Genomic DNA, 123,184 nt, shown 5'->3' with positions numbered 1-123,184 from the left:
CCACAAATGTGTTGATTTCAAGCAGCTAGAAAATTCTGACATCCTAAACTAAAATTATGATATTGTGATATTTTTAATAACATCAGAAAGATTAAACTGCATGTGATCTCAGGATAAAATTTTTTTTTACATAGATATCATGTTGAGACAAGTTGTCACGTGTTTTGTAATTTTTTTTAACAAGTTCTGATGCAATTTTTTTGCTGTTTTAGGAATTACTTAGGAATAAACTTAGCTGAAAAACATGGCATGGCTTACATTGTGACAACTTACCCCATATAATATGACAATATGCACACTAGGTCACTGTGATTTTGTCAAGTTTTGTTGATCATGGAACAAAATTCCTGTCAGAAAATGTAGTCCGAAACCTATCCCTATACCCCTAAACCTAACCCGTAAGTTATTCCTAAAATCAGATGGAAATGATACTGAATAACACTGATGTTGACGCACCAAACCCTGGTTGAAAGCTTAAACTTGACATTAACTGTAAACTTGTCCCTCAAATCTGATTGGTTGACTGGAATGTTGTTCCAGGATCAGCAAAGATGTTGATCTAGGAACATGTTGTACTTGGTGAAATCACGTTCACCATGCGCATAAGCATGTTGTATATGTATGTTTACAGATATTTTTCTCCTCTCCTCTACACTACATGAACATGTTTGCACTACCAGTCTTTCATGTTGGCTCATCTTGACTTTCACACTTGCCAATTCTGAGGACCTCATAAAAATTGTAGGCCTGCAACAGACAGAATTTGGATGCTGACATCCATAAAATGGCTCTTGTCAGACTAGACCCATAAAAAGCAAATATAAATTTTTCCAGAGGTTATGGGCTGTGCATCAGTGGACAATCCAACTTACAATTTCATGCATCTACTATACTAACTCTCCATGAGATCAGTGAATCTGTATGGTGACTAGCTGGCCAGAAAATGCCTTGCATCTTAGTTATCAGTACCAGGAGTCTTTGAAGGAGGGACCTGATATGGCTGAGGGAAACACAGGCCTGGTTTTGTGCATTTAATATGAAAAACACAATTTTTTGCACATAAATTCATCTAAAACAGCCTTTTAGAGGTGGTGGAGAGAGCCGAGAGGGGGAGATGGTGGAAGAGGAAAAGAGAATTAGAGGGAAAGAGAGAGTTGGGGGTTGGAAGGAGAGATTGAAAGAGAGAGAGAGTACTGAGTAAAGAGGTCAGTGTGAGATTATAAAACAAAGCCTGACCTAACCTGGCCTATTTCTGACTGCAGCTTTCTCTCCACTCAGACCTAGAAATGACAGATTTAAAAGAGTCACTGCTTTTCAAAGGAGATGACAGTCCTAGTCATTATATTTACCTATGATTCAGCTCTACAAATGCACAAATATCATTTGATTATAGCTTTTAATTTGACTATTTCATTCGGTTTTCATGCTGTATTTTGTACCCTGTTGTAATATTATTGATTTTTTTTTCCTGCATGAAGTTGCAATTTACATTTAAAACCGATTAAATCCATTTAAATATCATTTTGTATTTTTTTCCTGAATATTTCTTACATTAACATAAAATATATAACACAATAACAAAATATATCGTCATAATAGGCCTATGATCAATTCAAACCAACTTTGATCATATCTTAAGGAAACATTACTTTACTTCCCAACAATTCTGAGGAAGTCCTTGACCATGACATTTTCACACACTGACAAACATTACGAGCAGATGTTTCTGAAGTGATCTCAATGAAGTTCCCTGCTGTAGGAATGTGTGTTTCGTCTCAATGGGGTGAAATACACATTTGCCCTGAGCCAGTGCTGTAGAGTTTCTTATCCACCCTTTTCAGGGCCTCCGTGATCCCCCGCCCCCATTCCCTTACACACACACAGCATGTGTACAAACTACAGACAGCGAGAGGTACAAAGGGCCAGGTCTCTTCTCTTCAGCCATTAGCAATGGAGTATTCCTTGTGACAGCACTTCACAAAAACCCTACAATATGCTCTTTCCTCGACACGGGAGTCTTTAACGTTCACACATAAAGCCGTATGTTAAAACAAACAGACAGTGGCGTAAGAGAAATAATGAGAGAAATAATGTCTGTCTGAGCGGCTTAAACTTACAAACACTCGGGGCCTTTTTCATACAGACAAGAAGTCCATAGGAATGGAAAATACAAATGTGATCTCTTTATTTTCTCAATTGCTTCCCCTAGATAGCAATGAGATTAAAGAGAGATTAAATCTTGATTCTCATATTTTTCGCCTGAGAAAAAGACCCAAGAAATTTATGAGATGTAAAGCCACAGTTGTGAGATAAGAAGTCGCAAATGTGAGACATAAAATCACAATTGCAAGAAGTCAAGACACCAAAGTCTATAATTTATTGTCACAAATTTAAATATGAACTTAAAGGGATAGTTCACCCAAAAATGAAAATTGTGCCATCATTTACTCACGCTCAAGTTATTCCAAACCTGTATGAATTTCTTTCTTCTGCTGAACACAAAAGAAGTAACAAAACATGGGCCCCACTGACTTCCATATATATATATATATATATATATATATATATATATATATATATATATATATATATATATATATATATATATATATATATATATATATTATGGAAGTCAATAGGGCCCATCGACTGATTGGTTATACCAACAAAATACCTTATTTTGCGTTCAGCAGAAGAAAGAAACTCATACAGGCTTGGAACAACGTAATGGTGAGTAAATGATGACAGGATATTTTTGGGTGAACAATCTCTTTAAACCATTTAGGCTTTCTCAATTCATTAATTCAAAACCAAATTATATGGACTATGCTTTTCACATGAATTTTACAGCTGTATACCAAATGTCAAAAAAGTCTAATTGTTGCATTTTTTTCTCTTTCTTTCTTTCAAAGTTATATTAAAATTATAAGATACTTAAATTAGAACTATATCATGAACTTTAAAAGAGGAAAATGTTTTAAAATGACAGCTATGGTAAAAGCAAATGGGTTTCCCTTCATTATGGTCCACAAAAACATCTGCACTGTAAAAATGATATGATCAATAAGTTGTGACAACATATATTTTACATTGCTTTAACTCATCAAAATAAGTTAAGTCATTTTCTACTTTTTATGCTATACAAGATTCCACACATTTTTAAGTCAGTTTATTGTAATTTAAGTTTAAATGGCTTAAACACCCAAGTTGATTGTACAAAAAATTGTTTTACAGTGTGAGAATCTCTAGCAGAACATAAAACTTGCTGACTGTAAGTTCCCTACACCGCTGCTGCACTACACCAGTGAGTTTTGGAACTTCTTTTGTGCTGCAGCTGTGGATCTTGTCCACCCTAGCAGAATGCCAAAACTTAACACAGAACTATGCAAACAAATTCAACATGTGTGCATCCCAAAGGCTCGTTTTACCGTGCTGGGGTGGCATTTCATTCACAGATTTCTCTGGAATACATTCACATATTTAGAGTGTTTCTAGTGTGTGTTTAAGACACACTCGAGGACACATTCTCAATGGAATGTTGAGGGGAGAGGGGTCTGGGAGAAGTAAAGGAAGCACTCAGCGGAGTAACCAATCCCTCTCTTCTTTCAACCGACAGGCAGAGTGCTAACCACAGTGGCAAGTAAGGGTGATCTGTTTTGAGACATTCGGATGCATGCGGTGTCAGCCCCAAAGCCGGGCATGAATAATGAGATTTAACGCAATTAGAAATGTCACGAGGTGCCGAGAGAGCAGAGGAGAGATACAGAGAGGGAAAGAGAGAAAGTAATCCACACATGTCCTACTCTTTCGACACTAGATTATAGCCTCAGCCACTGTTTATCCTTTCTGTAAACATTCTGCCCTGGTAGAGACACCCATCATCTCAATGGCATCCATTTGGGAAGATTTGACTTACAACAGGTCTTATTAAAGTCGACGTGAAACGGAAGTTAAGATAGTCTTTTCTTCCCCATTGTGACATATTTCTGAGGAAAATGGCTTCTCAAACAAGAAAAAATATAGAGCGGGTGTTTTTTTGTCCACAGGGAATTGATTGGATCATTGAATGGTCGTGGTTTGCTATGGAGTGGTGCAGTTGAGTATGACATCAGAACCCGGAAGACTGATTCGCCGTTTTTCGATTTATGTGTAAAATAAAGCCTGTGGAAAACATAACTTGTTCTACAGTGTAAATTACACACACCCATAGTGAAAACACAAATTTTTAAGCAGTTATGTTCATTTTTAAAAAAGTACATTTTTAATAAGTATCTAGATAAGACAGCATGGGGTGTAAGGCTCCGTTTACACCTGGTAGTAAGATGCGTTTTGGTCGTTTGGATCACAAGTAGACAGGGGGAGACACATACAGATTTACACCTGGTGTTTTAAGCCGTCTCTTTTGTCCACTTTCGACCACTTCTGTCCTGATTTCTTTGAGAGGAGGGTCTATGGGTGGGTAAATGTTAGGGTTTTTTCAGATCTTTCGATCAGATGGACAAAATAAGCTTGTGCAATTTACATATGAACACGGCCGGAGACAACGGAAAAAGCACTTCAGTGTCATGATCGGACAAAACTGGAAACAGTTGCAGGTTCTCAAAGCGTTTATTAAGCTCAAAAGGGTCAGACAAACAGTTCAGAATAACGAAGGGCGGCGACTCAGGCTCGTGCAGGGACTTGATGGTCTGTGGTGCGCTGGTGCTGTGACGGTGATGAATCCCGATCCCGGTGCTGGAGTGCGGTGAATCCAAAGACAAAGAACAGGAACGGCAGGAAGACACGGCAGGCGAACAAAGACACGGCAACTCCACGGGAAACACAGACACGGCAAACACAGGACCTCAACAAACAATCCGACACTGGAACAGAGAATGGTGTGAGTATATATAGGGAATGGAAATGAACAGCAGCTGTGAACAGTGATTGATGATGATGATGATCAGCTGGAGCGCTGACAGACACGTGAGCGGGACAACGCCCACTCACACATAAACAACAACGACACGAGGCAAGAAGGAAACAATGCATTCAACAACCGTGACAGTACCCCCTCCTCTAGGAACGCCTCACGGCGTTCCCAGACTCCCTTACCTGTCGATTGTAATCATCGATAAGAGAGTGATCCAGGATGTCACGAGCCGGAACCCAACTTCTCTCCTCCGGACCGTAACCTTCCCAGTCCACCAGGTACTGGAATCCGCGTCCCCTCCGCCTAGAGTCCATAATGCGACGGACCGAATAGGATGGTTCCCCATCTACGAGTCGCGGCGGTGGGGGAACCGGGGCAGGCGGATTAATGCGGGAAAAAAAACGGGTTTAATTTTGGACACGTGGAACCGGACTAACAATCGGACTAACAATCTTGGTGACAGAAAACGGGCCAATGAATTTAGGAGCCAGTTTATTGGATACGGAGCGGAGCGGAATGTTCTTAGTAGAAAGCCACACTTTGGAACCGACGACGTATACGGGAGGCCTAGACCGGTGGCGATCGGCCTTGGCCTTGATGCGCGCCCGCACACGGAGGAGAGTCTCACGGGCTCTTGTCCATGTGCGGTGACACCTCTGGACAAAGGCGTGAGCGGAGGGGACCGCGACTTCGGATTCCAGACTGGGAAAGACCGGTGGCTGGTATCCTATACTACACTCAAAAGGAGATAGGCCCGTAGCTGACACTGGCAACGAATTGTGGGCGTACTCCACCATCGGCAGTTGCTGACTCCAGGAGGAAGGATTCCTGGCAGCCGTACATCGCAAGGTTCTCTCCAGGTCTTGGTTGGCTCTCTCAGTTTGACCATTGCTCTGAGGGTGAAACCCGAAAGACAGACTGACCGTCGCCCCCAGTAACTTACAAAACTCTCGCCAAAATTTGGACACAAATTGGGGACCCCTGTCGGAAACCACGTCTGTCGGGAGGCCATGTAACCGAAAGACGTGATTAACGACTGCAACCGCTGTCTCCTTGGCTGAGGGTAATTTGGGCAAGGGAACAAAGTGGGCTGCCTTCGAGAATCGGTCCACCACGGTTAAAACTACCGTGTTACCCTGGGAGGGTGGGAGGGCGGTAACAAAATCTAGAGCGATATGGGACCAGGGTCTCGAAGGCACCGACAGCGGTTGGAGTAACCCATCTGGGGGTCGATTGGACGACTTACCAATAGCACAAACTGAGCAAGCCAAAACAAAATCGTGAACATCGCGAGCCATAAGCGGCCACCAGAATCGTTGTTTGACCAAATAGAGGGTGCGACTAACTCCTGGATGACAGGCTAGACTAGAACAATGGCCCCACCGAATAACGTCTGGACGTAGTTCCTCCGGCACAAATAAGCGGTTCGGTGGGCACCGGATCGGGGGCGTTACCCCTTCTAGAGCCTTCTTGACTCTCGATTCGACCTCCCAAGTGAGCGTAGAGATAATTAGGGTCTCAGGAAAAATACGCTCGGGAGTAGGTGCGTGTTCGGATCGATCAAAAATACGCGACAAAGAATCGGGTTTGATGTTTTTGGAACCCGGACGATACGAGAGGGTAAAATCAAAACGGCCGAAAAAAAGTGCCCACCGCGCCTGCCTGGAGTTCAACCTTTTAGCGGATCTAATGTACTCCAGATTCTTATGATCCGTCCAGACAATAAAGGGTACCCCGGACCCCTCTAACCAATGACGCCATTCTTCCAAGGCTAACTTGACCGCCAACAACTCCCTGTTGCCAATGTCGTAATTTTGTTCAGCTGGTGATAAGCGATGGGATAAAAACGCGCATGGATGCATCTTGTTGTCTGAGGGTGAGCGTTGTGAAAGAACTGCGCCTACCCCCACCTCTGACGCGTCGACCTCCACCACAAACTGGCGTGAGGAATCAGGGGCGATTAAGATGGGAGCCGAAACAAAGCGGCTCTTGAGGTTGGAAAAAGCAGTCTCGGCTGCTTCCGACCACCTGAACGCAGATCTGGGGGAGGTCAAGGCAGTCAGAGGTGCGGCTAGTTGGCTAAAGTTGCGAATAAAACGCCGGTAGAAATTGGCGAACCCCAGAAACCTCTGTAGGGCCTTACGGGAATCTGGGTTTGGCCACTCTACCACAGCCTTAACTTTGTCAGGATCCATACGCATACCCTCAGCCGACACGATGTGTCCTAAGAAAGGAACCGACTGTGCATGAAAAGCGCATTTCTCCGCCTTGACAAAAAGCCCATTCTCTAGCAACCTCTGGAGTACTCGTCGGACGTGCTGCACGTGTTCCTGGAGAGACGAGGAAAAAATCAGAATGTCATCCAGGTAGACATAAATAAACTGATCGATCATGTCTCGCAGCACGTCATTGACGAGTGCCTGGAAGACTGCGGGACTGTTGGACAAACCGAAGGGCATGACCAAGTATTCAAAGTGCCCCCTAGGGGTGTTAAAGGCAGTCTTCCATTCATCCCCCTTCCTGATACGGACCAAATGATAAGCATTACGCAAGTCCAGCTTTGTGAAGATGGATGCTCCCTGCAACCTCTCGAAGGCTGAAGACATCAGCGGCAAAGGATAAGTATTCTTTACCGTGATGTTGTTCAGCCCCCGGTAATCAATACAAGGTCGCAGCGATCCATCCTTCTTCCCCACAAAAAAGAACCCCGCCCCCGCTGGAGATGAGGAAGGTTGGATGAACCCGGATGCTAGAGAATCAGAAATATATTTCTCCATAGCCTCCCTCTCCGGAACCGAGAGTGAATAAATCTTGCCCTTCGGCGGAGACTTACCTGACAGTAAATCTATAGCACAGTCGTAGGGACGGTGCGGAGGGAGAGAAGCAGCCCTTGACTTACTGAACACTTCCCTCAGGTCACGGTACTCCGCGGGCACGTTTGATAAATCCACTGCTTCCTCCTGCAACACAGGAACAGAGACAACAGAACAGGCAGACACAAGACAAGAACTATGACATTCAGCGCTCCAGGCTGATATGGTTCTCTGTTTCCAGTCAATGCGGGGGTTGTGTTGATGGAGCCAGGGGTGACCCAAGACAATGGGGGTGTGATGGGAGTCCGTGATGTAGAATGATATTGTCTCTGCATGGTTTCCTGAGGTGATGAGTGTAATGTTCTCGGTGGCCTGGGAGATGGTGGGTAGTGACTGTCCATTGAGTGCATGTACAGTGATTCTCTGGGGAAGTGTTCTGAGTGGGACTTGAAACTGTAGTGCAAAGGTGCGATCCATAAAATTACCTTCGGCCCCAGAGTCCACCAGTGCGGTGCAGTGATGATCGTGGACAGACCATCTAAGTCTTCCCGGGAGGATGGTGGATGTGGATGAGGACTTTTCGGCGGAGATCCCACCCGATAGTAGCCTCATACTTACTATCGGGCTTGACCTTTTACCGGGCAGTTGTTAGCAAAGTGTCCCGCTCTCCCGCAGTACAGGCAAAGGCCAAGGGATCTCCGCCTCTCCCTCTCCTCCCGGGAAAGCCGAGCTCGACCCACCTGCATGGGCTCGGGATCGGAGGGACCGACCGCGTCCATGCCACTGGACCACTGATGTTCCACCCCCCCACGAGGCAGGCTGGGTGGAGCGCGTGGTCCGACCCGGGCTAGTCGGGCGTCCACCCTCAGCGCCAGATCGATGAGTCCATTCAGTGAGGGGGGTAGGTCCAGGGCGTAGATCTCCCTCTGGACGCGGTCGGCCAGCCCATGCAGGAACCTATCCCACTGCGCTTCCTCGTTCCAGCGACACTCGGCCGCCAGGGTCTTGAACTCAATGGCGTAATCTGAAACAGATCGTTCTCCCTGGCGTAGATCAGACAAGACCCTGGCAGCCTCTCTTCCCGCGACCGCGCGGTCGAAAACTCTTCTCATCTCCGAAGAGAGCGCCTGGAACGAGGAACAGCATGGTTCTTGATTCTCCCACACCGCCGTCCCCCATAGTGCCGCTCTCCCAGTCAGTAGAGTGAGTACGAATGCCACCTTCGTCTCCTCTCTCTCAAATGTCCGGGGCTGGAGTGCAAAATGCATGCCGCATCGAGTCAAAAACGGCCGGCAAAAGTTAGGCTCACCAGAGTATGGCTCAGGAGTCGGAAGGCGAGGTTCCGACTGGGAGGCGGGCATCGGTGGTGTGGGAGGGACGGGCGGTGCGGCTGGCGCAGCGGGAGGTTGCAGCTGTTGAAAACGCTGGGTCAGCTCGGACACCTGACGAGACGAGAGCCTGAATCGCGCGCGCCGCTTCCCCTTGATGACGGTCCTGAGCGTCCATCCTTTGAATACTTGCACGAACAAAGTCATCCATTGTTGCGGCGGCGGCACCTGCTGCTTCCATGGATCGGTCGGATTGTTCTGTCATGATCAGACAAAACTGGAAACAGTTGCAGGTTCTCAAAGCGTTTATTAAGCTCAAAAGGGTCAGACAAACAGTTCAGAATAACGAAGGGCGGCGACTCAGGCTCGTGCAGGGACTTGATGGTCTGTGGTGCGCTGGTGCTGTGACGGTGATGAATCCCGATCCCGGTGCTGGAGTGCGGTGAATCCAAAGACAAAGAACAGGAACGGCAGGAAGACACGGCAGGCGAACAAAGACACGGCAACTCCACGGGAAACACAGACACGGCAAACACAGGACCTCAACAAACAATCCGACACTGGAACAGAGAATGGTGTGAGTATATATAGGGAATGGAAATGAACAGCAGCTGTGAACAGTGATTGATGATGATGATGATCAGCTGGAGCGCTGACAGACACGTGAGCGGGACAACGCCCACTCACACATAAACAACAACGACACGAGGCAAGAAGGAAACAATGCATTCAACAACCGTGACATTCAGCTTCTGTTTCTGCTCTGATAGCCGCAAGACTACGCCGAACACAGCAAGTACATGTTAGAATGGTGAGAGAACATTGTGCTGGGTACATTTTTCGTCTTCAAACCAAACTTGGGTCTTTAGCCGACAAAGTTTAAAATCCCATCTGGCTAGCGCGCTTCCCAAAAGTAGGCGGTCTTTTGTGGCTGTTCGAACGCATTTGACCACATGAGTGTCTACACATACACACTGATTAGCTTCATCATTCTGTCTCCTCTCCACCAATAAGCTGGTGTGTGGTGGGCGTTCTGGCGCAATATGGCTGCCGTCGTATCATCTAGGTGGATGCTGTACATTGGTGGTGGTTGAGGAGAACCACCACCTTCTATGTAAAGCGCTTTTGGTACCCAGAAAAGCGCTATATAAATTACACTATTATTACACTATGAAAGCAATCCGGTTGAATGCGTTTGCGACTACCTCTGGAAGTGGTCGAAAGTAGACAAGCTCAATACGTTTTAGACCCCGTTTACACCTGTATTGAGCGTTGTCCACTTGTGATCCAATAGACCAAAAGGCATCTTAATACCAGGTGTAAACAGGGCCTGACTTGTGTGCAGTGTAGAACAAATAGTCAAAGTATCATCAAGTTATGTTTACCACAGGCTTTATTTTACTCATAATTTGAAAAAAAAACATTATGAAACCCCATAGGAAAATCTCAAAGGAACCAGCATCAAATTAGACTTCCAGGTTCTTATGTAAAACCGCGGACTTGGCAACTCTGCATGTAAAAGACATTTTGGATTCAAATGGTTTGTTTCGCCAAAGGCGATGCATTTGCATATTGATTATTTTAACTACAATATACATGGAACTTAATTATCAAAAGTAAATATTTTGGAAGTTGCATTAAAAATTCACAAAATTCAGGGTGCTTATATGAGGCGATCTGCTTCATGTAAAGTAACAGACCTGGATGTCGTTTCAAACCCGTAAGACCTTTGTTCATCTTCGGAACACAAATTAAAATATTTTTGAAGAAATCCGAGAGCTTTCTGACCAACACATAGACTGCATGTTATTACCACTTTCAAGGCCCAGAAAGGTAGTTAAGACATCATTAAAATGGGTCAACCTTAATTTTATGAAGTGATGAGAATACTTTGTGTGTGCTTTATACAAAACTTTTTTAATAATAATAATAATAAATACTCTACAGGCATCTGTCATGATTAATAGTGTTACCACACAGAAAAGTAACATTATCTGTTAGAAATGGGCACTGCAAAACACTACAACAAAGATGTTGGTGAACACATGTCTGTATGTATTGATTTATACATTATGAATCTCAACAACAGCCTTGAAAATGTCTATTAAGACACAATATTGGCAATGTGCTTTAACAAGAGCAACCAATCATAAACGAGAAAAGTAAGTTAGTAGAGCAGTTTTAAAACAATATATGAAGCTGAACCTTGTGTCGCACGCACCTTGAGTGTTTTGTCTCTATGCAAGGGGCCTGGACACATAATGTGGACATTCAAAACCAATTCTGTCTCTTATATGTGGACATTCAAAATCAATTCTGTCCTCGTTCGAGCACTCAGCATTACCGTATCTCACCGGCCGTTACAGAGAAACCAAAGACTGCGGTTGATTTGGTGAGAAGCAATAATTATATTAGATTAGGACCCTGCAGCAGACAGCTCATCTTCGACCACCTTGGCACCACAGGTTAGACAACAGAGGAGAAAAAAAGATTAAGTGCAAAGAGGAGGTAGAGGTGCAAAGTCATCAAATCAAATCTCAGCCTTTTAGCCGTTTGGCTGGCCGGGATCCGCTGCTGACAGGGTTTTTCTGTGCGGCCAGAGGTCTTGGATTCTGTCTACATGCTGACTCCACATATGATCCCTATTAGGGCCTCGCGGGACCCCGCGCCCCATCACTGTCTAACAGAGCAGGTTTGCACAGACTGAGTGCGATGTAAGTGTTAACAGGTACCGTTCTGGAGACAGTGTTTAGGCGCACACATATCTATCTGTAAAATGACCACGGTGGGTATACATTAGTCAAGGCCATTTCTGATGCGCTTTAATTCATGTCAAATTTGATCAGTATTGTTGATGATCAGCATCCAGCAGCATCTGCAAAATAGTGTATAGCAGGGATGACGTATTTTTGTAGGCCAACCCGGAAGTTAGCATCACCCTGGTTTTCCGAACAAGGATTTTTCCTTTGGCTTTTGGATTATTGCAGAAAATAAGGTCTGTGACAAACAAAAGCTTATGATTCTTTCACGTTTTGTTCATCGTGATAATCTTAAGATAATAACTTTTATGAATATATGATGCGTAAATACTGTACGAAGGAAAAGCTAAATTTAGGCTATAAACGAACTACACCACGGTCGCTTCACTTCAGTTTCACCATCACTAAGCTTCCGTCAACTCTTTCAGTCTTTGTTTAAAAATATTTTCCCTGAAAGCTCAAGTTATAATGGTTTGCAAGAGCGTGATTATAAACACAATGAGGCTGTGAAAGTGGAATAGTGAGAGTTTACCTGTTCGGCTGATGATGTTTAATGTCTCCGACAACCTCTGTAGTCCCATTTAGTCACGTTTTAGCATCCACCTTATACACAGGCGTAACTATCGGTAAGCAGGGTAAGCGGTTGCTTACGGGCCCGGACCAATCAGGGGCCCGCCCGCGTTACTGGAAGATATTGATTGACAGCTGGGTACCCCTATCGCATTTTACTACATTTAGTCTGATCGCATTTGAGTTCGGATAATTTTACTGACTCTCGTTCGATCTCGTTCATCAAAATGAACGAATCTTTATTTGAGTCATTCGTTCATTTAAGTGGCATTAAATGTTATACTTTTAACAGCCAAATTCCCCGAAAACATCCACCTACGCAATCTCAATCATATTTTGAATGAAGAAATCATTATAATGCAGCCAACGATAATTTACAGGGAACATAAATATTTAATTTACCTTCCGAGTCTTTGGTTCATTTGTCATGTGACGCACGCAATAAACGGATCGTTCGCGAACGACACATCACTGAATTTTGAATACATAATGACAACAACGTTTGACTGATCATTAAATAAATGTTTGAAACGAACAATGATGAATTTGGTGTAATTTGTTTCTAATTGGGACTGGGGAATCCCCGGGTTAACATGCGCATTGCGTGCAAAACACTAAAAAACGTTGAACTTGAGACAGATATAAAGGAGTCGTCAAATTTTAAACACAAAACGAAAAACGAAAACGAAAAGAGGAATTTGACAAATTAATTAATAAATTACCAAAAATAGGAAGCTTCTTTAAAAATATGACACATGGGCAGATCGAGATTGAGATGGAGCAAGCGAGTGAAGCGAGTAAAGCACGCACCTGAAGCGATTGAGAATGCCCGTGCGCAGAGGAAAGCCCGGAAAATGCAGCTATAATGTAAGTGAGCATCTTTTTTTGGAACTATGTGTATATAGCAGTCAGTGACAGTAACAGTAACAATGTGTTATTATGGTGCGCCGTCACCAGCAGGTTTTTTTTTTTTCTTTTTTTTTTTTTTGGTGCGCGTAGCGTCATCACGTAGTAGGGGGGCCCACCTTGATAATCCTGCTTACGGGCCCGGTGTTGGCTCGTTACGCCACTGACCTTATACAAGACAAGTAAAAGCTTTAGGGTATTAGTGATGTATTTTATGTTGTAGAATAAAACGTAAAAATATCTTGTGAGCCTGTATACACCACAGAATGTATTTCAAGCATTTAACCAAAAACCCATTCAAGAAAACCACTGACTTCCGGACGATGGAACCAGAGGTGCTAAAATGCTAACTCGTTAACAAAATGCTAACAAAATATGTCATCCCTGCACCAGTCTATTAGGTCTGTTTTGCAGTTGCTTACTGCTTTTCATTGGGACTTGTTTCTGGTGAAGTGGCTGGTCAAAAACAAAAGACTAAAAGATATAGAGACAGAGATGAGGATTAATTAAAAGATCTCTAAAAAGAACATTTTATTATTAGCATCTTTTTCTACTTGTAAGCATGTTAGATGTTAGATCAGAGGTGTCCAGTTCTGCTCCTGGAGGATTACTATCCTGGGCTGCATTTCCCAAAAGCATTGATTTGTGAGCTAAGTTGATCATAGAGAACATTGGTGGCAATGGTCTCCATGATCAACCTGGGCTGACAATTTTGGGAAACGCTGCCCTGCATAGTTTAGCTCCTACCCCAATTAAACACACCTGAACTAGCCAATCAAGGTATTAGGCATGCTATAAACTTCCAAGGCAGGTGTGTTGAAGCAAGTTGGAGTTAAACTCTGCAGGACAGTGGCCCTCCAGGTCAGAGTTTGGACCTCCAGGTCTGCTTTCTCTGTTCTGATATTTCTAACTGAATAAATGACTTGTAAACTGCAAACCGAGAATGCAGGAGAGAAGACATCAACAGGGACAGCAGTAGTTATTATCCAGGTTAAATCTTTATCTAAACTAACTCCAATTGACCAATGTTCTTTTGTCTCTAGAGACTGCATTATAGTTTTTATCCACTTACGCAGAGTGGGCATCTGCAGCTGTTCTCATGCAGAGACAGTGGTAGGGAGTGAGAGCGAGCGAGAGGGAATTAGGCAGAACTCCTAATTTATTTAGCATTTGTTTCAATGTGACTCATAATGTTGCTGTATTTTTTAATGTATATAATATAAAAAATAAATGCCTTGGTTTTTCATATGAATTTGTAAAGTTTTTCTCACATTCATATACATCTTTGTCCCTCATCATTTTCTAAAATTATGCACTATTCATTCATTCTCATAGATGCCAAACTCTCAGTATCAGCGTGCAACAGTGCCTTACAATTCTCACCGCCAAGTACTAACTGCACAGATATATAATATGCATAAAAATATGTCATCATCTTGACTGAAATATGCATATCTTCTGGTTGGTACTCGCTGCAAGTCCCAGGGGCAAAAGAACTGTAATCTTGCAAGCGGAAGTCATTCCCATGAATAATTGATGAGAAATGATTGGCATAAGAGGTGGCATGTGCCCATGGTCATTTCAGCTGAGACATTCAGCAGTGGTCACTGCATCATAAATGACAAAAATAGTTTTGGCCATGAAATATAAACAGTGGCCATGCAATAATAGCCTATAATCAGTCCCCCTTAAGTTGTATGTTTTTCAAATGAATTACAAATTATGGCTTCATAAAATATTTTTGTATTAAAGTTAATTTACAAATATTGTTCAAACAATGAATTCAGGTTAAAAACTGTCAATATTGTTAATTTGCAATAGTGACAATTAATAAAATATGATTGAACATCTCTTTATATATGCAAAATAACCCTTATTATAATAATATTTTTTTAGTAGTTGAAGTAAAATCTTCTTCTTCCTATGCTGCATTCCGAAATTTGTATTTACTTTCGCTCCGTAAATTTAAATCTTGGTTATCTAATTTCAAATGTACTAATTTCTTATTCCCGCGGAGGGAGGATGAGACGCTGACTTGAACAGCTGCTTCATGACCCAAAAAACTGTCAGTCTTTCCCTGGAATAAATTGTGGAATGTTCCATTTTTTCAGGCAGGGACGCTTAAGGTTCTGTATTCCATAAATAAGAATGTAAAGTTCTGAAATTTTTAAGATTGAAGACTAAACTTAACCAAAATACCTATTTAGTGATCAAACCAAGTATGTATCAATAGATTTTGAATATTTGAAAGTGTCAATAGGAATGATGTCTACATTTTTCCCCAGCTCCGGAAACCCTCTTTCAGGCAGACCCATAGTAGAATCAATTCACACAGTGGGGAGCTTGAAACCGTTCACTCGTGCTTCTCAGCTTAGTTTGGAAAAATAAGTCTTGAACACAGTTTGGATTTTAAAGTTGTACGATGTGGTTTGTGAGAGAAGGTTGCGACGTTCTTGCAGCACTCCAGTCATTCGTTATTTCACACGACATTCACAATATAACCGTTAAGGGATGATATCGTGCATGATGAAACGAGACTTACCTACTAGACCGAGTTGACTTGACGCTGTTCTTGAATCACGTATCGCACGTTGGCAGCAAGATATCCATCTTCCTATATGGGCTTATGCATCAGGTTTAAATTATTGACATTATGTGACAGGGACAGGCGTTTGTATTACTTGTATTCAAATCCATAACTTAGAGTTAATGATGATGTTAGTAAAATATACACTATTTTCTGGTCTGATATAATAATTGATATGCTAAAGAAAAAAGATTGACTTCTTACATAAAACCTCATCCAAGAACACCCTTTAAAAAGACCCAGTAGATTTGATCCTCAAGTCAGGGGTCTTCAACCTATTTCAGGCCAAGGACACACAGACGGAGCTCTTGTTACATACAATCGAGTGTTGCTTAGATTAAGTGTGCGAGTTATTCAGTGACTTTCAGTGAGCGACTTTTTAAAGGAATGTCTTGTCAGTCATTTTCTGAGTGAACCCAACTATCTTAAAAATATGTTAAACGATTTTGTGATATATACATAAAATAAAAGGGTGAAAAATTGCCCTCCGACCCCGGAATGGACTGCGATCGAGCAGTAGTTGCTATGGTTACCTTTGCAGAGCGATTTCTGTTCGATACATTTAACTTGTAAATAACCAATCCCTCCCAACCAACCTTAAAGGCGTAGTTCACCCAAATATTTTGTGATCTTGATGAAATCACCTACTCACCTACTCGGTTGTTCCAAACCTGTATGAATTTCTTTCTTCTGCTGAACACGAGAGAATATATTTTGAAGAATTTTGGTTATTAAACAGTTGACGGTAGCCATTGACTTCCTATTTGTTTTCCTACTATGGAAGTCAATGTCTGGTCACCAACATTCTTAAAATATCTTATTTTGTGTACAGCAGAAGAAAGAAATTCATACAGGTTTGGAACAACTTGAGGGTTAATCTCTTTAAACCCCCATTATTCTTTGTACTCTGCGCTTACATTGCAAAACTGTTGCAGTAGGACAATATGAATATCAAGAAAAGAGTGAAAAATTACTGAATTACTCAGTGTAAACATCACACCAAGTAACAGATGTCACTTCTGCAATGTGCAGAAATATTATTTTACACTTATGATTGCCATCTGTCAACGTCATTTGGATTTCTAATCCACATCTATAGATGACTTAAATGTCAAGCCATCAACAAAGTACACAATGATAAGGCTTAAAACATAAGTCCAGAATCCTAAATGTAATATGCTGTTTTATGACAATCTAAAAAAGATGTATTGGGCCCCGGCCAGTTGAGATTTTGAAACAGGTCTGATTCATGTTTTCTCTAGGAAACTAAGAGGTGACATTAATAGCACGACACTAAGAAACCAAACCACATTCATTTTGCTTTTGCTGTCAGTGTTTGTGTGGATGTGAATATTAACACATTACTGGACAATATCATTTGCAATACCTTTAGCACAGGTAAACTGATTCATTTTATATGGAGTGTTGTATATTTTAGATACTAATATAAAAGTGTAATTGGTTTGGTTAGCCATTTTTACGTGACTCTTTCAGATTTGACATCTGACAATAACTTGTTCAACCAGAGGCATTAAATTCGGCATGAAATGGTAGTTGTAATAGTTGTTTCTTCCCTATTGTGAGGCTTATCCAAGTGGCTTGACTGCAGGCACTATAAGCTTCCTTTGCTTTGACCAGACAGTATATTCACGTGTTAAGCACTGTGATGCTGTCTCAAGTTAGTACCTTACACTCTATGGAAGGCAGCTGTGTGTCAACTCATATCATTCAGGCACTGAGGTTTGCTGAACACATACACTCCTGACTATGTGTGTGTGTACTGGAGAGTGCGTCATACTTTGCCATGTGAGTCATCAGATATATTGTTAGGCTTGGGGAAGAGACAGCTCCACCTCACCATCCAATCAGAGTTCAGGATTAGCCAAAACAAGGCCTTGGGTCCTTACTCACACTCTAATGTGTCTCTCAGCATGTGTTTGTGTGTGACAGATCCACTGCCCGCTGATCACACATCTCACATCCTGCCACACGGTGAGGATTTGCCAGCGAGCCGCCCAAGGACTGGAATCTGTTTGCCCAGTATGCCAGTGTTGACATGGCACCTCATGATTTGATATGGATAAAGCCATGAACCTGCAGAAAAGAAGTGGAGCCCCTGTGTTTGTGGATTAAACAGTTATCACTGGGTAAACAAACCATCGAGTCACACCGTGGAAATGTAACGAGCCACTCTGTGTAAACTACAACATGGAGTCAGTGAGTATTAAACAAAAAGCTTGCTCTAACACGGCAACAAACCTATATCTTGACCTATCCATAACTTTTTAACACATTATGAATATTAAAGTTTCTTGTGACTAACGGGCCTGTTAAACATGCAGCCGCTCTAATTCCGTTGGCTTTCCTGAGACCAATCCAGCAAAAATGCACTGAAACGTGGAAGAGGCAAAGAAAAAAGAGGCTCTGCCAGTTTTTATAAACAAGCCTATGACACATGATGGATGATTAATATTGTGACATCAAAAAGCAATTGTGTCTTTATAAGTGAAAAAAATAGCAGACAAACTGCATTGCCAAGCATAAAATAACTATCCAAAATTTTTAATTTTTGTTCTAAATTCATCTGTGAAAGATTTGATGGCCACAGTTTAGATAAGGGAAAATTCTGACTATTAACTATGACTTTTGTCTCAATAAACTCTTAATTACTGCTTATGGGTGTAGAAAATGGTCGTGCAGAATAAGGCATTATTATGTGCCTTATAAGTACTAATAAAAAGCCAATATCCTAGTAATAAGCATGCTAATAAGCAACTAGTTAATAGTGAGAATTGGACCCTAAACTAAAGGCGTACTGATTTAATCAACATAAAACTATGTTGAATGATTAAATTACTAATAAAAAATTTACTTTGAAAAAGTTGATATAGGACGCTTGCAGAAAATTCATGTCAATTTCTTTTGAATCCACATCCTGTCCCAATACTCACACTTGCGGTCTTGACTTGCATGCAAGACACAGGAAGGGAGCAAGACTGTCCCAAGTCTGAATAATGCCAAAGCTCAGTCCCCTTATTGCACACCAAATCCACACTAATACTAACACTGCTTCGGAGCTATGTTTGAGGTTAACCGTATCCCAGCATCATTCATCATGTTCAAATCACCAGATTCCTAGGAAAACATTCCAGTGCAAGTTAAATTAATTAGATATTACATATAATTTGGTAGTAAAAATGTAAAGTTGCACATTTTATTGAGTATGTGCATTATGTAAGAAGCACCACAATTACATTTGATTGACACTATGTACAGTAAGTGTCCCATTGGGTGATCAAAAGTTCTTACACACAGTTCACACTCACTTGAACACCTGGGCCAAATACAGGAAATACATCATGGAAGCAGACAAGTGGTCAAGTCCAAAGACTGCAAGAGCCAGGATTGGGACAGGCTATGAGTTCTCTCTGGAAGTAGAAGTCCTCCACCTAGTGGTAAAAAGCAAACACGGTAACCCTTTTTTATTAAGCCTGTCCCCTACATATAAGATATTTCTAATGCTTAAATGCGATCTATGATATCTTTAAATATCATATTTACCTGTTTGTGGTTAAACCCTATGAAGAATATAAAGCATTATAACATGAAATCATAATTCTACTAATTATTTAGGAGAACATTCAACTGATTTAAAGGTGTTTTAGAAGACATTACAAATTATTTTTAAGAACTGTAAGAATAGCCTTTTAATGCATTATATATCCGACTTACTGCAAACGCTCCTGAAAAAAAGGAAAGCTATCAGAAACATGTGCAAAGCAAAATCAAACCCCAAGCCAAACGTTCATCAGATTTCAGTGTTTTATAAGGTGTGCACATTAAACAGTGCATTTACAGACATGAAAAGCATTTTAGAACAAGCTCACAAAATTACGTGTTCAGCAGTTCGGCAAAAAGATTGTGCGTGTCTCAGTCATATTCATTTAGTCCTGATACAGCGATCAGCCCAGTGATTAGCAACGTTTCTCTCTTTAAATCACACACACTTTGTAGTGGATAGAGATTTATCAAATTTAACTTAATTAACCTAAAATGACATAGAAATGTTCTTATTGGCATCACATGCAAAAGGAAATTTGAAGGAAATCCAGCATGTGCTGTCTTCAACATGGCACATGTTCGCAGGTCAAATTTCCACATTACATCTCTTCCTCATCCTCCTCATCCTCTGCCAGGATTCCAGGACACGGTTCCATGGTTACAGCAACACCCATTCCACTGCGCCCAACAGGCATATCTGTTACAAACGTCCATACATTACTGCCTGGACAGTAGTACTCCACACTGGACAAGAAACCCCCTTGATTGAATCCACCTGTTATGGAATAATATTAAAGATTATTGACATTTATGCATTAAGCAGATGCTTTTAGCCACTACATTCAAGGTATACATTTGATCAGTTCATGCATTCCTTTCCACCAATCCAGCTTACCTAACACATAAATCTTGCATTGGTAGACCGTGACTCCATGTGCACTGCGGCAGTGGTTCATAGAGGCCATGGGTTCCCACACATCTCGAGCTATGTTATACCTCTCCATCGTTTTGAGTTGGGTTTGACCATCGTAGCCACCAACTGCATAGAGGTAGTTATCCATACACGCCACACCTACAAACAGAACACAAATCAAACAGCTTAGTACATGCCAACAAGTGTTTACTTCATTATTTGAAGTAAATTTGGAGTCTTTTTTTTATTTGTGAGAACTGTATTTTCTGGGATGGAGCTTCCAGCCATACAATGAAAGTGAATGGTGACCAAGTCTGTCAAGAATTTCAAAGCATTATTTTCTTTGTATAACTTAAATATATGCACTACTTTTGTGATGTTTTTTCGAAGAGTGACAGTTCCTGGTCCCCATCTACATTCATTGAGTGGAAGAAAGCAGTGTGAACATTCTTTAAAATGTCTCCTTTTTTATTACGCAGAAGAAGGAAACATACAAGTTAGGAACAACATAAGGGTGCATAAAGGATGAAAGAATTATCATTCCTAAATGAATTATCCCTTTAAATCGTACATGTCTTTATGTCGACTGCACAGGTAATTCTTCAACTCTTCTGAAATTAATTATTGATAACTATGCCATAGATTTAGCAATTACAGAACACACTGAATTGTTGTGCAAGGCTGCAGGGAAAATCAACTCTGGGAACTAGGAATTCCTAGAAGTCCAGTCACCTTCATGGACATTTTTAAAATAGTTTGATCTTTTTTATTTATTAACTTATGAACGAAAACATAGTGTATTAATTGTTTACTTAGAAAGTTGCATGTTATTTAGCTTATGTTTGATTCAGGTTTATTATTACATTTATTCATTTAGCGGATAGTTTTATCAAAGGCCCCTTACAAAAAGCGATTCATCTTAAGGAGGCAATAACATGACAAGTGCTAACAATACAAAGTTTCAAACACTGAATATTACTCTTATTTTCCTATTGTTGCCTTTAGTCACTTTTATATAATGGCACGATTCATGCATCACATGACTGCGGTTAACATGTCAAAAGAAAACAGTTCCAATCCATTAATTTGATAAATGGCGCAGGGTATTTACCAAGGCCGCTCCGAACTGTGTTCATAGGTGCCACTTGCTGCCAGGTGTTCGTGTCTGGTTGATAGCGCTCCACCGTGTTCCATCGGTTGTCCCCGTCGAACCCCCCCACCACATAAAGACTCCCCCCACACATGGCGACACCGGCCCCCAGTCGTGCTACTGACATAGGGGCCACAAATGTCCAGCGGTTTGTCTCTGGGTCATACCTGTGAAAACAATAAGCAAGAAAACCAATTTAGATAATGTATGAATATGATTTCCTAGACATGGCAATGTTGAGGTCAATAGAAAAAGATCTTCTGTATCTCAGCCTCATCATTCCATTGTTTTTTTCAATGATATCCAGAGCCAAATACCAATCATAATTGCAAGCAATTCCCATGAGCTCTTATATCACCAACAGAATGTCACAAATTAAAAATCAGCCTTCAGCAAGAAGAGGTTGTATTTAACCTGCCAACAATGCAAAATCTCCATTTAAAAGCTTGTGAAGACAGCTACTGTTACTGACCCAAGAGTTTCTGTCTCACAGCACAACAGAGGCACATATATTACTGAGTCTTGAATTTCACACATCTTTGAAATTGTAGATGATCTATCGACATTTATTGTTTGAATTTGTGTCTAGCTCTAATTCTTAAATAGAATACACGCACTTTCTCTCCCTGCATTCCTGGACAGATTAACTTTCCGCTTTGAGCTGCTCGCTCAGATATAAATGATCCTCAATAGGACTCACATGCCTCTGTTATGAATCTATACTTGAGCTGTTGTCTACAATAGCAAAAATAAGAAATAAAGACAAAGTTAATGAGGTTTATGCCACTTATTGTACATTCTCTGCTTGTGGCATAATGTATCTTGTTTAAGGATGTATATTTACTGTATACATATTACAGTTTGGGGTGTAATTATTAATAATTATTACAGTTTGGGGTGTAATATGTATTACATATTAAGTGTATGGTGTAATATTTGTAATATTACCCCCCCCCCCCCAAAAAAAATTTCAAATGTTTGCTCAGTATTAATCAAAGAAGCCTGAAAAAGAAAATGTATAATGGTTTCCACAGGGATATTAAGCAGCACAACCGTTTTTAACATTGATAATAAGAAATGTTTCTTGAGCATCACATCAGCATTTTAGAATGATTTCTAATTATGTTATATATTATGTACAATATTTGCACAATTTCACTTTTGATTAAATAAATGTCGCCTTGGTGAGCATAAGAGACTTCTGTCCAATTCCTTATCTCTCTCTCTCTCTCTCTCTGTTCCCACAGTACATTGGAGTCCTACCTTTCAGATTCACTTGTGACATTGAGGTACAGTACTCAACAAACATGGCACTTTCGTTTCAGGTTGCTGATGAATCTCTCTTACCTGATCTGTCACCATTGGCTAATAAATATAAAATATTCATATCATTACACTTATTGAGAAGATGAGTTTCTTCTGAAAGGCCTAACCTGACACTGTGCCGTGGAATGTACGTTATGAAACAGATTTGCCTGAAGCTTGTTAGTCAAGAGTGACTGCTCTGAAAAGAACAGAGCAAACTGATCTCTACACCCTGATGGAAGGAGATTGTTCTTGAAGTCAAAACACTTTCTGTAGCTGATGAGCGACGCGTCACAAGTGTATCGTGTATTGTAACCTTTCTGGTGAGATTTCATTTTTATCACGTTCTGTGTGAATGTTCTTCTGTCGGACAGGTGCGCGACTCAGTCTTTGGTGTAATAAGAACTTCGTCAACCAAGTTTAAATCTGTCATTCTGCACTGTGCTAATGTTTTGATTCCGCTAGCTTTGGTATAATAGAAAGGAAATATAATATAAAGGGGAAAAACCCCACTGCGTAAAACAAACCTTGACAACACAAAACCTTTTTGAATTGTTTTCTTCCTGTCCCAGCCTTACCTCTCAACGCTGTTATGATGTGTAGAGGCATGTGAACCCCCTACGGCATAAATGCTTCCGTCAATGACCCCGACACCCACTCGGTTTCTGGGCGTGTTGAGCGGAGCCAGCTGGGTCCACTGGTTAGTCATGGGGTTGTAACAGGACAGAAATCCAGACTCTGTGTTGTTCTGCAGAGAGAGATTCCGTCCACCGACCGTATAAATGAGCCCGAACAACACGCAAGCCCCTAGCCCGCTACAGGGAGATCCCATGTCAGATAGCTTTAGCCAGACATTCTTCCGTGGGTCGAAGGCTTCCAGAGAGTCCAGAGAGTGTTGCCTGTAACCTCCCGCTATGTAGATGAGTTGCGTCCCACGATGAGGAGGGGGCGGCAATGATTTTCGAAGAGCCATGTCCTGGAAGATCTTGGACAGGAAGTCTTTGCAGGAGTTGGCCTTGCTGAGGATGGGGCAGGACTGCAGTTGCCTTTTGAGGAATGTGGGCGGCAGGGCATAGATGTGGACAGCGTTGAGGAGGGCATGAAAGTACTGCGCCCGGCCCTCCGCATCCCAACGGACCCAGTCAATGCAGGCCTTGTAGACCTCGGATTCGCAGAGCACCTTTAGACTGTCCTGACTGATCAGCTCTAGCAGCTGGCAATGGGACAAACTGAAGAACTCCTCCTCTTTGGTTACCTGTGACATGAGCATGGAGGATAGTTAGATCTGAAAAGTATACTGAACAAGTCCTATCAATAACAAACGTGTAAACATGTAAACATGTGAGGAACAATCAATTAAAAAAGAACAATTTAAAGGAATGTTCAACTTTTTCCATAAAGGGGCAGTCACATTTATTATTGTTCTGTGAATTTTTGAGGGCTAAATGCAGTCATTTCAATTGGAATCCACATGATTGAGAATTTAGCATGAGTGCCAAAGATTTCCCCACATAGATTTTGCAACGGGTTCAAGTTGGTCACGTAGATTTGCCAAGCTGACCAACAGAAAGCTGTTTGGTTTAGAAGTAACTACTGTAAGATCTGTGCTTCATACATCACTACACTATTGGCGAAAGACAATGGAGCTTTTTTGTCAGGAAAATTTCAAAGAAATTTCGCTAATGTGACTGCACCAAAATGAATATTATTTGATCATTAGGGAGCTCACAAATCTCATTCATGCTTAATTTTAATAAAAAAAAAAGGTGACTTTAGACACATTGTGCAAGGTTTGACATCATTGTCATCAGGCCATTTTCATGGCAAGAACAGGATGGTTTAAAAAACAATATATAAACTCTTATCATCTAGTTCTTTGAAAAGATGTGAATTGGATAATCAGTAAACAATGACTTTAATTTCATGCTTTTTCTATTTGTAGCTATTGCTTGGCTTCAGAAGATGAGCAGCATGGGTCGTGTGGACAACTTTTATAGTACTTTTGTTATGGTAAATACATTTATGCTTTACGTTCCACTTTCCATTGGAAATCCACATCCACTTTCATTGTATGGAAAAGTGCAGCTTGCACATCTCTTTTCGAGTTGAAGAACAAAGTAATAAAGAAAGAAAAAAAACACAGGTTGGAGTGACATGAGCATTTTTGGGTTAATTATAGTTTTTGGGTTAACTATTGCTTTATTGCATGATTCATTTGACAGCTGGATAATTTATACGAATCAATATCCATCTGCAAGGCAGACCTGAGTTCCATTGACAAATCAATTAGCTACACAGCGCTGTTCTCTACAGACTTCATTCATTCACAGACTAACTGTTACAGGTCAATGGCTCAGTACAGTTACTTAAGAGAGCACAGCAGGTGGAAACTATCGATTGCTGCTAACTGACACTTCGGTGAACGGAGTCTACAGGGCACGCACCTCATTGAAGTGAGTGTTGATATACTCTCTTGTGCGAAGGTGCAGCTCGGTGCAGCCGATCTCCTCTGCAAACCTCGAGATGCCTATGACGTTAGACGGCTCCAGGTTCTTCGTGAGGAAATCGCAGCATGCTTTGGCCACTTCTTCCATCTGATAGCGCATTGCTGTCAAGAGGACGTGAAGAACGCACTTCTCGCCCACTGTTATCCGCGAGGTGTAGGCATAGTCAATGAGCCGGCTGATGACCTGAGGACACGCGTCTCGCAGGGTGACCTCCGAAGCGTGGCATTCCTTGAAGTTACTGGTGAACATGGCTTTGAAGTAAGGACTGCAGGCAGCCAGCACCAGTTTATGCACCTGGGGAATGTAGACACTTGTTCATGGCTGCCGTAAAAAAAAACAAAAAAAAAACAGGAAGGACACACCTCACACTAAATTATAAGAGCTGTACAGTATGTGCCATGTACTTGTAATTACAATTAAATGCCTTAACATGTACTAACATAATTCTTCACTTGTGATGAGAACAATTTATCTTTATGCTCTGTAATTTGCAGTGTCAGAGACATACCCTTTTAAAAAGAAATTAAAACACACTTGACCTGTTTCTCTAAGATTTGCTAGTTGGAATATAATTTTTGGGTTCCAAGAAGAGTAATCAATGTAGTTTACTATACAAAGTACTAGAAAACAACTAATATATACTGAGATGCATTGATATTAAAATTCTTAATAATTTCTTTTTTTTTATTATATGTTAAGGCCAATAGTCAATACATGGCTATTGACATTCTATATTATTTGTCTAAATAAATTAAAAACAAAACACTAAAAACTAAAACCAATTCTGCAAGTAAATTTAGGCATAAAAACAGTGTGAAGAATGCACACATATATTTTTGAAGCTAATAATTACATAAATACACAAAGGCCCTTTTATAACAATAATGTAATGTAAATATTTGTTGTAAAATATCTCAAAGCTGTCAGTCAGTATGAATAATCATGAGATTATAAAAGCCTTCTAACAGATTAAGGCCACTCTGTCTTATGCATAATTGAGATACTGCTGATGTATACGAGCACTGTATATGGTATGGAAAAAGTCCTGTGATGTTCACTCAAAAACCAGGAAACCAAAATAGCCCAAAATAAAATCCTGAAATTCTTAAAACTACTGTATGCAAACATTGTCTTCTATCATGCAATTGTTAATTGTGTGAACCTCATCTCCTCTAAAGCAAAAAAAAAAAAAAAAAAAAAAAAAAAAAAACCTATGGTTAGAACAGACTGTGCTGCAATGGGAGATTCTCATGATACTTTAAGTAGAATAAGGGTGCGCCTCAATCAGCTCCCTTGCTTCCTACGTTGTGAATCAGTATATTGTGTACACAAATTCGGGCGCTGGAAAGGATAGGACCCTGGCTCACTACACACTGGGACACATGACTCTATTTCCGTCGATATAACATCCTTATAATCCTCACAAGTATTTATGAACAACAGCAGCAGAACTGGTATCTTTCTGGCATTAATGTTATTTAAAGTACTTGATAAATACTTTGCTTGTTACATATACATGCAACATTTCAGCCGTAAATAAATCATAAATGTTAGCTAGTTTATGTTCATAACCTGTCTGCCAACAATGTAATGCCAAAATATAATTAAATAAGGGTTTTAAAAAAACATATATCGCATGTGTGTTGTGAGTTGGCTCACGTGATTTATGTTTCGCACATCAGAACTTTCGTTAAGGGAACAAAGTAAGCATCGATGCTCCTTGGTTTTCACAGTGCATTGTGAGACTTTTAAGGGGGAGCAAATGTTTAAGTGCATTGGTAGGATTTTGGGATTGAGACAGCCCTTAAAATGGCCGACTCCTTGATCAGTGCCCTGACTACTGAACTAGGGAGATGACTGAGACTAAGACACCTTTTTCACCTAGTGCACCTTTAAGGACTGACCACTGTAAATCTCACCTTAAAATCCACTATCTTGTCCTTGTACATCACATGTAGAACCAGATCACAGAGCAATTCATGATGGCGGAACTCATCCATGACCTGCATGGCTTTAGAGGGATGACTTTCAACCGTGTAATCCAAGTAACCGTGACCCCTCATGGAGGGCACCACGATGGCAGAGAAATCCTCATCTTTAATGGGCCTCTTCTTTCTTGGACAGTTCATTCTCTGAGACCTAGAATGTCACTGATATATATTCAGGAAACGGATGGTGACTGCAGCGACAAAATATCTATATCCATCCACGTGTCATGAAGAAAAATAGGCACAACTGATGATCGCTAAGCGATAGAGATCCATGTTTCTTCTGCCTGGTTAGAAGTCCACCATACCAAGATTCTGTATCAAGCCAAGTTGGCATTTTTGAAATATTCACAGTATATAATAAAAAGATATTATACCATCACTTCCTTTAAATCAGACAAATGTTGCTTTTCGTCTTTATTGACGAGGAAAAAAGTCATTTTTAACCTCTAGAGGATGTACACGCAAAGTTATCTTAAATTATTTTAAGCATACGTATTAAAAATGCAATATTCTTTTCTTCCAAAAGGTTATTGTCCTCCGTGATGGATTGTGCTCTTTTCACCCTGTAAAAAAAACACACACAAAAAAAACAGATAAAACACTGAGAAATGTTTTGTTAATCCCTCCCCCCACCCCCCAGTGCTTTCATTGTTTATCAAATGCATAATTTAATATAGCCAAAGATGATTAAGGAAGATATCTTGGATATAAAACTAAACAAACACAACATGCAATAGGCAAAGGAATACAATGGCAGCTTTACGCAAATCCTGCAGAGGCCATTTCTATCATAGCAATATGTACAAGAAACTGTCTTTAATTACAGTCTATGTTGACAGTTGCATAGACTTGGCTGAATCATGTTTTACTTCCCTATTTCTTGACGGATGTCAAGTAGACTACAAAAAAAAAAGTCAACAGCAAAGCCTTGTTCACAGATGAAACATGTGATTTCCTGCATAATACAGACAGTACTTCCAAAACCATGCTTGAATGGTAATAAGTAATAACCATGTATCAACCATGTATCAAAAGACCTTTGTGGACACTAACATGGTTTTCGAGTGAAGGCCAAAGTCTCTGTTGTTTATCAGTTTTGGTGGTGTTGTTCATCAGAAACGAAATTTTTTCATGGGTTATGTAACGTCCAACACTTGCAGGTCATTTCTGTTGCTGTTATTGCACAACTCAGTGTTGAAGACACTTATTTGTCTTAAAGCACAGTTTATCACAAGACAACGCTGCCAGCCACGGCTTCTTTTGGAACTGATATCTCCTATATTCAGCGATCACTGCAGTCTGATTTTGACGTAGTCCAAAACTGGTTTACTTATAATAAACTTCTGCTAAACAAAAAGAAGTCTTATTATATGTTGTTTAATACAAAACAATCTCACCACCAACTGACTACTCAATTCATTTTATAGATGGAACTTCAGTGTTAAAAGTTGATGAGTTTAAATATTTAGGTCTTCAGCTTGATTCTCAATTGTCATTTAGATCACATATTGACTCAGTTATTAAGAAAATATCATATCGACTCAGAATACTTTATTCCTCTGTTTTACTCTTCAGGTTAGAAAAAGAATTATTACTCAGTTAATACTTCCAATCCTTGACTATGCCGATATAATCTACCAGAACACCTCTGATACAAATCTCCGTCCTCTTAATGTTATTTATAATAGTCTCTGCAGATTTGTACTGAGATGTCCATACAAAACGTACCACTGCCAAATGTATGAATTATTAAAATGGTTATCTTTAAATTCAAGAAGGTATTTTCACTGGCTTCAGTTTATTTTTAAATGTTATTATTTAAATTATCCTTTGTATCTAAAACAATATCTAATTCCATTTCGCTCTTCATATAATTTAAGGCACACTGATCAATTATTTTTTTATGTTCCTAAAATTAATAAAGAAGTTGGTCGTCGGGCATTCCAATTTAAAGCTCCATCAGATTGGAACAGTTTACCAAGTGTAATCAGATCCATTACTTCATTTAATCTTTTTAGGCCATTAATTTATGATCATTTGCAGAATACATGTTTTTGCTTTTGACTCACTTTACATGTGATTTTCATTATACTGAACGGTACTGAACCTGCATGTTATATGTGACTGTATATTTTCTGTTTCAATGTACTTAGAGGGCTGGTATGTGAGAAGATATGGAGAGCTAAATGTTGGTATGAATGTGAAGTATTATGTGTTATACAATGTAACCTGTTGTCTGTATTTGTATTTGTTTTTGTGTTTGTTTTAAGGACCCCCTCGAAAACGAGATGTTGCATCTCAAGGGGTTATCCTTCAAATAAATTTCAAACTAAGAGAGCTCCTTCACTCGTGGCCTCCATTGCTCATTGTGTCATGCTCCCACATGCCATACTGCAAAGCAGGACTTTAAAGAGAACTTTAAAATGCTGAGCCATGCACATTAGCTCCATGGCTCTGGTGGGATTAACCATTAACTCGCTGAGTGTCCGGTTATTTGAAAAATAATAGAACAGAAAGTGAAAAGCTCTGGAACATTCCTGGTAGGTGCTGCCAAGTGAACTCTTGTCCTGGTTAACTACCATGATGTGCTGTGGAAGATGATGCAATGTCATTCAAAACCAGTATGCTGTGTCTGTGGAATATTTATGAAGAACCTTTACACAGCACTTTCCATTCAATGGCTTTGATTATTCGCTATAGATATACCATGGTTTGTTTCCATTAAAGGGGTGGTTGTGATTTCACTTTTCTAACTTTAGTTAGTGTGTAATGTTGCTGTTTGAGCATAAACAACGTCTGCAAAGTTACAACGCTCAAAGTTCAAAGAAAAGGTAGATATTTGCTTTTAAAGAAATAGTTTTTTAAGGACTACAACAAATGGCTGGTAGGGACTACACGACATTCCTCCCGGGTTAGTGACATCACTAACCCTAACATTTACATAAACCCCGCCCCCGGGAAGGAGCAGTCCATGTTGAGAAGAGGAAGAGCTGTTGTAGTAGAGCTCATTTGTGAGTCTACTCAATCTATCGCATTCGTGTTTTAACATGCACAGTGCGTAACACAAATGCAATAGCATGTCACTGTAGGCATCTTACAACAGTTCCTACACAAGCGATTTTATAGATTATCATGACATAATTGAAGATAATTAACTCCACATCAGCAACATAAATTCATCAACTAACCATTCAGAAACGTCCTGTTGCATTCTACGTTGTCACTTCTTTTTAAATCTCTCCATCATTGTCCGACTCCAGTTTAAACATAAAAGGCAGAACAGTTTCTGACATTTTAATGCTTGTCTAATCGGAGCTGCTAAAACACACAAGAGCTCTTGAAGCTCCACCCTCTGTGCCGGGAGCAGCAGCTCATTTGCATTTAAAGGGGTCATATGATGGGATTCCTCGTTTTCCTTTTTCTTTAGTGTGTTATATAGCTGTTAGTGCACGTATATGATCTGCAGAGTTACAAAGCTCAAAGTGTCAAACCTAAAGAGACATTCTTTGTAAAAGTTAAGACTCAGCCACACCTTCCTAAAACGCTTCATTCAAACACAGTTTCATAAAAAAAACAAAAAAAGAAGGCGTAATTTTTAATCTCTCTGTATTATTGTTGCCTCCGGCACCGCAATGTCGTGGAGACGCTGTGTTTTCCGTTGCAAAAGCCAAACTACTTTGTTTGGCCTTTCAAAAGAAGACGCAATTAGAAAACAGTGGTTAAGCTTAATTTACAATTAAAAATAAAAAGATAGTATAAGTCATTATAATCAGTAATTATGTCCCCAATGAAATAACACCTTACCAATCTGATACGATCTGGTCCAGTTGGGCTAGCAAAGTTGATCGATTAGCTTCGTCATCTGCATTTTCCGGTTTAGATTCGAGCTCGAATTGATAAGGTAGTACCTGACATTATCACCTGTCATTATTGCTTTGGGAGCTGATGTTCCAAATATGGGACGGGACGTGACATTTCCATCACAGACTTAAGGTTTTTGGGCCAATGAATGCACTGGATCGCTGGCCAATCAGAGCATTCCGTGCTTTTCAGAACGATGAGCTTTGTAAAAATTGACGTGTTTCAGAAAGGCAGGGTATAGAGGAGCAACAATAATGTACAGTGTGTGTAAAATAATGACCTTTTTTTAACCTAAACCTGCATAAACACATTGCATTAAACCAAATACAAAAAATAATTTTCTTTTTAGAACCATCATATGACCCCTTTAAAGGGACACACACGAAACGACGCGTTTTTACTGACCCTCAAAAAGGGACAATTTTAACATGCTGTAAAAAAAAAATATGTGGGGTAGACTTACACAGAGACTTATTTTACATATTGTAAAAAGGGCCATTATTCCACCCCTTTATCCGATGTTATGCGACTAAAATGCAATTTTTCCTCTTGCGATAAGTCATTCCAAAAATCATGGCGACGGATATTGGTATAGGTGTATGTATATCGCAACCACCACACTTGCCATTATTTTTAATCAAAGGAGACGTAGGTGTGTTATCCAAGCATTAATGGCAAGGAAAGCCCCTTATACTTGGGAGTGGCAACGTAGAGCATATACTGTATATACACACTTACATGGTACAATTAAAACATGCATTTTAGTGCAGTTATGGCTCAGATTATATGAATAATCACATTATCATAATTGAACTATCCCTCTAAAGGTCAGAAAAGTCAGAAAACCACTAGTTTTTGCGATATCAACAGATAAGTACCGGTTACACATCCATAAAAACAACAACACTCATTATATTTATTATTAAGGGGGAAGTGTTTAATTTTCTTAGCTATTTCGTTCTTTCGGTTTAAAAAGAAAAGTTGAACCAACGTCACAAAAAGTAAGGTATAGGCCTATGCGTTAATTCGGAGTGACAATAAACACTCCAATTACTACACAGTATTATGTATGAGATTGCGTTACAGTGAAGAATTCAGATGTCACAAAAGACCATTTCAGTGTCGGTGCTGTTCGTTCACCTCTGCCTGTTCAGCTTTGCGTCCGGACACAAGCCGTGATCAGAGCTGGAGTTTGACTACCAACAAATGGAAACACGTGGAGCGCACATAAGAGCGGTTTCTGCACGGAATGCCACAATGAGTTTAACAACACAAAGTGATCATCACTTGGAGAGAGAGAGAGAGAGAGAGAGAGAGAGAGAGAGAGAGAGAGAGAGAGAGAGAGAGAGAGAGAGAGAGAGAGAGAGAGAGAGAGAGAGAGAGAGAGAGAGGGAGGGAGGGAGGGAGAGAGAGAGGGAGGGAGGGAGAGAGAGAGAGAGAGAGAGAGAGAGAGAGAGAGGGAGGGAGGGAGGGAGGGAGGGAGAGGGAGGGAGGGAGGGAGGGAGAGAGAGAGAGAGAGAGAGAGAGAGAGAGAGAAGAGAGAGAGAGAGGGAGGGAGGGAGAGCTAAGTTCCACTGTGTCACAGTTATATAGCTCAGGTTATTGAGTGCACAAAACACTTCATTAATAACTGCACCATAACACATCTCCATTGCTCTGTTAAAGAGACACTCAGTCTATGAGTAGTCTGCAACGTGTTCATGACTACGAAGGAAAACTGTGAATCATAAAGACACATGGTGCATAGTAGGGTGGTGATAACTGACCTAGAATCAGGCTGACCGATGAAGTTTCAAAGTACACTACATACACTGAACTTTTTGCATAATGATTGTGATCTATAAGTTAACTCGGAAAGAGAAGGATATGTTCACACACAAACACACACACTATAGGAATGCAGTGCAGTGTGATTCACAGAGATGACTAACGATAATTGAATTAGTGCAGGGCTCAACAATAAGGATCGCTTGATAGCCCTGGGTCAGTGTGAGAGAGTTTCGGGATAGTCTTATGAAGTCCTGATCACCCTGTCAGAGGTTTTTTTTTTTTTGCAATAATGACCAGCTAACTGTACAGTACTTTACCCCTAACAGAACTTCTAGCTATTATTTGTAAATAAATAATATATAAAAACTAAATTACTACAGAGGCATAAAAAATATGATGCTAAAAATAAAATGTATGAGTGCTGTTGTTATTAAATATGTTTTGAACGAATTTGTTAAATGAACGATTTAATGATTCGTCATAAATACAGGTAGGGCTTCATGTCAACACCTACTAGCATTATGGTGTGTTGATGTTTTCTTTCACAAATGGAAATAGAGTTATAATAATGGTGAAACATTTTCATAAAGGCTTTTCTCTCAACTGTCTCGTAAGAAGGTTTATTAATAGTCAACACCGAGTTCCTTGCCACTGTCACATTTTGGCTTACTGAGATGGGGCCACTTTATATTTTGCATTATTTTCCTGTTTAACTATATGTATTGTAAAAAATAAAAATCACTAATAAGTTACAACATTAGACTGCATCTCTCTTGTCTCACCTGAGCCCCTTGAGTTTTAACAGATTGATGGGTGGGGGTGGGGGTGGGGGTAACAGAGAATGAATAGGGGAAAGGCTCGTTATAGTATGCAATTCCATCGCGCTATGATTGGATGTGAGTAAATCCCACCTCTTGTTTTCGTGCGCGTTCTCTAATCGGCCTGAATGAAGACAATGATGGCTAATGGGAAGACTAATTAAAAAGTAAGTAAACAACTCAGCCACTTAGATATCACTGCTTTACCTCTTGTCAAAATCAAACTGGAAATGGCCTGAAAACATGATGACTGTGGGTGGGGTGGTTTTAGTGAGCAATCTGCTTGGTGAAGTTAAAGGTAGCCTACATCTTCGTCTGTGACCAGTACAAGATTGATGACGGCTGAAAATAAGTTTTGACTATTAAAAAGAAAAGCTGAAAATTAGTTCACAAATAATATTGTTAATTGTTATTGCCATTATAAATGTAAAAATGCGTAAAAACACTAACTGAAATGAAACTGATACTCCATTACCGCTTGGAATGGGTTTCTCGTGCATTAAGCATGACATTAAGTAGAAAACCCGGAATTGCCTCCAAGCCCAATGATTACAAAACGCTTCGAGTGTGGGAGGGGTCGCCCCTCTTCACTCATAAACGCTGTTCCAGTCCGGGTTTTAGCATGTTCGTTGCTTGTTGAGACCCAAAGCTTGACGCTTTGGCTTATTTTGGAACTATTTTCTTTTGGCTGAAAAGAAATGCACAAACTAACTCGCCAAACTTTGCGTGAAACGTAAGTTACTCGATATTTTTAACTACTGTATAATATTACACTATGACTATCAATCATGCTGTAGTAGTAAATATCAGCACCGCAGTCTCGTGCCAACAGCTGGATCAGTGTACAATGCTACTACAGTAACATGCTCGTGTGATATTGCATTATTAAGAACAAAACTACTCTGTCAGCACTTTCCTTTGGGGAAAAACATGAAGCAGTAATCCGAGATATTAATAAATGTGACATCATTACACCGTGGGCTATCGCCCCCCTGATAAAATTGTGCTGATACAACGAGAAGCAAAAAAAATACTTTTAGTTAGTTAGCCCCGTGTCAAGTGCGTGCAGGTCTCCATCGACACCAAACGCAATTATCTATCTACACCCGCTAAAAACACTCACCTTGAATCAGGAACCGGCGACAGTTCTCCACTTACGTACTGTCTGTCAGTATAGATGATTTATTTAAAGAATGATGCTGATAAAATTAAAATGTACAAATGAAGAGGTGAATGCCCTCCGCGCGCATTCACGAACAGAATGTTCCTGTAACTGGGCGCGTAAAACGTCAAAGCAAAGCACACACGAAAAAAAACGAAAGTTTGCTGTGCCGCGAAGCTCCACCGCCTTCCAGCTGTCAACTGCCTGTGTGTGAGAAACGCGCGTACACTGTAACTCACGCTCGCGCGGCGCGCGCCCGCCAGCAGAGCGACCTGGTGAAGGAGGCTCGTGCACACTCTCTAGCGCGCTCCCGCTCCCGCTGGCAGCGCTCCAAACACACAGAGTGCCTGCCATTGACATCAGCATGACTGTGCAACTCCTCATTCAGCTGAACGAGATCTAATACAGGTTGAATGACAAACCGAAAGCAAATATATCGAGCACTGTCAGTTGATCTCATTTGTCATTTGAATACTCGTCTCAGGTAATCCATCTCTGAGACTGAGTGCTTCACGGTCTGGAAAAATTGACAAGTTCGTTGCCAAGAATTCTTATCGTTGTTATGTAAAAAGCAAACAGACACCCACTGGGAAACCCTCTTCCTAATCCTAGATGAAATTTGTATTTGCTGTGTATTTGTTTGGGCTTGTTGGGATTTTAATTGTCCCTGTAGCTTTAGTGAGTCAGAAGGTTATATGGTTAGTGGCATTCCACAATAATGAACAAGCTAATCCACATTTTAACCAGGGAACTTCACCCTCCTCAAAAGTAGTGATTAACAATGTTGACAGAAAGCTGTGCCGTAAAATGCCAATATTATTGGAAAATGTTTAACAGAAATGACTGTTAACTTAATTAAATCGTTGCTTATAGGCTATGCATGACAAATTTACTTAACTTTACATTAGCTATGGATAATAGTCCTGCGTGTGAGATTCTATGTAGAATGTAATTTTTTTTTTTTACATCCAACATATTAAGAGTGTTGTTTTTATATATATAAATGACATAGGCCTATATCAGATTTTATGGATCTCTGGCAGATAGCAGATTGTTTTACAGTATTCCTGAAAGGCTTCCCGAAGATCTTATTCCTTGTTGGGTTACACCCAGGCCATTGACCTTAGCAGAATTTGTGAGGTTTGTTTTGCTGATTCTCGCCTTGTCATAGTATTAAGGAAGTCATTGAAGCAGGAACATGCAAATTCCACCAAGAGCAGGAGGTGCAAGAGCAAATAATATTCCAACAAAGGACAGCAAAGTTTACTGTTAGAAAGATCAGGAACATATGCAAAGCATTATGCGATAGTATCGAATTCTTTTTTATCAGTTCCTTGAAAGTATTTTTAACATTTAATCAATTTATTATGATAATTATATGATTGCTATGATAATTATAATAAGTAATCCACTCATCTGCCACCTTTTACTGTTTAGAAACACAATGAAATATCAACATTTGGTATTGAGGACAGGTGCAATTGTTATTTTGTGTTCTTTCATACTGCACAAGATATGTAAACCACTTGTCATGCGTGCAAGACCTCAGGTGTGCTCTTTTACTGCCAAGAGAATAAAGAAAATGCCGAGCAGCACAATGACACAGCAGTTCAGAAGAACATGAGATAGACTGATGACCCTGCATGCACAGCACTTTGTCAGCCCCCATCCCATTATGCAACCCGCTCTACTTGTTTCTCTATTTAATGACATCTATCATATATTAATATAATATAATTATATTTATCACATAAAAAAAAACATTGTGTCTGATTGCTTCAAAGATTAATTGTAATGTGTATTAAAGCAATTTGTAGATTGATTATTCAACACAAAAAACAGTAACAGTGAACTGAAATGCAATGGCTCATTTCTAAAAAAAATAAAATTGCAAATAAAAATTGGCTAAATAACCATTTTTTACATGTTTTATGTGCTTGTTAAGATGATCTGACTGCTTGCATACAACTATGGAGATTTCATTATAAATTTTGTATAATTCTCAATCCTGGAATCAATTGTCAAACTGAGTTAAACACACTGTGTTTGTGCTCCCTCTAATGGTTGCCTCTGAATGACACGCAGCTCAATTACCTGGAGATGTTAGACAGTACAAAACAAAAGCATCACCATGTATAAATAAAAATTTCAACAGCATATTTTGGCAGAACAATTAGAGCATGTAAATGATCACAGAATAGTTTTTATCTATTAATTTGCCTACATATGCATTGACTTTAAAATGTTCAAATAGCTCTATTTTCTTAATCAAATCAAAAGCCCTGGGTGTGTTGAGATATTTTAGGGATTTGAGTCATGTATTTGAATTGAACAACAAAACATTCCCCAAATAGTTTTACTTGAGAGTGCAGAACCCGTTTGAGTTAGAGGTTATAGGGAGTAATGGTTTGTGGGGAATTAATAAAAAATTGGCAAAAAAAGAGAATGAAGGGTGAAATATTGTATTCGTTTTTGATTGTCGATGCATTTCACCCAGCACATTGAATCCAGATGGAATGAGGAGAAAGAGCAAGTTAACAACTCCGTGTTCCATGGGATTTTCGGCTACACATTTGCTAGGTCTTGCCATCACCGAGTGTAAGGTTGATATACATCTGTCATGCATTATTCGGGGGGGTGCTGCCAAAGGTGCTTCTCTGGCTTTAGAAACTATTTCAGGGGTATCTGTCAGAAATGATGGTCTGATTTGTATTTCTTTAACTGTTCATCCCATGTTAATTGACATTTATCTGTTCTTTAGAAAAATAATAATACATTATAACATACATTACAATGTAAACAAAGCTTAGCCGAGTCTGGAAAGGCTTTGACCCTACTTCAAACAAACATTTTCTCCCAATCAGTGAGGATTGGACCGCTGGGGTCAGTGACTGTCTCTGTGTATTAAGAGGAAATTGCTTGATTTACAATGATTTCAGCACATGTTTCGCAGAGCTGGAGCCTCTCCCAGCTTTCCAGACATTTTTAAGAGGGTTTCTGTGTCGGCCAAGTTGATTGGACATAAAATGCTGAGGTGTGTTGGACTAAGGTTTACCCCTCATTGGATAATCATCATTATATTACTGCATGTCCAATTTGGGTTCCTCGGAGGGCTTCAAAACAAAGCAGCCAATGCTTTCACACTCGGCTTGAATGCCGCGAGTCAAAGCCTGTGTCCCGAAGAGAATTCCCACTGAAATCTTTATGGTGGGATAATTTGTTCCACATGCCAGAGCTCACCCACTAAATCACAGGGTCCCGGTAATCAATGCTTCCCTGTCTCATTATGGTGTGTTTTGCTGTCTCGGAGCAGGCTTCTGGAGGATAAATGTCCTCTTAGATACAGACAATTCCTTGAAGTGTAAGTCATGTTCTGGTCTGGTATCACCTAGCCGGGTATGTGTCCAATCAGATGCAGTCGGCGAATTGGCCGAGAGATTTATGTTGGAACTCGTTTGCTTGGAGGAAGTTCTTGTTTGCTTTTCTGTTTCTAACTATCTTTGTTGTTCTGTCTCCAAAGCAGAACTCTTTTAACACATCCCTCAATTACTCCTTTTCTTTCTCTCCTGTAGTTGATTTGCATAGCTAATGTTTTGGATTATTTTCCCATCTTTTAGGATTTAGTGAAAAGTATAATCACTCCCGCCCTTCAACTTGATCCAACGTCGTTTAACGGACTGGATTATATTCCTAAAGACTCGAAGATCTGAGGCAGATGATAGTAAGACAATTTCCTTTGAAATCTGGAGCTTATTTCTGTGTAAAATGACCACATGCAATAGTCACGTATTTCCCAGCAACAGCTACTTCATTCACGGATAATTATATCGTGTTAATCTGTTTGTAAGGTTGTTACATCATCATGCTTTGTAAATGTACATTTCCTTGAGGTGCGCTATATTTATATGACATAACATTCTTAAGCATGCATTGACTCTTATGCATTACTCATAGGCATGATGCATGAGTAAACTGTTTGGAAGTGTAGTTTATAGATGATTTTATTTAGGAACATGGTGTTTAGAAGTGCAGATCTTTTAAATAACTGTTTAGAAGACATAAGCATGAAGTTATAGGATAAGGGCAGAATTAATGAATGTGGTGGGAGCTCTCTCGAGACTCTGTTAGATGAATGGTCTTTGTCCCCATTCATTCATAGACTTTGGATGACATCCCTCTTGTTATAGCATTGTATGGTGATAACTGGAAAGGAAGTCCACTCACTCATTTACGAGACAGAACCAGCGTGGAACTAACGGTAAACCGGGCTTTAACAAGCGTTTTTTCGACAATAGAAGAAAGCACTTCATTGTGGCTTGCTGACCCACGGGCGAACTTACTGTCATGGTTATTGTTTCAAAATATACATTGTCACCGAATGAGTGACTCAATGACTAGGACCACATCTCCAACTGCTCATAACCATTACTCAAACATTAGTCATGACAACGTTGAGGCGTTGGTATTGAATTGACATGCATTTTCCATTGATTTAAACTTTGTACAGACAAAAAAAAAAAAAGGGAGAGAAATGCAGTTTTATCACATTTTTTATGTTTTTGGAAACTTATTGTCTGAAATAATTCCATTTAATTCAGTTGATTTCACATTTTCATAGAAGAACGATTGCCCAAATGTTAATGAAATATTATTTTAATTGCTGTTATAATTATTTCTCTATATAATTATATTTAATTTAGTGCTCTCAAATTGATTAATCGTGATTAATTGTATCTAACATAAACGTGTTTTATATGTGTGTGTGTGTGTGTGTGTGTGTGTGTGTGTGTGTGTGTGTGTGTGTGTGTGTGTGTGTGTGTATATTATGTATGTATGTGTGTGTGTGTATTTATACACACACACACAAACACATAATATAAACAAACTTATGGATGTGATTAATCGATTTGACAGCACTAATTTAATTATAATTTCATTACATTTATACATTACCTATATCTAATTATATTTACAGAATTTGTATTGCATTCATCAATATCAGAACAATTGGCAAAACTATATAAAATGTAGCCTATTCAAAAACAGTTTTTCTTTTTATATTCTGTAGAACATTTGAGCATATGAATGGAATATAGCAACGAATATTATTTTTCTCTCGTTTTAGGTTCATATTATCTACCTTTATTCAGTTCTGTTCAAATTAAAATATAATATTCATATTACAGATAGTATGTCAGTCAAACATGCATGATCTGAGATAAGGTGTAGGGCAAGTTAAACTTTTACTCCTTCCAGTCAATTAACAAAGCATGTAATTACTCGGCTTTAAGTGAATATCCATAAAAGGACTGAACTGGAAAGACTTCCCATTAAGAGATTGTTCTGACCCACAGGTAGGCTGAAGCTTCGGGATTCACGAGGAAAGGGAAACGAGAGGAGGGCACAGACAGAAGGAAGGGAGGAATAAAACGAAAGAGGCAAAAATGACTTGGAACTGTGTGGGAAGACATGGGAGGAGCTTGCAAAGTATAAACTTGGATGTTTCCTAGCAGTGGAGAGCCTCAGCACGGTAAACGATGCCAAAAGTAAATGAAGAGGACGAATGCACCGTCGCATTAACAGAACATTTAGCGGATATTCTTTAAAGTTCATTCTTCTGGAATATCCGCGAGACGCCCGCAGCTCAGGAACTGACGCTGGGATCAACTGTTCGGGTGCACTGGAGCTGGACTCGGTGTGGCATGCGTGGATCAAATATTCCTGCATAGACCAATAAGACTCTCTTGTCCTAAAAGAAAGAAAGCGAACATTTGTCATAAGATGATCTGGCTATTGTTTTTGCTGCTCTGTGCTGCCGGCGTGTTGTCGTCTTCCACCCGTGAGTACATTTATTACAGCTCTCTATGTGTGTGTTACATGTGTTCTTACGTACCTTTTTCATCGAATGGGATTTTGGGGACTTGCCGCGTTCAGTATTGAATTTATATAGGTAAATATAATAGTTTGAATAGAATAGTAACTTACTTTGAAGTTTTTTAATGTCAAGGTATTTTTAATGTTACGTGCAATGATAATGATAAAAAAGAAAAGAAAAAGTTGGTATCCAGCATCTGCTAATTAAGCACAGTATTTTTTGTGTGTGTGTGTGTGTGTATGAGGATGTACCAGGTTCTTGTAATGAACTTTTTAGAACTTTTTATTGTATCGATGCATTTAAAAAAAAAAAAAAAAAAAAAAAAAAAAAAAGCATTTTTTTGTAACAAAACATTTTTTTTATTGTCACATGATCACAACACAATTGAGTATTTAAATATTGGTTAAAATGTTTTACAATATTTGAAAAAAAATTTTTTACAGCCCTTAGTGTAGAAAGTTACACTACCTTAAGACGTTAAGCCCTAGAAAAACGTCAAAATTATCTTAATTAATGAGTTAATTTGTAACCCTTAAACTGGAAACATGTTTAATATAGAAGATGTGTATACAGGTCATTTTTGTATGAATTGCATTTTTAACACATTTTAATTAATGTCATAGTTTTAGAGAACAGCATTAAATGTTTTATTTACATTGGAAAGCTGTTGTTTTAAACTGCTTGGTTTCCAAATTGGCCAACTGATGGTATCTATATCGGTGCAAAATATTGCAATATATTGAAAAAGTCTACTAGGGGTTACAATTTCAAAAGGTCAGAGCATACATATTTAATTTAACACATGGATGGTTCAGCCTTATGAACCACAATAAAACCCTGACATCATGTTTCTTAATCTTGTTTTTGTAAAACATATGTGACTGCAAGAAAATGTTCACCTCATGATTAGTTCTGTTCATCTATTTTCGTTGTTGGTGAAATATAGGTGCTTTTGAAAGTTTAATTAGCTTTTAATGAATCGCAGAGAACAATGTATCAGGATCAAAGGGCATAATTGCGTTGTAAATAACAAAGGGCTAAATTATTAATAGCTATTGAGAAATACATTTACAATGCAAGCGTTTAGCACACTCCGCTTACGTGACATTCGCAGGTGTTGGTGGAGGGGAAGCTTGAGAGTAATTACATCTAATGAAGTATTGCCTCATTCACACCTTCACTGCCAGGCAGGGAATTAAAAAAGTGAAGTGCATTACAGCCACTGATGATGGTAGACTACACTTCCCTCTCCTCTAGTTATACAGTTTAACATTAAACGCAAAAACGTCAGGCTGACTTTTTCTGGGCCTCAGTGAAATATAAACAGAGTTAAAAGGGGAAAAAAAATGTGTAGACAGAAGTAACCTTTTAAAAGATCATTGCGGTTTGACAACACGGGCAGGAATGTCCAAAGGGTGGTCCCGCTGTTCACCGTCTCAGCGGTAAGATGTGCATCCAAGCTTTACTGAGTTTCCCTCGCCATTGCATTGGTGATGACAGGACTACAGGCTTACCTCATGAGATCTTCTGATCTGAAACCAAATATCTTACTGCTCATTTCCTAATCAGACACCTGCAATAAATACTTGTAATTGCTACTGTCATTAAACAGTTTGAAGTGAAATGTTTTCGAGTCTGAATTTTGTAATCTACTTAAATGAAACAGCACCTTTTGAAGACTATTCAATAGTGATACATTCCCTATAAAGATCCTGTTTCATTAGTGTTATTAAATAAAATAAATGATTTGTATCTTTCCCCTTTGATACGGAGAGAAGATTTCACTCTGAATGTGTAATCTCTCTTTTAAGGTTAGTCTATCTATCCATCTTGATGTAATTACATGTAATCACACGGCAGTTCACTCATCACATCCATTACCCAATTGTGTTGAATTAACACTTTTTTTTTGAGGGATTCCACTGTCACATTACAAGGGTGATAATGAACTCCAGCAGGGTTTACAAAATTATAATTGTGTGTGAGTTTTTATTACGCAGTGATAGATGTCTTCTGAAACACTAAAATGCCGCCATCGGGAATACTTTATTGTTATTGGTCAATCGCAGCTTTCTATGGCCAAATAATGTTTTAATGATCGCCAAACTGTATTATTTAAACATTGAATCGTGCAAGCACTATTTTTAACACTGTGCTAGTTTCACGTATTTTTTACTCACATAATAAAAAAAATCTCAAACCAATATTTCATGTGCAAATTATATAATTAATGTTCATTAACTTAAGTGCATTTATTTATTTATTCAGTTAGTTAGTCAATGTAATAGGTTAGATAAATGTACAGTCAAATGAAGACTGTATCTGACTGCAAGTATTCCCTTTCATAGTAAATGGATATCATCTCCTTTTGTGATCATCTTGCATATCCCACATTGCTCTGATTTAGGCTGTCACTATCAACCTTTTTGATGTGTTAGTCATGAGGTCGGCCGGTCGGTCGGTCTCCTCCTTCAGCCTCATATAATTTGAACTCACCCATAACCAGACAGCCTATAATAACCATGCTGCCTCTTTCCAGCTCTAACCTGCTATATCTCGCCCTCCCTCAGAGGTGGCTACAATCTACCCTCAAGACCCTGCCCTTCCCATCGGCTCCAGCCTGACAGCCACATGCTCAGTGAATCCAGACCACGGCGTTCATGCAGGCTCACTCTACTGGACACTAAACGGGAAGCGTCTTCCCAGCAGCACCTACAGCGTTTTGAGCCCCTCCGTGCTCAGTGTCACCCTCCCGCGGCTCTCCGGGTCCCGCCAACGCTCCGGAGACAACCTTGTGTGCCATAACAGCGGGGGTCATGTGCTGGCCGGCTCCTGCATCTATGTTGGCAGTGAGTCTTGTCTAACATATTGTTCGCATTTACTGCGGAGTGCGTTTAATTGGCGATTGTGAGCGCAGTCCAACTTAAATACAATTAAATGGATTTTGTGGGTAAGCTTGGAGCCTTGGGGAATATAGGTCAGACCTAGAAGTATTAGACAGTCTTTATGATTTGACCCCCTGCCACTGGGCCACAGTTGTTGCAGTATTTAATGTTTTCTGCCTGTCCGCCAATGAACTCGAGAGTTGTTTAAGCCCCTTAAGATAGCTATCTGTTCCACTGTTATGCTTTTAGCACCTGTGTGGTCCATTATAGGCGCTTTCCTCGACTGACGCGTATGACTGAACAAATGTACCGCATTTGTCAAGTTACGTGGAATGGTGGCAGTATGGAAAATTGCAAACACAGACACACACACACACACACACACACACACACACAAATGCGGAAATTGAGAGAGCGAGACAAAGTCAAGGAAGCGAGTGTCTGGTCATTTGGAAAAAAGATTGAAAGCAAGAAATGGAGAGACGTGTGTGTGTGTGTGTGTGTGTGTGTGTGTGTGTGTGTGTGTGTGTGTGTGTGTGTGTGTGTGTGTGTGTGTGTGTGTGTGTGTGTGTGTGTGTGTGTGTGAAGAAGTACTGTGTTGACTCAAGCTCTCTACGTCTCTGAGGTCTCCACTGTAAGGTTTGGTTCATATAATCACAGTCTTACACTTAGACGCAGTGTCTTTTGTTCTCAGCTGAATGGAATCTTGGCCCCATTCCTGAACTTAAATGAGGATGACAGCTGAAGACACTCATCCATTATTGAAAATATTTAAAGTCAACACAAAGTCAAAATTGACCCTATTTACTTTCTTAATACACGTTTCTGATCTTATTGTGAATGATTCATCTGTGCACATTACTCCAAAAAAGGCAGTATTTATAAACGTTCATTAAACTTCTTTTCTTTTGAAATGACTTATTTTTTAAGAGACGTTTCAAATCTCTTATGCTCACCAAGGCTGAGATTATTTGATGATAAAAAATAGAGTAAAAAAACAGTAATATTGTAAAATATTATTACAATTTAAAATCGGCTAACTCTTTTATTTTGATGGATTTTCAGCATCATTACTCCAGTCTTTAGTGTAGGGCTGAACGATATATCGTTATCGTATCTATATCGAGATATGAACTTTCAAGATATTAATATCGAAAAAAGCAACGATATAGACGATATAGATTTTCCATCTCCGCGCTCGCCCTGCATACAACTCTGGCAGTCACAACAAACATCAGTTTTACGAGTGTCCTTGAATGCACCGCTAAAGCCAGCGCGCGCACACTACCAGGGACGTGGGAACTATATTGTGAGAGGGGGGGCGGCGTTTCCATGGTGACGCGTCATTGCTTGTCACGTGACACACCGCAGCAGCAACAGCGCTGAATGAATGATGATCTGCTTTTATGTCATTTTTCCTTTTTTATTCAGAATATTCACAAATGTGTTAGCTATGGCATGAAATATCTGATATTCCGATTGTCAAATACATGCAAGTGGAAGTATATTGTTGTTTAAACACCTTTATAACGATCGCTTTAGTTGAGCTGTATGCGCGATGGGCGCCGCCGTGTTAGTTTGTGCCGCAGACGCAGTTCAGAGAATCGGATCTGTTGGATTTACAACCTCTATGTTTACAACACGTGAATTCATCCACTTCTCCCGAAATACTGAAAAGTAAGTGGCTGGTGAACTGGGAATAGAATAGAGTAAACATTGAAGTTACTTACACAATGTGTATCTGATATGAATAAAACGTGTCGAATTATAATGGAAAGGATTATTATTACCTTTTCCATAGACATCAGTGTGTATTTTACAAACTCTAAATGTATTGTTTTTTTAGTACTTACGTAGTCATATCGTATTGTATCGATATCGAGATATCTGGCATGAAAATCGAGATATGAAATTTTGTCTATATCGTTCAGCCCTACTTTAGTGTCAGACAATCCTTCAGAAATCATTCTTATATGCTAATGATGTGGTCGAGACACATTTCTTGTTTTTACAGTTGAAAAACTGACTGCTTAATATATTTGTAAAAATCGTGATCATTTTTTTCACGATTCTTTGATGAATATTGTACATATTTAAAATAGTATCTGTTTAAAATAATATATAGAATAGATAAAATATATCATATAAAAATATATTTTTTATAGAAAAAATACAATGTAAGATATTTATATTAAATATAAATGTATATCTTTACCAACTGAATAAAATCAAGTTTCGTCCTTCAAAAGTAAAATGGGTTGCAAACACTGTTCATGTTGACTTTAAACCAACTGATTATTTTCTGAAATTCTGAACATCAAGCTTTTAAGTGATTTTCCATACTATCTACAGTACAGAATTTGGTGTTGTATGTAGTGGAAATCATCAAGTATAATTAGTGCATATTTAATTAGGTGTTATGAGAGGCATGAGTCACTTTCCACCTACTCACTTTGACAGCTCAGTGAAAACTCTTTTTTTTCTTTCTTTCTTTTTGTTTTTAGTGCCTCCTGAGAAACCTGTGAATCTTACCTGCTGGTCCAGGAACACTAAAGACCTCACCTGTAGATGGGCCCCTGGGGGCCAGGGAGAAACCTTCATCAAGACAAAATACACACTCAAATATAAGCTCAGGTCAGTGCCACAGGTCATTCACACTCATGTTAATGCCTCTTCTCAAATTCACGCCTTATCTTGTTTGTATATTTCATGTTCCCACATGCCTATTCACTGGAGGACAGTGGATAATTCCTAATTCCTTCTGATGGGCACATGCCATATATTGTACTTTTCTCTTTTTCTTTTTTCTCTTTTTGTCAGGGCGAAAGACTGATGAAAACAATTACTTCTAATATTACTTAATTTTTGTTAGTATTTTCTTTTTTTATATTTCTTTTTCTTTTTTGTTTTTTTTTAATTAACATTGGCTTTCATGCTCAGTGAGCAGATGGAATGCATATTCCAGACACAGCAATTTTCATTTCCCCATTCCCAAACCTGAAGTAATAATCCATAATTAAGGAACCATTCCCACATTTGACACTATGATTGGCTCTTCCATTGGCTTTTTTTTAAAAAAAGCCGTCACATAGGGATCCCACAATAGATCGCAGCCGTATCACTACGAATGTAGTGTCCAAAAAGTTATCGGAACCTTTTCGAAAATAAACCGTGTTTGCTCACCTGTAGGTGGTATGGACGAGAAAAGGAGTGTGAGGACTACAACGTGGGAGAGCCATACACATGCTACATCCCCCGCGACCTCGCCCTCTTCACGCCCTACGAGATATGGGTGGAGGCCTCTAACCAACTCGGGACTGCAACATCTGATGTCATCTACTTGGATATCTTAGACGTGGGTGAGTGTGCCTGACCTTTGACCCCGTTTTAGACACAAGCCCCAGGTGTTCTCCTCATGGGCAGCATGCAATACGAGAGGACCACGTGCAACGTGAGAGCGCCACTCCTTGTAAAAGTGGGTGGAGGCATGACGAATTGCAGCGGTCCATCACAGCGTCATCCGTAACCCTTTGCCTCACAGTATCTACCCACCTACTCACACATACCTGAAAAACCTTGCAGCCCCCTCCTTTACAGACGAGTGGAATTTTTATAAAGTTTTGCACTAATCCTAGTACCGTGACCTGCCTGGAGCTACTGGTTAGCAATGTGACTGGAATAGGGTGAAGTCTGTTTTTGTTGAATCCTTAAGATCTTATGTGCTTTGAGTGCAGGCCAAGCTTGCACATAATCTCTTCAAACAGACATTTTAAACTACAAACATGTTAATAAAAATGGAATTAGTATTGTTAGGACTTAAGTTGAGGGGCATTGTGTCTTGGCATGACATTAGAAAGTATTTTAAATTAAACTGAAATAGCCTTAACATTGAACTAAAGCCCCGCGTCCTTGAAAAGGAGATGAGAAAAGTTATAAACTTTTACATCCTGCTTGTATAAATCAGTGTAACAGCACCTGAAGGGGGAGGCAGGGCTATTTTAAATGGAAAGTGCAGTAAGAGGAAGGTGGGTGCTCCTCGAAACATGCCATAGTCATGACACAGCCACCACACCTAGTGCCTCCACCTCCTTAGCAATAGAGACAATGCTCATTTATGTTAACAGTTAATTAAACAACAGCTTTGAGATCCAAGCAAACTACAATTACTTGGATTGTGAAGCATTATCTATGCAATGTGATTTTATAGCAGCTACACCAAAATGCAAAGTGGAAAAATACTGTGCGACTAGTTAACTAGAATAGAATATTGGTATATTTAATCTCAGGTGAATCACATGAACAAAAGTCTCAGCTTGCAGACTGAAGTTCATTCATTGGCCAGTTTGCCCATGCAAATTGCACACAAAAAATTTATATAGCTTCCTGACATCACCAGTTCCAAAATGATGGGCTTGTTTTGCAAACTGGAAGTAAGGCAGGCACACATTTTTTTTTTTTTAATTTTTAGAAGATCCGATGCAATTTATCGGATGCAGTAATCACAAGCCAACATTTGTAAGGTTTGTGGCATCTTTTTTTTTTTTTGAGCCACTTAAGTATCAAGTAAACTAGATATCCATGAGACCAGAACTATATATTACAATAATCGGTAGTTATGGATAGATAGAAATTGTGATCACAAAATCTATACACTTTCTGTGTTTCTGTACAATTTAGACTGCTGTGACACTATATGAATCCATTTTTCTGTGCCAGTCTATTAGTGTGTTATTTATTTCATACAGTTCATAAACAGAATATAGAATTGTAATTTGAATGTAAAGAAGTAGACTATTCAACTTAATTACAATACGATGGATGGATGGATGGATGGATGGATGGATGGATGGATGGATGGATGGATGGATGGATGGATGGATGGATGGATGGATGGATGGATGGATGGATGGATGGATAGATAGATAGATAGATAGATAGATAGATAGATAGATAGATAGATAGATAGATAGATAGATAGATAGATAGAATAAGGTGCTTTTTGTCACAGCGTTTGTCGCAACCTTATGTTTTTCTCTCTTTTCCTCTCCCAGTGACAACAGACCCACCGACTGACGTGACAGTAAGCCGAGTGGGCGACCTGGAAGACCAGCTGACCGTGCGTTGGGGGACACCGCCTGCACTAAAAGACTTCCTCTTTCAGGCCAAATACCAGATCAGATACAGACTGGAGGAAAGCAGCGACTGGAAGGTACAGTAGCACTCTCGATCAGTTAGCACAGTTCGTCAGCGTCCACCATACGCACTACAATGCCCATTATCCTCATTACTATTACCATATTCCCACTACCACACCCTCTTGTTTTTGTAGTGCAAATTGTGCATGCATGGGAGCCAAGTCAGCTACGTTTCTCAATGTTAAAGCATTTGCAGAGTGGCGCAATGATTAATTATAGCGGTTCAAAAGATAACAGCCATGTTTCAGTAGAATTTGGGGTGTTTGTATTACTTGTCTGAAACGTCATTTCCAGCTGTAGCAAAACAGCACATGGTTTCCAGTCCTCTGGCCACGGAAGAGTCCGGTTAAACTTTAGGGCTTCAAATAAACTTAAGCTTTCGCTGTCCCCATTTCGCTCATATGGATCCAATCAGTTGGCAGGTTTCCTTCTGAAGCTGGGCAGAGTTGAGTTACATAATGTTTTCCCCCCTTACCCATCACTTTGCTGTCAGTTGCACAGTCCTACATAGTTAACAAAGTCAAAATATGACAGTGACCATCAAAAGCACATAATAGCAGATGATCTGTTGTTTTCAAAGCGCATAAGAAAGCTGCATTATCACCCGGGCCGTTCTCAACCCCACAGATTGCTTACATAGTCTGTACGAAGGGAAATAATTACCCAGCATGCCTGTTACACGGCAACCTGATGATGTTAACATTCTGCCACTCATCACGTTCCAATAGTAATGATGGTCCTCGGATTACGGAGCTGTGCATATTAACCGTGTTTGTAGCTTTTGAAATGTGAGTCTGGAAATGGACCGCGGAGAAGGACTGATTCAGGGGTACCGGGATTGTAAATAATTACAGGGGGCCCAGGCTGTTTCGACATTCCTGCATTTGAATCCCGAGTATACCTCTGCTTTAGCACACAGGAAAGAGGAAGCATTGGGCCTGGCATGGCCCTGTCTACATCTCGTTGATGCCGCCTGCGCCCGTGCAATTACTCAATCTGTAATAAGTAATAGATAACAGATTTTCTCTAAGGGTAGTGTTGATGCTCGCTGTGTATATGTAGAGCCAGGAGGCAGGCCAATTATTTATGTGTGTGTCCCTGTCATTTACCTCCTGTCTTTTTCTCTGATATACGTTGGTATATTCCCCAGAAGCACAAAAAGGGGGAAATTTCTTTGTTCTTCTTCTTTGTAAATGGGCTTGTGTGAACTTGCTCAAGGATTTGAAAGTGAATGGTTTTTTTTTCTTCTTATAGAGAACATTAAATATGCCCGTTAGGGTAACGGTGTGTGTGTGTGTGGTATGCGGCCGCTGTAGGTGTTTGATGTAACAGACTGTTTTGGGTGTCTTTCTCTGCAGGTGGTGGATGATGTTGGGAACCAGACTTCCTGCAGACTGGCAGGGTTGCGGCCAGGCACAGTATATTTTGTGCAGGTGCGCTGTAATCCGGTAGGGATTCTGGGATCTAGGAAAGCAGGCATTTGGAGTGACTGGAGTCACCCAACTGCAGCCTCAACACCACACAGTGGTAAGAGAAATATCATCTACGCTATCCTTGCAAAAGCGGTTAGTTAGCGGAACCTATTTTATTGGGAAGTTTACAGTGCTAATATCATGGTATTTCTTAAAGTACCAGGTAAATACCATAGTAAATATCAAAGTACAGAGGTATCACTTTGCTCTTTTGCAAAAAAAAAAAAAAAAATTTAAATTGTCGTTGCACTTTATTTTGCAGTATGTGCACTTTCTGTACTTACCAAGAAAGGGTTAAGATTAGGTTCAGGACAAGTACCTAGCTATTACCCAGTTATTGTAATTACTACAATAAGTATAGTATATGCACATGTGAAACAGGACTGTAACATAAAGTGCAACCAAAATAGTTATTTATTGATTGAAATTATAAAACAGGTCTTGATTGAATGAGCCACATAAAAAAAAAAAAAGCTATTGTAAATGCTCACATATGATCACACATTCCATGTTAATGTGTCATTTTAGTGTTGCTTGGCAATGTTTAATGAATCATATTACTTGGTAATACTTGGTATTACTTGGAAAGTATTGTTTATTTATATGTAATTTTCATGTATTAATCGCTTTTTTTATTGCCAATGTGTGAACAGCTTGTAACAAAACTTAAAAAACGAGACCTTCCTCGACCTCCTAGTTTGTCCATGAAAGCCTGTATACTGATTTTTATGTGAAGGACGTTTTTTTCCAGGAAAATCAAAAGGATGTGACTTTTATGCACGCTCCCAAGAGCCTCTTATCCGTTGTGTGACACACGAAACAAATGCTCTTATCCGTTGTGTGACACACGAAACAAATGTTTTTGTTCAGGATAGTGCTGAAAGAGCTATTCTGTACTGTAATGTCAATCTGGCATGCAAAGAAAAGAGATTCATTCAAACTATAGTCTCACATAGCCAGATCTATATAAACTATAGTCTCAAATATAGGCCTACTTTATAATCAAACTATTATAACAGTGTAATTTTAATGACCTCATCTGTCGACATGATGCCGGAGAATTGGAGAGCAATTATCTCTCCAATTGGAGAGAACATATCCACTTCGCTATGATCAGATGCTTTCTTAACTGCTGCTTTCTCACCGCTGTCATTTTTGATGTGTGTTTAAAAAGCGTGCAATATATATATATATATATATATATATATATATATATATATATATATATATATATATATATATATATATATATATACATAATCATGTGTGGACACCGTCGGTTTGTTCGTTAACAGTATATCGCTGCAAAGGTATTTTTTTTAATCTCTTTTTACTTATAAGCAAAGAACAAAAAAGAGCTTTGTCATGACTTGTGAGTATATCAGGACCTTGAATCACGTTCAGTCTCTCCAGTCTCCAGTGCATTACGTGTGCACGAGCGCGAGCAAGTTGCTGGCTGCAGTTCACTTAATGACCACCGGTGTCGCTAAAACAAGGGTTTCTGAATTCTACATATATAAAAACTTGGTTTTACATTAGTTAACAATGAAAAATAATAAACAAAGATAAATAAATTTAGTAGCAAATATATCGCTCATTGTTAGTTGATGTTAGGTATTAACCGTTAACTAATGGGACCTTATTGCAAAGTCATTTCATTTAACTTATTTATAAAGCACAAATAAACACAACAACAGTACAGAGAATAAGTCTAAAATATATATAAAAAACACATCATTAAAATAAGCACATAGTTTATGATGATTTAAATGCTATGACTTTTTTTGCTATGATGATTTGATGCTAAACTTCTATTTAAACTCATACCCGGAGGGTACAGATCTCAAAGATAAAGGAAGACTGTTTCATCCATAGCCTAGGTCCAGAAACTGCAAACACACAGTCACCTCTCAACTTCAGCCTTGTTCTCGGATGAGATCACAAGCATCTGACCAGCTTATTTAGGTTTAGTTCACACAAATAAGGCGGCGCCAGACCATTTAGGGTTTTAAAAACAAACAGCAGTACTTTAAATTCAACTCTATATTCCACTGGCAACCAACTGAGAGTCATTAAAATTGGAATAATATGTTCTCATTTACGGACCCAAGTTAAAAATCTGGCTGCAGCATTTTGAACCATTTGAAGCTGTGACATAGAGGACTGGGATATTCCAACACAAGTTTTACCAACTAATTATATAAAAGTTCTCAAAGTGCACCAGATTGATGAATTTAAATGTAAATGTACCTATAGTAAAAAGCCACGTTTTACAACAGGTTTTAGGCACTTATCAATTGTAAAATCACTGTTAACATATTATACATAACATTTAAAAATAATAACATCATGCATTCTTCTTGTAGCTATTTAATTCTATTTGAATTTCCATTCATTTTTAACAGGTCTAAAGTCATGACCAAGCAGTCTTGTAGTGCAATGGGCCTCATGTGGGAAACATGAGTTTGATTCTAGCTCAACTTATATACAAATCCCAAAAGCAACATAGAAAATAAATAAATATAGCCAGCGCCTCTAGTTAAATGGTAGCAACGAGAGTCAGACTGAGATGTTGTCTTCGCTGGCCTTTGTCATATTTTCACATTTCGGATGTGTCGTGCAGTCCATCCTATAATCAGATAAATATTTCCGAGACGACGCTCGGTCCAGCAGACACCAACTAGCACATGCAACGCATTACTTTAGTCATACATCTCCCCATTTTGTGGCTTGCCAGAGAGCCACGGGGGAGTGTTGGATTATGTTTTCAGAGGATTGTTTCTGAAGATTAACAGATTAACTCCTCTGCACATTAACTCTTCTGGAGCGGCCCACATCTGGAGCTCAGAAACCTGCTGTTTATTTAAAATGGAAAAGGATTTATTTTTATCCCAACTTGTGTTTGGTTGGCTGTGTAAACTGTGGCCTGTATCTGTGATAAGCTTGATGCATGCACGATAGGCGCTTGTCTCCCTGGATGGACATGTGTTGATTTTTGTCTTTCGCCCTGCAGAGCGGCTGCTGACAGGGTCATGTGACTCAAAGGCAGGGCAGCAGAACTCCACGTTGCGGCGGGACTTGAAGCAGTTCTTTGGCTGGGTGCGCAAACACGCCTACGGTTGCAGCGGGATGAGCATCAAACTTTATGATCAGTGGCGGGTCTGGCTGCAGAAATCTCACAAAACACGCAACCAGGTTGGTAAGGAGATTTTCATTCGCATTCTACTTGTTTTTTAACCACAAACCCCATTAATCACGGTTTAAGTGTCTGGTTTTCTTCAGCTTTAGTTTCTTTGACTGTTATGCCAGGAATATTTGCTCTCATAACACTGTGAGACTGGATCCATTGCCTTGAGTTATTGGAGTTACCCGAGTTAATTGAATTAAAGTGCTTCTTGTGTTATTGCACTGAGTTTCCTGTGTTTTGCTCGGCAACCACAGAAGTAAATAACATGAGGCGACTCATATGATTTCAGGTAACTTCTCATAAACCGTTGAAGTAAACCGGACTGTTTAAATAAACTTGAGTAATGAAGTTCTGCACGTCGAGTATCATTCAACATATGTATTTAGTTCTGAGTTCACATCTGTCAGATTCCACAGTAATCTTGTTTTGGAAATGACAGGGATTGTCCCTCACTCGAGAATATACCCAGCAGAGACTATTTGCTCCTTTCATGTGTCCCAAGTGTGTTGTGGTCTGTGTTATACGAGAAAACATGACCCAAATGCTTGTCAGCATCACAGAAGAGTGTATGGAAAGATCTAACTGCACCGTATTGGATGATCCGACGTTGCCAACAGGAGATAAACCCCCTAGCAATTATACTAAGAATATCTAAATCTCTAAACCGCAAATATGCAAAGACTTTTCTTAACTACTTTTTTGCCATCTCAATCCGTGCAGAAACCATGATCTCGGGTTGTTTTTGAATGGCTATTTGAAGCCATTCATGTTCTGGGGCGTTTATCTGATTACTGTAATATTGTCTGCTTTCAGGTTCTTCAAGGAGATAAATCATAGCACGTCGCTCCTGGCAGGCAGAACATTTAACAACAACAGCACACTGTGGAAGAATTCACATTTTCCAGACCGCTGCTTGGCTCAGTGCAAGAAAGTTAAAGTACAGCTGGTTAAAGTACAAAGGTGACGGGCATTTGGTCCCTTGGACACAGATTGAATTGTGCAGTTCTCTACAATGCCTTATTATACAGGAAAACAAACTGTTAAACGCCTTTCTTTGAAAATAGCCGTGAAGATCACGTGGATTATATCCTCGCATCTCGCTATCCGTGGAGACGAGTTCTTGTTCGTGTCGGGGAGCAATTAATTACAGGTCATAATTTGCACATTTACTTAGAGGATGGGACACATGGTCTATATGTGGACCCATGACGTTTTCAGATCTTGCTAACTTTAGCTGACCTGTATGTAAAAGAGGTTCCTCATGGACAAATGAAAAAAATTTCTGGATGTTTTTCATCCAACGGTTTGTGTAACTTCAAGACAACTGGAAGAATTGTAAGACCATCCAGTTTTACCAAAGGTACCTTTCATGAATGTTTGAGTGTGACAGTTGTGACTATACGACAGCAGTTTACCTAAAAGATTTGACAGGTATACCTCACAGAACATCTTGACACTTTTAGTCTCCTGTTTCTTTTAGTAACCGGCACATGGCCTATCATGAGTTGCAATGCAATGCAATACTGAACATATCAATACATAGAAATAGACCCGTCGCGTTTGAATCTCAGCTATAAAGTTGGACCCACTGACATTCACTATATTCAGGATCTACACTACGACAAAATTAACGTGTTGGAAACTCCATTTAATGAATGGAGAGGAAAGTTATGGCCAGCCAATGTTCTCTCTCGTGTTTATATATGTGTTGCAGTTACAAAACTGTAACTGTGTTTGTAGCATTCAACTGTTTGAAAATAATTTTATGTATTGAGACATTTTACTGCTTTTATTTTTGTACTGAATTGTATCCGCATATTTAAATTTAAAGTTATGTTTTGACTCTTTAAGTTATGTGTAGGTAGATTATATTATTATTGACTGAATTGTTAAACCCTAATATTGTTCATAAAATCATTCTTTAAGATAAAACGTATGAGCTTTTGAACTTTTTGACAGGAAAAAAAAATCAGTATTTTTGTCTTATAAATTTGTCTAGGAATCATATAAATGTGTTTTCAGAGAATAAGTTCTTACCACATTGGAATCTTTTTTTTTTTTTTTTTTTTAGCTTTAACATCATTACATTTTGTTAGATGTATGCTAAAACAATTAGGGTAAGAATGTTTTGTAACTTTACTTTTTATACATTACAACTTTTTGGTATATACTCTGAAAGCAAGACACTATTTTTTTCCCCTCAAGGTTATTTATCTTTATGGCTGTTTAGATATTTTTACTTGGAAATCAAGACAACAGTACTGATTTTGAAATAATGTTTTATTTAACTTTATAGGAAGTACAATACAAGAGAAAAAAAAGCACAAATCACAACTGCACAAAGCAGAAGTGTTTTGCCAGAGCATGATTCTCTACAGGGAAAGAGATTAATGTGTGTACGAGCAGTTGTCTGGTTAAATTAGTGCTCTTACACTGGCCTCTTCCACGGTCAGTATTTCACTTTTCCCTAAGTGACACCCACAAAGAACAAAAAATAAAACGCTTTAGGCCATTGGGTTTAGAGTCCTCCTTTAACAGCTATGTGACTTCAAATAAATACGGCTCATAAAATAAAAGACGCTCTATGCTCTTCTAACAATGACCCTGACTGTAACCATACTCTCTGTACTTGTTATTAGAGTATTATTTCACAAATAGGTGTTTGTAAAGTGAGTCCTCAAGCACTTTCATGATACAGAGATCAATAATATGCTCGGTGTCAAGTTGCAGAATGACATACCCTGATTTTTATTTAAACAACTCTTGGAAAGTATGTTGATGATGAGTTAATGGACCAGCTATATGCAAACCAGGTGACCGATCTGTTTTAGATGCAAATTCATTGAGCTTAATTTTCTCAGCTCTAAGGTAACTTAACCTGCGCCTCTCGGCTGCATGCCAGAGGTCAGCTGTAGTGTTACCTGCTTCTACATGTATCACCGAGTCTGAAGATAGAGCAGGTTAATGTTTAATGTCCGCTCACTGGTCAGGGATGACATCTCTGCTTTCACGAGACACACTTTCTTAGCTTGATATTACATTTTACACTGCATCAGTTAATCATCAGTTTAGAGCTGCCAAAGAGGAACAGACTGTTTTAAAGCAATGAAGTACTGTAGCTTCAGAGTAACGTGATATGGGACTTCATACTGTAAAACTATGCCACAGAAACAAGAGTAGGTTTCCAGAAGTTTCATTTGTTTTGAGTACTAGTTGAAGGTGTCCATGGGAACAGCGAGTTTGATCAATGTAAAATCAATTTTACGTTTTCTATATCGGGATTCAGCCACTTTACTTTCAACCACTAACCTACTGAACTGTCATTAATGTTTAATTAAAAAAAGACAAATTTGATAGCACCCTTTAAAATATGAATGTGGTGAAAACTTTTCACTAACACTTTACAATGCTCATTTATTAACATTGGTTAATACATTTTAAGTGGTTAACACTTTAGTTTAGGGTCCAATTCTCACTGTTAACTAGTTGCTTATTACCATGCATATAAATTGACTGTTTATTAGTACTTATAAAGGACATATTAATGCCTTATTCTGCATAACCATATTCTACATCCCTAATCAAAACCTAAACTACATTACTAACTATAAATAAGCAGTTATTAAGAGTTTATTAAGGAAAAAGGCGAAGATAATAGTAAGTTAATAGTGAGAATTGAGCCCTAATCTAAAGTGTGACACATTTTGAAGATCAAAAGTTACATGAACTAACATGAACAGCAATATTTGGTAACACTTTATTTTACAGTGTCCTTGTTAAACGTGTTACATGTAGTTACTGTAACTATAAATTGTGCATAATTACATGCAACTAACCCTAAACCAAACCCCAATCCTAACTCTATCCCTACAGTACGTACATATAGTTAATTAGGTTACACTTTATTTTAAGGTGTCATTGTTACAGTGTGTTTATATAATTAAGTACTGAGTAATATTAATTAACTACATGTACTTACTATAGGGTTAGGGTAGGATTAGGTTTTGGTTGAGAGTTAATTGCATGTAATTATGCATAATTTACTGTTATTGCTACGATAAGTACATGTAACATATGTAACAACGACACTGTAAAATAAAGTGTTACCGTTAATTATTATTACTCAGTACTTAAATGTATAATTACACTGTAACACGGACACCTCAAAATAAAGTGTAACTGATTTTTTTTTTATCTAACGCTAATAAATGCTGTAAAAAATATATTGCTAATTGTTAGTTAATGCATTAACTAATGTTAACAAATCAAACCTTATTGTAAAGTGCTACCAATATTTTTATATCACAAGTTGATGGCAATATCTCTTAGTGTTTACTTTTCAGGCAGCTATTAATATATAATCTTGTTACCTCGACAGAATAAAGTGGATCTATTAGTAATTTCCCACAGTTGTTGGCCGTCTCACATTGTGTAATTAGTTCATTAGCTGTCGTTTACACATAAGTTGCCAAGGTGTAACTGTAGGTGTCCTTTGTAGTCAGTGATGGATGTTTGGAAATCTGTTATGCGTAAAGATATTGAGATGGAAGTTCTTGAAGCCTGGACAAGGGTAAGGTTTCTTGTGCTTGTAAGATTCATTTATAATTCAAGCCGCAGTTGTATTTCTCCAGTGTGTCTAAACTGAAACTTCAACCTTTACTGGACCTCCTTGAGCACTCTTGCTGCCGAATTTGCTGTCAGCTCTTTAAGCTAGGCAGAAAATATACGCGGCATGGGGGAAGTGGTCAGACGGCGGCCCATCATTGCTGGCAGGGAACGAGGTAAGTGTGTGACCGCTCTTTTCAGTAGATTCATTTGTACAAATGATTGTGTCGAAAGAATTATTCAGCAAAGCGAGGAGATCTGACAATTTATTTTAGCGCAAGGGCTCTGTAAGTAGTTCAAACATGCTTCTATTTGGCCCTTGAGAGTGGATTGGCAGTTTGATGAAAGAAACTGTCAGTTAGGTCTTTTATTGCAACACCTGCTTGTATCATTCTGAGAATAGAACCTCTTTTGTCTGTTCTTCTTTTTTTTTTTGGCCAAAGCTTTGAAAAGCTTGTGTGACATTTAACTGTGTAAAAAAAAAATTCATACGATTTCAAATGAACGTTTACAGCCAAGGTTCTCCTGGACTTTAGAAATGTGCACAGCATGTGTGACCCTTTAAGTCTCACATGAATCGCATTCCATAGTTTTATTTTAGATTTAATAAAAAAAGGAAGTGACTATGAGGAACATAGCTAGCAGATGTATAACTTATATTGACTAACAAAATTAATCAGCCTGTAGCAGACATAATAAGTTATTACAATGTTATTTTAGTATTATTTACAATCTATTATAGTTTTTTTATTAATATTTTGAATTTGCTTTTATTTTTATATTTTGGGTTTTCATTTAAATTTTTTGTACTTTTATTATGCACCTTTCTCAATTTTTATTATTTTGAATAATACCATTATTGGTGACACTTTACAATAAGGTTCATTAGTTAACATCTACCTTAGTTAACATGAAATAAAAATGAACAATACTTCTACAGCATTTATTATTTATTACAGCAATTTCAACATTTACTAATACGTCATTAAAATCAAAGGTTGCATTTGTTAACATTAGTTAATGCACTGTGAACTAACATGAACTAACAATGAAGCTGGATTTTTATTAACTAGCATTAACAAAATAAATACTGTAACAAATGTTTTGCTCATTCTTAGTTCATGTTAGTTAATACATTAACTAATGTTAACTAATGAACCTTATTGTAAAGTGTTACCCCATTTTTTATTTCATTTTTAGTTTTTATTTATTTCCAGTTAGTAGTTTTTGTTACAACATTTCTAACTTTCATTTAGTTTGTTTTTAATCTTTATTTCATTTAATAATTTTTTTTTTTTTTTATCGTTCTAGAGTAATAACCCTGCTTGTAAATACAACCAGCATTTATTTATTATTTTCCTTTATTTTACCAGGAAAGCCCCAGTAGTAACACGACAAGTTTTCTCTTTTTACCGCATATAATGTTCACTAATACACATTAATTTCCATTCATTACCCAACACAATTCCAGTAATAATCCTAAAAGGCTCTGCACACCTTGTTTTTGTTTATGCCTGCAGGACCCGGGCCTGGGCGTTATGCTCTTCCGCCCACTATCGGTTACATAAACCATGACTACACCAAACCCAGCAGCCCGGCCTATTCCTTCCACAGCCGCATGAGCAGCAACAGTGAGTGACACAACATGAAATCAAACACTTCTCACACTGACAGACGACATGATCCACTGAACTAATGCTGGGTTTAATCACTTGAGAATGCTTTTAACATGCTTGTTCATGTAGAAAGTACATATATATCAACATGGCATTTATACGGACTGATAATTTTATAGATTAATTAGTGTCTACATTGTAGTACTGAAATAGTAGGTGGATTTACGCACACAGGCACACACTTACACGCCTAATTAGTGACATGTAACACTTGTTTGGGAGGAATTGGAGGGGATTGAGAACACCCAGTTTGATCAAAGTATTATTACAAAAAAGCATCTCACGCATCTGGAATTTATATCACAAACAAAAGCGTGCAATAAAATGATAAATGTGATTTCTCTGGCATATTAAGCTAATAAAACCCACATGCTTGATTTTGATCCATATGTTGGATTTTAATTAATGTTAAATAGCATTTCTGTTGCTCAAACAGCACAGCACAGCACAGCACTAGTCACTGCAGGGAATGCTTCAGCCTTATAAATTCGTGTTGCTTTGCACAAATGTAATTCAGGAAATTCTGGTGTGTTTTCCCATTATGTTGCTTTTGAATAGTGGTGTCTGTGGATTCCAGTCCAGGGCCGCAGTATCATGTAGATGGAAAAATGACACGCTTTGGCAGAGACGGTACCCCGTCTTATTCCATGCTGGGTAGAAAGAAGAAGACAGGTGGGTTTGATCTGATCTGATCATGTTTTCACCTTTTTTATTAAACATATCTGTTTCTTATTTTATCCAGGACCTTTTCATAAATGAAAGTTAAAAACATGTCCAGGTCTGGTTATATTCATCTAAAAAGAACATTCTGTAATGTTACATATTTCTGAATGAAACAGGATATTCAATAGTCCATCCGTCGGATTGCGGAAAGTAAAAATCACATTCGTTTTCTCCATAAGGGAATCAAATTTTCTTTGATTTTTAAAGATAACCTTTACGGTGAGCTATGAGGTTGTTAATGTATATATGTTTTTGTTGAAGCCAACAGCCGACATTAAAGCTCCAATATGTAAAAAAAATTGACCACAAGAGGGCGCAGTTTCCAACAATAACAAAGGCGAAGCTTGATGACGCTATGAAGGAGGTGACGATGGGAGATGTCGTTTTTAATGCGTTTTCACCATCTAGCGATGTATCTAAATGGAATTAATGAATCATGATCACGGATGAGGTAATTTATTCGTTTTTGTATTACCTGTATGTCTGATCGTATTATTTTATGTCACCATAATTAATGAACTGCAAGGAACGTGAAATGTTATGCTATATTATCCCGTTACAACTTACAGCTATTTGTCATTAATTCATATCTATTAAAATCATCTTTACTGTAACTATTACGTTACTTGTACAATAAAAAAAAATTTGATTTGCTTACCTGTCTATCAATACACTCGCGAGAGCAGAGTCTCTGTCAAGTCCAAGATTGTCGCGCAGCTCTCTCCATCTCGAAAACGCCTGGCCGATATTTATCCGGGTTTTATTCCTCCGTTTGTCACACAGTCTGCGTGTATCCGAATATGGACGCTTTCATTTTGTTGGCACTTCAATACTCGCCAAAGAGTAATCGTGATCCATAACAGCTATAACCATACAGTCTATGGCAATAACGCTATAACCACCACTTCCGCATTTGACCATGTGATGTTCCGGTGTAGTGGAATATCACATGGTCCACACCGGAAAAAAAGGATAGTGCGGACATTGCGTCACTGAGAGGCGACATTTCTTTTCCGGGACGGACAGTTATTTAAAATAGGAATTTCTCTGAAATAAAAAATCTTTGGAGACTTTTGAGATATTGTAAGTACACAACTGGAGGAAATATATCACACTGTGCAAGTTATTTTCGGAAATTTTATTACAAAATTGTTACAAATTGGAGCTTTAATAAATAATCATGTTAAACAGCAGATTCTCTCACATGAAGGACAACTGCGAATGACGTAATAGTCAGTGTCCCTATATGCTCTCAAACTACTTAAATATGTATTTGTCTTTTAGTCCAATTTTCAAATACTTTTTTCTTCAAATCAAAGTTTGTAATGTTGGTTCACCCTGTAGCTGGTTGGTGTGGTTCATGGCTTATAACTCTTTAATAAAGACTTTTTAAAAAAATGAATGGGAAAAATTCTTTGATTAATCTGTGATTGGTTGCATCAAAACAATGGGCATTGCCAGTAGGGGTTGAAAAAGAGGAATTGTTCATGTTTTTTTCCTTTTGCAATAATTTCCACTGATGAATCTTGCACAATACGAATGGTAATGTGTATTTAGAAAGTAAACAGCATTATTTTTATGTCATGTTCACTTTACACTGTTTTCCAAATTATTATACAAGTGACACATCAGTAGGATTTCAGTACAATAAACATTCAGATTTTAGTTTTTTAGAGCACAGAACTCGGTCAGAGAAAGGCTTATTAGGGTTTTCTGTGCTCTAAATCACTTGTAATTCTTTTAATAGTTTGATAACCTCTATGCAGTTTTTTGCTCAATATTAGTTGTTTTCATGCCTTTTGCAAGACATTGCACCATTTGATGCTTTTCATCTTCAGAAAGATCTTTCTTCCTCCTCATATTGCAGAGAAATGGCTTGCTTAATAATGTGGAACAACCTCTTTCAGTAGGTTTTCATTTCCCTAAAAAGACCTGGTAAACTACTTAACAAACCTGTCTGAGATTGATACCAGTTATCTAAAAATATAAGATAGAAATAAAACAGACACTTTCTTTGAAAAACTAAAATATAGACAATATATAGCGTTCAATAGGTTTGTAACAGATTTGCAGAGGTGTAAAGAGTATACCTAAAAACCATACTTGAGTAAAAGTACAGATACTTTCTATGAAATCCTACTGCTATGTCACTTGCATAATAATTTGTAACACAGTCAAACTGCATCGAGAAGGCATACACAATCATAAAGCAGTTGTCGATTCTCTGTTTCTGATCAGCTGATACATTCCAGACTCCTGGACCAGGAGCCTACAGTCCTGAGAAAGCTCCACCTTTGAGCTTTCACCACAGACCTCCGTCTTACACCATGGCTTTCCGCACACGCTACCGCGGTGTGGATCCTGTGCCCGCGCCCAACAGCTACACCTTACCCAACCTCTTCGGCTCCCACGTCCCCCACAAATCCTCCAGTGCCAGCTTCAGCATGTCAGCACGCAGGAAAGCAGGCGGTCCATCGGAGGATCTGTCCATGACCCCGGGACCCTGCCGGTACAACAGCACAGAACCCAGCGTTTACCTGAACAGACAGCCTTCTTTCTCCATGCAAAGCCGTCATAATAATCCCACCGATGCCACGAGGAAGCCTGGCCCAGGCACGCACAGCCCAGAGAAGGTGACGGCACACCTGCCTCGTGCACCCTCTTTCTCCATGGGTGTTCGTCATTCCGAGTTTGTTACACCACTGATTGTTGACGTATTAGACTGAATTCATGCGATGCTTTGTTGGCAGCCATTAAAACAGGATTTGGCTGTTTACATCAAGAAATGATGTTAAAAGGGAAACACTTAAGTGAATTATCTGGAACAGTCACGATCTTCACTACCTGGCATCTGATTTTGTGCAAAGAGATGTATGAGTATAAGTATCTTTCAGTTTCACTCACATCAGTTGTTTTCTTTAAAAGGAATATTTCAGCCACAAAAAAAGTCATCCTTTACTCACTCTCATTCAAAATTTGACCTTCATTCTTTCTATCATGAGAAGTTTTGAACTGGTCAAATCAGTAATTTATAATTTCAATTAATGTGCATTGGATATATATATATATATATATTTTGGGTGGTGAATGGGTTTATAATAAAAAAAAAATTGTTAACAAAATATATATAACAATTAAAAATCATTTTTGTTAATTGAAATAAAGCTGGAATAAATAAAAAATATATAATAAAACAAATATTAAATAAAAAACCATAACAAACTTAAACAAAAATTTGAAATGTTGCATTGGCAACTAACTGAAATAATAATTTCAATAATATATATAATATTTCAATAAAATAAATTCAATAATAAGTTGAAGTTGTTGCTGAAAGTTGTGAAGTGTTTAAATGACTAAAACTTAAAATTAAAATGAATTAAAGCTAAATAAAAATATATATTTTTTAAACTAAAATAAAAATGACACATAGCAAACTGACAATTAGACAAATGAAAATCTGAACTTAAACTTTAACCTTAAAATAAAAATATAAAAATTTAACCTAATTAAATAATTTACTAAATACTATAATAGTGTATATAAATAAAGGATTAGATTGGTAAAACACCAGTATCAAATGATTTTCAAAGGAAACTAGTATAATTAAACTTTTCTGTTTAGATAAAGATTAAAGATTTGTTATTAAACATAAATTTTTGTTCTTTATTTGCTGCTTGAAAAGTGTGATTTTCTTATTTTACAAACCAGTTAAAATCAGTTAGATAAAGTTTAGATGAGAACACTTTTGAAATGCTTACAAGCTTTGTGATTATTTACAAGTGGAGCTATACTGGGTGTTGATCATTTTTTAAATAAAGAAAATTCTGCACATTGAGCTTGCATATTGGTTATCATTGCCTTTATAAACAAAGTTACACTTCGGTGATATAACAAACATTGAAACATAACACTTCTGGTAAATGTAATGATTCATCATATCAGTTGATGGGTACAGTGGCACTTATGGGTGCACTCCAGTCACTGTTCCGCCCATCATCAAGGAAGTCCTTTGCAGATATTTGGATGTAATAAGTCCTTCCTGCCACCAGTCCACTCAAAACCATTTTGCTAGACTCATAAGGGCCAAGCTAGAAAACAAAAAATGTTTAAAAATGAAACATTTGCCTGTATAAATGCAAATACTGCTTTAATTGTTCTGTTTGGTGATTTACAGCTTTAACCCTCGTGTTATGTTGGAATTCTGTGCACTCCCTTTATGGTCCGGGTCAAATTGACCTGCATTGGATTCAATACAATTTCTCAAAAATCACACTATGAAAAACAACAAAGATTCAGGTTCAAACTGTAAACTTTTAAAATCAACATTTGTCAAATATTCCAAAAAATATATATCTGAAGATATGATTTAATGAAAATGTTTAACAATTTTTTAAAACTATTTAAAATTTGAATATATGTTATATTTATATTTATATATATAAATATAACATATATATAAATATGTTATATTTATATATATTTGCATATACATTTTTTTTTTTTTTGCTTAGAACATCATAACTGAACAATTAATCAATTAATCTGAGCTCATTTTTCTGCTGTCTATGTCGAAGTCTCAATGTATTTCAGGTATCTTGAATATATAAGTGAGAGCTTATTTTACTATCTGTGTCTGTCAAAAATTTTCATTTGTAATTTGCAATTAATTCTGAACACCATGATTTAGCTTTTTCAAGTGTGTTTGGTTTGGGTTAGAGCACTTTTAAATACACATACACTTTAGAACTGGAGTTGATGCCTTGACATACATAAAATAAATGTTTTTATTTTGTGTCTGTACAGTTGCTTTTGAATAGCTGCCTATGATGGACATCACAAACGTAATAGTGATTTTGTTTGTATTTGTCAAAAAAAAAAAAAAAAAAAAAACAGTATGTTGAAACTTTGCATGCATGTTCATGATGATAAATGAGAAAAAGTCACAAAATATCAAGAAAAAAAATTATTTCAATATTTATTATTTCAGTTTAATATTATTTCAGGTAGCTTGAAAAAATAAATGATAGGTCATTTTTACCATCTGTGGCTGACAAAATATTTTTCTGTATTGAAATAAGTGTGGAAAACCTATTTTTTTTAGCTTCACAAGGTATTAAAAAAATAAAATAACAAAATATAACCAAGAAATGTTATTATTTTGGCTCCGTACAGTTGCCTTAGAGCATTAAAATATGCGGGTCAAATTGACCCGCGAACATCACGAAAGGAACAGTAATTTTGTTTGTATATGTCAAAAAACACCAGCATGTTGAAACTTTGCATGCATGTTCATGATGATAAATGAGAAAAAGTCACAAAATATCAAGAAAAAAACATAGGTTAACCAGTATTTCCAACAACTAGAAAATCTAAACGGGGCAAATTGACCCGCAACATAACACAAGGGTTAACACTGTAGAACATTGTCTACACAGGAAACTCTATGGCAAGCCGTTTTAACTTTTATTCATTTCCGGGATATGAATTGTTGATATCAAGAATTACATTTTTGATATCAACAATTACATTTTTTGATATCAAAAATGTAATTGTTGATATCAACAATTTAATTTTTGATATCAAAAATGTAATTCTTGATATCAACAATTTAATTCTTGATATCAAAAATGTAATTCTTGATATCAACAATTGAATTCTTGATATCTGTAATTATATTTTCACTAGTGAAATCTCACCATAGGCTGCCATTCAAAATCAATTGTTGATATCAAGAATTGATTTCTTACTAGTAGAAATATAATTTTTTATATCAATAATTACATTGTTACTAGTAAAAATGTGAATTACTGATATCAATAATTCAATTGTCACTAGTTGAAATATATATTATTGATATCAACAATTGAATTGCTACTAGTAAAAATTTTAATTTTTGATATCTGAAAATGTATTTCTGATATCAATATTATTTCAGATATCTAAAATGGATTTCTTACTAGTAACAATCACATTCATGATATCAGAAATTAACATTGTCACTAGTGAAAATGGAATTATTGATATCAAAAATAAAGGTTTTTACTAGTAAGAATTGTATTTCTGATATGTTTATTCAGAATTTTAACTAGTAAGAAATACATTTTTGATATCTGTAATAGTTTTGTCGCCCTTTTAACATTTAAAACACATATAGGATATGAATTGTTGATATCAACAATTCAATTCTTGATATCAACAATTCAATTCTTGATATCAACAATTCAATTCTTGATATCAACAATTCAATTCTTGATATCAAAAATGGAATTGTTGATATCAACAATTGTATTTTCACTAGTGAAATCTCACCATAGGCTGCCATTCAAAATCAATTGTTGATATCAAGAATTGATTTCTTACTAGTAAAAATATAATTGTTGATATCAAGAATTACATTGTTACTAGTAAAAATGGCAATTACTGATATCAATAATTCAATTGTCACTAGTTGAAATGTATGGCAAGCCGTTTTAGCTTAAATTGTACCCAGCGTTACTCGTCGTAATTGCATTTTTACTAGTAAGAATTCAATTAGAGAGCTCTACAATTCAATTCTTACTAGTAGCAATTACAATTAGAGAGCTCTCTAATTCAATTATTACTAGTAAGAATTACAATTACAGAGCTCTCTAATTCAGTTCTTACTAGTAAAAATAACAATTACAGAGCTCTCTAATTCAATTCTTACTAGTAACAATTCCAATTAGAGAGCTCTACAAATGGATTTTTACTAGTCATATATCTCCATTGACTTCCATTCGTTTTTAATTACAGAGCTCTACAATTGAATTGTTACTAGTAAGAATTACAATTAGAGAGCTCTACAACTGAATTGTTACTAGTAAGAATTACAATTAGAGAGCTCTACAACTGAATTGTTACTAGTAACAATTGCAATTAGAGAGCTCTACAACTGAATTGTTACTAGTAACAATTGCAATTAGAGAGCTCTCTAATTAAATTCTTACTAGTAAGAATGCAATTACAGAGCTCTCTAATTGATTTTTTACTAGTAAAAATACGAATTAAAGATATGTATAATTGCAGAGCTCTGTAATTGAATTAAAGAGCTCTGCATTTGCATTCTTACTAGTAACAACTGAATTAGAGAGCTCTCCAATTGGAATTGTTACTAGTAATAATAGGATTAGAGAGCTCTCTATTTAAATTGTTACTAGTAAGAATTGAATTAAAGAGCTCTGCAATTGCATTCTTACTAGTAACAATTTAATTGTAGAGCTCTCTAATTGTAATTCTTACTAGTAACAATTCAATTGTACAGCTCCGTAATTAAAAATGAATGGAAGTCAATGAAGACATCTGACTAGCAAAAATTCATTTGTAGAGCTCTCTAATTGGAATTGTTACTAGTAAGAACTGAATTAGAGAGCTCTGTAATTGTAATTCTTACTAGTAATAATTGAATTAGAGAGCTCTGTAATTGTTATTCTTACTAGTAATAATTGAATTAGAGAGCTCTCCAATTGTAATTGCTACTAGTAAGAATTGAATTGTAGAGCTCTCTAATTGAATTCTTACTAGTAAAAATGCAATTACGACGAGTAACGCTTGGTACAATTTAAGCTAAAACGGCTTGCCATAGAAATGTCTATTCTTGATATCAACAATTTAATTGCTACTAGTAAAATTTTTCATTTTTGATATCTGAAAATGTATTTCTGATATCAATATTATTTCAGATATCTAAAATGGCTTTCTTACTAGTAACAATCACATTCATGATATCAGAAATTAACATTGTCACTAGTGAAAATGGAATTATTGATATCAAAAATTAACATTGTTACTAGTAGCAATTAAATTGTTGATATCAAGAATAGACATTTCAACTAGTGACAATTTAATTCTTGATATCAAAAATAAAGGTTTTTACTAGTAAGAATTGTATTTCTGATAAGTGAAACTGGAATTTTAACTAGTAAGAAATCGATTCTTGATATCAACAATTGATTTTGAATGGCAGCCTATGGTGACATTTCACTAGTGAAAATACAATTACAGATATCAACAATTATAGTTTTTACTAGTTGAAATTCAATTGTTGATATCAAGAATTATCATTTTAACTAGTGAAAATGTAAATGCTGATATCAAGAATTAGCATTGTTACTAGTGGAAATGTAATTCCTGATATCAAAAATTGCCATTGTTACTAGTAGAAATCTAATTCCTGATATCAATAACAATAATTTTAACTAGTGAAAATTTAGTTGTTGATATCAAGAATTCATATCCTGCGAATGATTAAAAGTCAAAACGGCTTGCCTATTGCCATTCCCAGGATATAAATTGTTAATATCAATAATTATAGTTTTTACTAGTTGAAATTAAATTGTTAATATCAAGAATTATAGTTTTTACTAGTAAAAATTTAATTGTTGATATCAAGAATGAACATTTTTACTAGTTAAAATTGAATTGTTGATATCAACGATTCATATCCTGGAAATGAATAAAAGTTAAAACGGCTTGCCATAAAACTCACAGTTCTAGCCGTCTCAGGTTTGCCCCAATGGTATTTCACTGTGTATTTAAGGAGAAAGTTGACAGGATCCGGCCACGTGGGTGGTGGACCCCACTGAACAGACAACTTCTTGCCTGGCATTACCATCACGCTCACATTCACCGGAGGATCAGGTTTCACTACAACACAACCATGGACAGAGATTAAAACACTCAATAGAAAATCATGGCATATGCATCAAGATGTGAGCATCGATAAGACCTTGAAAATATTCCAAAAGCAGCTGTTTCATTTTCTGTAGTGACATAGACTAAAGTAAATATTTATGTGAATATTTGTTTATTTTTCCAGATATTTTTCCTGTATCGACTATATAATTGATTATATAATGTTTAAAAATAAAAATACAGACTGTTTGCAAACCATTGGAATAAATGGAATGGTAGAACACGGTAGAACGGACCAATGAAAAGCTCACCTATCTGCTCAAAAATGAATGGCCATATGCGTGTTGTGCTTCCCAGAGCATTAATAGCTGTGATGTTGAGAAGAGTTGGTTCTCTTGCAAAGATCTCCAGTTCCTCTAGCGCACATTGCCTGTCTTGTTCTTCCCATTTCTGGCATTGACGGGCACTTGAGAGTGGTTCTGAAAAGCTCCTAAATTTAAATTCAGAAGCAAATATTCTGAACTATTATTCTACATTTGAATATGTATAATAAATCATATAGATATATGGTGAATTGTACAATATAAATTGCAGCACAATATTCAAAATAAAGCAATAGTATACATTATTTATTTACTCACTAATGCTCATGTTAATCCAAACCCATGATGAATTATGTCTGATTCTTGAACAAATCATTCTTATGAACTGGATCTTTTCAGTTAATCAGTTTATTTGGTTCACAAAACCAGTCTGAATGATTCGCTCATGAATCAGAAGCTATTACAGATTCTTCATAAGACTAGGAATAGAGCACATCATATGCACTATTTAATGATGTTTTTATGCAGCTTTTACGGCCTTTTTGAAGCTCCAAATGATAATTCATATAGACAATATATAGCGTTAATTAGATTTGTAACAGATTTGCAGAGGAGTAAAGAGTAGCTAAAACCATACTTAAGTAAAAGTACAGATACCTTACAGCGAAAATTACTAATTGTATCAATTTACAAGTGACCAATTCCAATACGACTTGAGTAAAAGTCTTAGACATGGTTTCACAGACACGGTTTAGATTAAGCAGGATTAGGCCTTAGTTCGATTAGCAGGACATTTAAGTAGCTTTTATAAATCTAATAGTGCCTTAAAAATATTAATGGTGTGCATCTTGAGACAAAACAATGACACTGACATATTTAAGATATGCCAGTCCAAGTTGCTTTCAGTTAAAACAGCTCAAACATGCATTTTAATCTGGGACTAGGCTAAAACCTCATCTGTGAAACCATAGATAAATGTGTGTGAAAAATAGAGCATCTGATTTTAACAGTAGACTTAAGTATTTTACTCGTACTAAATGTAGGCTCAAAGATGCATTAGTCCTCAACACCTAAGAGACATGCCAGTGAAAAACAAGAAACCGGTGTATTGTGAGGAGAGAAATCACGTTTATTTTCTAAAATCAAAATAAACCTGAATACCTCAAAATTGCAATAAAATCAAGGTTGACACAACAGCCTCTTAAAAAGTCTACAAAACACTCAAGTCCAACTCAAGTTTTCAAAAAGGGCATAAGAAAACCAATATCCTTCAAAAAGGTCTCTTCAATGTAACGGTTAAATAAAATAATATTAAGTAAAAATTAATTATTCAAAGCCTACTTGCACTAGACATGCTGGTTATGGCTATAGCCATGTCCTCATCTCATATGAAGCGATTCAGAAACTTCTAACTAATCTGTCTAAAGTAGCCTTGTTGACAAGTTTGGGTTCTTCAGGGAAAAACACACATTATATAGTACCTTCAATGCCCTGTAGATGGTGATATCACTTCTTTTAATTTCATAGCTCATCACAAATGTACTGGAGTAAAGAGTACATAAACTTTTTCAAAAATGTAGTCAAGTATAGAGCAAAAGTTGCTAATATCTTTGATACTTAGTCAAACTACAAAGTAGCCAAAAAGATTAAGTGCAGTAACTAATTACATTTACTCAAATACTTAACACCACTGCGGATTTGCCAATTTTACAACTCATCTGGTATTATACCAATGCATACATACCTGTATGTAGCAATATAGTGTGTTGGAAGTATTGGGTCTGGAGTCAGTGTCCAAGAGCATATGGCCCTTTTAGGGTAAGCTGGAGACCAACAATGCACATCCGGAGGAGAAGGGGGATCTAAATAGCGCAAACAGAGCGGCATTTCAATTCTTAATTTAAGCTCTCTGGGATAGTGAGATAATTCTTTTACCAGACTACACAGCTTTAAATAAAGGAAAATATGCATAAACCTACATCCCAGGTGCAGAGACACTGTTAGTATCAGGTTTCCGTTTGGTTGGTGGCAGGTGTAGACGCCTTGGTTCTTCAAACTAGTGTTCTGTATGAAGAGAACGGGGCTTGAGACGAGCACTGAGCTGTTCAATCTCCACTCCACCTCTTTTTCCTCTCCGTCAGTGCACGGTATCTTCACAGATGAACCCACTGCTACAAACACTTCTATTGAGGGAGGTGAGGAGGAAAAGAGACAGGCTTGGACAGATCCAACACGCTGTGTTTATATGTAGTGTGTTTTCTGAACAAATAAAGCTTACCTCGAACCTCTGGCGGTACGGTTGTTGGGTCTTGGCTAAAAACTCCACTTATGACCAGCACTCCAAAAACATACATCAAGCACATTTTTTGGCGTTTTATACTCACAAAACATAAAAGCTGGGCTTTCATAAAAGCAGAGACTAAGTGAGTAGTCACATGCTCGGATTTAAGGAATTTTGTTAATCATTAGTTGATAAGTTGATTGCGAAAGAAGGCAGGCTACTGTTGGGCTGCGGTGTGAATATAAATAGGCTACATGAAATTTAAAAATTGATGTATAGTATAGGCTACTGTATGTTCATTTGGATCATTGATATATTAGGAACAGCAAACACTTTTTTAGTGTTTAACAATTTGGTTTTAAATGCATGTGCAAAATTCAAATGTAATCTATTCATGTTGGTTTCAATTATTTTTAATGAATATTTATACCATTTCTGACAAAAGTTTTGATTTAATGACTTGAATGGTGTGGAGTAGCCTAGGCTACCCATGTGGAGCTCTAATTGTTGTGTTACCATCAAGTAAAAAGTATTAATATGCTGAATACATGCTGGTGTACACATCCTAATCACTAGTTTCCTAAATATTTCCATAAGTATGAATTTTAATAAAAAGAAAATTTAATAAAAGGGTATTCAAGTCTGTATGATTTGCATTTTGTATAGAGCTCAACATAAAAAATGAGTAGGTTTAAACACTAATTGCTTACTAAATGAGCACGATTCAACAATCCTCTGTATTTAATATGATAAATTGATATTAAAATGGTTTACTAATAATAATATGCCGGTACAAATAACCACTGATCATTAAAGGGTTAGGAAATATTAAAATCAGTCACAATTTCCTCAGACACTACGAACAACTAATGTGTCAACAGGTCATTAATTATATGCTTGCACAACAGAAAAAGGGCACGCTTGTGGTTAATAAAATAGATACAATCATTGTGACATCATTGCAGAATCCTAAGCACATGGTTGATGACATCAGCACCCATCCGTCCAATCACTGAATTACCTTAAGGTGCAACTTTGGAAAGTGTGTTAAACAGTGTCTTATAATTCATAAAATCTTGATCTAGCCCATCAATTATAATTTAAATGGAGAAAAAAAAGTCACAGTTTACATACTGCAGGATTCAGTGAGCGGTTTTCGGCTACCATGTGGACTGTGATATAATGAGGTCAGAATCCTTCTGTAAACAGCACAATGTGCTTGTTTATCGAGTGTGTGGGACTGTTCTCATTCTTCCATGCATTTTCACAATCCTGAGTGAAGACTTAATTCACATGAGCCTTGAAAATGCAACAACTTTAAATGAAAACATGTTTTGCGTTTGAGCTCTTTGGCTGAGAGTTAATGGAGACTGAGATCGGTATCAATGAGAACCAAAGACTCAAGTGCATTGACAGATGTTATTAGGGCCATCCTTTAATGTTTTAAGGATTCATTAGGTACACAGAATGGAGTTGTTTCACAGCTTTAACACTTTCTGATGTGTGTACCATTCTGTTCAAGAGTGAGGCCTGCTGTATGTCCTTATGCATTTTGGTGGCTAAATGGTGAAAACTTGTGTTTGACAAATTACAAAGTCTAATTCTTGCTGCCCCAACTGACACCAAAATCTGTTAAGAAAACAAATTTTATTGATTGGACGTTGAGCTTTCATAATTCAAGAGTTGAGTTCTCAGATATGTTTCATTAAATAATAATCTTTTATGTGGCTGTTTCTACCTAAAAATTGCTTAGGAGAAATAAACAGAAACAACTGACAACTAAAAAAAAGGTAAGGGTAGCCTACAGAGCTTTAAAATAATGATAGCACGGAGCAGATCATTTGTTCTGGAAAGAATTGAATGAGTGTTCTGAGATCAAACTCCACTGGCCCAGGCTGAGCTTTAAATCAGTGGAAACTTTTAAAGAGTTTTATGTAGGCTATGATAGGCTTCTTGATGTGTCTTTATTGTGTCAGAAGCCGAGATGAGGTAAGAAGCATCGACTGCCAGCAAACAAACAAATTCATTTTGATTATTATTGTTTTAAAATATAAGATGTTATCTAAAGCCTTATGAAATCACGATAGTACTTTTAAATGATTAAAAACAGAAGCTTCTGGCTCTCCTGAGGAGGAGCGTTTGCTTTAATGACAGCAGAGCTCTCTAGCTGCATGAACTCCAGAAGTCTGTGTAAAACCTGATGATCATGTCCTCCAGCATGATATGAGTATGGTTTAAATTACATTTTGAATCCCAGATTTTCAAACTCGGATGAGAAAGAACGAACAAATAAACTGGTGTCATTAGGCACCATCTAGTGGTTATTGGGCGTTAACGCAAATTTCTTGCTAACTTTTTCAGTAGCCCTCTAGATAGTCAATTTAAATCATAAAGGTAGTCCACATGATGTGAGTAATTCTCCTTAAGGTATATAAAAGGTTTGTATGAGGAACACTCTGAAATTTAAGGCATTATTTACTCATGATATTAAGTCAACTTGGGTCGATCTCAAGTAGGCTACTAACATTCGCAGTTTTGTCTTTTAGCCTTTAGGCTACGTGAAACCATAGTCCCTTGTCTTTGCTACACGCGACAACTAATGGGCTGTATCCGAAATAGAAACTCTTGAGTAAGTACTTATTTCTGATAATTAATTACTTCATGACATCTAAAAAAAAGTACGTTCTGTATGAATGTGCGTAGTGTAGTATGAATGTGATCTGGACATACTACATTCGCCATGTTGTCATTATCATGTGACCTACCAGCTCTGTTGTGTTGCTTCACTGCCATTCACAAATCCTCTCCCGTGGCCTCATGGGATAGTAAAGTGTCTATCCATCATATGCACAGACTTCAGAATCTCGCCGAAAATAGGACATCAGAAGCGCTGAAGAGATGAGTCCCACCTTAGGACCCAATTAAGCATTCCGATTGGTTCCTTGGCAAGGCAAGGCAAGGCAAGTTTATTTATATAGAGCTGGTAAGTCTCGCCCCTTCCGTAAAACCCCGCTGGACCTCAAAGTTGAAAAACCGTCAATGCAAGTGAATGGGAGAAAATAATTATTTTCTGGTCCCGTTTGAATTGTGCCATGAATGTGAACATATGTTGTCTGTGAATTTTTTATATAACTTTTCATGTTACGAGTTTGACAGTATATGGTATGATTCTTCGGCTAGTAGTTGTGGAAAAGACATAACGAGAAAGACTACATGTCGCCTATGTGACGTCACCCCATAAAGTTGACTTACCAGTGGTTTTCGCCAACCTCAACAATTTTGTCCTCTCCCTGAAAGAAGGCGATGAAGTGCACCAAAGACACAGCCATGTTTAGCGGGATCCGTGAGCTAGTGTCCGTGTGCTAGTGGTGGTGACGTTTCAAACGCATCGAGAGTTGTAGTCCACAAAGTGCTCTCACACAAAGTCTAACCGTATCGAACTTCTACCCGCTAAATTGTATCATTCTTTACACGAAAAGTTATATAAAAAATTCACAGACAACATATGTTCACATTCATGGCACAATTCAAACGGGACCAGAAAATAATTATTTTCTCCCATTCACTTGCATTGACGGTTTTTCAACTTTGAGGTCCAGCGGGGTTTGGCGGAAGGGGCGGGACTTACCAGCTCTATAGCCTAGCACATTTCATACACAATGGCAATTTAAAGTGCTTTACATAGAAGAAATTAAAATAATAAGAAGAAATAAGAATAATTAAAACAGTTTAGAAAAATAAAAAATAAAATACAGTACAGTACAGTACAAACAATCGGACGACCAAAGAGGTCATTCATTAAATGCATAGCTAAACAGATGTGTTTTGAGTCTGGATTTGAAAGTGACTATTGTAGGAGCACGTCTGATCTCCTCTGGAAGCTGGTTCCAGCTGCGGCTGGCATAATAGCTAAAAGCAGACTCGCCATGCTTTGAGTGAACCCTTGGTATTTCTAGCTGATATGATCCTAGTGATCTGAGTGATCTGTGTTCAGTGAGCATATCTGCAATGTATTGAGGTCCTAGGCCATTGAATGATTTACCAGTAATAATACTTTAAAATCAATCCTAAATTTAACTGGGAGCCAGTGTAAAGACCTGAGGACTGGTGTGATATGTTCATATTTTCTGGTTCTGCTCAGAATCCTGGCGGCAGCGTTCTGTATGAGCTGCAACTGTCTTATGGTCTTTTTGGGAAGGCCAGTGAGGAGTCCATTACAATAATCCATCCTGCTGGTGATGAAAGCATGAACAAAGTCTTATTTTCTCTAAGTCTTGTCTGGAAACAAAGCATCTAATTCTTGCAATATTTTTCAGATGATAGTATGCTGATTTAGTTATTGCTTTGACATGACTACTGAAACACCAAGTGTCACACCAAGATTCCTGACTTGATTTTTAGTTGTTTGATGCACTGGTTCAAGCACGTTTTATGGGTAATCGCTTTAGTGCCTGGTTACAAATCAGACAAAATCACTTTATTATAGAAGTCGTTTGAACTACGTTATAACGACCATTTTAACTTATATGTTTCATATACTAGTATGTAACCGATTAAATTACTATACAATATCGGCCTTTCTGTAAAGCTGTGTGTACTGTGAAAAGCGCAATATATTAGGCCTACTTGATGGCAGAAAACTCCAGTAGCACCTCACTGCAGTACACGAGATCCAGGGGGCGGAGTTGGATCCAGATCTAAGGGGTGGAGATTGGTAGGTTTAGGGGTGGGTTTAGGGATCAGGGGGTGGAGATGGGTAGGTTTAGGTATATGTATGGTGGGAGGAGTTGGATCTGGATCCCCCTGGATTTCGTGTTCTGCAGTGAGGACCATCTCGAAAACTGTCCTATAGTGGGACTCATCTCAATGGTGAAATAGGCCAGGCAAGGCAAGGCAAGGCAAGGCAAGTTTATTTATATAGCACATTTCATACACTATGGCAATTCAAAGTGCTTTACATAGAGAGGAATAAAAATAATCACACTATAGCAATTCACAGAGATTCATAGAGACAAAATAAAAGCAGCAAAATACCTGAATTACATTTCAATTTGTTTCTCATAATCTTCACACAAAGCTACTGTGTGTCCTGAGAAGACTACTTTTTTAGAAGACATTCTGATTAATCTGCCAGAGGACATTGTGTTCCACTGAAGAACGTCATGGGGACAGGGTATAATTTTAATTTCGCTGTGAACAACCCTTTTATGTTGTTGCTGTAATGACAGGAGTTCCCGTTTTAAAATGCTCAGTGGCTATAGGCTACAACTGCTCTTCAAAAAAGAGTGGAATTCCCTTTTCTATATGCTGTCACTGATTAAATATCAGATCAAATGCTTTTTAAAATACAGAAGAGAGAAGTTTATACATCGTCAGAGTGTATTTGGAGAGCATTCATAGCGCCTCATAGCACACGCAAGAGTTTTTTTCCTTTCTTAAAGGGATCGTTCACCCAAAAGTGAAAATTCTGTCATCATTTACTCAACCTCAAGTTGTTCCAAACCTTTATTGATGAATCAGGAAAAAAATATATATATCTCTTATTTGATTTATCATTTTTCATATTTTAAATATCATTTAATCACGTCAATCATATTTTAAGAAATCATATAGTTTGCAGTGTTTATCATTATTATCATTTGAAATGTATGTTTAATGCATTTCTTTGATTAATTTTTATGCCTCAATGTAGCTGACTGACTTGGGGTGAAATTTTGTAAGTGCAAGATGTGGGCGAAAGCATAGAAGCTTCCGATAGACAGACCACAAGTAGCTCGAGTGTCTCAGTTAACGTGATCCATTTTTTTAATCTTTGTTAAACATCTTGCAGAAGGGACACGTTGTATAGCAGTTTCTTTCTTTTGCATTGTATTGAGACCCATGATTTCCTGACTCATATGGTGGTACAGAGCGATATGTGTACCCACACCCCAGGGTGTGAAACTATGAAAGCTAGATATGTTTGTGTCTTGTGGATCTGGTTCGATGCCAAATACTATGAAAAGAGGAACTTAACTCTGTTACGATAAGCAACTGCATAAGAGGGAGATCAATTTCTGTACAGGTCAGTGTATTCTTGGACTCCAACCTGACTCTTTTGCAATTTGTCTTTTCAAAGAGAGCTCTCTCAACAACTTGACTATTCTTTAGGCAAGAATATTATATTCAGATTGTGACTTATATTTTACTTAGAAATATTAGAAATGATTTTAACTATTCATGTTATGTTTCTTTATTCAACTTTTAATCCTGATTATGGATGAAATAATATTGTTTCTCATTTATTATTGGATTGTTTGCTGCTACGAAATAAAATTTGATTTAATCATCTGACTGGATCTCCTCGCATCATGTATGGATTTATTTCTTTTGCTGAACACAAAAAAAGACAAATAATTGTCTCATAAATGTATAAAATACAAGCTGTCAATTTACTGTATGTATAAGCCAAATTCTGTGTACAAGTCAAAGTGAATGTGATCGGTAGTGCTACGCTTATTGTTACAACAATTGTTTCTATAAAATGACTGTGGTAAATTGACTTTAGCCACCACTGTCATAATTTTTTTTAATAAAATTACAGAAAGATTTAGAAAATATTTTAACTGTTTGATAATTGTTTAACTTGGTCTTCTTCCAAGTTAAGGACAACACAGACAAGGGCAATGATGGCTCAGTACATCAAGAATTACACAGGTCTTTGAGGCAATGTATATAAAGTACCCCCCCCCCCTTTTTTTTTCTTTTTTTCTTTTTTTTTTTACAATTGATTAACAAGAGTTTGTATAGTTATATATAGTAAATATATATGTAAAAAATTCATCTTAAGCTGCCATAGTTTTAAATTAATAGAATATTTCAGGAATGGCTAGATTTTCAAATTGGTTAGTTCACTAATGTAATCGTAACCATTTTAAAATGGTTTGGAATGATACAAGAAATTTGGAATGTATAATTAAAAATAGAATCTCAAAGGCCCACTGAAATGCCTTGGAACGCACAGCTTTGTATGATGTGTTGACATAATTTCCACTAAACAGGAAGCTAAGGTGGGACATATTGAATGGCTCCTCCCCCTTATCAAATAGCCAATAGAGTTTAGTTTACCTCACAGACTGCAATTCGTACTTGACAGCACCATGGAAGCGAATCCGAGCAATGATGATATGTTGGATTCAATAGTAGAGGTATGAATAAATTCTAGCCATTTCATTCTTAAGCAACGTACAGTTAACGGAATAACGGAATAAAACTAGAGCGTTTGAGCAACCGAACACACACCTCCAACCCATATTGCTCCGTGACATGCCAACGGTCACTTTTGCCAGGTGGTATTTATATTATAGGGGGCGGGACGCTTTAGATTCTAGAGAGCATTTGATTGGACAGAAGATGTAATGAGAAGCTGAAGTCCGCGGTGATGTCATAAAAATCTGTGATCCATTTTAGCGGAAGTGAGAAACTGTAAGTTTTGAATGCTTAAAGCTCCTAAATGCGAATTTTGTCATTGTTTTGGAACACACCAGCACCATTCACCAGTCTAAGGCTAACATATTCATACTAAAAGCTAAAAAACTTTTCAGGGGGGCTTTAAAAAATAAAGGGGGTTTGTAAAATGATTCAAGATCAATCCAACTTCATTTAAAATCTGATTTAACGGACACTGCGTACTGTTATCTGGTCTGCAGAGACCACACAGCCACGACTTGAATAATGTTTCAGTAGTTTCTTCCATGCTGGGCTGCAGTTCAGTACCTCCTGATTGCCTAAAGCACAACATTTAAAAATACATATTATTATCTTATAATAGAAATTATTTTGTAAAAAACATTGTGATTTAATACACTGGGATATGTATTTAGTAATTTGTTAAGAATATATGAATGCAATGTAGGGATTACCCAAAATGCATAGCCCATTCTGTGCTCTTGTGATGCCAACATTGATTTGGTTTTCATCACCCACAAAGCCAATGTGTTTGGAGAGCCATTCCCTTGAGATTGAATGCAGAGGTTCAATCTCGTCGCTGGGGCAGGAGCGAACCATCGAAAGAATCACATACTGCCACTCACTACCTGCAGTCACATCATTATAATGCTCTTTGTTATCAGGTTTTTGTATACATGAGAACACAAGAATCTTTTAGGAAAAAAACTAAACACTTTACAATAAAGTTTCATTAGTTAACTACTTTAGTTAACAATACCTCTACAGCCTTTATTAATCTTAGTTAATGTTAATTTCAACATTTACTAATACATTATTAAAATTAAGTTGTATTTGTTAACATGCACTGTGAACTAACATTAACAAACAATTAACGACTGTATTTTTTTTAACTAACATTAACAAAGATTAATAAATACTATTGTATACAACAAATATATTGCTTATTGTTAGTTCATGTTAGTTAACTAATGTTTACAAATGAGACCTTATTGTAAAGTGAAACAGTCCCAAACATTTGATAAATCAAAACCATTCAACAGCATTAATGGGATAGTTCACCCAAAAATCATTCACTCACCCTCAAGTTGTTCCAAACCTGTATAAATGTCTTTGTTCTGCTGTACACAAAGGAAGATATTTAAAAGAATGTTTGTAACCAAGCAGATCTTGCCCCCCATTGACTACCATAGTAGGGAAAAAATGGGGCGCGAGATCTGCTTGGTTACAAACATTCTTTTAAATATCTTCCTTTGTGTACAGCAGAACAAAGACATTTATACAGGTTTGGAACAACTTGAGGGTGAGTAAATGATGACAGAATTTTCACTTTTGGGTGAACGATCCCTTTAACCTAAGATCTGTCATTAGCATTATCAAGTAAAGGAAAAAAAAATAAAAATACAGAGATCTAAAGAGAGGAAATGATTTTAGAGTATTACCTTGGCTCTTTGTAATGGTGGTGACAGTGATTCTCTTCATTTGGGAGTCACTGGACAGTCTTTCTCTGATCTGGGCCACCTGTGCGTTATATGGTGACAGAATGGCAATGTCTTCCTGCTTCACACGACCCACTGATACCAGCTGACTGCAAATCTTAACCTGCGTAAAGACACATCTAGGCTTGATTTGTGTAGGTGCAAGCTTATTAGCACCAGAACCTGACAATAATGTGTTATTTGGGTGACAATTTATAGATCAGTGGACAAATTACTGGTGGACTATAGGAGAAGCAATACAGGCTTGAATCAAAAATTTTATCCGGTACAAAATTAGGGAATATGTGATATGTAGAACAGGAAGGGGTACTTTTTTCAAAAATAGTGCCATATTTTGTTAAATTAAAAATTGTATGTTTACGGTGAGTTCAGTAATTGCAAACATGCAGTTTGAACATAGTTTAAAAATAATTGGGTGTAAATCGAGTCTTTTTTTGTTTGTTTGCATCATCTTTTACTCACAGCTTTCTTGACCTCTTCAAGGTTGGCTTTTGAGTTCTCATTTCCCCGTGCAGTTGAAACAACCAAACTGATCTCTTTTCCACGTATATCTCCAAACAGAATGTGTTTGCTTGCAGAATGTCTTGTCTCGGTCTCAGCATGAAGCATGCTGATTCGTTCAGGCACAATAGTTATCAGCATATCATTGTAGTATGTTTCGGATGGAAATTTGCAGATTTCTTCATGCTAAAGAAAGAGTAATAAATGTAATAAACAGTAATAAATGTGTGTAAGCGTATATCGTATGTGAAGCACATATATGTACCATTCTGTACTGGGTGTCAAGCAGTAGTGCTCTATCCATGTAACGTTCAAACAGAGAGCGTGTCATGCCCAGTCTCCGCACATGCTCATTCTTCACGATCGGACGCAACTGCTTGTGATCCCCCAACAGCACAACCTGCAAGATGAGTATATATGAGACTGTGTGACAAGGATCAGAAAACCCACACAGAAGATTGCGAATGAAAATGTTCGTAAGGTCAGAGTACTGTAGCAAGAAGTAGGTCTCTTATTTAGATTAGTTAACCGTTCATGGTTGAAAAGGTTATGGATTGTTGCATGGAGAAAAGCTTGAGTCAATATTTGCTCTCACATTTCATCCATTTTAATTATTATATTACACTATACTATATTATATAATATATATTTTGTCTTTAAATGCTTTAGGGTCAAAGACGAGACGTCACCATTTTGGTGTCCGCATCAAATTACATTTACTAAAGTGATTTTATATACATAAAAATATGGGTAAAATAATGTTCCAAAGTGTAAAATTGTCATTTAGCATAGTGGTCGGACTTTGCTATTTTACCATTACATCTTTAAATATACACAAAATACCAAGCATTTTTAAATAAGTGTTGGCTGCGTCATATTAAAAGGACTATAGCTATGTCCGAAACCGCTCACTACTCACTATATAGTGCACTACATTCATTCACTACTTTACACATTCCATGTACACACTCGCTGAAACACTATTTTCCAAAATCCAATGCGGAGAGGACTGAGTGAACTATCGAGTTTAAACCAGAGATTACTTTACATCTTTCTTAATTTCTGCTTTAACGTTTATTTCATGTTAGTTCTAGTTTTTTTTTTTACCTTTTTTAATTAATCATTACTTGAATAAAACATATTAAAATATAGAGACAATATTATATAGATGAATTTTAAAATTATATTAATAAGGTAAAGAAATATATTTTATTTTTATTATTAAAAAATAAATTATTTAGGCATTAACTCAATTTAATGTGTTTTACTAACAGCCAGGTGTTTTAATAATGTGTGGCATTGTTGTTAACTTATTAAACTGTATTGAAGAGATGATAATTTGGTGGATGATTTAAAAATATTCGTTAATTATTTGCGTATTCATTCTAATGTAATCAAACCGGTCTCCTGAGGGCGCTCAACAACCACGTCATCTGTGAGTGTGAGAGTTTTTAACAAACTAAAAAAAACTTTACTAAAAATAATAAATACATGAATAATGTACACTTTTACTCTTTCAGCAGTCTTTGACATCACCAAAAAGCACCCTGAAGATCATGTGGTGCTGCAGAAAAGTGAGTTTATTGCTCTTAAATATTTGATAATTTCACCTTTTCATGGTGTGGTGACTTAAATGACAAAATCACATGTCATTCAGTGAAATGCCAAAAACAATTATTGTTAGATTATTTGAAAAATATTTTGTGAATAATTGTGATTAACTTTACTGGTCAAGCTTATTATTTGACATAGGTGGCCAGTTGATAGCCTGCAATATAAGCTGAAGTAGAAGTTTCTTCATTCAAAGTCATGCTTTTTTCATTTAGTGTAATGCGAATTCTCTGTGAATGACAGTTTCACTGTATAGATAACAATTTTAGCATCTTATTAATATTACAGATAAATGAGGAATGTTTAGCACTGACATATGTCTTCAACTTTTATTATTATTATTATAGTAACTTTTATATTACATTTTTGTTTTGGTTGATTTGTATTTTAGATGCCCTTAGTTGCTAGGCACTGTAAAAAGCCAAAAAGCTGAAAAGTAAATGCAGACACAATGTAGCACTCTTAAGGCCCGTTCACACCAAGAACGATAACTATAAAGATAATCATAACGATAACTATATTAGCATCCAATGAACAATAACGCTGTTTATTCCAAGCATGTGCTGCAGGTTTGTCCGCTTTAAATGAGGATGGATTCTGATTGGCTGTCAATGTTTTTAGTGTTCATCTGCTGAAAAAATGGCTCTGAAAGCGATTCCAACTATATTGTTTCTCTGTGCCAGTGTGCCGTTATCGTTATAGTTGTGATGTGGACTTTGCTATTCTTTTATATTTAGAACAGTGTTTAGAACTATATCCTTCTCATTATTATAGTTTACTTGGTGTGTGAACGGGCCTTTAGCAAGGAAACAAGAAAGGTACTGAGGATTGCAATTGTTAATGCTTACCAATATTTCTGAACAGAGAGTCCCCTCTCGCTATGTCACAAGTTCAAAAGAGGCCATTGAGGGGATTCGCCACCCCAAATACCCATCCTGATAACGTCATTTATGTTGGCAAACAGAAAGTATTCATAAATATAGCTGCAAGCAGTAATTGTTAGGGCAGAGCAAGTCAGAAACAAAGTGAAGAGCCAAGCAAGCATGGCAGGGAGCATGAGAACAGTAGAATGTAAATGCTTATTATTTTTTCAACATCTGCTTCTGCCATCATTTACTCAGGAATATTATTAAATCTAATTTAATGATATAGACTACTACTAAAAACATTGCGATTATGGGAACAATGACAATATTCTCTCCCTTTTTGGCGAAATGTCATTCAGAGTAAGAAAACCTTGGTCAGTCAGCAAAATGGATATATTTATGTAAAAATGAAACAATCGACTTATTCTGACCTGTACTTATTAAAATATGGAACTTCTTGCTGACAAATGGGTAAAACCTAGTGGTTTGGAGGATAGTGGCAAAGTACCACGATCCTTAAATGGAGTCTTTTAATGTGTCATCAAATGATTCTCATTTTAAATATGATTTTTTGGTATATAAAGTATTGTTACACTAAATGACATTATAGCAGTGGGTGTCTTCTGTAAATCATGATAAAAATGTTATATTGTCATTCTTTTTTGCTTAGAAAAATTCTTATGTGTATTCTGCTTCTACATTTCTTTCTGCTGTATTGAATTCAAAGGTGAGTTAGTTAGGAGTTCAATATACTTATTCTTTGTGTCCAGCTTCCTATTTGTTTAGTCTACTATAAAGAGTGTCTTAATTTAAGCTTTCTTCCAAAACCTAGTTTCAGTGCTTTAATTATTTAGGCTGTGCAGGCTCTTGGTTATTTGGAAGTCTTGTCTAGGTTATGTGTTGGTATTTTACAGCAAGTTTTGCTTAACATTTCTGTACAATTTATGTCCATTTTATTTGTGTATATGTTTATATGTTATTGACAGACTTGTTTGTTATAGATGTGTCAAGAGTCACTCTGACCTTCTCCGGTTTGAAGCTGACCAATGGGACAAGCGTCTGGGGTTCTGTAGCCATGGCGCACTCATCGATGAGGATCTGTCGTGCACTCAGTGTCTTGGTGAGGTTGGGTGAGGCGGCAGCCGTGCAGGTGCATAGAATAATATCATGATTTTCCAGTTCATACAAACGTGCAGAATTAAGCAGCTTCTTATATCTGAGGACACACAATTTAGTGTCATGCAGACATGCATTCACATATAATCACACACTTATAGACACACTCTTAGATGCAGAGATGTGTTTTAGGCAGATTCAGATGATGATGGTGATGGAAATTAAGCCACGGGTATTTAAAGTTGTTAATACCAATTTAGCATTTTCAAATGGAAGCAAATAGCAAATACAACAGAAACATCTACGTACTCCTCTACGTCCTCATCTGTCAGTGAATGGGGGTTACTGCCAATTTTTTGATCAAAGTCCTTTATTGCTTGGGAATGAGGGTTGTGAGAGTTGTCTCGGATTCTATGATGAAGTGTTATGTTCCTAGACACAGGAATGTGATGAGTTTGAGTATTGTAATGATAAAATGATCTGTGATTATTAATATTATTTTTTTGCAATAGCATTATTCATTGGCAGTACCTGAGCTCAGATTTAGACCGCTCTTGGCGCAGTGATTTGTATGACAACTGGATGTTGCTGCCAGGGTAGGGATACTCCTGCATCTCCATCTGTCTGCTGTACACACGTAATGGCTTCAGCTGCTCTCCAAACTTGAGCAGGTATTCTGTACACCCAACACAAGCACATAAATACATTAGTTTCTTCTTCACACAAATACTAGTTCCCTAGAACACAAACCTCAACGTACCTGCAACTACATCCACAGACTTGTTTGAGGGTCCACAGTAAAGAATAACCTCTCTTTTCTCTTTGTCTTTCTGCTCCTTCATCTTCCAAGGAGTTTTGGAGTTCAGCTGAGAGAACCAGTACACTATATACGCTCCTACAACTGTTTTTCCTGTTCCTATAAAGGACAAACATGGCAGGCAGATGCTGATCAATCACCAAATTACAGTACGTCACTTCTCAGACATTCCATGACCTGGCAAATGGTGATTGAATGTTCAATCTGTAACAAAAAAAGTGCTGACCAACACCAGCATACAGGGGAAACACACTCATCCGACTAAACAAAAACAAACATCTTGTGTTTGGTCAGCATCTGTCTGTGCAGTGTAAATTAGCATTTAAGGCTAAACTAAAAACTGTATATGCACAGAATGATTAACCTGGAGGCCCTTGAATGAGGGTGAATTTGCCATTCAGAGCTTGTTCCAAAGCTTTAAACTGGCTTTCATTCAGTTGAGGCAGACCTGCTGGTGGTTCTTCTCTCATAAGCTCATATAGGTGTACAGCTGGTCTGGAGCCTGTGGGTTGATACAACCAAAAGTACTTTAAAAACCAATGAACTAAAGTATATGTCATTAAATTCTACTGTAAATACATACTTTTAAGCTCACTTAATGACTTGTTAAATGGTGTTAAATGAAGATAAATCAGAAAATTAAACAAGACCCTAATAAAACACTAACACCCTGTGTATGTATATTATAAATAAAGAAAACAAAACAAATGCATAGTTGCATAGGAAACTGTATAGATTCTCAGAACCAAATTTTCTGTATTTAAAAAAAACATTCTCTCACTCAACATATGACATACTATGAATTTAATGCATACTTTCTTTTCCAATCCGGTGTCTGAGTGCAATGTTCTGAACGAGTTCATTAGCTGCTGTTAAATTATTCACTGCACTTTCCTTCCGTCTGGATAAATCAAGCAGAAAACAAAGATCACACATCATTGCAACTGGTTGTCATGACTTTGCCTCTATACATTGAACAAAATATATTTATGAACTGATTAATGAATATATAAAATGTAAGTAATGTAATGTACTGGATTATAATATGTTGTGATGTAATGTGTATTGAGTCTGTTGTATTCTTACATGTCTGGAATGAGTTTTGGGATCATCTCCACTGTGAATGTGTCATCCCGCTTGAATTTTGGGGTGTTCATGGGTGCACATTTTATGCTAAAGTGAATAATTTTGGACTTATTCACACTGTTCTCTGGAGGATCGAAATACTGAGTTGTCACACCATGGGCCACCCAAGTAAAGTATTCCGGATCCAGCTCTGACTGATCTGCTTGGATCTTTTTTGAAACTCTCTTTCGGATACAGAGCAAACACTTGGCCAGGTCAAATTCAATTGCCCATTTTTTGACACATTCTACAGGCAGAGAGAAAGTTCCAGAGAGTCTGGAATGATCAAAAGTTATTTGCACATTCTGTATCACTACACAATCACTGTCATCCACAGCAGTTGCAGCAGACTCCATTTCACAGAGGGGCTTCCATATCTGCACATACTCCTCTACATCCTTATAGTGACCTTTGGATGGGCGGTTTGCAAGTTTGGAAAAGCACTTAATAGGATTGCCAGTGTGTTCCACACAGATCTCAAAGCTTGAAGTCACGCTCAATAACTGTACAGTTGGCGCCCAGTAGCCCCTGTCCCTTTCTGAGGTCAGCTGGACCTGGACAGTGTCTCCAGCTTTCAGACAGAGTGTGAAGTCAGTGTAATGATCATCTTCTGACATAAAAGTGTGATCAGGTAATCGAGATGTATCTTGCTCTTCACTGATCTCACTATGATCACTCACATCTGCTGCCAATATGAGGGACATTGCCTCTTCCCACTGTTCATCTCTCACTGCCTCAACAATAGCGTGCCAGGTGTTTTGAGGTATCTCTGAACAGAATCTTAAGTTCTGCAGTGGGTTCGGGGTCATGCTCAGTGAATACATCCGTTTTTTCCAAGTCAGTGTCACTTGCTTTTTGTTAAATAACGGTTGATCCTCAAGCTGTAAATTTCTGTACTTAACAGGAAGTCTTTTCGGGAAAGTTCCTTTATCAAACGGAAATGATAATTTGAAACTTTCGCTGTCACGTTGGACACCAGTGACAAAAGCCATTTTGTATGTGCTTTGTTTTTGTAGATTAACTGCCAGTTGAAGTGACTCTGCTTTACTCTCATACTCCTGTGCCCTCATTTCTCCTCTTTTACACTTGTCACACAACAGATCAATGTCTGTCTGTGAATACTCAACAGGACGATCGCTGAGAACTGCATGCATGAGCCTCTGAAGAACCACATCTATGTAACGGCGAATGGGTGAGGATGCATGTGTGTATGAGTCCAGATTCAACGAATAGTGCCCAAGTAAAGCATCTGTGCATGAGAAAGAACGAAGGAACGAAGCTTTTTTGATATAGGCCTTAAACTGATCAACTGCTGGAACCAACTGTGGATGAATGTCATCTGTGGAAATAAGGTCAGCCATTTTGTAAAAGTTACATGCGAAAGCTGCTGATTCAATCATTTCCCACACAGATGTCAGAATGATAAAACTGCCATTATTCTGCCCACTGTTTGAATCCAGATGTTTCTCCAGTGCTTGTAGGGACTCATATTCCTCCTTGACTTTCTTCAGTCTACTCACCAGTTCAGGTGAAGCAGTCACTGTGTTCGGAAACAGGGTTTCTTGATCTGTCAGCTGATCACTAGCTCTTTTAAACATAAACTTCAGCTCCTCCATCATTAACCTGCACTTGCTGTCTTGTAATGATCCAAGATCAGCAGGATTGGAACTGTCCACTTGTCCAGAGAGTCTTTGTGTCCTGTGATTAAGTGCAAAACCACAAGCCACAAGGATGCAGCCTTCTAGAGAATCCAACTTCATCTCATTTTCACCTGGCTGGTTGATGATGCTGTCAGTCTCACTGTAGGACAATGCCCTGTTTGACTTTATGCAGGAAAGCACCAACTTTTGCTCTACAAGTTTGCCTTCTGTCTTTTCCACTTTCAGAATTAAAGAGATTGCACGACGATTTTTGCCTGGCGTCAGACTCCACATGTATGATTGTGCACCCAAGTTCTGAATATCGTCCCCAGACACATAGCTAAAAAAATCTGCTTTGTGAACTCCAATTTCAAAATAATATTCAGAGTCACTGACAGAGATGGCATCTTGTAGGTGGCTTGATAAAGGGCTCTGGTTATCATCAGGGTTAGGATTATTGTTAGGATGGACATCTCTAGACCCTAGAGAATATACAGTGAAGGTGATACTGTTATTCAGGTTCAATCGATTTCTGTCGATATGAAATGTCAGGTGTGAGGAGAAAGGAATGAGTTCCATATGTCGATTACTAATGTACTCTAATTGGTCTGCTGTTGGAGGAGCCTGACACCTCAGAGGAGTGCAGAGTTTAGTGTTTGTGTTCTCTGTCAGAAATTTTGACACTTCATGGCTAAACATTATGTTTAACTCTTCAATCATTAGATTTGCTTCTCTCTCCCCTGGCTTCCGGTGTTTATCAGGTTGGGCATATTTCCAGTCTTCTTTAAGCCGTGCTTTGCGTTGGCTTCTGGCAAAATGGTAAGCCACCCTGACAAGGTCCTTCAAAGTATCAAATCTCTGCTCACCATCACACTGACTTATTATATCCTCAGCCTCCTTGTAGGTCAGCATCTTTTTAGAATTGATCACAGAGAGGTCAAATGTCCTTTCTGTGATAATGCCTGATTTCTTTTCCACTTTGACAATTAATGAAATGGCTTTACGATCTTTGCCAGGGAGAAGACTCCAAAAGGTGGTGGAAAGATGTTTTGGGAACATGAAAGTAGGTTCTTTTCCAGGGTCATAAAAAGTTGTTCCCCTCTCTTTTGCAAAGCTATCAAGTGAACTGTCCTTAGACACGAAACTAGCCACATCTGCAACATGAACCCCAATTTCATAGAAGCTTCCCAGATCTTTAACACTAATGGCATCATCCAAATCTTTAGCCATGGGTGGATCAACAGTAAAGGTTTGTAAAGCTCTGAAATCTCTTCTTTTCTTGTCATCAATTTCATCAGTTTTCATCTCTGAAAAGGCATCCTCTTGCATGAGAGGAGAAGACATTAGTTTGAACTCTGATTTTAAAATCTCAAGTCCCTCCTCAAAAGATGTCCCAATTGGTAGAATATCTGTAACTTTGCCTAGCGGAAAGGAACAGTGTTCTTTCCAGCCCAAAATCTGAACAACAAAAACATAGTTCTTTTTTGTTTGTTCATCCAGAGAAAAATTTCTTGTTATTGTCCAATTGCCACTGACAAACTTGTATACTGGAATACAATTGCGAGTCTCTTTTTTTACCAAGATACGTATTTTGGTGGTGTTGTGGTTGAGGGGTATCATCATTTTTGGCACCAAATATTTGTCAGTGTTTTGTGTTCGTCTTTGGTAATTTTCAGCCTCTAATAAACACACAAATTCAGAGGATGTTGGTAGTCTGTTTGTACAACCTAAAACTCTCCCAGTAAGAAAGCCAGCATTATGTCTGGTCTCAACCACAACTTCATCACCAGGGAAAGACATGCCAATGTTTTTCCTCCCTTCAATATGAATGTATTCAGATGGGTTATCGTAAGGTATTACGTAACCTGACTGATATCCTTTCATTACCAATTCCCCATGCCTGTAGATACCAGGCTGTTTCCTGACCAACTCCAAGAGGTTTTCCTTTTCAGAGGAAAAGAATAAAGGCCTCTTTTGTTCATTCTCTTCATCTGAGTCCTGTACATCACTTTCATAGTCTTCCATCTCTTTCAATATAGTATCAGTTTCGGCCTGGAGAGGTACATCATTCTCAGAAATTTCTAACTTTTCTGTCTTCTGAAATTTAGAAATCTCCAATACTTCCTGTTGTAGGACATCTCTGGTCAAATTATCTGGTTTGGCGCTGCCCTTGCTGATGCAACGTTCTATGTAGGACCTCCAGATTTTAGAACACTTTCCAAAACAACAAAGAGCACCAGCATCTCCAACTACAACCACCAGTGATTGGGCTCTGGTCAAGGCAGTGTTTAGTGCTCGAATGTCATCAAAAAACTCTGGGCAGCTTGACTCTGATTGAAGAAGTCTGTCTCTTGTCTGAACTGTTGTTATGATGATGACCCTGAACTGCCTCCCTAAGGACACAGAATTTGAATGGGAAGGTTGTAATTGAAAAATAATAATAAATAATTTTAAAATGGATATGCATATTGACACATTGTGGCTGAAATAAAAATGTAACTGAGATTTTTTTTTCTATTTTTTTTTCTTGATAAATTAAACCCTGAGCTTCCCTGAGCTCCAGTAGACAATGATATTCTGAACCCCACAGTACCTTGAATGTTTGCTAAATTCTGAACAGACACTCCATAAACTCCATTCTGACGGAGATGAACTCTGATGACCTCAACCTGAAGAATCAAAGGGGAAAAAAGGGAAAAATTTGTGGAACAGGATGTGGATTGTATTTTTGTGACTTAACCATTTGTGATGGTAATTGAATTCAAACCCTTAAAAACTACGTATTATATTATCAATAACTTTTTTTTAAATAGTTCTTCCTCAAAATTACAAAATATTTGATCAAACAGTTAAAGAACCAGAATCATTAAGAGGAATCTCTATTGTTAAATTCTTTACTATTCTCATCCCTAATGCTTGAATAATATTAAAAGTTTGTATTTAATAATTATCATTCATTCATCAAGTCACCATGCATACTTATATGGTATCATGAAGAGTAGTAAAATCACGCACATCCCAGTCAAGTACGGGTGCTGCATCTCATATAAAATACAAAGTAACAAAGTAAAGATCCGCACACCGGAAAGCTCCCATTCACGAATTTCTTAGTGTGACGTTTCGGGCCTTCACGGCCCTTCCTCAGACAGTCTGAGGAAGGGCCGTGAAGGCCCGAAACGTCACACTAAGAAATTCGTGAATGGGAGCTTTCCGGTGTGCGGATCTTTACTTTGTTACTTATATGGTATATCATAATTAAGTTTTAGTCATAACATATTTGTCATATGTCAAGAGTGATAAATGCTGTTTATCACTAAAAAAAAAGTACCTGTCGGCCTTCACTAAGAACACAGATCTGCTTTGGCTCTCTATCACCCCATTCAATTGGCCAATCAGTCAGAAGCCCTTGCACCATGTTTACCACACTGTTGACCTCAGCAAGATTGAACCAGGACATGGAGGTTGAATTCAGACGGCATTCTCCTCTGACATGCTGAAAGATCAGAGGGTGTAGCCTCGGGTGGGGTGGGACATCTCCTTTGGCCTTGATGCCATCACTTACATAGAAGTAAGTGGATACAAAATCCACTATTTCTGTGGTGGAACGGTAGTTCTCATTAAAGATGACTCTGCTTTTCTTGGCAATGTTGCTGCTCTCATCCTGGTAGTAGTGGAAGAGACGAGTGAGCAGGGTGTGTTCTGATCGTTTGTCATCAGTTACAGAGAAAAGTTTTGGAGCCATCTGCATGTGGTCTCCTGCTAAAACCACTCGAGTGTGTTTGTCTGCTAAACCCAGAGCCATGAGCGCTTCAGCCTCCAGCATCTGAGATGCTTCATCAATCAGGATATGACTGAAGAAACCTTTAGGAAGCTTCAGCTCACGGAGACGCCGTGCCATCGATGTGGTGGTAATAATGATGCGGTGTGACTCTAGATCAGAGCGTGCTGGGAAGATGAAGGACTGTCTGTCTGGAGAGCAGAGACAGTATTTCAGAGTGATGTCATCGGTTGCCGCGATTGAGGCCCCACCCCTGTTTGCCTTTATCCTGAGTACTTTGAGGTTTGGGTGTCCATTTGTAATGTATGAATGGAAGTGCTCTCTGACATATAAATCTGCAGAGCTATAAGGAACAAAACTCAAAGTTAGATTTTTTTAAATGGATGGGAGCTTTTATTTTCACAAGAGAAGTATTGCAAGGCATCTTAATAGAAATTAAATTCCCATCTTTTCTTGTTCTTGTTTCAAATGATAATAACAATTAATAAAATAGCATTTTATGGTCAATTTTGTGGTAAAATATTTGTATATAATGACCACTGAACTATTTTTTTTGTATAATGTCTAATATTACTTCTCAATTTCTTTTTGAAGAAATGTATTTTTCAATTTATTTTAAAACAAATATATAATATTAATAACTCAAATTTGTCTCAAATACTTCATCGCAAAACAAAAAAACATTGGTTGATGCATGATCCTGATCTCTCTGTATGGTTTATTTTGTGGTAATGATTGGCTAAAACTACATTATCATTTATTTATAACTTACCTGTTAGTATATGTACAGATGAGCACTTTGTTTTGAGAACGAAAGGCCAGCTTTTTGGCTGCTGAGGCGAGACAGAGTGTCTTCCCGGTGCCAAATGGTCCGTATATTAGCAAGGGAGGAGCCACTTTGTTGCTCTCGCACTTGCCAAGGATGAAGTTCAAGGCAATTTGCTGTTTGTTGTTCAATTCAGACTGTTTGGTTATGTCCACAGGGACACAACCATAACTGAGGTCAGGTAGAACGATGTGCAAGTCTGGTAGGTGATCAATAGCCTGGTGCATCTGACAAAATGACAGTCTGTTCAACTGAAACTGAACCTCCATTTCACACCTGTTTTTTTCCCTCAGCTGTAGCTCAGACACACACTGTGCAGACAGCTGAAGGCCGATGTGACCCTCGCCAGCAGCCTGTTTGAGCACCAATGCCTCATACGTGTGGTTTCTGTGCTCTACTGACACACTGGCTTTTGCTGGTATGCAATTCACCAAAGCCATCTGCACTCCTCGTTTAAGAATCTGCCCTTCAGGCGAGTCTAGTGTGAGCGAGCAGGACACCTTCAGAGTGGCAAAGAGCTTCCCTGGAGCAGCAAAAAAACGTGATATGCCATCACTCAACTGGTCAGAGAGAGACACACTCCCACTAACATTTAATCTGCAAGTTTGGGGGAAAAAAAGAAAACATTTGCAACTGTAAATTTATGGCAAAGGTAATCTAACTGTAAAAAGAGGGAAAATAGCATTCTCAATACTGATTAATTAAAAGAATCTCTAATATCGACCAAAACTCAATATGCTACAGATGTACGGTGTATTTCATTAAACCATTTGTTTACTTTTATTTGGTTTGTGATCTGATGATTACATAGCACCAACATGAGTGAAGATTGGACCATTTGTAGAAGGACTATGTAAAGGAAACTTTTAATTAAACATAACATACATTTCTTTTTCTTGCAGTGTTAACATTTATACACTTTTGAATACTAAATGTCCCTCACACTTGGGCCAAAGTTAGTGCATCTAAATCTAACAAAAGAGGAAACAAAACTAGACAGCTGTGCTGTTATACATTTAACCTTATGACCCTAGCAACAAACTGAAGTATCAAGGAATCCATATTTGCTTCCATATTTGGAGAAAATTATAATGAATCATGTCACCTTTGCACGCTACTATTCTATAAAAACTGTTGCACTCTTTTTGTGAGGGGGAATTCTCTGAAATTGATCCGAGATCCTCCTGGCCATGATTGAAGCATATTCAAAAGCTGGTTATTGATGTGCAGCAGGTTAGAGGAACACTGGAGACCTTTATTCCCAAGTGATAGTGTTCATAAGGTGCGAGACGTCATCTCAGAGTGAGACTCTTAGGCGTCCAGGGTTACCAATGGGGTCAGGTACTGTAGCTATAATTCTTAGGCATCTTGTGTGATAAGAATAGAATTCTTAGGAATCTGGGTTTTTTTAATGCGTTCAAAGAAACTATATTTAGGCGCGAGGGGTTACCAACGTGGTCAGAGTGGGGGTCACCTGAGGATAATTTTGGAGGTGTTGTGGACACCTGGTTTAACTTAAGTCATGTGGGGAATTTCTACCACAACTATTACTACTATTACATACTAACTATATAGTATGCCAAATTTTACTTGTTTTTACCATACAGTAATATGGCCAGCCATAGACATCTATGTAAAAATAAAAAAATAAAAATTTCATAAAACAATTACAATAACAGTGTAATGTAATAGTGGCTACACACACCCAATATGTGTGCCACCTAATTATTTAACAGACGGTAGCAAGTGTCCTGTCTGGATCAATCACACAGTGTTTTGACTGTTCTTTGAGTTCAAAACAGTGACAACAGTATTGTAATCATAATACATTCCACCTATTCAGTTTGAACCTTAACACCAACCCATTCATCCATCTTTCCTTTCAGCCATATTTTCATCTTTTACTACGACACCATCTTAGCTATGCATAACAACAGCGCTGATTTTTTAAACTGCCCTGCCCATGTTTCATCCATTCATTGAAACCGCAATTAACTTGTTAGAAAAGAATGCCTTTAATCGTTGCATTGTTTGCTTTCAGTTACGTTTATATTCAATTCAGTCATTATACCTGCCTAGTACTATCAGACTCAGAGGCCATTAAATGCAATGATAACATGGAATGCCTCTGATCCCAGTATGAGTTCAAATTCCAGAGTTAGAGTGCATGTGATGAGAAATAAGTAACGTTAAAATACACTATTTTAGTAGTAGAAATTATATTCAAAAAGTAAAATCTCTAACTTATTTATTTAGGTGATAAAACACTGTTGCCATGGGACCCACACTAAGCCAGTCTGTGACTATGGGTATGCAGACCATAATAAGAACCTAGGCAGAGAGAATCTTATCTGCTAGGGAAAATATGTCTATGGGTGTGGCTGATACTATGACATTACATAAATGATATCTCTTAATGATGGTGTGGCCTGTAGACATCAAAAAAAGATTCTTGGAGATCAGCTCTTAACACTGTTTACAATTACATACTGGATCTCTACCATATGATGATATAACCTCGCTTAGAACTAAAAAAAAAAACAATCATAATAATAGAATCCACCTGTTCAGTGTGAACCCAAAACAGTTTATCCACTTTATTCATTTTATCTGTGTATTACATAAAGATTCATTGACTTTGACAACTTTGCCCATGTTTCATACTATCATGAGAACAGCTATTGGCTTGAATTTACATTTAAAAACAAGTGAATATGGTAATGGGTAGCTAAAACATAATGTGTCCATGGTCGATAATTATAAAAGAATTAGCCTACACTTTTGCCGAGCCTGCACTGGTGCGAGCTCCGCAATAGACTTCTCCCTGACAGTCAAAGAGGCATTATGTCACAAAAGTGCGGACTCGCAAGTGTTTAGGGTGCCATTTGGGACAGGGCCTGTGATGGTTGACCAATGAAATCAGCTGTGGGGTGGGATGGGGTTTGCGCTTAACTGGTTTGGGGGGGCACTATATTTATATGAATCACACATTCATATAAATATAGTAAATTTGAAAATGTACGCCTTAGCATATATTTCAAGTGGTGTATTATTTCTATAAGATATTTGTACCTGCTAATGAGCTTCTCCTCTGCAATTTCCTCTCTGAACAGAAAGTGGTGAGCTCTCTCTCTGTAGTTGTCTTGGTGAAGTGGGGAACTGTTATCTGCATGGGGATTGAACTGTAGGTTCATCTGGGGTGATTTGTATTTACTAAGCAACTGCTCGTCCTCCTCCTTTCTGGCAAAGAAGGGCACGATGACCCTGTTTCCTCTGTTCCAGCGCTCATCCGAAAGAATCTCGGCACATTCACTCTCTTCTGCCTCATCTGGCTGGACATGAAACTGCTGACCGACTCTCACCTTCAGTTTCCGGAGAAGAACCGGTCGAATGTCAAAGTCAAACACCAACCATTGCTCGTACACTCCAGGGCGGAACGGCAGAAAAGACACACTCAGCTGGTAAGTGGAGTTAGAGGAGCGAAGGTGGTGGCCTGCAGTGTGTGTGACTGGGGGAAAGGTGTTCTGTAAACTGTCACTCAAAGAGAAAACTGCACCATTTTCCACTTTCAGTAGAGCCACATGAGCCAAGGACCTCTACACAAACACACATGCACACACACAAAAGAAACAAGGAGGTTATCAATACCTAGTGTGCAATTAGTCTGAATGTAAAATGATCCAGGTTAGTGTGTATTTCTGACCTCAGTGGTGATTGTGAATTTCCATCTGATTTCACTGTCTTCTTGTAAACAGTCTACACAAAGATTCTCATCGTGTGTAACACACACATCATCCACCTGCTCAGAGATCTGTAAAATACACACACGTGTCCATATTTGTGGATTTTGTTACTTTTTATGTTAGTATCTAATTAAAGGTGGGGTATGTGATTCTCTTTTTTGTCCATTTTTTCAAAATCACTTGAAATCCTTTTCCTAACCCACTTACAGCCACTGAGTTAGAAGCACTGAAATGAAAATTAAGCAATTTAATCATCTGTGGAACGGGCAGGACTCGAAAAACTCCAGCCAATCATTTCCAAGACCACCTAGAATCATTGGACAGTAAGTTCGTCAATCAAACGATTGTACCCTCTCCCCCCATCCCCCTTCCATCCATTACACGTCGAATGGGTGAAGTCAGGGTCAGCGTTGGAGGAAAGAAGGTAGGACCATTTGAGTTGTGTATTTTCAAAATCTGCCGACCATTGCAAATCCCATACCCTACCTTTAAATAATTAACTACTAACTTAAAAGTTACCATATATACACAAACAACTTTTTCATTTCTCTATTATATGGCTCTCATATGCTTGATTCTGACTGGTATATTGTCATTTTCTTTATAATCATTTCAAGAACAAACATCATCAATGTCGACATATTTAGCATCTAAAAAAGAGGAATACACTAAACAACTTTTAAAATCAGATTTGAAAAATCTAGGCACCGTACACTTGCAGACTTTGTAAATGGTTCCAAAGAAAAACATCATACACTAAATGATTGTGGATCACACACTACCGGACTTTCAAGTCTGACCACAAACGTATGCAGAAACATGTACCTCATTGCTAGGGGATGCATGACAAATGAAAACAACATGTGTTCTAAAATCAGCTCAAAATAACAAACATGTTTGATATCCTCTGACTAGATGGAATCAAAAATTGGAGTCTGTGACCATGATACACTACACAATTTTCTGTGTAATCTGTCAACTGCCAAAAATCTGCAAGCTGGCTATGATTTTCGGCAACTAGCATGGACTCAACCAGACTGTAAATTGAATAAAAAATCTGTGCAAAAGTTGTGCAGTGTATTACATCCTTAAAATGAAACATATTTAAAAATGATTTGTGTGATAAAAATCTATTTGTGTGTATGTGTGTGTCCCTTTAATCTACATGGTTTCAAATGCTCATAAAGATAAATATCATATGTCTTAAAAACATTAAAGTTACATGGACGGAGTTGGGCAGAGTTGCAGTCTTGAGCAGGATTTCATTGTACTCACGATCAGAATCTCATTGCTGCTGGTCCTGTACTCTTCCAGAAGTTTCTCCTGGTATGAGGAAAGCTCATGAGAGCTTGACTGACCATCTCCTGGTCTGCTCTGTTCAGCCAGTCGTTCTCTTTGCGTGATCAGATGAATTAAACTCTTGTGGTCTAGGTTTGTGTTTTTTTGCAAGTTCCACACCGCAGCTTCTTCTTGACTGCTGGCAAACGTGCAACGGTCATGATGCACATAGCACCCAACATCCTCCTTGAAATACCAACACACTTCATATCGAACAGGTCGTGGGTGAGAGGGCCGAGAGAACACAGGTCTCCATTTGTGACCTCTGACCTTTGCTCTGACAAGCAGCAGATTGTGAGAGCAACGGTGAGGCTTTGCAATGATGGAGTAGGAAATGCGAGAGTATTCATGAGTGCAGACATTACAAGCAGCTCTCAGCTCGTACATCTGCATGAACTCCTGCAGCTGAGAATCTCTAGCCTGTACCGTAGACATTTCTACAGATTCAAGCCATAACATCCATGAAGTCTGACATGAACACCATCAGCTGGGCACCCACAGCTTCAAATACTGCAGTAAATTCAACCTAATGTGAGGAAAGAGAAGAACACAGCTCATCATATGACTTGTTTACATAAGGGAGAATGCAAATACTATTCAAAAAAGCATAAACCTCCACTGAAAACAGAATCACATTACTACTATACTTGGAACTTTGAACAGCTATAGGGAAGTATAAAGGATGATTTATGACCATGAAGGGAAATAACAATTAACTTTCTACATGACAAAGGCCTACTGCTCATATGGTGCAGTATCTCATGTTTTATTAAAGATAGAGATCCAGATGTTGCTTCTTAAAATGATATTGCTGGTAACTGTCAAATAGGCTTTTGAACTATTTAGAGACATTTTTTCATTTTATTTTATAAATGTAACATTTACATGCTTTTTGAAATTTTTGTTAAATAACCTTTGATAAAGCAGTCTGATAATAACAGCTGAGCTGTTGGATCACATTATTAAAATACTGTATGCAAATGTGCTGGGGTCTAGTCACATATCAACTTTTTTGTGTGTGTGAATACAGCACATTTTAAAGAATAGAATAAAACATTTCTGCTAATTTGCCTGTTGTACTTTATTTGAATTTACTGGTGGTAAGCAAAGATTACATTGTAGAAAGACAATGTAATAGTTGACCAGAGCTGTTGTTCTTGAGGTTATGTGAGAAAGAAAAGCTGGGGTGTACAATACAAGGTCAAGCTTATCCTGAACAGAAGACAAAATAAAAGACTTATTTTCCTGACAAGTGCAACCTAGCAACCAGAGTGTGTGAAAACCACAAAAACAAGGGATATTAACTCCATGTGAAATGCCACACAACAGGTTTTGGGTCAAGTGGCTTTCAGACAGATTAGTGTTGTTAGTCAACCACAAACCTCTTTAACCTGAAGCCTGGCTTCAGATCATGTAAGGATTATTTTAGATCAATATGTAATGAAAAAGGTCTATATAATGAAAAGTATGTAAACTGCCTTTGTAAATATTACACAAATGCATTACACAAAACGTGCATATATACATAAGGATTAATTTCATTGCATATTTATCTTCTGGTACACAAAGAGAGGTCAGGTATCAAAGCAAAGAGGCTGTTGCTGAGCAGCCCTGCCTTATATTGAGGTGGTTGCTTCAGGCTAGTTACCTAGAGCAAAAACTTAATTATTATTGTAATTATTGTAACAGTGCTCAACAGTACCATTGTATGCCCTCATGTCATAAGTATGTAGACGTTTTGTGGTGGCAGCAGGAAATCTGACCAGTTTGACTGCTTTTGAGCTCTCATTTTCCATTTAAATTAACAGTTTAATATTTTAAACACTAATAATGGCCCCATATCTTCCCATGCATCACATTACACACATTCATACCATTTAGAGTTTATGGGTGAATAATACTCATTCATTATTTCCTATGTGTGTTTACCCAGGTTTGTACAAAGAAAAAAAAGTGCAGTTAAATTTTGAAATGTTCTGTCTGAGACATTTTTTGTTCTTTAATTCTGGTGTCTTAAATGTTAATCTTACAAGTAGACAGCAGATGCAGATTAATTTTCATCTTAGATGCTATCCTCCCTCAGCTGTCAAACGTCAGGTGGGAATTGCTTGTATGACCGTTACGACAAAATGGCAAAAAGAGTAAATGTTTTATTATTATGAATATGGCAAAGGGCATTGTTGGAAATTTCTGTTGTAAATTATAGATTACACTTACAGTTGCACGTCGCACCCAACGGCCAATGCAAGAACACGACAGTATTGCACAAGGCAACAATAATATTGAAAATTGGCTTTGAAATAAACCACGGTAAATGAAAATAATCTTAAACCTAATTTACATAGTTTTAAAGAAGTAATTAAAGACGGTGATATCTTTGAGAACACTAAAATAACGTACTAATGTATAATTCTCTAATGAAAAAAAAAGAACAGCGCGCGCCTGACGTAGCAGAAGCGTAAAGCGGAACAACACCCATATTTTCCACACAAATAAAACATTTACTTTTGAACCCACCTTTACATCTCTGAGGAGGGAAATGTGCGGCCACCTGCACTCGATACCATCTCAATCAAGTGCATACAACGCAAACCAGACTTCATATTCCTCTGTCTATAGTAACTCTACTTGAGTTTCGATTTCCTTGGCTGGCTGGCTGCGAGCCAGTGATGAATGATGAGTGATGATGTGGTTGGTCACGCGTCCCTTTTTTTTTTTTTTTTTTTCCACAACGACAGACTGCACGTAAAAATAGTTGTCTAACAATAGGCTATGTCTGTATGGGTCTCTCTCTCTCTCTCATTCACTAATAATTGCATAATTTATTTAAACATAAATTTGCACACTGAATCAAAAGGTTTTTGGTACGAGATGATCCACTCAGAAAGTGTTGCTCTCTTTTAAAATAAATTTAAATCTCTCACGTCAGGGAGATCCAGATGCCAAAACTCAGACTTTATTGGTAAAGAGAACAAATAAGATGAGATGCCTGCAGAACATCTACCAATCCCAATCGCTTATTCCGTTCTCTTACGAGAGGTTCTCTCGTATTGCGTAGTTGCTTACGCTACGGGAAAGCCTTTCTTTCTCGAGATACTGAAGCCAAAAATTATCCTTAATTTTTATAATCTTGTCAACGCAGTGCGGCAGCCTGCAGACCTAGGGCAAGCTTACTAGCGTGCCCATTGGCTGCCCTGCGGCAACTGCAGCAGCCTACCGCTGAGCCCTTGGCGTGACGTCACGACCAATGAGCGCGCTTGGCGCGCTTAATGCGTCACAGCCCGCGAAAAGGGGTGTGGCTTAGCGTATATAAACAGGGCTCGGAGGCTGCTTCTCTGATTTCTGTCTTTTCAGCGAAGCTCTACGCATCGCTGCTCTCTGAGGAAGCCGCCGTCGAATCAAGCGACCAGCACGCCGAGGATCTCAGCCTGAGGACGCCGGCCGCCTTCGCCGCCTTCAGCTTTCCCTGCCTGCTTCGCTATCCGGCGAATATATCCTTTTACTGCTCTGTGTTGTATGTGTTTGTGTGTTCGCCCCGCGACACACTTTGCATCTAAAAGAGCGCGAGGCGTTGTTGCAAATGCCTCGCTCATCCTGTGGCTCGTGCAGAGCCGCGCTCAGCGACGGAGACCGCCACGTGATCTGCGCTCTCTGCCTGGGTTTCGACCACGCAGCCCGCGCCCTTCACGGGCGGCTGCGAACAGTGTGAGGACTTGCCGATGTCGACCCTGCGGGCTCGACTCGCCATGTTTCACGATCCTCCACCTTCTCCGGCTGCCTCTTCCGGGCCGCGTAAGAAAAAACGCCGCTCTCAAAGGCCTTCCGAGCCGGTGGTTATAGCTGAGCGCTCGCCGGAGCCCCTCCCGCGAGCCTCGCTCTCTCCTTCTCCCCCGCCCTTCACCGACGCGCAGCGGCCGGCCTCTGCCCGCACTGCCGTCGCCTCAGGGGATGAAGCAGACCAGCTGGTTACTCCCCTCTGTCAAGCCGCGCAAACGGCGCCGCTCACAAGGGATGTCAGAACGGACGGTCACGGGCTATAGCTTCCTTTACGTTACAAGGAAGCTACCCCCCCCGGATGACGCACGCCCTCTCCCCCTCTGTTCGAGCCGCGCAAGGCGCCGCTCACAAGGGATGTCAGAAGTAGACGGTCACGGGCTGGCTTCCTTTACGTTATAAGAAAGCTACCCCGCGTCTCGGTCGCGCGCGTCACTCTCCGGCCACCTCCGTTTCTCACACATTTCTCAGTCCCCTCCTAGCTCAGGCGACTAGAAATATCTATATTGCAGTAAACGAGCCTGTTATACACGCACGCCTGCAAACAAACGATGTCACAGCACATAATGACATCTTCCCGCTCTCTCTCCCTTTGTTCGAGCCGCGCAACTGCGCCGTTCTCAAGGGATATCAGAGCGGACGTCACGAGCACCGGCGAAAGGAGGAAGAGAGAGTGTTTACGTCCCGCTTAGGCCGGACTCCCTCCAATCCTCGCATATTTCTCAGTCCCCTCTAAGTTCAGGCGGCTGGAAATACTATTATTGCAGTAAACGAGCCTGTTGTAATACACGCGCGCCTGCAAACAAACGCTCGGTCATATGCTCGCACTGACTGGAAGCTCATGTGTGCCCCTGTGGCTCAGTGGCAGAACATTAGACTTCCGCACCAGAGACCCGTGTTCGAATCCGGCTCTGGCAGCAGAAAAACTTTTTTCTGCTTGCTTCTCTCGAGCTCGCGGCCAGCTTTCTTACATACAGAAAGCAAACCCGCATCTCACGGGATACAGATTTCTCAGTCCCCTCTAAGTTCAGGCGGCTGGAAATACTAATACTGCAGTAAACGGGCCTGTTTTAATACACGCGCGCCTGCAAACAAACGCCGAAACGAAACACGACGCTCGGTCATATGCTTGCACTGACCGGAAGCATGTGTGCCCCTGTGGCTCAGTGGCAGAACATTAGGCTTCCGCACCAGAGACCCGTGTTCGAATCCGGCTCTGGCAGCAGAAAAAAAAAAAAAAAAAAACTTTTTTCTGCTTGCTTCTCCGAGCTCGCGGCCAGCTTTCTTACATACAGAAAGCAAACCCGCATCTCAAGGGATACATATTTCTCAGTCCCCTCTAAGTTAGGCGGCTGGAAATACTAATGCTGCAGTAAACGGGCCTGTTTTAATACACGCGCGCCTGCAAACAAACGCCGAAACACGACGCTCGGTCATATGCTCGCACCAACTGGAAGCTCATGTGTGCCCCTGTGGCTCAGTGGCAGAATTTTACTGGAGAACCGTGTTCAAATCCGGCTCTGGCGGCAGAAAATATTTTTTCTGCTGTCTTCTCCGAGCTCGCGGCCAGCTTTCTTACATACAGAAAGCAAACCTGCATCTCACAGGATGGTGCTTGAGTATTTATGAGCGTCTAAACATATGAGCCATCAAAGCATTTGCTCTATAACGCCGATGGTGTTACAAGTGTAGAAAATGTGCCCACTCCCATGTGCTCACTGCTACACACAAACACGGTCCCCATGGTAACGCGTTCAGAGCGCTCTCTCATAAAGCGGTCACACGCCGCTCGAGTAATAAGTGTAGTAAATGTGCCCACAACTCTGTGCTCACATCTACCTGTAACTCGCTCTGCCACTCGGTTACCCCGGGCAACAGCGGCTCAAGCCGAGGGTGTTATAAGTGTAGAAAATGTGCCCACTCCCATGTGCTCACTGCTTCACACAAACATGGTCCCCATGGTAACGCGCATAGAGCGCTCTCTCATAAAGCGGACACAAGCCGCTCGAGTACTAAGTGTAGTAAATGTGCCCACAACTTTGTGCTCACACCTACCCGCTGCTCGCTCTGCCATTCAGTTACCTCGGGTCGCACACCCTCTAAGCTCCCAAACTCTGGCCGTGTCATAAGTGTAAACTCTGCGCCCGCTCAGGTGCACGCGCACTCACTTTTAGACATTACAATCCCCACGCCGCTTTCGCGCCAGGGGTGTTTGTCAGCAAATCGCGCTCCATCCTCTGGGACCGAGCTACCGAACGCTGTACAGCCGGCCAATACTGCTTACCAGCCCCCGTGTTCGAGCACCAGCGGCGCGCACGCCGCTCCATCCTCTCTGATACAGGTTCCCCAATCCCGCGCAGCGCGGCGATCTGAACCCAGAGACCATTCGACCCCTAGCTATGCATGCGGAAGCATGGGAAGCTATTCAGGGCGCGTCAGAATGGGTGCTGAGTACTATAAAACACGGCTATTCGCTTCAATTCGCTCGTCGCCCTCCGCGCTTTCTAGCACAGACGGAGACGAAAGTGAGTTCAGAAGCTGCGCACCTGCTTCAAGCCGAAATAGCGAAGCTACTGCGCAAAAGGGCTATAGAACAGGTTCATCCTTCTCTAAGCGAGTCGAGCCTTTACAGCCGCTACTTCCTCGTACCCAAGAAGGACGGAGCGTTAAGACCTATTTTAGATCTGAGACATCTGAACAAAGCCCTCATGAGACGGCCGTTCAAAATGATCACAACCAGAAAATCCTCGCGCAGATTTGCCCAGGAGACTGGTTTATCTCTCTCGATCTAAAAGACGCATATTTTCAGATCCAGATAACTCCCCGTCACAGGCCATTCTTGAGATTCGCCTTCAACGGTCGAGTATATCAGTACACAATCCTGCCCTTCGGCCTGTCTTTGGCACCCCGTACATTACGAAATGCATGGACACGGCTCTCGCTCCCCTGAGAAAACAGGGAATGCGAATACTGAATTATCTGGACGATTGGCTTATTCTAGCGCTGTCAGAGACGGAACTTGTGTCTCACGGAACAGCGCTTCTCAGCCATCTGGAGGAGCTGGGTCTCTCGGTCACTGGACCAAGAGCTCGCTATCGCCCCGTCAGTCAATTTCCTTCTTGGAATAGAACTGGACTCGGTGGCTATGACGGCCAGACTGTCGGAGCAGCGCGCGCGCCGCATCCGCCTCCTCGCCGCATCCCTCCAAATAGGCAGCCGGGTTCCGCTGAGGACATTCCAGCGTATCCTGGGGCATATGGCCTCAGCTGCAGCAGTGCTCCAGCTGGGCTTACTGCGCATGCGCCCGCTTCAACGCTGGCTGAAAGCGCGCGTGCCCCACCGAGCCTGGACGGCCGGCGGCTTGCGAGTCAGAGTGAATCAGAGCTGCTTTTCAGCCCTGCAGCCCTGGCTGGCAGCCGAATGGTATCACACAGGAGTGACTATGGGAGTGATTTCACACCGGAAAGTTGTCTCGACAGACGCTTCCAACCTAGATTGGGGAGCGCTCTTCGAAGGCAGACCGGTCTATGGCCGCTGGTCAGACCAGGAGAATCTCCTACACATAAACTGTCTAGAGATGCTCGCGGTCGAGAAAGCTCTCAAACACTTCCTCCCATTCCTCCACGGTCACCATGTTCTAGTCCGCACGGACAATACATTGGTAGTGGCCTATGTGAATCGCCAGGGCGGTGTCAGATCAGACGCTCTGCACCCTGGCGGAACGCCTCCTCGTGTGGGCTCAGCACTCTCTGCGCTCGCTGAGAGAGCCGCGCATGTGCCTGGCCACCTGAACGAGGGCCCCGACAGACTGTCCAGGGACAGCGTTCCCCCTGGGGAGTGGTCTCAACACCCCCAAACAGTCCAGTCACTGTGGCGCCGTTTCGGCAAAGCGAAAGTCGACCTTTTTGCGTCAAAAGACAACGCTCATTGCCCAGAGTTCTTCTCGAAGAACGAGGACACGCTGGCCCAGACCCGGCCCAGCGGCCCGCTGTATGCTTTTCCCCCGGTCTCTCTGCTGCCTCAGGTCATCAAGAGAATCAGGGAAGCGCGCCACACAGTGCTCCTCTTAGCCCCATACTGGGAGAACCAAGCTTGGTTCCCGGATCTAATACAGCTGGCAGACTCAGCCCCCTGGCCGATACCGGTGAAGAGAGACCTTTTCTCTCAAGCCCGCGGCTCGATATGGCATCCCCATCCAGAGCGCTGTCTCTGCATGCGTGGAGCCTCAACGATTACACGCTGATCTGCCAGACGGGGTCATGAACACGATCATACAATCTAGAGCCCCCTCTACGAGGCGGCTCTACATGTCGAAATGGTCAGTGTTTAACAGATGGTGCACTGCTAAGGGGCTCGATCCACAGACATGTGGGGTATCGCGAGTACTGTGTTCCTTCAAGAGTTACTGGACGCGGGCAGGTCCCCCTCCACGCTCAAAGTCTATGTCACGGCCATTTCAGCGCTCTCTGTTCAGAGCTGGGCCGCGCATTAGGAAGGAACGAGTTCGTCATCCGCTTCCTTAGAGGAGCCAGGAGGATGAACCCCCCGCGACCCCCCTCGGTTCCTATGTGGGATCTTTCACTGGTCTTGGAGGCCCTGAAAGCGCATCCCTTCGAACCCTTGGAAACTGTGGATATGAAATACCTCACGCTCAAAACCGTTTTTCTGATAGCACTGTCTTCAGTCAAACGAGTGGTGGAACAGCTCTTTGTTTCGTTTGGCGGGCGCACCAAGGGTCTCGCCGCCTCGAAACACAGCCTGTCCAGATGGATAGTGGACGCTATTGCTGCTGCTTATGCGTCTAAAGACCTGCAGTGCCCATTGGGCATTCAAGCTCACTCCACCAGAGGCATGGCCTCGTCGTGGGCGTGGTCCAGCGGGATTCCCATTCATGACATTTGTGCAGCGGCAGGCTGGGCCTCCCCCTCCACATTTGTTAGGTTTTACAACCTGGATGTTCCCGCCTTGCAGGCGAAAGTTTTATCAGTCTAAGTCTCGCGTATGCCAGCCCACTATCTGTGCGCGGGCTACGTTGTGTGATTTAGCTCTACTGGTTGAGCTGCACTATGCAGGGAATTGTCAGTTCGGACCGGCCGTGCCGCTCCTAACCCCCTAGTGTGTGCTTATGTACGGCGCTAGCCCTCTTCGGGCCGCCCGGCTCTCTGCTATCACGTTCCCCGGGCTCTCCCAGGGACTCATTCAGTGGATGCTGGGCGCGCACGGCGTTGACAAGGGCGTTCCCGTAGCGTAAGCAACTACGCAATACGAGAGAACCTCTCGTAAGAGAACGTTTCGGTTACTCACGTAACCTCTGTTCTCTCTAGAAGAGGGAACGAGTATTGCGTAGCCCGCCGTGCTCGCACCACGAGCTCATTTCGCTTCATGCGACAGAAACCAGAGAAGCAGCCTCCGAGCCCTGTTTATATACGCTAAGCCACACCCCTTTTCGCGGGCTGTGACGCATTAAGCGCGCCAAGCGCGCTCATTGGTCGTGACGTCACGCCAAGGGCTCAGCGGTAGGCTGCTGCAGTTGCCGCAGGGCAGCCAATGGGCACGCTAGTAAGCTTGCCCTAGGTCTGCAGGCTGCCGCACTGCGTTGACAAGATTATAAAAATTAAGGATAATTTTTGGCTTCAGTATCTCGAGAAAGAAAGGCTTTCCCGTAGCGTAAGCAACTACGCAATACTCGTTCCCTCTTCTAGAGAGAACAGAGGTTACGTGAGTAACCGAAACGTTTTAATACAACACTGACCTCATCTCCTCATCTTTTTGGCTCATCTCCAAACTCGTCACAATTAGGCTATTTTTATATACTGTCTATGCTATTGCATTATCATCTTGCTTTCTTTTTAATGGTGGTGCATGTACAATTATTTTTTATTTTATTTTATATTTATTATTTCTCTTTATAACATTGTTCTTCAAAGGTTTCTAGTATTGATAGAAAATACAAGTTGAATATTATGCAGACAGGATTTTCCCATAGAATGGATAGACTGGTACATACCATATCACAAAAGATACTGTATTTCTAATTAAAAAATACTATATCAGATGACGAGTCAAAGATGATTTCAAATGCATAATTATTTTGACCCAAAACACTGAACCCCTTAGACTAGAAAAGATCCTTTTTGAAAACTCAAGCTGTCAATCTCAAAGTCACTTTATCATTATGTCTCTCTCAACAACCTTCTGCAAATCTTGTTTAGAGTCTGAACAAATTCCTTTCCCAGTTTAAGCACCAGTTAGATTCATTTGCAGGCAGACTATCTGCAGCCTTGAAGCTATCAGTTATTAGTTGGAAACAGATGCCTCAAATCTTGTGATGTGTGGCAGCAGTGCGAGTTCACGGGAGAATGATCAAGCAGACCCAGAGACATAACATTCTCAAGTTTATTAAGGAAGAAGGATCATATTTATACACAAAATAAAGCAGAACCATCCACGATGTACAGGCAAACCAATCATAATACTCAAAGATCAACACCTGGCATATTAAGAAATACAAAGTTCTGTCATGAAACTCTGGCGCAGACTGATAGGTCCTTAACTCAATTTGTTAGCAATCACACCATTATCTGCATAGCGCAGCTGATTGGTTGCTGTGGCATCAGCAGCCAATGAGCTTGCTGCTCAACATTCAAATACTTGGCATTGTTTGCCATTAGCTGTCTGCAGTGCTCTTTCAGAAATCCTCCACCTTCCCCAGCGCCACCTGTATAGATCTGCTACTGGGTTATTCATGCATGTTATACTCTGAACGTGAAATATCAGCAATGTCTGTGAACGTATTGGCAGTAGCAAGTCTATGTATTTATTCAGCAGCAAAAATCAATAGCAGCATAGCAGATCTATTCTGCCAAGACCAAATAAATTAACATTGCCATATTACCATGCCAACCTCTCTGAGAGTTGTCATACTCATGACAGAAATATAATAAGAGAGGTCAGATGTTTAAATGTACGTACGTGTCTTGTCCGATTGTGCATGAATGTATAAGTGTGTCCAAGGCCTAGTTCTTGTTTTGTCTGGGTGTCCATGATGTGCACATAACATAATGGAAAGAAGTTACACAAGGTCAGTCTTTCAAGAACAGTCAAAAGTGGAGCCCTTAAAAAAAATAAGAAAATATCAACAGCACCCTAACCATTTTCTCCAGAACTGAACTGGCAACTGTTTCTTAACCCCAAGCAAAGGGCATTTTCACATTACCAAAAAAAAAAAAAAAAAAAAAAAAAAAATCCGATCAATGGCAGAGAGAGCAGATATTTTTGGATTCAAACCACCACCTCCAGTGAATGTTTTTTTGTGTGTGTGTGTGTGAATGTAATGCATATTTTCTACACCACTAAATTGTGTAAGTTTGAGTCGGGAGGAACTACCTGTTTGTCCAAATGATGGAAGGTGAATTGGATAACATGCTCTTCACATTTTGCCAATTCAATAGGTATCGCTAACGGTGTAGAAATTACACACTGCATTTTTAAGGGTGCATATGTTCAGAATTATCAGCTCATTTACTACCTGCCCTATAAAGCTCATGCTTTTGTTAGTCTTTGAAGGTTAGAATGGAGATTTGTCAGTGAATGGAAAATATGAGTCAGACATTGTTTTGTATCAGGTTTTTAACGTTTAACGTTTAGCTTTGAGGCATTTAATCATTGATCTCTGCATAAGGAGGTTGGGAACCATTTCTACAAGAGGAGCGATAAATGGCATCACATAATCCTTAAAAATGCCGCCGCTACCATCACGTAAGCGTTCCTTTTCATTATTTAACTTCTTAATTTCTTCTTCAAGATTTGTAGCTCTCTCCTTAAAGCCTTTGTTTAGCATCTCCTCCTGCTCCTTCAGTTTGCTCTTAATAGCTCTGTCCATCTCCTGCTGCTGCTGCTCCAGCTCCTTCTTGAACTTCTCCTCCATCTGCTTTGCCCTATCCTCCTGTCGCTCATTCTCTGCCGCAAACATTCGTTCACTCTCAATTCGCTTCTCCTCTTCCTCTTTACATTTCTGTTTCATCAGAGCCGCGTTCTCCTTCTCCTCTGAACATTCAGTCAAGACAGAGAGACAGATAAATGATGTGATAAATTAACCTCAACCTCAAATCTCCTTTTCCTCAAAAAGCCACTGATGTTGTGTTGTACTTAAAATAAATTACCTTTAATTTGTCTCTCATTTTCAGTGAGTTTTGTGTCGGTGTAGAGGATGCTGCTTGCTTCAGATCCCCGCTCTTTCAGAAACTCATTCAGCAAAGCCTCAGCCTACATTTAAACATACATATTTTAAAACCAGTGGTTTTTATATCCAGTACTGGGAACCCACTGGATTGGATCATAAATATATTTAAATGAAGATTCAAATGCAAATGTGTTTTTCTTAACTACATTTTTCAGTTATACAAGTAATATTTAATGAGGTTACATTGCTAATAATCATATCCATCACGATTGAGTCTATGTTTTTTTCTGATTTCACAACAGACACTGCACTTGTTTAGCAATTTAATCAGAAACATTTGATTATTACGATTAGATACTTGGGATCTTGTTTTTCTCACGGTTTCTTTACTTTTGCATCCTTTACTGAGGGGTTCGTAAAGAAAAGAAATGCAAGAAAAAAGGAAAGCACTTTGAATTATCTGCTGATGTTTTTAAAATTTGGTAAATGTCATGAAATACATAACACTGATTTGCATTTTGCTTATAAAGCATAATCAGATTTCTATCCATTCATAATGGAGAATAATTGGAATGACAGTGTAAACAGAATACAGAGATTATGAGGATACAAAACATGTTAATGCCAGGTAAAGAGAGCCTATTATACAAATACATTCACTCAATGGCACTAAGGTGTAGATACACAAATGCCTACACTCACAAATACACACAAAGTGTTCCTCACCCTTACACCTTTGTTGGGTTCTCTGCGGTACTTCTCAACGATGGCGTCTCTGTCTCTGCAGTAGAGCTCATATCCTCCAGACTGACTGTACTCCCCATTCTGCAGCCGTTTATTCATGTCAGAGAACAGATTATTCAGCAGATCTCTGCACTTTCTTTCCGATGTCATCATATTATCTTCCAGCAAGTCTACATAGTACATGCTTACAGCTTCCTATAAACATAAAAACAGAAATAAAATCTCAAACAAGCATTAATACACTAGTACAAAGACTTAATGTATTGGACACTGTGTTTGTGCGTTGTTGTGTGAATTAGCTGTGTGGTCACCAAATATTAACAAAACAATCTCCAACTTGACAGTCTATAGTACTTGGAAAAAGCTAGCATTACCATTCATTTGAATGCCACATGAATTTTCCAGATACACTGATGAGCCAAAACATGATGACCAGTCACAGGTGAAGCAAATATCTTTGATCATCTCCTAACAAGGCCACATATTAAGGTCTGGGTAGATTATTAGATTAATGCTGTTCGGGGTCTTTTTTGGAGCCCAAATGACGTTTGCTGAATAAAAAATAAAAAATAAAAAAAAGATCTTTTTCCAAATGGCATGAAACTTTGTACAGTTGTCAACACTTTCTAGATCTACAAATTTATGTTAGTGTGGGAAGAAAGTCACACTTGTGCTGTTTGGGGTCTTCAGAGACCCCAGGCAACAAAATCTAATTTTATAACAAAATAATTGTTGTTGTTGTTGTTGTTGTTGTTGTTGTTGTTGTTGTTTTTTAAACAAATGTAATTTTACTCTACACATTTGTGCATTTTTTGGAGGATTTAATATTTTTTTTTAAATTTATATAAATGTAAAAAAAATATTTGTTTATGCAAAAATAGCTTTTTATGTAAAATTCACTTTATAAAGACCCACATTTTTATTCATGGGGATAACATGGATAATTTGACATGGTATAGTCAGAGCCAGTTGCGACAACTCCATTGACTACAATGGAACGCTTTTTTTTTACAGCAATGGCGGCTCGCATAGCCTCTCAATAGTTCCCGGAAGTAACAGCAGCGCGGTAGAACAGACCGTTTGTGATGCACTTTTAAAAGGTAAGACGTTTAAAGAATAAGATTGTATATTATCAGTACATCTGAATCAAATAAACTTGTGTTTTAAAGCATGCTAGTTGATTCCGAAGCACTTCCTGGTAGAGGTGGGCGGATCGATCCTAAAATATAGATACTTCGATACTGACGTGGTATCGAAAAGGATCGATCCTCACATAAAAATATCGATCCAAATGTGTGTTTTTTTTACCAGTATTTTTATTAATTTAGCACGCAATTCAGTGCGTAAAATAAGCTTCTAAGTGGAAAAATAAGCGAATGTTAGCGGATAATTGTGTAGGATAGAACTTATTCTCCTAGTCATTGGATACAAGACGAAACCAATCAATCCCAGAGAGCGTTCGTTGCTGGTGCTTCACTGAGCTCACAGGCACGTTTGGGAAACGAAGCCTTGCTTAGATGACAGAGAAACAATCGGGAGTTATTTTGCAATAAACAAAGCAAAAGTGTATATAACGGTTCAAAATGTTGAGGACAGTAAGATTTTTTTTTAATGAAATTAATATTTTTATTCAACAAGGATCGATGCATTAAATTGATCAAAAGTGACAGTCAAGGGTTTTTCACTGTTAAAAAAATCTACTTCATATAAATGCTGTTCTTTCAACTTGGTTCATCGAATAATTCTGCATCATGGTTTCCACAAAAAAATATGAAACTGTTCTCAACATTGATAATAAGAAATGTTTTCTGAGTTGTAAATCAGCATATTAAAATTAATTATCATCATAATTGGAGTAATGATGCCGAAAATTACGCTTTGATCAATTGAATAAATTACAGTTTAGTATGACATAGAAAACAGATAGCCTATGTTAAATTGTAATATTACAGTTTTTACTGTATTTTTGATCAAATAAATGCAGAAGAGAATTAAAAATCTTACAGACCCCAAACTTTTGAACAGTAGGCTAGTGTACAATAGTACTCTTACTATAATTAGGGTAGTTTTGTAAAAGTCACTGACTAATAATTACAGGCGAGTTGAGAGCACAAATCACAAAATATTTAGTAGTCATGAAAACGTTTTCAGATTTAGCATATTAATGTTGCATTCACCTCATAAATCATGACACACTGCTCTAGCACAGGAAAGTGCATACAAGTTCAAGTACATGCTTTTAAAATGAAAAAGTATTGGTATCGGTATCGATATCGGCGATACTGGCCCTGTATTTACTTGGTATCGGATCAATATCAAAATTTGGAGTATCGCCCACCTCTAGGCTACTTCCTGGAACTATCTGAGGTCTACGCGAATCACGTGACAACTAAGCATTTTGAACTTCCGTTGTCGCAACTCTCTCTCTGGCTCTGGGTATAGTGTAAGATTTTTGCACATCCTTTGGAAAAATGCTGTTTTAAAAGTTTTTCACTTTAACCAGTTGATAGCTGCAAAGCTCCACTATTTGCAATTTGACTGACTGAAAGACATCTTTTCAAAAGTTTTTCCAGTTGTATTCATATCTACATATTATGAAATCAAAATTATAACAATAAAAATGACTTTTAAAATCAAGGTTTAGCTTGGCAAAGACCCGCGCGTTCAGACATGCTTAGAAAATGGACAATTAATCTTCAAAATCAGAAACACAGAACAAACACACAGAGACAGAAATGAAGTGGCACACTTTAAATTCTTAGAATTATATGAAAAAACAATGTTTGAAATAAATGATAAACTCTAAAGACTCCAACTTTTCTCTTTGTATAATTATTATAATAATTGTGATTTCATAAGATATTAATCCAAATGGAAAAACTTGTGGAAAGATGTCTTACTCAAATAGCAAATAGTGGATCTCTGTAGCCATCTACTGGTTAAAGTGATAATTCTTACTTTTAAAACTGATTTTCTTTTTTAAAGATAGGTAAAAATCTTACACTAAACCAGGTCAAATTATCCATGTCACCCCCATGAATGAAATTTAGAAATGTGGGTGAAGCAGAAAATCTTTTTTAGAAATTTTTTTAAAATTAAGAAAATATTTTATAAAGTGAATTGTACATAATTTTATTTAATAAAAACCTATTTAAAAATATTGATTTATTTAAAATATATAATAAATAAAAACACACAAATGTGGAGTAAAAACATTAATAAACTGAGTAAAAAAAAAAGGTTTTTATTTTTGTTACAAAATTCTATTTTGTTGCCTGGGGTCTCTGGAGACCCCAAACAGCCCGGGTGTAAACCGCAAACGAACATCCCACAAGGGTTAAGCAAACAATCAGTTCTCGTAATCTATGTATTGGATGCAGGAGAAATGAGCAGGAATAAAGATCTGTGCGACTTTGACAAGGGCCAAGTTGTTATGGCAGTGGAGGGAGTGTGATGCTCTCTAGGCAATATTCTGCTAGGAAACTCTGGGTCCAGCCATTCATGTGGACGTAAATTCGACACATGCCACCTAAACAATGTTGCACACCAGGTACCCCTTCATGACAATGGTGTTCCATCTTTCAGCAGGATAATGCACAGTGCCAAACAGCACACACTGCTCAGGAATGGTTTGAGGAACATGAAGAGTTTAAGGTGTTGCCCTGGCCTCTAAATTCCCCAGATCTAAATCAGATTGAGTATCTGTGTGCTGCACCAACATGTTCGATCTATGGCAGATTCACCTTGCAACCTACAGGACATGTGGTGCCAGATAGCACAAGACACCTTCAGGGGTCATGTAGAGTCCATGAGTTGGTGGGTCAATGCTGTTTTGGCAGCACATGAAGGAACATATTAGGCAGGTGGTCATAAAGCTTTAGCTGTATATGCTGGTATGCATAGTGTGCAAGTATGAGTGTGTCTTCCATATTTAAAGCTCACCTCCAGTTTTTCCAGGTATTCCCCCTTTTCATCTTTGAATGAGCATTTCATGAACTCAGAAGTGGCCAGACTGCTGAATTTCTGGTGCTCACAGCTAAGATCATCTATACTAATTGGGAATGTATTCTTCACCTGTAAAAACAATGTTTACTTGAATGTACACTGCATTCAGTGAAGATTTGAGCCTAAATCAGTGGTTCAGCTTTCAAAGACATATTTAAAATGTATACAAAGTTTGGTGTTCTGACTTTGGATAGGATTAATCTGTATAAAAACACATGTATAGTGAATGATAAAACTAAAGTGATTTTGAACAACTCAAACACAATGTGCATGTCTTACCTTTTCCATCCCACTCTGATAGACTTTCAAAGCTTCTTGAACAGCTGCCTGGTTCTCTAGATTTGCGAGAGCAACCACTGCATTGTCCAGACAGGGCACCTTCCCACTGCTGATTGCATCCACATAAATCTCAACCAGGTGCCCGAGCACTGACAACACACACACACAAAAAATTATGTAAAGGAAAAAAGCAAAGAACAGCATTTTAATAGTAAATGCTCCATAGTTTTTGATGATCATTTGGTAATACACTCACATTTGCCAGTAACTCTGTGCCCTCCTTTCAGCGTTTTCACAGCACTATTGAAAAAAATGTGGTCACAGAAATGACCTGTGACCTCCAGAAATGCTTGAGCAAGGTCCTGCTCTTGTAAGCTCTCTAGGTGTGTCATGTCTTTCTGCGAGGTAACAGGAAGTGGGAACACAAAACACTTCCGGCTAGGGAAATAACGCCGGATACACAGAGCCGGTTCTAGACATTAGGAGGCCCTAGGCAAAATTCATGTTGGAGGCCCCCCACCCCCAATAAAAAAAACACTTGAAACAAATATGATTCCTAACCTTTTTATTTATACAACATTTAATTTTAAAAGCAGTATATTTTTACTTACACAGTACATAAGTTTGGACACATTACTATTTTTAATGTTTTTGAAAGAAGTCTCTTATGCTCATCAAGCCTGGATTTATTTGATCAAAAATACAGAAAAATAATATAGTGAAATATTATTAAAATTTTAAATAATGGTTTTCTATTTTACTATACTTTATATTTCTGTGATGCAAAGCTGAATTTAGTGTCAAGTGATCATTCTGATTTATTATCAAATGTTAGAAAGGGTGCTTAATATTTATTTTATAATCTGTGATACTTTTTTTCAGGATTTTTGATTATTAAAAAGTTGTTTTAAAAAAGTCTTCACTATCATTTTTTATATATTTAACACATCCTTGCTGAATATTCCTGTTTTTTTTTCTGTATTTTTGATCAAATAAATGCAGGCTTGTAGAGCATTATAATAAACTTCTTTCAAAAAACATTAAAAATAGTAATGGGTCCAGACTTTTACCGGTAGCCTACTGTATGTACATATTAATCAAACTTTATCTAAGGTAATCTCTTTTTTGTTTAATGAAGATGTTATTGTTGTTGTTGTTATTTTGCTGTTTTATTCAATTTATTCACAGTTCCAGAATCCCACTTCAGTAAATGAGCATAAGTGCTTTTATATCGCATTGCTACTTTAAATATGCTATACACAAATCAAGTGGAAGAGAAAGACACGATCGCTACTGAGCAGAAGAAAATGTATAAACTGATATTATTGGCGTAATGTCAGGGTATAATCTAATAGCAGAATTTAGAAGATAGACCCATGAGATCCTTTATTTGAAACATTTAAAAATGTTGTAGTGTGTTGGCTTTTTAACTTAGAATACAGACGCCTTGTCTTTTAATTTTGTAGCTTTTTTACTAGTCAGCTCCCGACGCGATGTTATTCATTCATTGTACGCGCAAATTCAAAGCGTCGCGTCTGGGCACGTTAATGACGCTCGCGCTCTTTTAAACTCGTAATAAAGCGGTGAATGATTTTTACAGAAATGACGCTGATCTACAGGACAAGTTTATATTTAGAATACATTGCAATCACTCCAAAATAGATGACGACAACTCACACACCTGCATTTTGAGCTGTGCTTCTTTGTGTGCTTGCCTCGCAGCACCTGATGGATGCGTTCGTTACACATACTTTCAGAAGCCGGCACCCGCTTTGTAACGGACACATTAATTGGTTTAACTGCAGTAATGTAACAGTCTATGGTGAAGATAAACATCGTCACTATTTTTAGTTAATTAATAAATATTGAAATAAATTGTAGATAGGATATTTTTACATTATATTATTATTATTTTTTTTTGTCCCTCTGTCTGGGCCCCATCCCGCCAATCGGGCCCTAGGCACGTGCCTAGTTTGCCTTTGCGTTAATCCGGCTCTGCGGATACATTCACGAGGCAGATTGTAGTCACTCTTTTTCTTACCCACACCTAAAAAGGTAATTTGTGAGAAATAAACATTTTCCCAAATCAGTGGCATTTCATTTATGTTTTTCAGCCATTGATAATTTAAACAACAATAAAAAAAAATAATAATTATACAAATGTATTGCAGTATCGGTAACAATTATTCAACATTAGGCCGTGTGTGCAGACAAATATGTGGTCAAGTCAGAAAATGAATTGTTCCAGTTTAGAAAATAGTCTAGATGGCATTCATCAATGGTTATTTCAATGACCTCCCAGAATAAGTGTCAAGGGTTGTAAATGTGATTCTGTCTAAAATACCTTTCTTCAGCTGAAGGGCAAACTCAAGGTACTCATCCTCTGTTGCTTGGTTTCCATCAATTACCAGTTCCAAGGTGAAATCTCTAACCGCCCAGATGAATGATGGGAAAAACTGCACAAACTGAGAATCCTCCTCATCTTCCTCCTCTTCTGCTGCTTTTGCCGATCTGATCTTGATCTGCTCGGTGAGCTCAGTAACGTAGCTGCAGCACATTGAGAAATAACAGCATCCTGCTACGGTTGTATTAATGAAAGAGGGTCTTATATGTGGAAGTTAAAGGATACTGCAGATTTTCCACTGCATTGTTATCGATGGTGCCACGGCTGTTGTACACTAAAGTGCTGCTGAGCAGAACAGCCAGAGAAAAAATCCAGCCGTCATTCTTAGAGTCTCCCTGAAACACACGGATCAGTGTTTTTAGATCAAAACAGTTTAATTCAGAGCACCATTCAATGCATTACTGTACCTTCTCAGGAAACAAATGGCAACTGATACGGGGAAATTAGTATTAGTAGTTAGTGGATGTGCTCACCTTGTCCACATCACCCAGTCCCTCTGTGTCCAGCAGCACCAGAGCGTGTCCTTCTTTTTTGGGGTGAGGAACACACCACATCCAGATGCCTTTGGTCTTTGACTCAACCGTGTTGCCGAGAGCAAAGCCTGAGTCAATCATATTATTATTATTATTATTATTATTATTATTATTATTTAAAAAATTCAAACACTTGATGCAGTTAGTTTTCAGATATTGACATACACACAATCAGATTCTGTACTCATTATCATACCAATATGTATTGCACTTGAGATACTTTCAGCAGTTTCTCTCACCTGACTGTTGTCCTGCCAGGCGGTTCATAAGGTAGGACTTCCCCGTACGGTAGAGTCCCACCACAGACACCACCACCACCGGCTCATTTATCCCATCCAGAATGTCTTTGGCATCTTTCCTAACACACAGCTTCCCATTTTCATAATTTTCGATGAGACATGCTGGAGCTGGCATATACTTACTACAAGACATGTTCCTAAGTAAAAACCATATACACAATTGAAAAAAGACCCACACTTTCATACAGTGCACCACTGTTTGAATTTAAGCATAGCTGTGATAAACTGTGGCCAGGCCCGGGCTGCATCATGGTATTGCAACTCTTGCTCATGTTATATTGCTTTATTATTGCTTACCTTATTGACATTCAAGTGAAGTCACAAATTTAAAGAGTTTAAAGTCTGTGTTGGATGTCTATAAATTTGCTGCTATATTGAAGAGAAATAAAATAACTTTAGGTCTGCATAAAATTTTAAAACAACTGCAACTATATTATGTTTTATCAACAAAGATCGGGAGGAGCACTTTCAGATAATTAAATCTAATTAGACACGAGTGGACCACACTCTGTTAATCAACCCAATCAACGAGGTAAGAGGTATAGCCTATATAGGCTACTTCAAACTTACCTCCGTTCGTTGACAGTTTAACAGCATCCCTCCACCACTCCATCGTCTCACTTCTAGTCCTAAATACTCTTACAACAACGGGGGAGTGCTCTGGGTTCGGGCAAAATTTCCGCGCTCGGAGCCCTCCCCCCGGACAGCACGCCAAATACGCATAATCTTTACTCTGTTTAATTGATGTAAGGGTGAACTCGTGAAACAATTAAGAGAATAATTAAACACGTGCATGATTATTAATTTATTTAGACAGATGTTTTTTTCCACAGTCATAGTTATTAATTTGTTTTTGTTTTTGTTATGGAAGTCTTTTCCATCACTAATAGTGTCATTTTTCTGGATTTTTCAGGAATAACTGGAGAATATGTGCAGTGCTGCAGTGCTGGGCAGCTGCTAAAGCAACTCTGTACTGCTCCCTGGCTACCAGTAAGGGTAAAATCTTTCCGTGGCAGGGGCAGTTCCGTAGGCTTATTATTCTTTCAAAAAATAAATATTTCTAAAAGAGAAATTTGCACACACAAAAAAAAAAAAAAAATATTCAAACAACTAAATTAAACATATGGTGTTTCTTCAGTTTTTGCCTCTATGTCCCAGTGACTGTATTTTATTCAAACTGATTGCAGTTTTTCTCCTTTTTGTTATATAAAATAATTTTAAAACATCCCTATAAACTTTTTTTTTAATTATTATTATTATTGATAGATTTTAATAGCTAAGCCCGTGCACTTTCAATCTTAAAATAAATCAATCAGTCTTGAAATATGAAAAACATTTTACAAACATATAAATGACAAAAATTAGATTAGGCCTATATGTTTATGTGAGTTAGAAATCCAGACGTTTATATGCAGTAGCCAAGTTGAAGAAACACCCTGTGTCTGCTAAAGTATAAAAAATAAAAAAAATTTAAAAAAAAAGAGAACTTACCGCTTTGTGTCTCAGATGGTTCTGACTGAACTTCAAGCAGTGTGCATAATAGCCTATTTATGGGTGGTGATCGCGGTGGTCCTCTCCGTCTCAAAAGTGCCCTGCCTCCCAGATCTGAGGGAATTTTTTCAAGAAATCATGTTGCTGCTTTCCTGCGGCGTGAATGAGACTTGGGGCTATTAAGTTGGTCGTATATTGATTTAAATATGGATAACGTTTTGTCTAGCTGTTTTAAATTGTAACAATGAATTATACTAAGTAAGATTATTTAACGTTTGTTAACATGTATATACATTGTATTTTATATTATAGCCTAGCCTACAACAGCAGATAGGAGGCGGGATTGTGAGCTCGTGATCAGTAGGCCTATTGTGTTGCAGCGCCAAGAAGTCTGGACTTTTCCCAATGATTTATACCTATTTTTACACGTCTTTTGATTTCAATTTCACTTTCATTTGTTTGCAGTCACGTGATTTACTAGAATAGAAGCAATTTATTAGTTATTTATTTTGTTAGGACCATATGCATAAAAAGAAGTGGGCTCAATGCAAACCAAATTTATCACATTTTAAAAATAACTTTAAATTATATGTAAATATTTTGGAACTAACAAAAAAGAAAAACACTTGTGATTCTTATGTTCCAACAGAATATTGTAAGGGATATGCTGCACATATATAAATAGCATAATATTAGCATATGTATAATTAATTAAAAATAGCAATGTATTTTTAATCATATACTGTATGTCATAAATGTCCTTCATACAACTAAAGCCATGATGTAAAACAGGAAAATAATGCTAATTTAATATGAATGTCCAGCATATCTCTTAAGACGTGCAAAACACAGTGCAGTTTACCTGTACTTCACTCATGCTCTTATCTTGTCCTAGGTGGAGCCCTATGCCTATAGTCAATCATGCTTAGCCTACTGTATAATCAACCTTAGATGAAACACAACATTTAGATTACACACACAAGCACACATTTTAATTACAAAATTATTTATTAGTATATTCTACAAGATATACAGTTGGATATTTCACATATTAATAGTTTTCATTTTAAATCCTGCATCACCAGATTTCATTTTCATTTGTTACAATTTTTCTAAACTTTATCACAGTACTAAGTTTAGTTCTATTCTTAAACATAAAACTTTCCTAAATGTCAAAGTGATTCTTATGCATATCACCACCAGAGTTTATGTCACATATACAAAAATATATTCCAGCCAGTTTTAACATTTTAATCACTGTTCTAGAAACATTGTTGACTCAACTTTGTTCATTTGCAATAATATGTTATGATTAGTTCACCAACAACAGGTCCAGACAGTCTCACAATGTCACTGCTGTCAACTGCTCTTTCAAATCCTCTAATGAACAGTCCTCATTAAGGTCAAGTTTGACAGACATCCTCAAACCAGCTTCTGAAATGTACAATTTCCAAATGCCAACTGCATATAAGTGATGTTGGTCATCATCAAAACATGAAATCTGTATGAAACACATATAAACAAATGACACAAAATGTGTATAAATCCTATATGACTTTAATTTGACTATGATTCAATATAAGAACTTTAAATGATTTGTATATGAATATCAGTTATTTTCTACTACCATACACCATTGCATACTTTTGTTATGTAAAACTCATAAAACATATAACGCAAAAATCCCCTACAAGTTGTTTGTGCTCTATTTAGTATGAAAGTGGCCATAATCGGTCTGATTTTGTATAGGATGTATTGGGCTTACATGAAACACAGAAGGTAATTCTGGATGATTTAAGTAAGGAAGATATATGGTTGCTGTATATGAACCATGCAGGGTTTTTTTTTTTTCATATGGTAAGAAATCAAATTGTATCTTTTTGTCTGAGCCCTGGCTTGAGCTCGGTCTGCCAGAATAAGAAAATATTTGGCTGAGATCTGGTTGGGTTTTGGTAAAGAGTAAATAAAAGATCTCTGGCATGAATGTGCTCTACTGTAAAATAGCCGTGCAAGATGTGGTGTTAATTGGTTCATATTTTATACACCGTTATAAGGTTAATTGTGCCAAAAATAATAAAATGAAATCTGTTTATTATAGGCCTAAAAAAATACCTATAGATATTTATTCAAATAGAACACTTTTACACATGAGGCGGCAGGTTTTAAAGGAAAGAAGACTTGATTATCCTGTTGGCAAGATTATTTTAATGGGCAGTTAAGGAGGTGACAATGTGCACAATGAAAAAAAACAAAACAAATAAAAAACAATGAAATGTTTGCAAAATGATTGAAGACAAAGACAAATGGTTCAGTCTGCAGCATCATAAAAGACGAAAGATTGAATGGGACTGAATGAGTACTTTGTGGTTAAAGTTTTGGCGAATTGATTACATTTGTATAACGGTAAAAAACCCATGGTTAAACTTATTAAAATTAAATAAATATTTAAAGTAGTATTAGGTTAAAATATTTTTCTTACACGAACGCATCGCTTCAGAAGGCCTTTATTAACCCCCCGGAGCTTTGTGGAGTACTTTTATTATGGATGGATGCACTTTTATGGACTTCAAAACAGAAACGGCCATTCACTGCCATTATAAAGCTTGGCAGAGCCATGACATTTTTAATATTACTCCGATTGTATTCGTCTGAAAGAAGAATGGCATATACACCTAGGATAGGTGAACTATCCCTTTAAGCCAGGCTACAAATTTTTTTTTTTTTTTTTTGCAAAGTATAAAATTGGTCTAAGACTTTTTCCTGCAGGCTACTAAAAAAAGCGAATGGTATCAGGTTCCTTTTCAGTGCCCGACATGGTAAAGTGTTGTAATGTCTCAGCATTTCTGCCGTGTTAATTGCACATCTGTACGGTTTTCTGTTACTAATGTGATAGAAATATTTTATGTAATGGGTATTTTCAACATTAAATGTACAGAGAAACACAGACTAAGGATGCTCAGGTATATATGCCTACTTAACCAAAAAGTGCTTAACACAGTAGAACTTACAGTCATATGACTAGCTCAGATCATTACAAACCAATCACCAGAACAAATCACAGTGAAGAAGACTTGAGTAACATTGATTTTTACTCAGCTGTTTGATATAAATGTACATGTACCATTCTATTCAGGAGACTCACTTGTTTGTTGTGACCAGTGATCTCCCGGCCGTGAATAAAACTTAATTTCTACAAAGAGCAACTTGGGAGTCGTGTCAGGTATATGCTGCACAGCTGAGAAACAGATTCTACGCTCAAAAGAAAACAAAAGAACATCTATGTGTGATTGAGGTTGTAAAAGAAGCCTACTAAAGATTCTATGCTCAAAGGACCACCGCAGAGACAATGATAGTGTTGGAAGACTATAGAGCCGACC

At 38.4% G+C, this 123,184-nt stretch overlaps 6 protein-coding genes across 14 annotated transcripts; 2 read left to right on the top strand and 4 right to left on the bottom strand.

Annotated features, from left to right (window-relative positions):
• Nucleotides 1-19,062: 19,062 nt before the first annotated feature.
• Nucleotides 19,063-35,150, bottom strand: keap1a (kelch-like ECH-associated protein 1a). 2 transcript variants are annotated; one of them, XM_081375108.1, is made up of 7 exons: nucleotides 34,875-35,150; nucleotides 27,231-27,865; nucleotides 25,249-25,632; nucleotides 23,383-24,059; nucleotides 21,461-21,666; nucleotides 20,332-20,508; nucleotides 19,063-20,211 (listed from the first exon to the last, which is right to left on the bottom strand). In XM_081375108.1, the coding sequence occupies exons 3-7, from the start codon at nucleotides 25,558-25,560 to the stop codon at nucleotides 20,036-20,038; spliced, it is 1,548 nt and encodes a 515-aa protein (XP_081231234.1). In that variant the 5' UTR covers nucleotides 25,561-25,632; nucleotides 27,231-27,865; nucleotides 34,875-35,150; the 3' UTR covers nucleotides 19,063-20,035. The 2 variants fall into 2 exon arrangements, with proteins under 2 accessions (XP_081231234.1, XP_081231233.1); XM_081375107.1 differs by having other exon boundaries at nucleotides 25,249-25,605; nucleotides 34,875-35,136.
• crlf1a (cytokine receptor-like factor 1a) lies at nucleotides 33,223-56,044 on the top strand. Of its 2 annotated transcripts, XM_081375110.1 has the most exons (10): nucleotides 33,223-34,484; nucleotides 38,531-38,634; nucleotides 40,268-40,752; nucleotides 43,359-43,637; nucleotides 46,178-46,307; nucleotides 46,863-47,032; nucleotides 48,725-48,882; nucleotides 50,227-50,395; nucleotides 53,354-53,535; nucleotides 54,341-56,044. In XM_081375110.1, the coding sequence occupies exons 3-10, from the start codon at nucleotides 40,695-40,697 to the stop codon at nucleotides 54,362-54,364; spliced, it is 1,170 nt and encodes a 389-aa protein (XP_081231236.1). In that variant the 5' UTR covers nucleotides 33,223-34,484; nucleotides 38,531-38,634; nucleotides 40,268-40,694; the 3' UTR covers nucleotides 54,365-56,044. The 2 variants fall into 2 exon arrangements, with proteins under 2 accessions (XP_081231236.1, XP_081231235.1); XM_081375109.1 differs by lacking the exon at nucleotides 38,531-38,634.
• Nucleotides 56,045-58,259: 2,215 nt separating this feature from the next.
• Nucleotides 58,260-63,257, top strand: odf3l2a (outer dense fiber of sperm tails 3-like 2a; the record flags this gene model as incomplete). The annotated part of the gene is made up of 4 exons (XM_081374099.1): nucleotides 58,260-58,308; nucleotides 59,653-59,763; nucleotides 60,367-60,480; nucleotides 62,770-63,257. 4 exons carry the CDS (start codon nucleotides 58,260-58,262, stop codon nucleotides 63,255-63,257), a joined length of 762 nt encoding a protein of 253 aa, XP_081230225.1.
• Nucleotides 63,258-64,177: 920 nt separating this feature from the next.
• ebi3 (Epstein-Barr virus induced 3) lies at nucleotides 64,178-74,699 on the bottom strand. 2 transcript variants are annotated; one of them, XM_081374917.1, is made up of 6 exons: nucleotides 71,788-74,699; nucleotides 71,489-71,692; nucleotides 71,254-71,371; nucleotides 69,498-69,676; nucleotides 69,041-69,198; nucleotides 64,178-64,622 (listed from the first exon to the last, which is right to left on the bottom strand). In XM_081374917.1, the coding sequence occupies exons 1-6, from the start codon at nucleotides 71,915-71,917 to the stop codon at nucleotides 64,473-64,475; spliced, it is 939 nt and encodes a 312-aa protein (XP_081231043.1). In that variant the 5' UTR covers nucleotides 71,918-74,699; the 3' UTR covers nucleotides 64,178-64,472. The 2 variants fall into 2 exon arrangements, with proteins under 2 accessions (XP_081231043.1, XP_081231044.1); XM_081374918.1 differs by having other exon boundaries at nucleotides 64,179-64,622; nucleotides 74,556-74,699.
• A 3,853-nt stretch (nucleotides 74,700-78,552) lies between these two features.
• Nucleotides 78,553-100,771, bottom strand: helz2b (helicase with zinc finger 2b). Of its 6 annotated transcripts, none has more exons than XM_081374913.1 (19): nucleotides 100,614-100,771; nucleotides 98,034-98,622; nucleotides 96,719-96,826; nucleotides 96,088-96,611; nucleotides 92,962-93,612; nucleotides 91,740-92,532; nucleotides 91,005-91,080; nucleotides 86,733-90,804; nucleotides 86,462-86,547; nucleotides 86,011-86,148; nucleotides 85,590-85,745; nucleotides 85,361-85,505; nucleotides 85,139-85,261; nucleotides 84,737-84,929; nucleotides 81,502-81,636; nucleotides 81,198-81,422; nucleotides 80,679-80,838; nucleotides 79,692-79,865; nucleotides 78,553-79,556 (listed from the first exon to the last, which is right to left on the bottom strand). In XM_081374913.1, the coding sequence occupies exons 2-19, from the start codon at nucleotides 98,553-98,555 to the stop codon at nucleotides 79,444-79,446; spliced, it is 8,394 nt and encodes a 2,797-aa protein (XP_081231039.1). In that variant the 5' UTR covers nucleotides 98,556-98,622; nucleotides 100,614-100,771; the 3' UTR covers nucleotides 78,553-79,443. The 6 variants fall into 6 exon arrangements, 4 of the variants coding, with proteins under 4 accessions (XP_081231039.1, XP_081231042.1, XP_081231040.1 ...); XM_081374916.1 differs by having other exon boundaries at nucleotides 92,962-93,538; XR_014030812.1 differs by having other exon boundaries at nucleotides 78,554-79,556; nucleotides 84,737-84,829.
• Nucleotides 100,772-109,182: 8,411 nt separating this feature from the next.
• LOC308695494 (guanylate-binding protein 1-like) lies at nucleotides 109,183-118,723 on the bottom strand. The gene is made up of 12 exons (XM_081373653.1): nucleotides 118,614-118,723; nucleotides 118,257-118,453; nucleotides 117,958-118,085; nucleotides 117,710-117,819; nucleotides 117,425-117,627; nucleotides 117,092-117,127; nucleotides 115,337-115,552; nucleotides 115,081-115,229; nucleotides 114,739-114,870; nucleotides 110,779-110,991; nucleotides 110,033-110,135; nucleotides 109,183-109,916 (listed from the first exon to the last, which is right to left on the bottom strand). Exons 1-12 carry the CDS (start codon nucleotides 118,622-118,624, stop codon nucleotides 109,507-109,509), a joined length of 1,908 nt encoding a protein of 635 aa, XP_081229779.1. The 5' UTR covers nucleotides 118,625-118,723; the 3' UTR covers nucleotides 109,183-109,506.
• Between the last annotated feature and the right edge of the window lie 4,461 nt (nucleotides 118,724-123,184).

Source organism: Scardinius erythrophthalmus, assembly GCF_964197995.2.
Source record: "Scardinius erythrophthalmus genome assembly, chromosome: 9".
Taxonomy (NCBI): Eukaryota; Metazoa; Chordata; class Actinopteri; order Cypriniformes; family Leuciscidae; genus Scardinius; species Scardinius erythrophthalmus.
This window is presented reverse-complemented; position numbering and strand designations above follow the sequence as displayed.

Excerpts from the sequence above, each read along its gene's own strand:
- LOC308695494 (XM_081373653.1), bottom strand. Across the intron at positions 117,128-117,424 it reads TGCCCTTCAGCTGAAGAAAG|GTGTGGGTAAGAAAAAGAGT; the intron begins GTATTTTAGACA and ends TTACCTTTTTAG. Across the intron at positions 109,917-110,032 it reads AAATGAGAGACAAATTAAAG|AGGAGAAGGAGAACGCGGCT; the intron begins GTAATTTATTTT and ends CTGAATGTTCAG.
- helz2b (XM_081374913.1), bottom strand. The coding sequence starts at position 98,555 with ATGTTATGGCTTGAATCTGTAGAAATGTCTACGGTACAGGCTAGAGAT. Across the intron at positions 96,827-98,033 it reads GCAGCAATGAGATTCTGATC|ATCTCTGAGCAGGTGGATGA; the intron begins GTGAGTACAATG and ends TGTATTTTACAG. Across the intron at positions 93,613-96,087 it reads GAGGAGAAGCTCATTAGCAG|ATTAAATGTTAGTGGGAGTG; the intron begins GTACAAATATCT and ends CCAAACTTGCAG.
- keap1a (XM_081375107.1), bottom strand. The coding sequence starts at position 27,440 with ATGAACTGTCCAAGAAAGAAGAGGCCCATTAAAGATGAGGATTTCTCT. Across the intron at positions 24,060-25,248 it reads TCAACACTCACTTCAATGAG|GTAACCAAAGAGGAGGAGTT; the intron begins GTGCGTGCCCTG and ends CTCATGTCACAG. Across the intron at positions 20,212-20,331 it reads ATGCAAGATTTATGTGTTAG|GTGGATTCAATCAAGGGGGT; the intron begins GTAAGCTGGATT and ends ATTCCATAACAG.
- ebi3 (XM_081374917.1), bottom strand. The coding sequence starts at position 71,917 with ATGAAAGCCCAGCTTTTATGTTTTGTGAGTATAAAACGCCAAAAAATG. Across the intron at positions 71,372-71,488 it reads AGTGTCTCTGCACCTGGGAT|ATCCCCCTTCTCCTCCGGAT; the intron begins GTAGGTTTATGC and ends TGCGCTATTTAG. Across the intron at positions 64,623-69,040 it reads AACCTGAGACGGCTAGAACT|CTTGGCCCTTATGAGTCTAG; the intron begins GTGAGTTTTATG and ends TTTGTTTTCTAG.
- crlf1a (XM_081375109.1), top strand. The coding sequence starts at position 40,695 with ATGATCTGGCTATTGTTTTTGCTGCTCTGTGCTGCCGGCGTGTTGTCG. Across the intron at positions 43,638-46,177 it reads CTCCTGCATCTATGTTGGCA|TGCCTCCTGAGAAACCTGTG; the intron begins GTGAGTCTTGTC and ends TTTTGTTTTTAG. Across the intron at positions 48,883-50,226 it reads AGGAAAGCAGCGACTGGAAG|GTGGTGGATGATGTTGGGAA; the intron begins GTACAGTAGCAC and ends CTTTCTCTGCAG.